We start from the raw sequence: 130,000 nt of genomic DNA, 5'->3' as shown, positions 1-130,000 counted from the left end.
AGAGTAAGGAAGAAGCTCCTCTCCGAGAATGAGGTTTACCAGACTGCTTTTTCCAGACCCAGTTTCACCTTTAAAAAATACAACGATAGGAAAGTTTGACTGAGAGCGTATCACCCGGGAAAATGTTGTCCAAAATTTTCATGGTCATACGAGCCCCATTGTTCTCATCTGTAGATTTATCAATTGTGCATAATTAAACGGGTAGCTCTCTGAGCCAATATTATATGCACCGATAGTATTGCCCTGCAGAAATGATATATCAAAATTGAATAAAAGACACAATTTGACTTATGCATGATGTGCAAGTAAAGAAGTGATCTTCACAAGTGAGCTTTGTATCATGTACTGTTGGGTCTACTAACGAAAGACGTAAGAAACACCTCTTCAGGAGTCACACCATAGCTTTATTTATAGATGTCGTGAAGGAGCACGTCTAGAGAGGACGTGAGGATCTCAATACACTAACTGAAGAATCATGCAATCATTGTAATACAATCAAGAATCACGTGACTTACGAAATAAACGAGCTATAGATAACATATTGTAACAAGCTTCCGTCGAAAACGCTGCACAAAAAAAACCTGGAAATATTTTGTCACCTCTCAGATACTAGTTGGCAGCTGCTACCGACTGAGTCAATGACTCGACATTTGCTTCACGCCTGACGTGCGCCCACAGTTTATATTTTTAAAACCAAAGTTAATTTCATCATATTTACCTGCCACTAAAAGATAGTAATCCTTCTGTCCTAGTCTTATCTGGTGATTTTTCATCTTCTCTGTCACGTTACCCATATTCTTTAACAGCAGTGTTTGAATGTTGTCATCAAGTTCATCATAACACTTTTTAACCGCGTAGTAAAACGCTGATAATATTTCTCTCTTCTTTGCATCTTCTTCTTTTATTCTTGACAAAACGGAAAAGGCCTGAAAATGGAAAAGTACATTTCATATACACTTGGCGAACTGGAGATCAAAGGTAGAACGCTAACTGACATTTATTGTTCCTACTATTCCCAAATTTCATTCCAATCGTGTGCCACTTCTCAAAACTATCATGAAATGGAGTAAGTGTGAATCAGTTGCGCTTTGCCTTGTCTGAAAAATAGGTCCACAATGCGTACATGTGTGGCTTACGAGATTGAGCTACTTTTTAGTGTCTGGTGTCTTATTGAGTTTCTGTAAGAAAAGCTAATATCTGATTACGGTTAGATAGTTTTCAATGTTGTTCCTGTTTTTCCTGAAATGTTCATTTTCAAGATGAGGATTAATGGCCAAACTTTGTTATGGAGGTCTCATTTTGACAACAAAGGTTGCACGCGTCAGCATCATCTCCCATAGTGGCCTGATAGATTCAGTCGTGCTTTTGTTTACATAAAAAGTGGAATTGAGTTATGAAATTTGTAAGCTGATTGTCTTTTCTAAGGCAAGTGATGTGAAATTAACTCTAAGGTAGCATTTTATATGAATATTTTTGGCATTTTGTGTATCAGTACATGAGGACAAAACTTTGCACAAGGGCTGGGACATTTGGGAAATGATGTAATCCACACTAGAAGCCATTTGGAGCTTGATTTGGTTTGAAGGTATGACTAATTTTGGACAATACATATATGTTATGTAACACAATGCTGAGCGTAGGTTTCTATCGTCCATTAGAGCACAAAGTCCTATTTTCAGTTGGTTGAGAGCAAAAAGTTTACTATAATTATTGTATTTGGGTTTTGTGGGTCTATTTTTATTGAAGAACACAGATAAAATTTAGTTCAGGTGGGTAGATATGGGGTTACAAACGGAAAATTTAGGGAGAAAAGATAACAAGATCAGAACACAAGCAATATTTTAGTAGTGAATCATATGTTGAGTAGTACTCTAAAGTAACATTACGTTAACATTGCCTATAATTTTTAACCAAACAAGATTTATAATTAGACCTGGAGGTTTTATTTACCAGAAAGCTCAATACAGATAGTGTCACCATAATAGACTTTAAGAACAGTAATCAGAGACATAACTTAAGCAAAACAGAGTTCAATGTAAAGGCAAGTGCATGATGATGTCAGAGGATTTAAAGTACCAGTATTTTTCAGGTTTTCTCCTTAATGAAATTGTAATTTCATCCCAGTGTGTTTCCCAAGTTCAAGCTATGTGGAGACGTGAAATGAAGAGGTGAACTTGACATCATCATGTAAATGGTCAACTTGACATGCTATCAAAATTTGTCCTTCAGCTGAAATCTTACTCAGGAATGCTATTTTGCTCGTGTTTATCGATATACATAAAAATATTCAAGTTCTTGTTTATTTTGGTCAGCTACTGTGTGTATCAATCAGCACAACCTACTTCACGTACCTGAGCCTTGTTTACATTTGTACTTGAGTGATTACTTTCGCATAAGTGATACATGAAAAGGGCACCTAGCTGTTTTCAGCTAATCAAGGGTGTAATTTTTCATGTATACCAGTATTGTCATGAATTAACCACAACCAAACAAGCACCAGATAAAGGCCTCATAAATATGTATTGCTACCAAGTTTAAGTATCACTGATTATCTGAACCATTATTTTAAAGAGAATTTAGAAGACTGGCAAGCTTACAGGAAGTCATGAAATGTTAAGGTTTGAATGATTCTAGGCCTTACTTGGAAAACACAATACCGATCGCATTTCGTATTTAATAAAAGCAAAACCACTTTGTTCCTGAGTTTCAATGTATTACTTCCACAAAGTTTCGAATCAATCATAAGAGACATTTAGCATCATGTTAATGACAAACCGCAGTTTCAGGTTAGTCGTTAGACGTTTGTGAATCGGTTTAGCTATGTAAACATGAAAGATTCATTTCATTTGAAGAGGCTGTCGCACTGAATTTCCGGCAGACAACAGCACTGTTTGATTTTCAAATTGCAACAAAAAATCCTATTTTCACTCACTGGCTAAAAAATTGTACTTAAGCATATACCAAAATGACTGATTAAGTAACTTTCTTACTGAGCATATGGTATGAACATAAATTCAGGATAAAAAACGTTCCGGTAAAAGACTTACGCGAAGCGTGACCGCACCGCCTATTCACGTGAATTCTAACGGCACATAAATTGGGAAAACCAAAACACTACTTCATTCCACATTTTGTATTGTCCAGCAACTTTTTTCAATAATACACAGACTCCTCGCAGTAATCCGCACTTAGAAGACAAGCCGACTGTAAGAAAGCCGGCGTGTGAAATCTAAGGAACAAAGATGAACGAACAACTAGATAAAAAATACACTTAAGTAGAACATCATAAGCATTAAACTTCAAAAATGATCCTTAAAACGTGATAAGTTGTCCTTTGTTTTCACGAAATTGTCATGAGAGGCAATCCTTGATCAGTATTGTTCAATCGAGTTTCCCACACTTTTGTCGTTTTAAAATATGCCTTCATGAACTCTCTACAGTGCAAGGAGAATGACACTACAATACAACCTATTTCACGTTAGGGCTCTTTCAGGTGGCTTCAGACACTTTCAAACACCCTCAAACACTATCAGACACTCAGTGGTACAACCCGCACCGATAGATCACGCCGATAGTTGTTGGCTTGCAAGAGTGCAATTGACTACTCTCAGTGTAGTACCACTCGTACCGAAGATTCAAGCAGTTACATGTTGTCTTTTAAGAGCGTAAAAGCTCTTGCACAAGCTGCACTTATAACACAAGACGGGTCTGGATGTGTTGGCTTGTATGGGGAGAAGTAACTCGTGATACGATCACCTGAAAAAAAATTACTTGAACCAAGATGGCTGACTCGGACTAGTTCGCCGTACGATACTAGACCACGTGACTGGCGTTTGACTCTCGTGGACAAAGAAATAAATAAATAAATCCGATCGTGCCATAATGTGGCTACACACTTTGTGTAAGCCACACAAAAATGGATCGGAAGGGTCCAAAACACGCCTGGAAGGTAGTTGTCCCCTCCGTATTACAAAAACAAACTTACGCAACTCTGGCAACTTTGCGAGCCACAAAGCGATGCATTCCTGCTTTCAAAATTTATAGCGGCCAAGAAGTAAAATTTGGAGTACTAAACTACAAGGATAACGCTTTAAGAGGATACATATTATGTATTACAATTATTCACATTCGTACATGGCAGGCGAAATAAATTAGGATTCAGTGAAAGTTTCATGAACCAACTCTTGGTCCATATAATAAAGTGAGCAGATGAAAAGATTTTTTCATTTTTTATTTGATTCGCCATCTTATTGTGATACAAAATGAGTTTAAAGAGATTTGTTACAATATGGCAGGAAAGCCCAAAGAAACCATAGGGCTTATGCAACGTGGGCTTTCCATGATAAGTAACGATGAGTAAACTAGATATTAGATCAACTGAACATCAGCAGCAGAGTATAGATAAAACAAAAAGAAAAAAGAGAAAGAGGAAGGGAGTAGAGGGGAAGGAGCAAGTTAAGAGAGAAGTAATTTCTTTAGATTTTTCTAAAATGTAGATACACTCACTGAACTTTAAACGTCTGGACTAAGCGAATTAAAAACAAAGGGCCTTGGTATTGAAACGAGAAACATCTTATATTAGTTCTACACTTAGGAACATAAAAGGAACTGGCATTCCTAGTATCATAATTATGAACCTGATTCCTTCGTAGAAATGTGTTATTAAATATATCTGGTAACAACCCGATTTATATAGAAACATAATTTTTCCTATTTCTGCTAGATACATATCATTTAGCAGTAAGGTACAAAAAGTCTTAAATATTGGTTCTGTATGAGAGCCATAACAAGATTTGCTGATGATTCTCATAGCTCGCTTTTGCAGGAATACAAGACGTTTCAAATTAGTAGGGTAGGTTGACCCCCGAACACTTTTGCAATATTGCAAATACGGTTGGACAAGGGAGAAACAAAGTGTACGCAAGGCAGATTTGTAGTGGCTAAAGCTCGACTATAACACCTAGAGACCTGGAGACTTTGGAAGCTAGGTAAGCAATATGCTATTTCCATGAGAGATCCTCGTCCAAAATCACTCCTAGATAAACAGTTTCACTTCCCTAAGCTAATGTATGATCACACAGTTTTACTGTTAAATGATCGAGCGTTTGCCTCTTTTGTCTTGGCTTAAATAATATATATTTAGTTTTCTTAATATTAATCGAACGCCTATTAGCTTGAAACCGAGAAGTTAACTTAATCAATTGAAAATTCACTTTCTGAATTAGGAAATTGAGGTTTTTATGGCGAAGGAAAACGTTAGTATCATCCGCGAATAAAATGAATTCGAATTCTTTTGATACGTCGCAAATATCATTAACATAAATAAAAAACAACAGAGGTCCAAGGATGGAGCCCTGTGGGACACCACAATCAACACATCAGGTAGCTAAACAATGGCCGTTGTATCGAACATATTGTTTTCTGATACAATGAATATATGAAGTTCATATATTTTTGAACTGTGGTAATAAATACGTATGATGCACGATCCTTCGTGCATCATACGTAGGATCGTGCATGATCCTTCGTGCATCATACGAAGGATCGTGCATCATACGTATTCATTACCGCAGTTCAAAAATATATGAAATTCATATATTCATTGTATCTGACTTATCATCACGGGTTTATTACGAATCGACTTAACGGCCTGCTCCCAGTTGGCATGTTAGCTCAATTGGTAGAGCGCTGCACTAGTATCGCAGAGGTCAGTGGTTCGAATCCCGTACAGGCCTGATTTTTTCAGGTCTGATTTTCGCTATTGCAAAAATAGCGCTATCTACAGCGAAGGATCGTGCATCATACAAATTGTTTTCTGTTGGCAAGATAACTTTATACCATTCAAGGGCAGTCCCGCGGACTCCACAATGCTCAAGTTTCCCTTAGAGAATCTCATGGTTGACTGTGTCAAAAGCCTTGGATAAGTCGAGAAATCTGCCAACAATTTATTCTCCGGTGTCAATAGCGGATGAAATTTTGTCATATAGCTGGATAAGTGCTAGAGAGGTTGAATGGTTTTTCCTGAATCCGAACTGAATTTTAGACAGGATAATAAATTTATTAAAAAAGTCTAGGGGACGATTGTGTATTACCCGTTCAAATAATTTGGAAAATATCGGAAGATACGTTTATCACCTGTCTTAAAGATCGGGACTACGCGCGCTATTTAGAGCTGGTCAGGTACAACACCTGATGTAATAGAATTGCGACTGTTTAAATAGTCCAAAAGCAGGGGCAGTTACGAACCCCTTTTTTAACCTTCGCCTCGCGATAAATCGACCATAGGCAAAGAAAACAATACATGTGGTCTCGTTGTCTACATCCAAGAGTTCCTTTGGAACTAATTGCCATATGATCACAATCATTTCCTTCACCTAACCCTAACTCTAGGCGAATTTATGGTTATCATTTTCTTTGAGTCTGTTGTCAGCAACTTCTCATTCAACACCTAGCGAAGAATTTTCATTCGGACGTTGTTTTCGGCATATGGTATTTCGCGGACTGGACTGGAGTGGACTGGACTGGACTGGACTGGGCTAGTAAAACGCGGACTAGTAAAACGCTGACTGGTAAAACGCGGACTAGTAAAACGCTGACTAGTAAAACGCAGACTAGTAAAACGCGGACTAGTAAAACGCGGACTATTAAAACGCGGACTATGAAAACGCGGACTAGTAAAACGCAGACTAGTAAAACGTGGACTAGTAAAACGCGGACTAGCTAAACGCGGACTAGTAAAGCGCTGACTAATAAAACGCGGACTAGTAAAACGCGGACTGGTAAAATGCGGACTAGTAAAACGCGGACTAGTAAAACGCGGACTTGTAAAACGCGGACCTAGTTTTTCATGTTTTTCAGTGTTTGTAAATCGAATAAAACTTAACGGTAACGGACTCAGCATTAACAACAACAAAAAAACAATTTCATACGAAGGCGATCACAAGACTTAATAGAGAGCCAATTTTAAAAAATTTCTCCATATGATGTTATGCCAATTCATTTCGACGGTTTAGTGAGTGACAATCCATGTTTGAACATTAAGCTACAAATGGTTTTGACATGCGCCAGATACAAACGATTTTATAAGTTTAGTCTAAGGAAGAAATTTATTCAGCACCAGTTCAAAATCCTAATTTTGTTTCATCGAATCATTCAGTAGCCAGTTGAAAAATTTTTTTCATGATTTTTCATGTTTGTAAATCGAATAAAATAAAACGGTAACGGACATAATAAAAAAGAAAAGTTTATACAAAGGCACAAGACTTAATGGCGAGTAAATAGTTGTATCCAGATATGAACGTAATTGTATTGTGGGTCTTACTGCATAAGTTTGGAGGCGCGAGCCGACAATTTTCGTTTTCTAAGCAACTAAGTTAAGACAATTTTACTTAAATAACAATCTGAGATGCAACAAAGATCTCTGAACAGTTCAACGACATCAATAACAATTAACGGTCTACCTAGAAATAAGAGGTATCATAACTGCTAACAGTAACGGACAGTACGAATCTACAAATGACATTTCTATTGTAATTTAGCGTAAATGTAATCTGTAGTAACAATCCCAGATGCTACAGCTCAACGGCGTCAATAACAATAAATATATGTTATTCACCAGCATTGCCACCTTTACATATGAGCTGATCAATATCCACCTTTAACCACTCTCTGGCAGAATACCTTACACAAAGGAAAGTACTCAGTGAACATTGCAAATAAGAATGATAAAATAGCCGAATTGAGGATTGAGATTTCTGACCTCAAAGAGCTCACTTTTATACAAAAGAGATGAAAAATATAATTGTGTGCTCTGATTCTAAAAAAAGCTGGCTTAAATATCAGCGAAAGCAATACAAACAGCTTTAGACACAGAGCGTAAAAACACTTTAAAATGTAGGCTTGCAGCCAAAAAACCGAGAAAATGAAAATTTCTTTAAAAACCTGTCAGACTATCAACCATCTGACAGCCAAGTCAGCGTGCTATCAAAGGGTCTCAAATTCATCCCAACGGCCGTGACAGACGAATTTAAAATCAGGCCAACTTTTGCGAGATTTATTCGCAAGACGAATGCGCCTCCGTTACACCTTTAACGGACAAAACAAAGAACCACTTCTGTTTCATATTAAACTAAGACTAGGTTTACACTAAAGGAGAGTTTTCCGGATTTGTAAATGTTTCCGGATTTATCAATTTTGGAGTATTCGGATTCGTGGGCGTTTAAACTGAAAGGATAATCGGATTCCTGACCGTCTACACACAACGACAACTCCAGGAACATTCGAAATGGAATGGTTACCAAGCCCAGTGTTGTTTCGCCGTTCGATCGACAAAGTGTAAATGCCTCCCCAAAAAAAGTTAGAGTAGATCCAGATGCCACTGAGGCAAATTTGAACTGGACAGATGCCAAGCAATCTACGTCGTCGGCGATTAAGTGTGGGTGACGTTAAACTTCTTCACAATAATAATTTGCGTTTCCTCAGAAATACTGCGGTACACATGATGAAATTTATCGCCTGAACCTGCAACAAGATTAGGCAACCAGAGACCGCCAGCAATGTTAGCACCAGATCCTCCATTTTGGTTTCACCGCAAACTCAAAAGATTGCAGGCGGAAATAATATCCGGATTCGAGAAAAAAGTGGTTACACGACAAAACTTTGCGGATTCAAACGTTATCGGATTCAAAGTTCCCACTTTAAATTCCGGATTCAAAATCTCCGGAGACACGACCAAACCGAGGAGTTTTTATTTCGGATTCGTCCACTTTCGTGTAAACGGCAAAATCAATCCGGTACTAAAACGTTTCGGATTCATCACGAATCCGGAACAATTTCCTCTAGTGTAACCCTAGTCTGAATGCCACATGTTCAGTCTTCTATTGCCCTTCAGAGCTACTTGGAAAATTGTCATAACGCTACTTGCAGACTGCATCTAAGCCAAAAAATACTTTGTAACGCAATGAGGTCACGGCTCTAAAAGAGTTGAAACAAACTCTGCTTTAAACCTCACCGAAGTAACACAACAATAGTCATCATGAATAAGACAGAAAAAAACAAAAGAGGCCAAAGTGCAACTCAACAACAGAGTTCACTTCAAACCTTTCAAAGCACCGATGGTAAAAAATCACGTAGGAAAGGGTTAATGAGATCATTGACCAAATGCATCGGGGAAAACACATTGATGGCTTAGAAATGGCTTTCACAAACTCCCAATATCCGCCTTCGGATACACAATTTGCCATTGCCGAAAACTATTTTTACTAATCACCCGATCATTTCTTACAAAAAAGGAAAATCCCTTACGACAAGCAAAAATACAGTTCGAAGGCGATAAAGCGATGCGACCACAAAAGCTACATGGGGAGTCCGTGCCGTTCTGTGTTTATCTTTATTCGCATGGCAAAAATTCATCGTTTTTCGGCGCAAAACTATCCACAGAAGCTTCAGATGATTTCTGGGACAATTCATCGTCTAAAAAGTCGACATTTCCTGACTGACAGTCAAACAGTTCTCAAAAAAGTAATATGTGCGATTCTCTGTGCAGCGAACAAAGAGAGTTGTGACAAAGCAAAGCATAAGTTTGTTGAGCCTTTGACGTCATGATGACGTTTTTGCGGGCTCGGCTGGAAAATGTTTTCAGCAATGGCGGACGATTTTTGGACGACTCTGAAGCGGTAAAAATTGAACATCGAAGGTTTATTTTGAGTTTTTTTTATGGCAAAAAGGGTCTTAACTTGACCCAATTGAACATTATGTAAACAATTTAGGCCAAAATAAAATGGTCAATTTTCGTCTCAGAGGCACTTTAAGTTTAAATCAATTTACAAACACGGAAAAACATGAAAAAATTAGGTCTGCGTTTTACAAGTCCGCGTTTTACTAGTCCGCGGTTTACTAGTCCGCGTTTTACTAGTCAGCATTTTACTAGTCCACGTTTTTCTAATCCACGTTTTACTAGTCCGCGTTTTACTAGTCCAGTCCAGTCCAGTCCAGTCCAGTCCAGTTCACGAAATACCATATGCCATTGTTTTCAGTCGGATATCAAAATATGCAGAAAAGCATGCAAGGAAGGAAAAAAATGAATAAACCTGCATTATTAAAAAAATTAAGTCATGTTTTGAAATGGGAAAAACTCTCCTTTTTGGAATTTTAATAGCCTACTATTCAAACATTTTTGACCACGTTTACGTTTGGCCATTGTATTAGCTTTAGCGACGGTCAGTATTTATTGCTCAAGAAGAATACATTATTGCATTCCTTAGGCAATTACTGAAAGGCGAGACAGAGTAATGTCAACTATGTTTACGATACCTAGCACGAACAATGATAAATGATTGTTTCGTGTGCAAGTACATACCCTACGCGAATTCAGATGATTGCAAGTCCCTTTGAAAACTGAAAATTGACTGTTATTCTGAACGAATTCGAAGACAGAGGTGAAAAGTCTAATTGTGATCGATACAACTTCTCCGTGTATGAAGGCTTGACTGTTGGTAAATATTTTTTTGCGAAATGAACTGATATTTTAGAGTTGTCGATGCTAAAGTTCTTGACCACACAACTTCCACTGCAAAAATATCCACGAATGTGGTGAGTTGTGGAGCATGAGAGCAGGTTCACACTTCGGTAAATTTACTTAGCGAAGCGTTCAATTGAGCCACAATCGATGTTTTTTCAGGTAGTGAAATGCTGAGTCCACTCTTAATTCGTATTACGCAATTTCAATACACCTGAACACAATAAATGTTAAGAGATTTCCACAATCTGTAGAAGGAAAGGCTCTGAGACAGAGCCGGATATCCAAATATCCTGGTATCTTTCTTCATTCAAGAACATTACAAGATTACAGCTTATAAGGGTTCTAGAAAATTGACGTACATTCTGAAAAATTACAGAAACTCTTACCTGACCGGCCGTCCAACTAAGTGTGCTTGGAGACTGTTTCAATTCAGCCTTTACTCGATCTCTCATCTGCTCAATGTCCGGGGACTTTAATCCTTCGCATGAGACTCCAAGCGCCACCATTGCTTGAAACATTTCCATGAGATCATCGATTTCATCGATGGTTTTTGTTTTCTTTTCTGCCATGAAGACAAAATTTTCAATAACAGAAATTAGGAGGCAGGTTCAGTAAAGGGATGACAATCATATGGGTACTAGATTCGCCTTATACTGCTTCTACAGATCAAAATGGCGTCCCTACGGTGTGCACAATGCGAAATTGACTTTTTCCGGGAGAAATGGCAAGTAGAATGGAGGGGGCTAGGGTAGGGAGGGTAATTCGTTTTGCATTTCTTGTCATGCTTCCTTAGCGGCACATGTCAAGTTATTTGGGGGCGCTAGGCGAGTTTCAAGTTCTAATGTCATGGCAACATCCATGTGTACAGTATGTTGATGAAAGAGAATCAAAGCCTTAAAGATCGTGTTGCTAGAAAGTAGCTGCGTCGTTGTTGTTGTTCTGTCCTCGAAAGATGACAATGCAGTTAACAATGAGATCTTCAAATATTTCGGTTCTGTCCTGGTGTACCGGTTCACAAGGGAATTACCATTGTTCTTTCTTTGTTTAGGAGTTATCAGTTAGCTATTGTGTATTGTTTGGTCTTTTGTATTGGCTCTTGTGAACCGGTACACGAGGACAGAACCAATATTTCTGTGTTCAATGCGTGGTCATGAGGATACAAAGGGATATGGATGACTGAAAGCCAATTCATGGAATTTCTAAACAGATAGAGTTATATTGCTTGTACGGAACGAAAGTCTCGGCATAGTAAGTTGTGGAAAATCTACCACTGGGTTTTATTCGTTACTGAAGAAGATAAATACTATACTGGGGAGCAGTCGTTTTTTTTTTAAGGCTAAGCTTTCAGTGGTCGAGCAGACAGAGAATGTTTTCATAAATACTTTAAAAAATGGTCGGAATGCGAATTAAGTCGTGCACATTTTTGCATGACTTCAAGTTTACGTGTCAAGATGTTAGAATGAGAATGTTAGAATGTTTTAATGAGACGATAACGTCCAAAATGATGACGGGCAAGACTGAAATGGGCCGAAAAACCGAAACGATAAAGATACCATGTCGCCGGAACAAACACTTCGCGCTGATAATCAGATGTTTTGAGGTGCTATTTCTAATAAATAAGCACGAGTAATTTCTCAAAGAAAAAAAAATACCTTTTCGACATAGCCTTTTGAATTTTGAGACAACCGTTCCGGATAAACAGTCAAGAAAGGCAAACAAATAGTCAGTCATGGAGCCAATATCTGTTGCTAACTACTCAGATCATTTTTAGAGAAAAGATATTCATATCAGCACTAATATATTTGTTTCTAATATGCTTTCCGAATAGAATTTATTCCCGCAAAGAAGCATTTAATGAAAATGTTAGAGTTCAAACCAAACCGAGGTCAAATTGAAATCAGTCTCTTCTTTACATATGCAAAGGCTGAGTGCGATTTTTTTGTCTTCTTTCTCGATTTCTATTGTAATATAGGAACTCAGGTTTTAGCCCTACCTTCAAAAAGCACATTTCCAGCAGTGAGTTGAGAAATTTCCTCAACAATATGAAAAGTTATTTAGATTCCAGCCAAGAGATGACTCTTTAAAAGGGGAAAATTTATTCCATGTTTACAATCCAACGAGTAAATTGAGCACATCCGATTACATTGAAGTTCATGATGAAAATGATGGTTCGTAGATTTCCTCCTATAGACGTGAACGGGCAGAGTGGAATAACTGTTGATTTAGAATGAACCTGACTTGCTGTAACAAAGCCAACACTGATATATTATTCATTAAACAACGAGAACTCAGAAGTGTAATCAAACGAGTCACATAATGGTGAAGGGCTAAATTTTAAGTCAAGAGTAACGCACTTGTGTGAAAAGTGACGCACGTTTGAATCTTAAGGATTGCTCAAACGGCGCATAATAGTCGATGATAGTTGATTCTCTTCAAACTATCATCAACTATGACTAACTATCATTCGCATGGTCAAATGGCCAAAAAAGTTCGTGATAGTTGATGATAGTTCACCGGCAGTCGCGCGAGCAAAGTCATGCGACCAGCTAGTTCCAGGCTCTTTCCGCGTAAAATGTGAACACTAACATGGCTTCGCGTGAGACAAACAAACTTGTTGAAGTATGAATTTATCACGAAGAAAGAGGGCGGCAGCTTGCTTACTAGTAATCGATTTTTTGGAGGAATGCACGGAGAATGAATCTGGAGAGCGTTGGTGGAAGAGAGGACGGACAAGGGAATGGATTAAAAGGAGAAACGAAAGGGGGATGTTGACGAGTTGACGCCTCTCCAGATTCATGGTTTTCAATACTTTCTTTCTCATTATTATTATCTTGGGTATAAAAACGAATTTCTGAAGCTGAAGCTGAGCCTTACGAGAAGCTTTTGGCGGCCATTTTAAACGAGCCGGCCGATTTTCGGGGAAAACATCTGACCAAAAACTATCATGAACAATCATAAACGTGGTCAAACGAGAAAAACTATCATCGACTATCATGAAGAATTTGAACAAGCTCAAAATGAATGATAGTTGGTGATAGTCGATGATATTGCATGATAGTTGGTGGTCAAACGGAAGCGCGCGCTTCAACCATCATCGACTATCATCAACTATCATCGACTATCATGCGCCGTTTGACCAGGGCCTTACAGTTATAAAAGATGACTTAAGTTAAGATGATTGTACAATCACCAAAATATTCATTTATCGTGTCTGTCAGTAGAAAATGTAAACTGCAGAAGGCAAACCAAACTGCAGATTGCAGACCGGGTACAAAATTCAGAACGCAAACTTTAGTCGAGGTATTTGTCTGTTTGTTTTTTTTTTTTTCATTAAAAAAAGATTTCTCAAAGCGGCTTTCCAAGATGCTCAGTTTTTTGCCTCAGTCGTAGCTTAGCTTGAACTGGGCTAAATGAGACTCATTTTGTGTTACGGATATCGAGACGGATTTGATCGATGACATTGACCCATAGCATTTCCCGACTGAAATAGAAAATACAATTAAAGGTTTTGCTTAGCTAAATTCAGGATCAAGCGATACTATCGTAATCATCGCAATCTTCATTCAAAGTCAAAACCCCAGACGATTTTATTTTGCAACGCTCCCAAAGAAAAGTTGCTTTGCAGTCGTTCAGTCAGGAGACCACTGAGACATAAATCCTTAAATCAACAATTTTCAAGTGTTCAAAGGAATTGAAAACTTAGCAAGTCCTGACGGCAGGGCTACATGTATATCACGTAATCCTCGGCCGTTTGATGATTGATTTTTCCGCCACATGTTTCTAATGTTGTAAATGACTCAGAGATTATTTCTATTTCTAGCCTAATCCGCTGGTTATCGCCTTGAATCTTCGACAAATATGGCATCACGCGAAACGAAGATAATACCTGATATGTTCAAGCAAGGTATGCACTTGTAATCTCTTGCACAGGACTAAAGACAGTGGAAGAGATAAAAGACAAAGTGATGACCGACGGTATGTCCTGCTTCAAACGCCTCCTTTGGGGCGGAAAGTCAGGTAAGTGTTTATCGTGTCTCAAAGGACTTATCATTGGTACCTTTTCTGGGTTATTTATTAATCGTAATTGAATTTCAAAATCTACAGGGGACATTTTTCGGGAATTTTACAAAATTTAAAAGCATGATGCGTACATTGTCCTTAAAGTGCTAAAATTGACCTGGTGATGACCAATTATGTTCGAGAATTTTGTCATACTTTTGATTAATTTCATAAATGTTATGTTATACCAAAACAGTATAGTCCACAAAAGGATAGCGAACTAATCTGATCATGGAAACACGACATGCAATTTGGAAAGCCATGTGAAACTTAGGCGAAAAAAACATCAAAGGCAATCTACAGTTTTCTCACACTATTAAGTTGTCCTGTACACGCCCTAGTCGTCAGTGCCGTCCACTGTTTCTCTATGCAGTTCAATAGCCTCCTTAAGGCAATGCGAAGCTGATGGACGTTCCTCTGGTTTTTTGCTCCAATATCTCTCCATCAACTCTCTCTAGCGGCGTGGGGGTTGATTACCGCCTTTTACATGTTCTGGGCGTAGGCCCTCATCCACCCTGGCAAACAGAGCTACAAAATTTGGTATTTCAATGAAGACCTGCTGTCCATGCCACATCTCCACAATATCATGATCATCCCCAGGCTGTATATGTCTGCTGTGCTGTCAAACACCTTAGAATGAAACACTTCCGGCGCCATATAAACAGGTGTTCCCGCCAAAGTTCCTGTGATCTGGTCCAGAGCCTTGGAAACGCCAACGTCGGTAATCTTCACTGTATTTGCCGCTGACAGCCTTTACAAAAGGTGAAGACAAAAGAAAAAGAGGACTTCATTGAAGTAGAATGATCTTGCAATATATCATGTTCATCAAAACGGAACAGAATGTGTTTGAGAGTTCTTTTGCAGGACTGTTCACTTAAGCTCGCGTAAAAGGAAAGATGATTTTTCCATTACTCTACTGAAATATTAATTCGATAAAAATGGCATAATGCTAGGCAATTTAATACTTTTTTTTTTTCGTTTCGTGCACCGAAGAGATGTCGTGGCCGGTAAAAGAAAACAAAACTGAGACTCTCCTATAAGATCAATCTTAGCATAAAAGGCTTGGTCATTAATCCAAATTTTACAAGGGCCAAAGTGTGGCTTCAAAGTACCGAATGAAAATTTCGGTCTGATACATGTGGGTAGGGCGTGTATGATATTTTGCTTATAACTATTGAACTAAACAACTTTTTCATTACTTGGACACTATACTGTAGTATAGTTAGTCCATTACGACAGGTCTTTACCGTCTCAATCTTGTACACACAAGACGTAGGTGAATTATTCAGTAGAAACTTGAAAGAGGGGCAGGGCGGCTTTCGCTGCTCTCTCCTTGATGAAGGACGTAAGATTCTGTTTCTCCATGTGTGAGTTATTAAACACTTCTTTTTTTGTCTTTAAGTTCCCTGTCTTCGATTCTGAGTTTGGGATTGAACGTTGCTGTCAAACTAGCAATAGCAAATATATATTTCGTTGTAGAACTAGTGCCCACGAGATAACTGAAATGTCACCGTTTAAAAGCACTCAGGATGAATTTATGTTATCGCTTAGTCAAAACAAAATATGGACTAAGGACAACGATTTACGAACTAGGTAGAGATTACCGGCAAGAGTGCAAAATGCTGACATCACACGAACTTGGCGTGAAGTAAGACCCAGGTTCTAAAATGTCAACTTTGTGTTCTAGTTATCGAAACAACTCACAAGGGACGTTTTCAGGAGTTCAATGATATTTGCGGTAGACTAAACACTAAATGTTTTCTGCGCAAAAATAAACACCTCTACTTTCTGTTCCTCTGAGCCGTAAAATTGAGAGAAATATTTTGCTTTAACATATTAGAGTCGATTCTTTTACGAATACCTATGAGGTGACATTTTGTAGATAACAACATTCCACAATAGACAGACTTTTCCAAGATACGAAGCTACTTTTAAATTCCATCATGTACTCGAGCCAGTAGGTAGTTTAGAACTGCCTATTAGTGATCACACGATGAAAGCGTGATGGAGAGCAAAGATCTATTTTCAAGTTTAATCTACGCTGCAGGCAATTTTTTTTAATCGTCTCGCTTAGATCTGAAAGTTGTAAATCTACGAACATAGAACGTGTACGTTACCGGTAAGGTATCAATCGGGCTTGCATAAAGTAAACTTATAGGGGAAACGTTTGGGTTCTAAGACGGGGATGAAAAGTTATTGTTTCTCCATTTTGGCCTTTCTTGAGAAGGTGACAATATGTTGACAGCTTGATAATTAATTGTGAAAAGTTATGAACCAATTGAACGTAAGTAATGGGTATCTTCACAGGGGTTATGACACTCCTTACCCCTCATTGGCGGGTAGCTTTCATGATCTCACCCTCCTTTTCTAGTGCTGAAGAACAAACACAACACAAGCAACTGTTTGTCGTTCTCTAATGCTCATCCCGTGCAACCGAGAAGGGAACATGCCGACTAAAATAGACGAAATCGCGGATTTGGAAGATCTTTAGAAATACTGGAATTGTTTGATCTTAGCGACGAAGGTTTAGAAGGAACAAAAGACATCAAAGCCAAACTGAATGAGCATCTGGCAGGTCTGGAAGGATCTTCTCAACGGAAACTTGAAATTGTAGGTGGAAAATTTCTCCACATATCAGCGTATTTCTCGTCAAATAGCGCCAGCAAAAAGCGTAAAGCTAAAACGAACGTTTATGATGATGAAGAAAGAAAATTCTTATGCTAATTACGGTATAGTCGTTGACTTTGTTGTGTATGTTTTGAATGTCTGTACCAGGCGCGTGGCGTTGTCATTTTTTCTAGTACGCACGAGTACATATGATCTAGAAAACTAGGTTAACTGAGCGAAAAATACTGCGTTCTTTAATTATTTCTTGTTCGAAATAGTTGTGTAAATACAAGCAAAGAACAAAACGTCTTGCACTTATTTTGAGCAAACTTGGTGCAAACACAACATTGTTTTCAAATTTTTCTGGTCACTTCAAGTACGCACGTGCGTATATGCGTATTGGACGCCTGTGTACGTTTACTGCTGTGGAAGGCTATGACTTGTGGAGTATTACACAGTATTAATATCCGCCTTAGAAACTGGAATCCGTTCAGATTTTATTTTGTTTATCCTTGAAGGCGACATGTCGGTCTACAGGTAAATAATTGCAATAGGTAGAGACCTGGAGCCACTTGCGGATACAATTTCTAATTATGCGTTATACTTGCTCTTGAACGTGATAAATTGACAGATCACGGTATCTTTCAAAGGCGGAAGATGGACTCCGAAACGAAAACCAGTGTATTTAAAAACTTGACTTAAAGCTGGTACGAGACTGTCATTTGCCGTTAATCATATTCAGACTGAACTAGTCCGACCATATGCTGGTGGGTAACAAAACAAATAATGCGGTCTCATAACGTTTGAGCAATGTACTGGACCATTAAAGGAGCGCACATAATACGATCTTACACGTGTTTGTCCGAGACCGCGGCTCCTTTTTTCATTGCCAAAAAATTGTGCTATTTTTTTACTTTTTCAGCGTCAATTACAGATGTAGTTGTCTTTGATAATTTGAAGGCACGCTAAAATAGCATATTACCTTTACTTCTTTTCTCCGTTAACCAAAAGCATCGGCCTGTTGGCGTTCTGGAATGAAATAATGTTACACTTTTTAGGCAGATAGCATACGTTGTTTCTGTTGAACCTCTCAATTTATAGATCGTTTTCACGTGACGTCGCATCATTTCCGGTCGCCATATTTGTGTACATCCCTTGGTAATATTATATATGCAAATAATAAGTAAATAAACAGTTTCTGCCTGTAAAAATGAATACTACAGCAACAGAAGCAAAATTAAGTACCAATACTGATATCAGTATCTATCCTCCTCTTTCTGAGTACGCCAAGAAGCAAGAACCACGCGTAAGGCAGCGTTATTTGGAAAAAAGTTCGGCGATTGCAATCGATTACATCCTTATTCAGAGTAAGAATTTTCAATCAGACTGCTTGCCTCCAGTTGAATCTACAGATCTCTTTTTCTATCTGGTTTTGAAAACGAACTTCTACACGCAACAACAGTTTAAGGCTTTCCGAAGCCTGGAAGCCTACAATCAGATGGTTTCGGGATATAACCAGCGTAAAAGGCCACATCATCGCAAACAAATTTGTTGTGTTAGCCAAGGTGAGACATTCGCAGAGAATGAATGACTCTTTGATCCCTATCTGGATTATAGCAGAAAAGGAGGGGACCGTTTTATCCGCTCGTTGCCTAGGTTGTAAGGCCGGGCTAGCTGAATCATGCTCGCATATTGCAAGCGTTTTATTTTACGTAGAAGCGTGGACGAAGATAAATGGAAAACTTGCCTGCACGCAAACTCACGATTGCGTTCCAACGTCAACAAACGTTCTTGAGTCAGTTTGTGCGCCATTCTCTGTGGGCTTCTCTAGACTTTCTGCTTCGCTACCTTCGAAGTTTAAATCTAAACTTTGCTGTCCCGATTCGCTAAATTTAAAAAACTTCTCCTCCCTCTTAGTCTTTAGTACTTTCACCCTTTTGGCAAACGCCGGCTTCTACACCAATTCGCGTTCCCTCGTCCTCTTACTTCTTTTTGCTGCTTGTTCTCGATCCGTACGGCCAGTCTCCTTATTATGTCCTAAATTTAGAGTTGGAACCCAATGAATGTTAAATTCATCCCAAGATTTTGCGGCCTTTCCAGAAACAAAGTGTTTCTCAAACACGCGATCGTTTTCCAAAATGGTATTGGTGAGATCGTCTCTGCCAACGGCAGAAATCCAGCGCGATCTTCTTTCTGCTGACAATTCTCTGGCTTATTTTACTTGATTTTCAATCATCGAAGGTACTTTGGCAAAATATAATCCTTTATCCCTTCCACTTCTATTTCCACAGCCGACAATCACGCACAAAACCACCTTCTTTCAAAGGACGCAGTAGATTTGCATGCGATATCTGTACACAAATATGGCGGCGTAGCAACAGCTGTCACGGTTTTGATCACGTGAGTGAAAACCATCTATTTCTTACTTTTTTTTAGACGGAGTTCAAATTTTAAATCTTACTTAATCAATGTTCACATTCAAAACTAAAGATATTAATTTTTTCGGACCACATTTAGTATATGGACAACCAGCTCGATTCATGTTTTCCAGCTGTTTAAGTCTTTCGTGGACCGGACTGGACTAGTAAAACGCGGACTAATAAAACGCGGACTAGTAAAACGTGGACTAGTAAAACGCGGACTAGTAAAACGCGGACCGGTAAAACGCGGACTACAAAACGCGGACTAGTAAAACGCGGACTAGTAAAACGCGGACCAGTAAAACGCGGACTAGAAAAACGCGGACTAGAAAAACGCGGACTAGCAAAACGCTGACTTGTAAAACACGGACCTAATTGTTTTCATGTTTTTCCGTGTTTGTAAATCGAATAAAACTTAACAGTGACGGACTTCAAAACAACAACAACAGAAAATTTCATACGAAGGCGATTACGAGACTAGATGGCGTGCCAATTTTAAAAAAATTGTCCATTTGATGTTATGCCAATTCATTTCGACGGTTTAGTTACTGAGAATCCCTGTTTGACCTTTACGCTATAAAAGATTGGCATATAACACACAGCCATATAATAAACATCTTATTAACCGAGCTAGGTCGGTCTGTATGGGAGAATCATGACCTCGGTCGCTGGCACAGACCTCACTGCGTTCGGTCTGTACTGGCGACCTCGGTCAAGATTCTCCCATACTGACCTCCTGCTCGGTTAATAAGAACTAGATATCAAAGCGCTAGACCAATAGCGGTTTTGGGAAATCACATTTCCCAAAAAAGGTAGTAGGTTTTGCCGTTGCAGGCATGTTTATTTGTGATTAGGTAATGGAAAAATATGCTTTGTAGATGGCATCAGGCATTATACGTGTAGTGCCTTTTTCTTTTTTTGCAACAAATGACGACTGAATGTTTTCGTAGATTAAACAATATTATTGTTTGCTTTTGTGGTGTGAAACAAAGTTGTTTAACTGTGCCCACATGGCATTTAATCACTCGCATCTAGAGCTCCTGAGATAGACTAGGAAGAAAGAAAGTTGATTAAGTGTAAATTGGGGTTGACAGGGCTAACCGACACCGATGTATAAATCTAGCTTTCTTTTTCACACTGAAAGCGCTGACAAACCGCTCGTTTGGAAACCCTTCATCGACGTCATAACTCTTCTTTCTAGCACACCAAAAGAGATGTCAACCAGTTGATTGAATAAGCAAATAAACACTACCCAATAATCAAGTCTATTGATGAAGTGTCTGTTTAAGACGCTTCTTTTATTATAGCCTGTTTTCATGGAGGTGGGGGACCCCAGGTAGGTGGGGTAATCCACCTAAACGTGGTCGAAAAGAAATTGGATTAAATTGTTGTCGAGGTTTCCTTGTAAAAGTTGGTAATTTCGCGTTTTTTTTTTCTGTATAGGACAGCTAAGAAATTTACAAACGCACGTTTTTCGCAATTGTTTTGATCATTAGATCGTTTGTTTCGCTACGTTCACGTTGCTTTCGCCGTCGTAGTTTTTTCAAAGTCCCTTGGAAATTTAATGCAACATGAACGCGACCCCATCTAGGCGGGTCACCCACCTTAAAACGTTTTGATAGAAAATTGTCACCACGGCTGAAAGGGTTATCCTACACGGCAACTCCGGCGCCTTGACGGATTACCCCACTTATTATGTAAAACGTGATCAAGATAAAATAAGTGTTTGTATACACAGGTAAGTTACCCCAAGTAGGCGGATTACCTCACCTACTTAGGGTCCCCCACCTCCATGTAAACAGGCCCTTAGACACAGCTATCTGTAAGAACGAACGATTCAACAGGGATTCAGTTCTCGACATGAGGACCCACTTCAATCAACGGGGTCATTCCAAGGCACGTTCTACACAGCGTGCCTACTGGAAGCAAAGAAATGGTTCGTTACGACTTCTGACGAATAATTCTTCAAAAATAAAATTTAAAAAAGGGTAAAAAACAACACTTTGGCATGTGGTTAGACCTATTCCATTGTGGTCCACTAATTGGTTGGGTTTCGAAACGTCAACTAGGACGAAGCACAGAGTAGTTTTACGCCTCCAGTCAACATGGTTATCAACTGCTGTCGGAACATATCTAGTTATCCTTTCTTGATCTACTCCATTTTTTGGCAGCCTGCGACGGAAAATCGGCTTTCCGAAATAAACGCTATGTATGAGAAAACAAAACATGAACATTACCCAAGACAATTCCACAAAAATAAGGGGAGCATTGTTATCGGCAGTGCCCTGCTTTCTTTATTGTCTTCCTCCCATGCGTTTCAAGACCGAACAGATCTGAACAAACAAAGCGGTGTTGTTGCTCCCGAAGCGGCTGATTGTGAAAAAACAAAGCGACTCCTTTTTTGAGTCTTAACTAGAAAGTTGATTTCACCAAACCGAATTGTATAAAGGAAAATTTCATATTTAGTCCACATATATATGTAATGGACACCTAAGATAGCATGCTTCCTTATATCAAGTCCACCTTAAAAGAAGGTTTGCAACTGGATCACTTCTTTATCACATAATACTGTGGGATGCTACTGATGATCACTGTGTAGTTCATGTACATAATAACAAGCTAAGGACTACAAAGAAAATTAATGCAATTTTTGAACACCATCTATACGTTCGTGATGGCTTTTACAGCTAACAGTTAACATCATTCCATTTATATCACCAGGAATATTTTTAACGGTTAACTTTTTTTTTACGACTATAGGTTAAATTTGTCAATTCTTACGCCTAACAGTTTTACTTCTTTTGCCGTTTTACGGCTATCAGTTGAACCCATTATAACTCTCTGTAAAGAAATCAGGTGCAGAAAAAAACCGATATTCTGCATTAATAGCACTTGTATCAAATCAACTTCACCTGTTAAAAGCTCAATTTAAAATTCAGTAGATATCTTACTTCAATAGGAAAGACAGAGTGAACTCTAACAAATATGTTTGTATTAAAATGGCTGCCGCTTCTACAACGACAGGAATTCCCTTCTCTGATGGATTTCTTTCCTGCTACACCTCTCACAAAAAGAAAAACAAAGCAAAGCAAAAAAATACCTGCGGAAAATGGATGACCTACTCCTCTAGCACCATCCTTGGTTCCATATCCTCCTAGACTACGAATAAAGTTGACTATTAAATTTTTTTGTTCCCGATTTCTGGGTAAGACTAATCTCCATGGCACATTATCACTCAAGATAAATAGAGTAGAAGACTGAGACTAACGGTCTAGGTATAAAATAATTTCAAAGTTACAGTTCTTCTACGGACATTTTACGAAAATGATTGGCCTCTTTATTGCACCTCTCAGCAGTGGGCGTTCATTTGGGTCTTTTTCCAGCAAGTTTCCATCATGGTTTGCCAGCGGCCTGGGGGTTTATGGCATCCTTCCAAGAGTTGCGGACGATTGCCACCCAGGCGAAGAAAGCTTCTATAGTTGGTGGCCTGTAATCAACCTCGCAGAAGGCCTGCCGCCTATACCACATTTCCCACATAAGTATCTCCAGGCTGTATATGTCTGCTTTACTGTCGTACAACCGAGAATGGAACACTTCTGGCGCCATGTAGACGGGGGTTCTCGTTATAGGACCTGTGATGTCTTCTGCTCCTTTAGAAACACCGACTTCGGTAATCTTGGCTGAATTCGTTTCTGATAGCTTAAGTAAAGAAAATGAAAATTGAAATGCCAAATTTATTGCGGCCATTAACTCGAACAAGACTCTTTAAAGACCATCTTTTCACAACAGACTTGTTAGAGGCAGACGGTGAGACCATAGTTAATAGAAGGACTATTAACTATGGTGAGACGTTATCTGCGATAATATCCTGGGTGGATTTAAAATCTGTGTCGGTTGTGTCTGAAAGCATGCACCGCGTTGAGAAATCAATAGTCTAAGGATAGGCTAGCTAAAGATTATAGAGCAAGTCAAATTCTTATGAACAACAATTGAATAATGTGAGCCAGTTATATTTCTACCACATTTGGTAGTAATGGCATAATCTTGCCGTTGTCGGTAAGAGAAACAAAACAACAACAACAAAAACGAAAAAGCAAAAAACAAATCGACAGTGGTTTAGCGTGGTCTGTACTCTTATCAACAACGATATTTGTCATCACAGTGGTTTAAATTTCTTTTGAACTCACTCAGCCGCCGGCTGCGCCTTGTGAGTTCACAGTTTGACTACTGTAATGAAGAAGAATATCGTTGTCGATAAGAGAGTATTGACTACACTAAACCACTGTCGATTTTTTAAATAGATGTCATGATCACAATCATTTATTTGTTCAATCACATATATTGTCAACCTGTTACCATTCATTGTCGTTAAATCATGTTGAAGGGATTTCTATGTTAAATGAATGTTTGTTTGTTAGTTATTACAATAACTTCGATTTACTTTTTTTCTCCTTTTCCCCCTTTTGGCAATATCGAAAGTCACATATGTATCAAATCTCTATTTGAAATAATAAAAAATAGGTTAAGTTTCATACCAAAATGTTCTCCAACGTAGGGTCCCTGTGAACAACCCCTTGTTGATGAATAAAGGCGAGAGCATCGGAAACCTCCCTCAGCCACCGACATGCTTCTCTCATGGCTGTAGTATTTGGAGAAATTGCGGAGGCTCTGTTGAGATTTCCGACGATGTGATTCTTTAATTTTGCTTTGCAGAGCTCCATGACCATTATGACCTTCAATTTGCCATTTATGTCAAGCAACGACGTACCATAAAACGTCACAATGTAGGGATGCTGCAATTTTCTACACACATAAAAATGACAATCTCTCTATGGATACGAACTAAGGAGCGGCAAACAACAAGTATGGAAAGTGTTTCACAGCGAAACGGCTTCGGAAGGAGAGCTTCAAAAGTTGTTTGAGATAAATTACTTCAGTATGCCAGCTCCTAGTATGATTAATTGGTTAGTTTTGACAGTTTACAGCAACATTTATCTTTATTGTAATCCCCTGACTTCACGCTGCTTAGCCAATATATGCTAGATCGACGTGTAAAACGTTTATTTCCACCCCTCTCTCCAGCTCAGTAATTAGCTTAAATTTTGGACAAGCGTCTTGTTCATTTTTGGCACCGTCATAGCAGCCTTCAGATTCGAGTGAACGGTGTTACTGTTCATTTGGATAACCAGTGGGTTCGGAAACAGACTTTTTTTTTAGTTATTTTTCGTGTCGAAAAAGCGATTTTGAAGAATTACTCACAGCCGACTGGGATGATACCTCGAGTGATCTTGGCCAACACCAAAACCAACAAGGAATATTGCATTGGTTGCGGACGAAGAAATTAAAGAAGAAACCTCAACAACGAAGGGAAACGGAGAAATAGAGACTGTGAAGCAATCTTTACCATTATGATTAAACAAACAGTGAGGTATATAACTACGCGCGTGCACTGTACCTGTAATGTCGTCTAAGGGAAAGGCATCTTTTAGATCAAGGTAAGGTAAGTATTCACGGAGAAACTAAAAAAAAAACCGCTGTACCAAGAAACCAATACCTCGTTCCGAAAGACTAAATGGTCAAATGCATGAAGGGCCAGGCGCGAGTTGTGACGACAGTCATCGATCTTATTGTAAATACGCACGAAGATTAGTCGTGGTCTCTCGCAATACCTTAGAGCGCTCATTTGACATATAGGGAACGTTTTTCTGGAATAGGGTGCTTCAATGGGCCGAACTGATACTTTGATTCAAATCTTAGAGACTCTCTCTCCCAATATGTGTTTTTCTTTGCTTGATCCCTCCATTTTTTGGACTCCCACTGTTTTGCTCATGTCCACTATGTGAGAATCTTTGTGCGGCAAAATTATATGGTGAGAAAACGAATCAGGACTGCGTAAAGTAGACGGTTACCGATAATAATGACGAAAAACGTTTTGTGAATATTTGAACCCCACGGATTCTCGCAAATCCATGATTTATAATGGTTTTAAATGACTAGAAAAACTGATAACTTCCCTTAGAAGATTAAGTTCATTCAGGATAAGGCTTGCAATTCCGGGATTAAGCGATTCGCGACAAACTTTCAATGCCTCAGTTCGCTCCTCTTCCTTTTCGGTTTTCATCTTTCCTCTGTAAACAGAGGCAAACGCACCGCTTCCAAGAATATAATAATACAAGAAGATCTTCCTCTTTCCAACCCAATTCCTTGCTGCTGTCACCAACAGCAAGGACCTCTCTGAGCCCGAAAACGGCAAGACGACCTCTGATCTCAACAGCCTCAACCAACATTGGCTGATAGAGTTCTATTATTTCCTTCTTTGAACGTGTTGCATCCTTGAGATGTTTGCAGGCCTCGATGTCAACCTGAACCAACTCTGGAATGCGGGCCTCAATTTGCTTCAGACAACGTTTGGCATCATTCAATTGGCGCTTCACAAAGGAAATGAGGGTAGCTTGTTTTATCGCCTCGTCCAAGTAATGTGCAGACACTGCAGCCATAAAAGCACGAAGTACGAACACTTGCTTTGTTCAAACTTCTTGATTTTTCTTTTATCTTTATCTTGATGACCAGTACGCCGACAACAGGGGAACCGATCACAAGGGCAACGAGACCAAGTGAGACCCACAGTGGGCCTGTAACACCAATGGCAACCTTTTCCTTGAGGGTGAAGAGACTTTCTTTACATGGAACATGACTTTCTAGCAGAACCTCGTCAGATGTGACAGCGCTTTGTAGATTTCGGAACTCCCCTGAAATAAAGTTGTATTTCTTTTAAAAGTACTCCAGAAGTGATTCTCAAGTATTTGCCAACACGTAGTTGTCTTCCTCCCAGTTCTCCATGATATTTCGTAGGCGCCTTTCCAACACTTTTATGATGCTGTTCAACATATTTCCCAGGAGGTTTTTGCTTTTGGTACTTCGTCCAGCGTCCATGAGGTGAAACACGATTTTACATCGTCCGATCGGAGATAATCGGAGAGCCTCTGTACAGCTTTGTCTGTGCGATCTTTCAAATGGCTGCGTAGATCTTCCATCGCCTCATTTTGTTGTCGCTCTATTATCATTACACGGAAAATAATCAAGGCCGTCAATTTTCCTTTTTTCACGTGGTCTCTTGAAGCGTTCTTCACATAAGGGGTGGCATGGTAAGTTATCCGGGTAAGTAGCTCGTCTAACCACCTTTAAAATAGATGTATATGTTGTAGTTCAATTTTATCCTTGGCTCAAATTTCATTTTCCTTTGTTCTCGGTCATGTCAATGTATGATAATGAGTTTGACTTCTCCTTCTGGAACTTGGTCCCACTTATTACACGCAAATAACGCACGCTTGAGTGGAAACTCTTCTTGCCCCTCTTTCCGTTTTCCAACAACATCTGTCAACAACTTTTCCAGCTGCAATTGAAAAATTATCTAAGTATGTTCAGCGGGTAACCTTTATTTACCTTGATTTACTTTTTCCCCCTGAGTGTTATTCTGGCTATGAAGTGGATCGTCATCCACATGACCTTAAAATTTGTAAAGAATTTTTCCACCAACCGTAGGAATCCCAAAGTTTAGGTTCACCTAAATGTAACGTCACCTCGAATTGTGACGATAATTTATTGCCAGCCCACTAAATCTGCAAATGCAGCAACTCTTTGAAAATTGTTGTGGATCTGATGCAAAATACCTTTCAAATATTTTATGTAACTTGTAGAGAAGTTTTTTTTTTTCCTTCACCCTGATACTAACTCTAGCAACTCCGGTAAACACAAAATGCGATGAAAAACATTAATTAACGTAGCATAAGTCACCGGAGGGCGAAAATACGTTTTTCCCTTAGTCACAGTGAAAAATTACCACTCAGCTCATGCGGTTGGTCATAATCATCCTCCACCCTGTTAAGACAACCAGAGCGCATAAAAATATTTAGAATCTCATAGCAACTATGTCACACTCGTAATACTCCCCGTCTTTCGTAGGAACTCGTCAAAAATTTTGCAGGTTCAGGGCCTCCGGTTTCGAGGTTTCAATACTTTTGCCATTGCCCTTTTTGGGAGCCCGAGACTTCCAGACTTTAAATTAAACCGACCTACTCCGACAAATACACCGCTTTTGACTCTAGTCACCCTTCACCCAGGAGGGCTCGCTGTTTACCGTTATCACTTGATTCTAAGGTTGAGGAGCGAAAATATGTTTCCGACGTCCAAAAAGGCAAATGGCTATACCAAAATATTTCTCCGTAACTTCCAGAAACCAGTTAAAACTAGTAACACTCCTGATGGAAACAGCGATTCGTTTTGCTGTTATTCCTTTCATCCAGGGTGCCCGTCGAGCCTAGGGCATATTTTTGCCAAACCTAAGAATCATGATACGAAAGAACAACGAATCGACGCTATTAATTCTATTCCGTGCGGTGACTGTGATCTCGAGTGTATCGGACAGACCAGACGTCCGTTTCGTACGCGTTTGAAAGAGCATCAGAAAGCGTCTTCTTTTGTTGGAGCACAAATGCTTAACTAACCATATAATTGGGTGAGATAATTAAAAAATTATGACCGCTAATCGACGCTACCACAAGCGTCTTTATTCGGAAGCTTGGAATATCAATTCCGCCCACGCTCCTTTAAATCGTGATGATGGCTGCTTACTGCCTGACGCCTATGTAGGACCTCTGGTTGCAACCATTAGATCACCCTTGTTGGAGAAACTAAACAGGAGTGTCGGAACGTTGGCTCGGTGAATTGTAATACCCCCGGTTGTATTCATTAAATCTTAAACCAGAATAGCATCTAACCGTGTCTAATTTTCCACCTCGTTGCTTTGTGACCTTTAATATATTTTAATTGTTTGTGCTTTGTTGGGTGTTTTGCCTTTACAAGACTCCTTCAAACGCTGAATTAAGACCTCGTTACTTCCTTCTAATCTAACCGCCATTTTGCTTTGCCACGCTGTTGGGACTTTCCTGTCAGTAATTTAATTTCAATTTTCTGTTCTCAGTCTCAACCTTTTGCACCCAATTCAACGTTCTGCATGCCTGATATTTATGTGTATTTTAAAACAAACTTACTCTGTCCTTCTGAACTCCGCCAGCGTTTGCACTGTTGATAACGTAGATGAAGGCAAAAGCTCTCGGCAAATACTCCGTGACTATTTCGTCCATGATATCAGATTCGCCAACACCGGGACAATGATGACGATACGATTCTAAAATGAAAATTAACAATTTTAATTCCCTGACGACTCTTCCTGAAAAAAATTAATGACCATTTGCCTCGACTATCTTTACTGGTACTATTCGAGAGAGAAGGGTGGAACCCCATAACGTAAATTACATTTTAGAGTTCAAAAATTATCTCAAGGATACTAAATTACAAGAATGATCTCAGGAATCTAGACAAATCGAAATAGAAAACTTAATTTATTTACTGCAAATGAATTCAAATCTTCTCACACTCGAGTAAAATTTTAAATCATACCATTTTTGTTTCTTGCGTGGCAACGAGTGTTTCATTTTAGTTGTAATTGAAAAGTATAATTCAAAAATCAAGGGGCACCCTAAGGATCCTTTGAAACGACTCCCTTTTTCTTGCCTAAGAGTTTAAAGATTAATATTCTAAGATCCAAATAAATTACCTTCAAAAGTTGGTGAGGCCAAGAAGGTTCAACCTTTTTATAAATTTAACCTTTTTCGAGGTCGCCCTTTAAATGCACATAAGGAGAGATGTGCTCAAGGTAGCTCTTTTTCGATGCCCCAGCTGAAGGTTCTACTAGGGCAAAGGACCTCGTCAGCGACCCCGTTTTAGGGTCTTTGTCGTTGAAGTGGACCACAACTTTGTGTTCTTTTCCGTACCTCATTTCACAGATGGTAGAAGTTGTTCTTAGTAAGGAGTAAGGAAGAAGGTCTTCGCCAAGAATAAGGGTCACTAGACTACTTTTTCCTGCACATGTTTCACCTTGAGTCAAATGAAAAAAATATTGGTTTTAGAGCCTAAATTCTAGAGCTTAAGTTATTCGCCAAAAATAGGGTCCACCAAACTAATTTGTCCCGCATCTGTTTCACCTTAGTCAAATGAGAAAACATTGGCTCTCTGGAGCTTAAATTCAGGAGCTTAGCCTAACTTTTGATGGAAGATGCAAGCCTACTTTCAGGTACGTTTTCTTAATACTCTATAAGATGCTTTATTTTTCTTATTCATGTAGGTATGGCTATAAAAATAATTGTTGAAAAGTTTCTCTTGTACTGTATGTACGACCATGTCACTAAGTCTTGCTTTTTACTCTAACGCTGCGCAATATCATATCTGTTCATCTAAGTTCATTAAGACTTTTAAATCTCTTGTTGAGCTGGGTAACTTCCTTTACGAGGTCACTGAGGTATACTATAGTTGAAATTCAGATCCAGGTTAATTTATAAAATTAATTCCCCTATTTACCACAATCTACCTGCCACTAAAAGGAAATATTCTCTCTGTTTCATGCGCTGCCTGTGGTTTCTCATTCTCTCTTTCACGTCCCCCATATTCATCGAAACCAGATTTAACATTTTGTCATCCAGATGACCAAAACAAGTTTCTGCTTCGGAGTAAAAAATCAAAAGAGCTTCTTTTTTTCTGGTATCTTCCTCCTTTGCTTCTGATAGAATAGAAAAGGCCTAAGGAGGGAAGACAAAAATTCATATTTATAACAGACGAGAAATAGCAACGAATTCATTTGCTAAAACACTACAATTATGAATATATAAAACTATCTAACTTTGAAAAAAAGCCTATTTGCAAAATAATTGAGACATGAAAATATTGAAAAAAATCATTCTCATATCAAACGCTTCCAAACAGAAGCATTGAGCATCGCAAAAATGGGTGTGTACATGGACCTTGGGTGCCTGCGCTGAAATTTCGGTCGAGTGCTTATGTTGTATATATAATCGCATGATTTGAATGTAATTCGCGTTTAATCAGCACGAGTAATTTTTCAAAGGTTATCCAAATTGCACGAGCCCGTATTGTAGGTACAATTTGCCGTCTCAGTCTGTGATATTTTGAGTGCTGACCTATTCCAAATTCCATGAGAACAAATCATGTTATTACTTGTTGATAATATACTTATATCTCATCAGACGTTTTGTTGTGTAGTATCGCTGAGTATTTTTAGAGTTAAGCCGTAACATTTTGAGTGCTGACTTTCTCCCAGATTCTACGAGAGAGAATCATTTTATTACTTGTTGATAACAAACTTATATATCATTAGACGTTTTGCTGTGATCGCTCAGTATTTTTAGAGTTGTGCCGTATTTTGACAGAAATACAAATACTCAGCAATACGACACACCAAAATGTCTAATAAGTTATATACTATCCAACACGCCAAATTGATATTTCAGTGCGGGCGAATTTCGCGGATATTTTTCTACGGGGAGTGCGTGACCGTGAGGTGTATGCGAAGCGAAACGGAATAGCTCATTTCCGAATTACCCTTGGCCTCATTTTCAAAACGAAGCCTGGAGCTCAACCATTCTTGTAAAAAGGAGTTTAATTTGAATGTGAACGAGAACTTATTATCATATGAAAGGATGAGCACCAGGACTCGTCTTGAAAATGAGGCCAAGGGTAATTCGGAAATGGGCTATTGGCGTGTTGTCGTGTTGCTGTTTCCATTTTCTTCAATCTTTCTCGTCCTTCGAGAATTTCTTTAAGGCCTCTGGTTTGTACGGTGTAGTAATCTATCATTGCCACTTTTGTAAGGCCAAGAAATCTAGACTGGAAGCCAGTTGTTCGTGCCTTGTTGCATTAGGTCTTAACGCTTTTCCGAAAATTGTATATTAAAATGTTGTTACTTTCCCCTAACCTAGCCGCCATTTTGTTTCGTTGTGAGTTTAATTTGCGATTTTCCTGTCGACCGATTTGATATTAAATCTCTGCATTTCATGTCCAATTTTATTTTGACAATTATACTCAAATTACCGGTACCTTATCCATTTAGTGTATACAAGAACTAAATCCTATAGCTCAAACATTCCATAGCTGTTAGATACTTGATTTCTTAATTTATTAAAGAAATTAAACAAGGTTTACCAATATCAAATCACTCTATGCATTTATATGCATTTCAAGACCACGTAATGCTTACCTGACCGGCAGCTCAGATAGGGACGTTCGAAGACTGATTTAGTTCTTTCTTCACCCGACTTTTCATTTGTTCCAGCGTCGTTAGCACTTCGGATGAAATCCCGAGCTCTGTCATGGTTTGAAACATAGATAATAGATCGGGGATTTCAGCGATGGTTTTCGTTTTTCCCGATGCCATGTTTAACAAACTCTTAACTGGATAGTGAGAATATGAATAACTCTGCCCTCTTACAGCGAATGGTTCTCTTGTACATGAGCAAATTACTTTCTTAACAGCACTCTCTGAAAATTAAAAACTAATGGTAGACCCAGGGCTGTGGTAAGCAACCAATTCTTGTTCATTATTACTTTTTAAATGAAGGCGATTTCCCCATTATGGGTATAGACCTGGTTTCGTGTGCACGTGAAGGTTATTGTTCCAGGTAGGCCATCATTTATAATTAGTTGTAAAGATTTCCTGGTCAAGTGATCATAGGGAAGTTTGACTCAATTCAGCAAGAATGACATTAATACTTATTTCAGTGTGTAAAAGCTTAATCAACCAAAAGTTGGTTGGATCCTATAATCTTGTTTGAATCTTGAGATGATCACACCATGTACCTTGCTATGGCACATCTCTAACAGACGGTTTCCAGGAATTCTCAATTTTACTGTAAATAAACCCCTCAGGATGTTCACTTAGATATCTAAATGCTAGTTCTCTAATATACAAAAGTGATTTAGGACCATCATATAATTGGTGTGAAAAAGATCGAAAAAACAGTGACCAACACCAGCAAAGTCTAGCATCGATCTATGTCTGTATAATTGTGGCACTTTCGAGGCTACTCGAAAAAACTATACTAAAAACACACTCTCAGGGTTGAGTTTTGAAGGACGTAAATGGGCCTTCCAACAGGGTAAAACAAACCTTTGTAACGCAATATCATCCAACATTTACAACCTCAAAGAAATCCTTATGAGCTAGTGGCACCTAATACAACAACAACCATGCTCAGAGAAATATTCAAAGAAGCACCCTTAGTATCATACAGAGAGGGGCGTTGACTCGAAGACATACTCGTGAGATCAAAATTGTATTGAAGGCGAGAACACCAGACATACTATGGGGCCGTGTAAGCCTATCGTCACAGTCATAGTCACAGAGTCACAGTCACAGTCAGTCTGGTATCAAATGGTATAAAGAACACTGGATATACTTGAGAGTAGTGTAGGCTTGTCAACCAAGTTTACTTGGTTTTCTACTCCATATTGAGGTTTCAACTTAACACGCAAATCATAAACTATGACAATACTGAATTTATAAAAAGTCTTGTACTAAAACGTGGCTGTTTTGCATTAGTGGGGAAAGTTAGAGTAGGACATTTGAATATTTTCTCAGGTTCATCTCCATGATAATTAAACATTTTTAAACGCTTTCGTTGTTCGCGCTGTTAGGTCTGGCAGTAAAGGAGCGGGCAGCGTAGTTTATTCCATCCAAAGTTCTTTTACATTCCTTGAGAATTGAGATTAGTCATTAACTACTCCCTTTTACGTTGTGATTGGTAACAGGATTTTAACTCACTACAAGTTCTGTCTCTTATTTATAGAGGACAATTGCAAGTAAAAGAGGACGCGTTTCCTCTGCTGATGATCGCAATATTTGTCAAAGAAAACCACTTCCGCCCCCATTAGACGCACTTTGACATTGATTCTCGCGAAGAATTACCTTACTAAGCCGCTATGAAATAGATAAAGGGAAAACTATTATTCTAAAAAAAGACTGAATTCTATACATTTTTCCTTGCAAAAACGACTTTTATTTTACAAATTAAAGACATAAAAAAAATGCGTGCCCGTGTTAGCACCCGCTTGATTTGTTTGTAAGATTTCTCTATTGTAAAACAGAATAAAGACAAAAAATGTGAGAACCAAGGAACACTTTGAAAACCAGAATGCATCGGGAAAAGTTCGTCTTCCATATATTTCCACAAATTAGAACCACTAAAGTTAGGGACATTTAGGAAATGTTTCACAATAAAATTTACCTGATAGACTTTCTAGTATGAGTGTCTTGGACTTCATTGAAGTTTGACGATAAATCACCTTTGGAGTATACAATCACTGCAGACACGATACTACTTGACGAAGAAAGAAACCCATAGAAATAATGAAAATGAATGCATTCCACCTAAAGTAATTAAGACTATTGTCACCTAACATACTTTGGCAGTTGTTTCGACCTATTACACCCTGTCCCACTCTTTGGTTGTGTTTCGAAACGTTAAATACGTGTAGAACGAAGCACAGAGTGGTTTTGCTCATCCAGGCAATAATTGTGACTATCAACCTCTGTCGGGATCTATCTAGTTATTATCTCTTGATCCATTACTTGTGATGATGACTGTGTGGTTCCTATATCTTATAACAAGTAAAGGACTACTCAGAAAACACCATTTAAGCGTTGTGATGGCTTTTACGGCTGTTATTCCAGTGCTCTCTTGCGAAAAGGACAACCAGACACTAAGGTGGCGCTTAAATTAAAGGGAGCCTCGACTCTTTTTATAAATGACGCTCAAAATGTCCCAAATGTACTTCTCAATAGGTCTAGCAAAAAAAAAAAACAAACGAAACGATCTGATTTTTTTTTATTGTTTTCTACAGAAGGGTCTAACAACCACTTCGAATTTGCCGCGAAAACCATCTTAAATAGTGCGCAATGCACTCTGGGTTGATGAGGTGGTTCCTCGGTGCACTTGTGGGGAAGTGTTTCACCCTTTTTGATGCTCTAATGCTTTCGTCTGAAGGAAATTTTTAGTGAGTATTTCAGTGTCAGATCTTCCCCATCAGCTGGAGCTATAAGCACTCTGAAGTGTAGAATCGGCGGTCGATCTTCCCCATCAGCCGGAGCCATAAGCACTATGAAGTGTTCGATTGGCGGCCGACATTTTCAGAATTAAAACCTGACGCTTCTCCATATTCTGCTTCTTCTACTTTACTTTCCTGTTTCTCTTTGCTTGAAGAATACTCCGGCTCCAACTGATGGGGAAGATCTGTTACATACTCGCTAAAATTTTCTTCAGACGATAGAAAAATGGCTCATATTGATAGTTTTGGTATGGTTCTTTAGATAGATTTCACCTATCATTCACAATTCCAGCCTCTAGATCAAATAAAAGATGGACTTCGCCCAGGTCACATCAAAGGAACTCACCAATTCTTGGGCCCTTGTGGGATGACCAAAACCGTTGTGGAGACGTGTCGGTTCAGCAACCCAAAATCAGAACAAAACTTAAGAAAGACAAAATGATCCCAAAACAACTTTTTTTCACTTTAATGACACTCAAATACTCCACTACTATCTTCATAACATGATGTAAGTTATATTGTGTTTAGTTGCAATGTGCAATGTGATGTATATAGGCCCTTACATCACGTATGCAACGCGGATCCTTGCGTATGAAAAAAGAATGCCTCGTCTGATCTCGGAAACGCGTTATAAAATCTGAAAAAACAAACAAAACGCCACTAAGAATAAAGAAAAGCTTCCCTTAATTCGAGATCAGCAAAAAAATAACCTCGACGTCGTTATACAATTTTGTCTCTTTTGTTAAAGCTACGCAGTGGAAATTCTAATGACTAAGTGAAAATCTGCAAATATTCGTGTGAATATTAGTATCGGCTGGTATCCTACAAAAAAGTCGCAACGGTCTTTTTAATTTATCAACTAAAAGCTATCAAGAAGAAGAATTATCTTTCGTTATCATCTCTCGTAATTAAATTGGATGATGATCCAATGACTTGTTCCTTTAAGCCCCTGAATATGTACATAAATCTCATATTTATGAAGTATTTTGATTGTAAAGCCGAGAAAAAGCTCGTTGGCAGAAACTAACAGTGTATTATTAAGAACCTCTTCATAATTCTTTGAGTAACAATTAACGTGTTCTTCACTCAGTCAATGTCTCGCAAAACTGATTGCTGAGGTAATATATTGAGATATACCAACAGTTACAGGGGTTCCGGCACGGCCTCGTTGTAAAGTTCAATAGCTTCCTTTAGGCAATGTGAGGCTGATAGACGTTTCTCTGGTATTTTGCTCCAGCAACTCTGCATCATCTCTTCCCAGCGGCGTGGGGGATGTTTACAGTCTTTCACATGTCCTGGGCGTCGGCCCTCGTCCACCATGGCAAAGAAAGCTACAGGATCGGTTGCGTTACGGACTTCACTGAAGGCCTGCAGTCCATACCACATCTCCCACAAAATTATCCCAAGGCTGTAAATGTCTGCTTTGCTGTCATACAGTTGAGAATGAAACACTTCTGGCGCCATATGAACAGGTGTTCCTGCCAAAGTTCCTGTGATATGTTCCGCAGCCTTGGAAACGCCAACGTCGGTAATCTTCGCTACATTTTCCGCTGACAACTTTTATAGCGAAGGAAAAAGAAAAAGATTAATAAAAGCCGTTACATCTTGTACTATGACATAGTCGTCACAATAGAAAATAATTCGCTGGAGGATTCTGTCTGAGGACGGGACGAGTCACTAAATCTCTGGTAAAAAGAATTATAATTTGCTCTTTTACCATAATTTGATTGACTTAACTGATTAAACCTTAGATAAAAGAAGCCCAATGTTGGCAGTAATAGTTCTCTTTTTTTTTTTTCTTTTTTTTTTCGCGTTTCGTGCACTGAAGAGGTGCCAAGGAGCATGACTCTTAAATGAACAATACTCGTCTAGAAAGCTTGGTCACGGATAAAATTTACGAGGTTCTCTTACACACTATTAGGAGTTCGTTTTCAATTTCATACCAGTATATTGTCCAACTTGAGATCTCTGTGAACTACGTTTTGCTCGTGAATAAAGGTCAGGGCAGCAGTTATCTGTTTTATCCATCGACAGGTGTCTCTTTTGGCATCAGCATTCTTGGAATTGGCAGGAGCTCTTTCTGGATTTTTGAAGATGCGATCCTTCAAATTTCCGGTGCAGTATTCCATGACTAGTACAACGCGGGTTTCACCATCATCCTTAAGAAGCGACATACCATGAAAATTGACCACGTTTGGATGCTTTAGTTTTCTGATGAGAAAAAGCATAGAACCATCACTTCTTCAAAGACAAAAATATTGAAAAGAAATACCCATGCAAAATTTCAAAAGCAGAAAAGCTGCATTTCGTATCTACAGCTGGAGTCCAAAGACACACCTTTATTTCTCTCATTATTGTGCATATATACATTTTATTTTTCCCTTCTTGTACCTATCGTCCACTCTACACCTCCAGACGAGTAGTACCAGTATCGCAAGAGACAACAAAAGGACGAGTTACCGATCTTGTCAAGTGACTTAAAATCTACTCGTAATGTTCCTAGCTGTAGAATGGAAAGTATTCTATCACAATTTTTCGCCACTAGTGTTTCGTCAGTTTTCCCCCAAGCGTTTGCTGTTGGGGTGCAAAATCCCTCGATAAGAAGGGCAGCGTGCAAATCATAAATTCAATTCCTCAAAACTTTACACTTAAACGTCTAAAGTAATAAATATTTAGTAAAATTTAAATACCTTACTTTAAAAGCTCAATTTCATTCACAACGTCGCAAGCATTTTCTGCTCTAAGCGACTTGGTGTAAATCTTCAATGCCACAGTTTGTTTGTCTCCGTTCTCCGTTTTCATCATTCCTTTGTACACAGAGGCAAAAGCACCCCGACCCAGAAACTCAGACTGGCCTTTTAGATCTAACGTGTCGCCACTGATACCACCTGAAAGGCCCTCTTCTAACCCAAAAACGGCCAGACGACCGCTGATCTCAGAAGCTGTATCTATCATTGGTTGATAGATTTCTTTTATCTCTTTTGCTGGACGTTTTTCTTTCAGAAGTTGTTTACATAGCAGTTTATCGGCCTCGATCAGCTCTGGGATGCGGGCTTTAATTTGCTTAAGACATGTGGTGGCATCTTTCAGTTGCTCCTTCACGAAGGTCATAAGCACATCACCCTTTGTGACATCATTCAAGTAATCTGCAGACACTTCTTTCATAAAAGCACATTTGTCTTTTTCGTATTTCAAGATTTTGCTTCTGTTTTCCAATTTGCTCTTAATCGCCATTACGCCAACCACAGGTGCACTGATCACCAATGCAACGAGGCTTAGCGGAAACCAGATAGGGCTTGTGATACCGATGGCAACCTTCTTTGTCGTGGTGAATACGAGACCTACGTCAACAGAATGATCAACTTCTGTTACCAAATCGTCGGAAACTACAGCTCCCTGTAAATTACGGAGTTCTCCCTCAAGAAAATTGTACCGCTCCCGGAAGTGTTGTACAAGGGAGTCACGAGTACTTGCAAAAACGTGGTTGTCTTCTTCCCAATGCTCTATGATCTCTTGCAAGCGGCTTTGCATTACTTTTGTGATGATGCTTTTTGTCACCTCCCAGGATGTTTCTGCCTTTGGTACGTCATCCAAGGACCATGAAGTAAAGTGCGATTTCAACTCATCGGACCGAAGATAAACGGATAGACTGTCTACCGTGTCAGATGTGCGACGCTCCAAATAAGTGTGCAGATCTTCCATAACCTCATTTTGTTTTGTGTCTAGTCGCGTCAAACGAAGCAGAATAAATTCCATCACTTTCGCGACTTTTTCTTGGTTTCTTAAAGCGTTCTTCACATGGGCCGTAGCATTATAAACTATTTGGGACAAAAGGCCCTATAGCCATCTAAAGAAAGTAAACGTACATTACAGTTGATCTAAGTGGCTTTGGTCACGCTCAAGTTCACAACTTACATACTTTCGCAGCTTTGGCACCTGAAAATTGGCTCATACTTTGTTCTTATGACTTCAAACAAACATTAAGAGTTACACAGTAGTTTAACAAGAAATTCTTGAATTGATTAACATATGACTGATTCAATGGTCCAAAACAACTCATGAGTTCTTTTATCCAGGGGTATTTCTAATGGAATTTGAATTGAGTGGAGTGTAATCCGATTCGCGTGATTTCAGAATCAAACGAGCGCGAAGCGTGATTTTGATTTGAAATCACAAGTATGATTTGAGACCAAAGTTGCAGGAAACGAACCTAAATTACCTATATATTAGATTTAAATCATTCGCATGATTTCAAAATCAAACGAGCACGCAGCGTGAGTTTGATTTGAAATCACAAGTATGATTTCAAACCAAAATTATATGACACAAACCTCAACAACCACTTTATTAATTTGTTTTGAAGTAGCAAAATTCATTTGCTCAATACAAGTTTTTTTGTTACTTTGTTTATATTATTTATATTACAGTGTTGATATTTTATCGATTCAGTTTTCCTGCGATTTGACTGATTTCTTTCAAGAAAGCCTTTGAATTTGATTGGTTGTTGAGTTTTAGTAAAGCTGTCTCATTGGCTGGGGAAAAGATGCGATTTAGAACATAAAATGTTGTGATTTGTGAATAAATTGCCGATCAGATTCCAAAGATCAAGAGTGATATCAAAACGGATGTAATAAAGCTCTAGCTAATTACTTTAATCAAAAATGTGTGATCTTGCGGTCCCGTTGCTAAATGATTATCATTCGGCTTTACTCATAGTAGTCGGGTTTGGTTTCACCTGCATTGAACAATATAAATGCGTGTAGGAACAAATAAGAAAAGATAAACTCTCACCTCCAGTAGATTTCAAGCCTAGATTTGATGCCCCTCAGAATCATGGATCTCATGCAGTCCATTAGAGTGACGAAATCTTTTGTTATGATCCCGTGATTTTGAGCGATGTTGGCATTCGTCGTTGACATTTGGACAATGTGGTTTTCTGGAACAATGTCAGGGTAGAACTTTCTCAGTTGTCTGATAACATGGTCCTCAACGTCTTTAGTTTCTTTCTCTGGAACTTGGTCCCACTTGTTGCACACGAACAAGGCACAGGTAGACGGAAACTTCCCTTCCTCGCGTTTTTCTTCGACGCCTTCCAACAACTTTCCTAGCTGTGATAAACAAATAAACATTTACATCGCTATCTCAATAAGGAAGCTATTTTTCTTTTGAATAAAGGCTGATAGTTTCGAAAGAAACTATTTGGGGCTGCGTCGGTGGGGGTAACGAAATAATTTGGATATATAATTTGGATATATCAATTTGACGTGGAAAGGAATGACTAGGACACATCGAAACCAGTTGCTAGGCATTTTAATTTACCTAATCATTCTAAGCAACATATGGCAATCTGCGGTCTTTCCTTACACTTAGGTAGCACGGAAAGCCGTAAAAATCTTGAACCAAAGTTCATCTTTCAAACCGGCAGTCTAAATCCCACAGGGATCAACGAACGCTTTTCATTCCACTAATTTATTCTTGTTTTTCTCGTTGCCATGTTCCCACCAGTAACGTAGCTCCATTTTCCACCTTTAAAAGCACGCACAACCCACAATTCCTCTATTCGCTCCGACGAAGGGCTAACGCTCGAAACGCCAGCTTTTGTAATCGTTACGGTGGCCAATTTACCATTTCAACTTTGTTGATATATCCAAATTATTTTTCTTTTGGGTTGCCTTTTATATAGCCAGTCATTTTCCTTGTTCTATCGTTCATTCTTGACGTGTTTGGAGTTTTAAACGCTATCAAGTATAGAATTCATGAGCTAGGCCATGAAACTGTTGCCGCTTCCTTTTTAGTTGATCACAGCCTTTCTGTAAACATTTATCACCAACAATATGACATTTACTAAATTAGGTTAATTTTTATGACACTAGGCTAAACATACCTCCGACGTGCTAGTTCTCTTCATATTTGTCGAAAAATGTTATCTACTTATGAGTGATAAAAATCTATTCAAAACGCAACAACCCTGCGTAAGCGGTTGAAGTGGAAATCATCAGAAAACCGATACAATTCTTGTACAGGCTAAACAAACGGAAGAACCTGACGGAAATATTAAGATTAGAATGGCATACTCATGGCTTATTGATTTTAGGTATTTACGGTTTGGGAAATCAGGTTCCTCTGTCTCTACTGATGTTCTTCGGATAGAGTCTTTCGCAGTTGGCTTCTTTTTTAATCATACAGGTGCACCAATGAGGGCCACGGTCAGTAAACATAACGTGGTTCCGAACACGTGTCATGGTTCATCAACGTATTCTGAAATCGCTGAGTTTGAGAGTAAACAAGCCATATGTCTCGATCGTCGCTCTCCCTTAAGCGTGCGATTAGTCTAGACAAATCACGTGGTTGAATATACCAAGCCTAAACTGGGGAATATCCGAGGAGTTACCTCAAGTGATATTCTCTAATTTTCAAACCTTTCGTCTACGACTATAACAGTCTTCATTTAAAATTTAATTCAAGATAAGACAACGTTTCGTTAATGTCGCAGGAGGAAGGACATGATTGATGTTTCTTAAAGTCGTACCAGAGAAAACCGAAAAGTAAATATCCCAAATAGCTAACAGGGACCTGTTCGTAGACATTTTATTGTTTTTTTAATAAAAATACTTGAAGGATAATAAACACCTTGAACATTTTCTGTTCGCCGAAGCTCACAGTGATCCACAAGCTTCGCTCTCTCGTAATTTCGCTTCTTTGGCTCCTAGGTCAAAAGCTCCTCGAACAAGGTTTGGCATAAAGTAAGGCAAATTTAATAAGAAAGTGCACAATTCCGAATGTTAAATTCAAGTTACTATTGCAAGGGTAGTTTTTTACTTCTGTTTTACGTTCACACTTACTCTGTCTCTCTGAACTCCTCCGGCGTTCGCGCAGTTAATGACATATACAAATGCAAAGGCTTGAGGTAGATACTCTGTCACTATTTCGTCCATGATGTCAGATTCACCAACACCAGGACTGTCGACAATAACAACTCCATTCTGAAAATAAGACAGTGTTGGTCAGAACATTCTCAAGTAACAAATTAAATATATATATATATATATATATATACAGAATATATATATATATATATAAGTTTGAATATTGCTCATGTAATTAGTATGCTCCTGAAGAAGACCGAGACGGTCGAAACGTCGAGCTATTAAACCAACAAAGCTACATTGGAGTTCGCCTCTTGACCATTACATTTCTGCTCTTATATATATATATTATATATATATCTTATATATATATATATCTTATATATATATATATATATATATTATATGTTATATATATATATATATATATATATAAATATTATGAGAGGAAAAAAGGACGTAACTACATTTCCCGACAAGCCTGTTTCGTGAATCGCTTCACTCTTCAGGGGTTTAACCCCTGAAGAGTGAAGCGATTCACGAAACAGGCTTGTCGGGAAATGTAGTTACGTCCTTTTTTCCTCTCATAATATTTATTCTGCTCTGCTTCAACGTATTGAGCACTGTTCCACGCGAAAATCGACTTGCAGACTTCCTATATATATATATATATATATATTCTGTATGCGAGGGAACCCTGACCCTGTACACCCCAAGTAATCAAAGTTCAATAGAATAAATGTTTGAAAAGAAAATTTGCCCTGAGCGGGATTTGAACCCATGCCACGTCCCTCCTGTTACTAGTCAGGTGTGATGACAACTACACTATCAGGACAACCATGCTGGCAACACGGCGATCAAAGATGTGATTTACGTGATTGGAGACGTGGTCTCCCGTGAAATTTAACTTTTCAAGATGACCAGGTAGGGAAAGCCTATAACCCCATATGAAACCCAACTAAGGATCTATTAAAGATACACGAACGAAGTCAACTTAGCGGATCACAAAGGAGGATGCACTTTCGGATACAGGCTAGTTTCAATGAAGGAGGCTGGATGTAGTTTTTCACTTTTCTGATGCAAGATATTTAAACTAAAATTATGAAGCTTAGCTTTAACGAATCGCAATCACATTTTCCCCTGAAATAAAGATATTATTGAAGAACCAGTTTGTTGTAAATATATTGAAAATTCGTTGCCATGGCAACGTTGCTGGCTTACAATGCTGGGTCCAAAATTAGACTTGACTTAAATTTTCTTAAGAACTGGACGGTGAATTTATTTTAGATCTTCCATGCGTCCTTTGACTGTCTTGGTCTACTTGACTGTTAAGTTTAAAAAAATGCTGTCAGAAAGTTTAAGGAAAAGAGGCATTTTTTAGAATTCATCGTTAACTTTTTTTCCCTCTGACAGAATTTTTTCGAATTTTTGTAAAACACGCACAAAGCCGTTCAAAGTTAACATGCAAAAAAAAATAGAAAAAAATTCACCGAGCGGAAACGGAAATACGTAAGTCTGAAGTTTCAAATTTCCGAAAACTTAGACTCGACAAGATGGGAAATTGCGCACGCGCAACATTTGTGTCACGCTAAGACACTTGCCACGGATGCCACAAGGTTTTGGACGTCTTCTTCGCAGAACGTCCTTCGCGCTCTTCTAAAGAGCTTTATTTTGCTAAGAGAGGTTCACCTTCTGGGTGGATTGCGCCTGGAAATGGCTGCTGCTCTATTTGCCTTCAAAGTGCTGGATTATTTTGTGCAAAGTGTCGGGACGTTTTGTTCCTCTTGGAGCTGATCGACGCGATGTGGTTGGCGATTTGCTAAGAATGGAGATCAGGGCTTCCTTCCCACCGTTGTTGTAAAGATCTTTTAAGTCATCGTAACACAGACCGCTTTCTGCAATTTCTGAATGATGTTTTCTTTGACAAGGAGCCCGTTATCGCCCTGTGAATAGAGCTTGTCTTTGAAAGTTTACATACGTTCGTGGCGTCCGTCAAGAAAGTCCATGTCTACAAAAGCGAAGGAGGCGGATTTCACATGCTGTTGTTTACAATGTCAGCGCTTGTTAGCTGCAACGGGAATTGAAAGAGGACACAGTGGAGGGCACGTACATCTTCCAAAGTATCGTGTACGTCGAAATCTTCATAAAAAAAAACAGCTTGATACACAGAAGGGAGTTTGCTTTTACATGGTTTTCTGTCAGGATTGAGAAGAGCGTTACCATCTTTAGCGAGTGTTTTGATGAGTGTAAGGCAATCGGCGAAAAACACTTTTTTCTACGATGTTTCTTTATTTGAATTTCCAGCACATCGTCGGAGTGTAGGAGTGTCGAACACTGAAGAATTATGGCCAATTAAAACGGTGTGAAAAAGCGTAGTGCTGGAAAGGAAAGTAGTAAAAGATTGAAGACATTCGCTCAGGAGTGTACTGGAACATTCTCTTTGAGCAAAGTTCTCTCACCATTCACAGTTTTGACAGTGACTTGTTTACACGAGAAGCGTAGCTGCTGATATTTGCATGTAGGTAACACCTATTTGGTGTTCCGGAAACCAGCCACGATATGGAAAAATAGCTCCGACGATCGCGATCGTGTTTTCGGCCGGATTCACGCGTATTTTGGTCACTTGAGAGTGTTGTAGCTTTCCGTTTTTGAAACACGCTACTAATAAAGGTAGAAGAAAGTGTAGGCAGCCTACCTAGAGGAGTAAAACCTAGTCTTCTAGGCAGATGAAAAAATGATTCTGGCCTAAGCGCGGCGGCCATGTTTCTTTGTTTGTGTTTTTTTTTTTTTTTGCAACTTTTAAAAGTCCTGGGTAAATTAGAACCCAGTCTGCGCGCGCCAAAGAAACTATATCCAGCCTCCTTAAACAAATTCTGTATGCGAGGGAAACCCTGACCCTGTACACCCCAAGTTATCATACTTAAATAGAATAAATGTTTGAAAAGAAAATTTGCCCTGAGCGGGATATGATATATGATATATGGTATATATATATTTATTAAAAACTAGATCATTGGATAATGCAATTCAAGACTTTTTATTGGCTTAGCCATTATGGTATATCAGCCAATATACCATAATCTACAAATATGGTAAGCGTACGTGTCAGCTTAAAAATTCAAAGGGAGCTAAAAATTTAATAAAATTTAATAACTTAATTCAACATTTTTAATAAAACAATTATTCCACTCGCTCTTGTTGGATATGAGATGATTATAGCCAACTCGGCGCTACGCGCCCCGTTGGCTATCTATCATCTCATATCCAACGCGCGCTCGTGGAATAATTGTTGATTATTAAAAACTGGATCATTGGATAATGCAATTCAAGACTTTTTATTGGGTTAGTCATTATGGTATATGAGCCAATATACCATAATCTACAAATATGGTAGGCGTGGGCGTCAGCTTAAAATTGAAAGGGAGCTAAAAATTTAATGAAATTTAATAATTTAATGTAACGTTTTTAATAAAACAATTATTCCACTCGCGCTTGTTGGATATGAGATGATTATAGCCAACTCGGCGCTACGCGCCTCGTTCGCTATCTATCATCTCATATCCAACGCGCGCTCGTGGAATAATTGTTAAATAGTCGTTAGTGGGACTCTAAAAAACTACAGATAGCCATTTATATCTTCCGCCTTCCAGCTGCCATCCTAAGCACATTTTTAAGGCTATTCCTTTGGGAGTAGCCACGAGATTTAAAAGAAATTGCTCTGAAGAAGTATTTTTTGCCGAGAGAACAGCTAAGTACAAAGAGTACCTTGTTAACCAGGGTTACCCTTCTAAATTAGTTTCTAAACAATTCTCCAAAGCCTCCGCCAACCCTAGAAACAATTTACTCAGGACTCGTGGAAAAGAAACGAAGAAACTATTTCCATTTGTTACTACATTTAATCCTAACTTGCCCGACGTAGGCAACATAATCAGAAAGCGTTTGTTTATTCTGCAATCTAACCCCAAATTGAAAAAACATTTTCCTCGAAGTTCTATCATACCATCTTTTCGTCGATCGAAAAATCTCAAAGATTTGTTAGCAACATTTCGTTTTAAAACTGCCAGCGAGAGACAAACCATTCCTCATAACAATGGCTGCTTTAAATGCGATAGGAAAAGATGCGACCTCTGTCAGAGTTTCTTTTTTGAATCTAAATCATTTCTCAGCTTTCAGACGGGCAAAAATTATACCATTCACTCTAGACTTTCCCGTGATTCTAAAAATGTGATTTGCTTGGCTTCTTGCTAGAAATGTCGCCTGCAATACGTGGGATCTACTACTACCGACTTTAAAGTGAGATTTCGAAATCACAAATCTGCTAGGCTCACAAACAAAACAACTTGTGAAGTAGCGATACACTTTAACAAAACCCCACACACCCTGGACGATCTTTCGTTCCAATGCATTGATCAGGTACAGGCCTCTAGTGGCTCTGTAGAGATCGATAGGCTTTTAATCACAAAAGAGGCTTATTAAAGTGCTCAGTTGTTCTCTTTGGCACCCCATGGTTTGAATAAAAGAAAGGAATCTCATTCGAAAAATAGAATTTGCTATAATTAATTTTCCATCTTATATAAGGCGCTACTAATTGATCGTTCAAAGGCCCTTTTCTTGGATTTTGTCGGCACTTTAGGTGTGGATTGGACTTAGAGGCCCTGCCAAGCGATCTTATTATGATTAGCATCATTTAAAGGCCCCTCCTGGGATTTTGTTGCTAATTTGCCCTTTCGGGCTACAAAGGCCTTGTTTTGGGAGTTTGTTACGGTTTACAGTTGTAGTTAAAAGTGGGCCTCCCCTTTTTTAATGCTTGCCGCATTGCTTCTTTGCAATTGGTTACACCACTCATTTTAACATATTTAGTATTCTTATCTCTTGGTTTTTAGGGTTTGTTTCTTGTATTTTGTTCCTTGCTTTCTTTGTAATTAGGTTTTTTGTTATCTTTTTATTAGCACCAGTTCATTAGTCGTTATCTGTAATTACGTAATCATTAGCACTTCGATCATATTTAATGCTCTTTTTTTATTTCAAAAGTTGTAAATAACTGAAGAAGGTCTCTGACCGAAACGTTTTTTATTAAACTTTTTTATATTTTTGACGTCAGAAGTTGTCCATCCTAGCAATTTTTAAGCTTTCTATTTGACAATTATTCGCCGAAGGCGAGGTGAACATCGTCGAATAATCCCCGAGACGAAGTCAATATTCACCGAACCTGAAGCGAATAATTTTTTTAGTATAATTTCAGGGCTGAACCAGAGAGAAAATTCTAAAATCATAACTTTTTAGTAACATTTATTAACATTTTATTTAACATTTTATATAAACCGCGTGGAGCGGTTTATATAGCGTCATACAAGGAACCGCTTGACCAATCAGATTGCTGGAAACTCTTTGCTTAGCTCTGAAATTATACTAAATATATATATATATATATAAGCGTTCGGCACACGCTGTTGTATCCCTAGTAAACGTGGCAAAGTTTACAACACACAAGAAATCGTGGAAATTCCAAGGGAAAGTGGGAGGATGGGGTTCTTCTCACACAACTAGTTGCTTTCTTTTTTTATTTTTCTTTAATCCTAATAATTACGCGTCAACAAATGCATACGAAAAATAATAAATCGTTTTTCTGCGAATAAAGTAATAACCACGTTACCTTCAAAAGTCGGTGGGGCCAATAGAGTTCAACCTTCTTGTAAAGTGAACCTTTTTCTCTGTCGCTCTTCAAATGGACATAGGGGGAGATCTGCTCAAGGAAGCTCTTTTTAGATGCCTCAGCTGAAGGCTCTTCTAGGGGAAAAGATTTTGTCTGCAATCCTGTCTCCGGATCCTTGACCTTATAGTGGGCAACGATTCTGCGAACCTCTCCGTACCTCAACTCGCAGATGGTTGAGGTGGTGCTAAGTACAGAGTAAGGAAGAAGCTCCTCTCCGAGAATGAGGTTTACCAGACTGCTTTTTCCAGACCCAGTTTCACCTTTAAAAAATACAACGATAGGAAAGTTTGACTGAGAGCGTATCACCCGGGAAAATGTTGTCCAAAATTTTCATGGTCATACGAGCCCCATTGTTCTCACCTGTAGATTTATCAATTGTGCATAATTAAACGGGTAGCTCTCTGAGCCAATATTATATGCACCGATAGTATTGCCCTGCAGAAATGATATATCAAAATTGAATAAAAGACACGATTTGACTTATGCATGATGTGCAAGTAAAGAAGTGATCTTCACAAGTGTGCTTTGTATCATGTACTGTTGGGTCTACTAACGGAAGACGTAAGAAACACCTCTTCAGGAGTCACACCATAGCTTTATTTATAGATGTCGTGAAGGAGCACGTCTAGAGAGGACGTGAGGATCTCAATACACTAACTGAAGAATCATGCAATCATTGTAATACAATCAAGAATCACGTGACTTACGAAATAAACGAGCTATAGATAACATATTGTAACAAGCTTCCGTCGAAAACGCTGCACAAAAAAAAAAACCTGGAAATATTTTGTCACCTCTCAGATACTAGTTGGCAGCTGCTACCGACTGAGTCAATGACTCAACATTTGCTTCACGCCTGACGTGCGCCCACAGTTTATATTTTTAAAACCAAAGTTAATTTCATCATATTTACCTGCCACTAAAAGATAGTAATCCTTCTGTCCTAGTCTTATCTGGTGATTTTTCATCTTCTCTGTCACGTTACCTATATTCTTTAACAGCAGTGTTTGAATGTTGTCATCAAGTTCATCATAACACTTTTTAACCTCGTAGTAAAACGCTGATAATATTTCTCTCTTCTTTGCATCTTCTTCTTTTATTCTTGACAAAACAGAAAAGGCCTGAAAATGGAAAAGTACATTTGCATATACACTTGGCGAACTGGAGATCAAAGGTAGAACGCTAACTGACATTTATTGTTCCTACTATTCCCAAATTTCATTCCAATCGTGTGCCACTTCTCACAACTATCATGAAATGGAGTAAGTGTGAATCAGTTGCGCTTTGCCTTGTCTGAAAAATAGGTCCACAATGCGTACATGTGTGGCTTACGAAATTGAGCTACTTTTTAGTGTCTGGTGTCTTATTGAGTTTCTGTAAGAATAGCTAATATCTGATTACGGTTAGATAGTTTTGAATGTTGTTCCTGTTTGTCCTGAAATGTTCATTTTCAAGATGAGGATTAATGGCCAACTTTGTTATGGAGGTCTCATTTTGACAACAAAGGTTGTACGCGTCAGCATCATCTCCCATAGTGGCCTGATAGATTCAGTCGTGCTTTTGTTTACTTAAAAAGTGGAATTGAGTTATGAAATTTGTAAGCTGATTGTCTTTTCTAAGGCAAGTGATGTGAAATTAACTCTAAGGTAGCATTTTATATGAATATTTTTGGCATTTTGTGTATCAGTACATGAGGACAAAACTTTGCACAAGGGCTGGGACATTTGGGAAATGATGTAATCCACACTAGAAGCAATTTGGAGCTTGATTTGGTTTGAAGGTATGACTAATTTTGGACAATACATATATGTTAAGTAACACAATGCTGAGCGTAGGTTTCTATCGTCCATTAGAGCACAAAGTCCTATTTTCAGTTGGTTGAGAGCAAAAAGTTTACTATAATTATTGTATTTGGGTTTTGTGGGTCTATTTTTATTGAAGAACAGAGATAAAATTTAGTTCAGGTAGGTAGATATGGGGTTACAAACGGAAAATTTAGGGAGAAAAGATAACAAGATCAGAACACAAGCAATATTTTAATAGTGAATCATATGTTGAGTAGTACTCTGAAGTAACATTACGTTAACATTGCCTTTAATTTTTAACCAAACAATATTTACAATTTGACCTGGAGGTTTTATTTAACAGAAAGCTCAATACAGATAGTGTCACCATAATAGATTTTAAGAACAGTAATCAGAGACATAACTTAAGCACAACAGAGTTCAATGTAAAGGCAAGTGCATGATGATGTCAGAGGATTTAAAGTACCAGTATTTTTCAGGTTTTCTCCTTAGTGAAATTGTATTTTCATCCCAGTGTGTTTCCCAAATTCAAGCTATGTGGAGACGTGAAATGAAGAGGTGAACTTGACATCATCATGTAAATGGTCAACTTGACATGCTATCAAAATTTGTCCTTCAGCTGAAATCTTACTCAGGAATGCTATTTTGCTCGTCTTTATCGATATACATAAAAATATCCAAGTTCTTGTTTATTTTGGTCAGCTATTGTGTGTATCAATCAGCACAACCTACTTCACGTACCTGAGCCTTGTTTACATTTGTACTTGAGTGATTACTTTCGCACAAGTGATACATGAAAAGGGTACCTAGCTGTTTTCAGCTAATCAAGGGTGTAATTTTTCATGCATACCAGTGTTGTGATGAATTAACCACAACCAAACAAGCACCAGATAAAGGCCTGATACATATGTATTGCTACCAAGTTTAAATATCACTGATTATCTGAACCATTATTATAAAAAGAATTTAGAAGACTGGCAAACTTACAGGAAGTCATGAAATGTTAAGGTTTGAATGATTCTAGGCCTTACTTGGAAACACAATACTGATCGCATTTCGTATTTAATAAAAGCAAAACCACTTTGTTCCTGAGTTTCAATGTATTACTTCCTCAAAGTTTCGAATCAATCATAAGAGACATTTAGCACCATGTTAATGACAAACCGCAGTTTCAGGTTAGTCGTTAGACGTTTGTGAATCGGTTTAGCTATGTAAACATGAAAGATTAATTTCATTTGAAGAGGCTGTCGCACTGAATTTCCGGCAGACAACAGCACTGTTTGATTTTCAAATTGCAACAAAAATTCCTATTTTCACTCCCTGGCTAAAAAATTGTACTTAAGCATATACCAAAAAGACTGATTAAGTAACTTTCTTACTGAGCATATGGTATGAACAGAAATTCAGGATAAAAAACGTTCCGGTAAAAGACTTACGCGAAGGGTGACCGCACCGCTTATTCACGTGAATTCTATCGGCACATAAATTAGGAAAACCAAAGCACTACTTCATTCCACATTTTGTATTGTCCAGCAACTTGTTTCAATAATAGACAGACTCCTCGCAGTAATCCGCACTTAGAAGACAAGCCGACTGTAAGAAAGCCGGCGTGTGAAATCTAAGTAACAAAGATGAACGAACAACTAGATAAAAAATACACTTAAGTAGAACATCATAAGCATTAAACTTCAAAAATGATCCTTAAAACGTGATAAGATGTCCTTTGTTTTCACGAAATTGTCATGAGAGGCAATCCTTGATCAGTATTGTTCAATCGAGTTTCCCACACTTTTGTCGTTTTAAAATATGCCTCCATGAACTCTCTACAGTGCAAGGAGAATGCAACTACAATACAACCTATTTCACGTTAGGGCTCTTTCAGGTGGCTTCAGACACTTTCAAACACCCTCAAACACTGTTAAATGATCGAGCGTTTGCCTCTTTTGTCTTGGCTTAAATAATATATATTTAGTTTTCTTAATATTAATCGAACGCCTATTAGCTTGAAACCAAGAAGTTAACTTAATCAATTTAAAATTCACTTTCTGAATCAGGAAATTGAGGCTTTTATGGCGAAGGAAAACGTTAGTATCATCCGCGAATAAAATGAATTCAAATTCTTTTGATACGTCGCAAATATCACTAACATAAATAAAAAACAACAGAGGTCCAAGGATGGAGCCCTGTGGGACACCACAATCAACACATCAGGTAGCTAAACAAGGGCCGTTGTATCGAACATAGTGTTTTCTGATACAATGAATATATGAAGTTCATATATTTTTGAACTGCGGTAATAAATACGTATGATCGTATGATGCACGATCCTTCGTGCATCATATGTAGGATCGTGCACGATCCTTCGTGCATCATACGAAGGATCGTGCATCCTACGTATTTATTACCGCAGTTCAAAAATATATGAAACTCATATATTCATTGTATCTGATTTATCATCACGGGTTTATTACGAATCAACTTAACGGCCTGCTCCCAGTTGGCTTGTTAGCTCAATTGGTAGAGCGCTGCACTAGTATCGCAGAGGTCAGTGGTTCGAATCCCATACAGGCCTGATTTTTTTCAGGTCTGATTTTCGCTATTGCATAAATAGCGCTATCTACAGCGAAGGATCGTGCATCATACATATTGTTTTCTGTTGGCAAGATAACTTTTATACCATTCAAGGGCAGTCCCGCGGACTCCACAATGCTCAAGTTTCCCTTAGAGAATCTCATGGTTGACTGTGTCAAAAGCCTTGGATAAGTCGAGAAACCTGCCAACAGTGTATTCTCCGGTGTCAACAGCGGATGAAATTTTGTCATATAGCTGGATAAGTGCTAGAGAGGTTGAATGGTTTTTCCTGAATCCGAACTGAATTTTAGACAGGATACTAAATTTATTAAAAATGTCTAGGGGACGATTGTGTATTACCAGTTCAAATAATTTGGAAAATATCTGAAGATACGTTTATCACCTGTCTTAAAGATCGGGACTACGCGCGCTATTTAGAGCTGGTCAGGTACAACACCTGATGTAATAGAATTGCGACTGTTTAAATAGTCCAAAAGCAGGGGCAGTTACGAACCCCTTTTCTAACCTTCGCCTCGTGATAAATCGACCCTAGGCAAAGAAAACAATACATGTGGTCTCGTTGTCTACATCCAAGAGTTCCTTTGGAACTAACTGCCATATGATCACAATCATTTTCTTCACCTAACCCTAACTCTAGGCGAATTTATGGTTATCATTTTCTTTGAGTCTGTTGTCAGCAACTTCTCATTCAACACCTAGCGAAGAATTTTCATTCGGACGTTGTTTTCGGCATATGGTATTTTGTGGACTGGACTGGAGTGGACTGGACTGGACTGGACTAGTAAAACGCGGACTAGTAAAACGCTGACTAGTAAAACGCAGACTAGTAAAGCGCGGACTAGTAAAACGCGGACCAATAAAACGCGGACTATTAAAACGCGGACTAGTAAAACGCAGACTAGTAAAACGCGGACTAGTAAAACGCGGACTAGTTAAACGCGGACTAGTAAAGCGCTGACTACTAAAACGCGGACTAGTAAAACGCGGACTGGTAAAATGCGGACTAGTAAAACGCGGACTAAGAAAACGCGGACTTGTAAAACGCGGACCTAGTTTTTCGTGTTTTTCGGTGTTTGTAAATCGAATAAAACTTAACGGTAACGGACTCAACATTAACAACAACAAAATAAACAATTTCATACGAAGGCGATCACAAGACTTAATAGAGAGCCAATTTCAAAAAATTTCTCCATATGATGTTTTGCCAATTCATTTTGACGGTTTAGTGAGTGACAATCCATGTTTGAACATTAAGCTACAAATGGTTTTGACATGCGCCAGATACAAACGATTTTATAAGTTTAGTCTAAGAAAGAATTTTATTCAGCACCAGTTCAAAATCCTAATTTTGTTTCATCGAATCATTCAGTAGCCAGTTGAATAATTTTTTTCATGATTTTTCATGTTTGTAAATCGAATAAAATAAAACGGTAACGGACATAACAAAAAAGAAAAGTTCATACAAAGGCACAAGACTTAATGGCGCGTAAATAGTTGTATCCAGATATGAACGTAATTGTATTGTGGGTCATAGCAATAAAAACTGCATAACTTTGGAGGCGCGAGCCGACAATTTTCGTTTTCTAACGCAACTAAGTTAAGACAATTTTACTTAAATAACAATCCGAGATGCAACACAGATCTCTGAACAGTTCAACGACATCAATAACAATTAACGGTCTACCTAGAAATAAGAGGTATCATAACTGCTAACAGTAACGGACAGTACGAATCTACAAATGACATTTCTATTGTAATTTAGCGTAAATGTAATCTGTAGTAACAATCCCAGATGCTACAGCTCAACGGCGTCAATAACAATAAATATATGTTATTCACCAGCATTGTCACCTTTACATATGAGCTGATCAATATCCACCTTTAACCACTCTCTGGCAGTGTACCTTACACAAAGGCAAGTACTCGGTGAACATTGCAAATAAGAATGATAAAATAGCCGAATTGAGGATTGAGATTTCTGACCTCAAAGAGCTCACTAATATACAAAAGAGATGAAAAATATAATTGTGTGCTCTGATTCTAAAAAAAGCTGGCTTTAATATCAGCGAAAGCAGTACAAACAACTTAAGACACAGAGCGTAAAAACACCTTAAAATGTAGGCTTGCAGCCAAAAAACCGAGAAAATGAAAATTTCTTTAAAAACCTGTCAGACTATCAACCATCTGACAGCCAAGTCAGCATGCTATCAAAGGGTCTCAAATTCATCCCAACGCCCGTGACAGACGAATTTAAAATCAGGCCAACTTTGGCGAGATTTAGTCGCAAGACGAATGCGCCTCCGTTACACCTTTCACGGACAAAACAAAGAACCACTTCTGTTTCATATTACACTAAGACTAGGTTTACACTAAAGGAGAGTTTTCCGGATTCGTAAATGTTTCCGGATTCATCAATTTTGGAATATTCGGATTCGTAGGCGTTTAAACTGAAAGGATAATCGGATTCCTGACCGTTTACACACAACGACAACTCCGGGAACATTCGAAATGGAATGGTTACCAAGCCCAGTGTTGTTTCGCCGTTCGATCGACAAAGTGAAAATGCCTCCCCCAATCCCCCGAAAAAGGGTAGAGTAGATCCAGATGCCACTGAGGCAAATTTGAACTGGACAGATGCCAAGCTATCTACGTCGTCGGCGATTAAGTGTGGGTGACGGTAAACTTTTTCACAATAATAATTTGCGTTTCCTCAGAAATACTGCAGTACACATGATGAAATTTATCGCCTGAACCTGCAACAAGATTAGGCAACCAGAGACCGCCAGCAATGTTAGCACCAGATCCTCCACTTTGGTTTCACCGCAAACTCAAAAGATTGCAGGCGGAAATAATATCCGGATTCGAGAAAAAAAGCGGTTACACGACAAAACTTTGCGGATTCAAACGTTATCGGATTCAAAGTTCCCACTTTAAATTCCGGATTCAAAATCTCCGGAGACACGACCAAACCGAGTAGTTTTTATTTCGGATTCGTCCACTTTCGGATTCAATCCGGTACTAAAACGTTTCGGATTCATCACGAATCCGGAACAATTTCCTCTAGTGTAAACCTAGTCTGAATGCCACAGGTTCAGTCTTCTATTGCCCTTCAGAGCTACTTGGAAAATTGTCATAACGCTACTTGCAGACTGCATCTAAGCCAAACAATACTTTGTAACGCAATGAGGTCACAGCTCTAAAAGAGTTGAAACAAACTCTGCTTTAAACCTCACCGAAGCAACACAACAATAGTCATCATGAATAAGACAGAAAAAAACGAAAGAGGCCAAAGTGCAACTCAACAACAGAGTTCACTTCAAACCTTTCAAAGCACCGATAGTAAAAGTCACGTAGGAAAGGGTTAATGAGATCATTGACCAAATGCATCGGGGAAAACACATTGATGGCTTAGAAATGGCTTTCACAAACTCCCAATATCCGCCTTCGGATACACAATTAGCCATTGCCTAAAACTATTTTTACTAATCGCCCGATCATTTCTCACAAAAAAGGAAAATCCCTTACGACAAGCAAAAATACAGTTCGAAGGCAATAAAGCGATGCGACCACAAAAGCTACATGGGGAGTCCGTGCCGTTCTGTGTGTATCTTTATTCGCATGGCAAAAATTCATCGTTTTTCGGCGCAAAATTATCCACAGAAGCTTCAGATGATTTCTGGGACAATTCATCGTCTAAAAAAGTCGACATTTCCCGACCGACAGCGAAACAGTTCTCAAAAAAGTAATATGTGCGATTCTCTGTGCAGCGAACAAAGAGAGTTGTGACAAAGCAAAGCATAAGTTTGTTGAGACTTTGACGTCATGATGACGTTTTTGCGGGCTCGGCTGGAACATGTTTTCAGCAATGGCGGACGATTTTTGGACGACTTTGAAGCGGTAAAAATTGGTCATCGAAGGTTTATTTTGAGTTTTTTTTAAGGCAAAAAGGGTCTTAACTTGACCCAGTTGAACATTATGTAAACAATTTAGGCCAAAATAAAATGGTCAATTTTCGTCTCAGAGGCACTTAAAGTCAATTTACAAACACGGAAAAACATGAAAAAAATTAGGTCCGCGTTTTACAAGTCCGCGGTTTACTAGTCCGCGGTTTACTAGTCCGCGGTTTACTAGTCCGCGGTTTACTAGTCCGCGGTTTACTAGTCCGCGGTTTACTAGTCCGCGGTTTACTAGTCCGCGGTTTACTAGTCCGCGGTTTACTAGTCCGCGGTTTACTAGTCCGCGGTTTACTAGTCCGCGGTTTACTAGTCCGCGGTTTACTAGCCCGCGGTTTACTAGCCCGCATTTTACTAGCCCGCATTTTACTAGTCAGCGTTTTACTAGTCCGCGTTTTTCTAATCTGCGTTTTACTAGTCCGCGTTTTACTAGTCCAGTCCAGTCCAGTCCAGTTCACGAAATACCATATGCCATTGTTTTCAGTCGGATATCAAAATAAGCAGAAAAGCATGCAAGGAAGGAAAAAAATTAATATACCTGCATTATTAAGAAAATTAAGTCATGTTTTGAAATGGGAAAAACTCTCCTTTTTGGAATTTTAATAGCCTACTTTTCAAACATTTTTAACCACGTTTACGTTTGGCCACTGTCTTAGCTTTAGCGACGGTCAATATTTATTCCTCAAGAAGAATACATTATTGCATTCCTTAGGCAATTACTGAAAGGCGAGACAGAGTAATGTCAACTATGTTTACGATACCTAGCACGAGCAATGATAAATGATTGTTTCGTGTGCAAGTACATACCCTACGCGAATTCAGATGATTGCAAGTCCCTTTGAAAACTGAAAATTGACTGTAATTCTGAACGAATTCGAAGACAGAGGTGAAAAGTCTAACTGTGATCGATACAACTTCTCCGTGTATGAAGGCTTGACTGTTGGTAAATATTTTTTTGCGAAATGAACTGATATTTTAGAGTTGTCGATGCTAAAGTTCTTGACCACACAACTTCCACTGCAAAAATATCCATGACTGTGGTGAGTTGTGGAGCATGAGAACAGGTTCACACTTCGGTAAATTTACTTAGCGAAGCGTTAAATTGAGCCACAATCGATGTTTTTTCAGGTAGTGAAATGCTGAGTCCACCCCTAATTCGTTTTATTCAATTTCAATACACCTGAACACAATAAATGTTAAGAGATTTCCACAATCTGTAGAAGGAAAGGCTCTGAGACAGAGCCAGATATCCAAATATCCTGGTGTCTTTCTTCATTCAAGAACACTACAAGATTACAGCTTATAAAGGTTCTAAAAAATTGACGTACATTCTGAAAAATTACAGAAACTCTTACCTGACCGGCCGTCCAACTAAGAGTGCTTGGAGACTGTTTTAATTCAGCCTTTACTCGATCTCTCATCTGCTCAATGTCCGGGAACTTTAATCCTTGGCAAGAGACTCCAGGCGCCACCATTGCTTGAAACATTTCCATGAGATCATCGATTTCATCGATGCCTTTTGTTTTCTTTTCTGCCATGAAGACAAAATTTTCAATAATAGAAATTAGGGGGCAGGTTCAGAAAAGGGATGACAATCATATGGGTACTAGATTAGGAAAACAACCATGGGTTTCGGTAACACTACAGACAGTGCTTTTGCAGAAATGTTATTGCATTGTTCGTACGATAGAAAACTTTCCCTGAATGGGATGTCTAACGGACATAATTCTATTACATACAGAAATTTCCGAAATTTCGATCGCCAAAAGTTTCGTTATGATATTCTATCTCAATGTTGCGATAATGTATACGAGTCTTCCAACCCAAACGTGATGTGGCAGCAATGGAAATGTACATTTCTGGCTATCGCTGACAAACATGCCCCACTGAAAACGATGCGCGTTCGTTCACGGAGTTCTCCGTGGATTACCTCTGAATTGAAAGACCTTATGCATAATAGAGACATATTAAAAATCAAAGCTGGCAAGACAAATGATCCTAACGATTGGGCATTATTTAAGAAACAAAGAAATATAGTCAATAAGCAAATACGCTCAGCTAAGCAAGCTTATTACCAAAATAGTTTTAATAAGCAAACCAGCGACTCCCGAAAGACCTGGCAGACTATAAACGAGCTAACTTCTCGAAAATCTGGGAAAACGCCAGTGGCGTCACTAAAAGTGAACGGATTAACAATAACTAATCCGTTGGAGCTATCAAACGAATTCAATAACCACTTTGCTAATATTGGTCCAAAACTTACCAGTGAGATAAATTGTGATAGTGGTAGCTATCAAAGATATCTTACCGCAACAGATAAACGGTTTAAGCTCCAACCCACCAATCCAACTAAAGTATTTTCACTTTTAAATAAACTAGACAAGTCAAAGGCAACAGGCCTTGACAAAATATCTGCTAGGCTTATCAGGGAATGTGCTGATCTCATTTGTGTGCCGATATGTGATATTTTCAATCAATCTATTAGCCAAGGGACGTTCCCAGACGACTGGAAATATGCAAGGATTACCCCTCTTTATAAACAAGGTGACCGCGGTGATGCTAACAATTACCGCCCAATATCGGTGATTCCAATAATGGCGAAGGTGTTTGAAAGGATAGTTTATGAACAGTTATATGCCTATTTGGAAGAGCACGATATTTTATGTCAAAACCAATCAGGGTTTCGTGCTAATCATTCAACTGTAACAGCTTTGTTGGAAGCGACAGATTCTTGGGCATATAATATTGATAACGAGAAAATCAATGGAGTCATTTTTCTAGATTTGAAAAACGCTTTTGACACTGTTGATCATCAGATCCTTCTATCGAAACTAAACTATTATGGTATACATGGAAAATCTTTCAGATGGTTTCAGTCATATCTGGAAAACCGAACACAAAAATTTAATTTAATTTAGTAATTTAGTCCATTTTCACTGCATTAAGTTTTGCAGTGGGGAAGGACTAGAAAGGAACATAGGAACCATTCGTGCTAGTCCACCCTCCCACCCATCCCACCCCAGGGGAGGGCATCCATCACACAGTTATCTCGTGTGTGGGAAATTAACGTCTCCTACCCCAACCCTGCAGGAGACGGGATCTCCATTTATTCGTCCCTATCCGAGAAGACTAGAATATCTAACCATTTCTTGATGTTATAGAAAGGCAGCAAATTCTTCTCAATTATTTTAAGACCCTGAGTGTTGGTCCGGCCGGGGCTCGAACCCTCGACCTCCCGCACAACAGTCCAGCGCTCTATCCATTGAGCTAACCGGGAGGCGGTTAAATGCTCTGTCAACGGGTCGCTATCCAGTAGCTACTCGTTGACTTGCGGCGTCCCTCAAGGGACCATTCTCGGTCCATTATTGTTCTTATTATATATCAACGATCTTCCAAATTGCTTATCAAATTGTAAACCGAGAATGTATGCCGATGACACGCACCTCACATAAGCGGGAAGCAATCTTGAGAACGTTCAGTTTTGTCTAAATGAAGACCTAGAAAACGTCTTCAACTGGCTACAAGCGAACAAACTCACGTTGAACATGACTAAAACCGAATTCATGCTAATAGGGTCGAGGCAGAGACTGAATACACTCACAGCTTCACCAACAATTAGAATGAACAATACTCAAGTGAGCCAGGTTTCAGCTACAAAATCGCTTGGTGTAATAATAGACGATAAACTCGATTTGCATAGTCACATCGAAAAACTAACGAAAAAGATCGCCTCTGGTATCGGGGCCCTAAAGCGAATTAGGCACCTGATCCCAGCATCAACCTTACATCTCATCTACCAAGCTTTAGTAAAGCCTCACTTTGATTACTGTGACATTGTTTGGGGTAGCTGTGGGAAAACGCTACGAGACAAACTGCAGAAATTGCAGAATAGAGCAGCCCGTGTGTTGACATTCTCTAACTATGATGCTGATGCAACTGAGCTACTCGAGTTTTTAGGGCGGAAAAATCTTACACGCCAGCAGGAAATCCATAAAGCCACCATGATGTTTAGATGTCTGCACGGGCTAGCTCCAAGGTATCTATATTCAAAGTTTATGTGGCGTGACTCTGCTTATGACCTCAGGGACTCTGAAAATAAGCTTAATGTTCCACTACCGCGCACTAATTATTACAGAAAAAGCTTTAGCTACAATGGCGCCACATTATGGAACAGTTTACCACGCGATATAAGGAACACAGAGTCTCTGGGGTTATTTAAACGTAAGATCAATGACATTTTTTAAGTCTAACGCACGGCATTCACGGAAAACAGCTTTAGTGTTATAGTATGTAGTTTTAATTTTTAATATCTAAGCGTATGTGATATGTATTTTTATAGGCTGATGAATTGATCGTGTCTAAATAAAGATTACAGTACAATACAATACAATGGAACTAGAGACTCCGGGGAGATTTTTTCGAGGTGAGAATAATTATTTGACTGATTTTTACTTGAGATCCTGAGATATGTATGTAAGCGATCTCATTTGTACAAGTCATTATTCTGTAATTGAAATGCGTAAAGTAATTCCGTTTTGGCAAATATTGGTTATTTGTTTATATTTTATTTAGTGTTGAAGCCGAACAATTTCCTTCAACATCAAGTAAGCTTTGTACAAGTTTTATACACAGACTCGATTTATGATTTTTCAGTCTCAAATACTTAGCTGCAAATTTGTTTACTGTGTTCTTCACCAAATCTTTGTTTTTCTTTTTAATAGTGTTTGTGAATGACTATCAGAGTTCGCCATTTAACAATAGCGCGATTCCAAAACAAAAACAAACGACTGCTAAGGATCTCGGATGAAAATGGGCCTTTGAGCAAACGCTCAATCGTCACGGTCTAGCAAATATGTGGTGCGCCTGGGAATATTGACAGCGAACAGAGTTAAGTTCGGCACATGTGAAATTCGCCGTTTGAACTGGGCCTTAGTAGCAACCACGGCAGCATGAATTTTAATGAGACGATAACGTCCAAAATGATGACGGGCAAGACTAAAATGGGCCGAAAAACCGAAACGATAAAGATACCATGTAGCCGGAACAAACACTTCGCGCTGATAATCAGATGTTTTGAGATGCTATTTCAAATAAATAAGCACGAGTAATTTCTCAAAGAAAAAAAAAATACCTTTTCGACACAGCCTTTTGAATTTTGAGACAACCGTTCCGGATAAACAGTCAAGAAAAGCAAACAAATAGTCAGTCACGGAGCCAATATCTGTTGCTAACTACTCAGATTATTTTTAGAGAAAAGGTATTCATATTAGCACTAATATATTTGTTTCTAATATGCTTTCCGAATAGAATTTATTCCCGCAAAGAAGCATTTAATGAAAATGTTAGAGTTCAAACCAATCCGAGGTCAAATTGAAACCAGTCTCTTCTTTACATATCTAAAGGCTGAATGCAATTTTTTTGTCTTCTTTCTCGATTTCTATTGTAATATAGGAACTCAGGTTTTAGCCCTACCTTCAAAAAGCACATTTCCAGCAGTGAGTTGAGAAATTTCCTCAACAATATGAAAAGTTATTTAGATTCCAGCCAAGAGATAACTCTTTAAAAGGAGAAAATTTATTGCACGTTTACAATCCAACGAGTAAATTGAGCACATCCGATTACGTTGAAGTTCATGATGAAAATGATGGTTCGTAGATATTTCCTCCTATGGACGTGAATGGGCAGAGTGAAATGACTGTTGATTTAGAATGAACCTGACTTGCTGTAACAAAGCCAACACTGATATATTATTCATTGAACAACGAGAACTCAGAAGTGTAATCAAACGAGTCACATAATGGTGAAGGACTAAATTTTAAGTGAAAAGTCACGCACGTTTGAATCTTAAGGATTGGTCAAACGGCGCATAATAGTCGATGATAGTTGATTCTCTTCAAACTATCATCAACTATGACTAACTATCATTCGCATGGTCAAATGGCCAAAAAAGTTCGTGATAGTTGATGATAGTTCACCGGCAGTCGCGCGAGCAAAGTCATGCGACCAGCTAGTTCCAGGCTCTTTCCGCGTAAAATGTGAACACTAACATGGCTTCGCGTGAGACAAACAAACTTGTTGAAGTATGAATTTATCACGACGAAAGAGGGCGGCAGCTTGCTTACTAGTAATCGATTTTTTGGAGGAATGCACGGAGAATGAATCTGGAGAGCGTTGGTGGAAGAGAGGACAGACAAGGGAATGGATTAAAAGGAGAAACGAAAGGGGGATGTTGAAGAGTTGACGCTTTCTCCAGATTCATGGTTTTCAATACTTTCTTTCTCATTATTATTATCTTGGGTATAAAAACGAATTTCTGAAGCTGAAGCTTAGCCTTGCGAGAAGCTTTTGGCGGCCATTTTAAACGAGCCCGCCAATTTTCGGGGAAAACAGTGGACCAAAAACTATCACGAACTATCATACGCGTGGTCAAACGAGAAAAACTATCATCGACTATCATGGAGAATTTGAACAAGCTCAAAATGAATGATAGTTGGTGATAGTCGATGATAGTGCATGATAGTTGGTGGTCAAACGGAAGCGCGCGCTTCAACCATCATGGACTATCATCAACTATCATCGACTATCATGCGCCGTTTGACCAAGGCCTTACAGTTATAAAAGATGACTTCGGTTAAGATGATTGTACAATCACCAAAATATTCATTTATCGTGTCTGTCTGTAGAAAATGTAAACTGCAGAAGGCAAACCAAACTGCAAATTGCTGACCGGGTACAAAATTCAGAACGAAAACTTTAGTCGAGGTATTTGTCTGTTTGTTTTGTTTTGTTTTTTTTTTTTCATTAAAAAAAGATTTCTCAAAGCGGCTTTTAAAGATGCTCAGTTTTTTGCCTCAGTCGCAGCTTAGCTTGAACGGGGCTAAATGAGACTCATTTTGTGTTACGGATATCGAGACGGATTTGATCGATGACACTGACCCATAGCATTTCCTGACGGAAATAGAAAATTACAATTATAGCTTTTGCTTAGCTAAATTCAGGATCAAGCGATACTATCGTTATCATCGCAATCTTCACTCTAAGTCAAAACCCCAGACGATTTTATTTTGCAACGCTTCCAAAGAAAAGTTGCTCTGCAGTCGTTCAGTCAGGAGACCACTGAGACATAAATCCTTAAATCAACAATTTTCAAGTGTTCAAAGGAATTGAAAACTTAGCAAGTCCTGACGGCAGGGCTACATGTATATCACGTAATCCTCGACCGTTTGATGATTGGTTTTTCCGCCACATGTTTCTAATGTTGTAAATGCCTCAGAGATTATTTCTATTTCTAGCCTAATCCGCTGGTTATCGCCTTGAATCTTCGACAAATATGGCATCACGCGAAACGAAGATACTTCCTGATATGTTCAAGCAAGGTATGCACTTGTAATCTCTTGCACAGAACTAAAGACAGTGGAAGAGATAAAAGACAAAGTGATGACCGAACGTATGTCCTGCTTCAAACGCCTCCTTTGGGGCGGAAAGTCAGGTAAGTGTTTATCGTGTCTCAAAGGACTTATCATTGGTACCTTTTCTGGGTTATTTATTAATCGTAATTGAATTTCAAAATCTACAGGGGACATTTTTCGGGAATTTTACAAAATTTAAAAGCATGATGCGTACATTGTCCTTAAAGTGCTAAAATCCACCTGGTGATGACCAATCATGTGCGAGAATTTTGTCATACTTTTGATTAATTTCATAAATGTTATGTTATACCAGAACAGTATAGTCCACAAAAGGATAGCGAACTCATCTGATCATGGAAACACGACATGCAATTTGGAAAGCTATGTGAAACTTAGGCGAAAAACAAATCAAAGGCAATCTACAGTTTTCTCGCACTATTAAGTTGTCCTGTACACGCCCTAGTCGTCAGTGCCGTCCACTGTTTTTTTTTGTTTTTTTTTTATGGCGACCATCTCACGATTGAAGGTCGCCAAACGGCGACTTTTTGAAAAATTGAGCTTCAAGCGCTGCTGTACAGTGACATACAGACATTTTTCATAAAAACAAATAACAATAATAGCTCCAAATCAAAATGGTGCTAAAGTAAAGCGGGAATAGCTTCCTCTTTCAAAAACATCAATGAGCACCAAAGTAGAAATTGATAAAATTCTTTGTTCACCTTTCCATTCCCAAGGTTTCAAAGTTTTACCTCGTTTTGCCAGATATTTTTTAGGACGATAGGTTTTAAATGACCTATCACAAAATATTATTGTTCACAACAAACACCTTTTATTAACCCTTTTAACTCGTAGAAGTGATTACATGCACATGACAAGTGACTTCTCCCCATAATATCCATACATTACCCAGCAAGCAGGTAATGAGAATAGTCAAACTTCCCAGGTAGATATTGTTTTTCAGATGTAACACCAAATTCTTGTGACCCATTTACAGAGAAATGTGTTTCAGCTAAATGGAAAATTTTAACAATGAGATCTTTGGAGTGAAAAGGTTGACTACACAGGGTTTCTGTTAAGACCCTTGCTAAAATTTGCGCATTATTAAATTTCTCAAAACAAAAACAAAGGTTTAATTAGATTGTTGTAATTACCTTTCACTTTCTCTGACTCCTTGACCTCTGTCTTCTGTCGCCATCTTTTGGGTGATTGATCTTCAGAACTTATGAAGTATGACTGAGAGCACAAGGCATCTTCAGTAAGAAGGAACAGAAAACAAACTTGTGTTTAACATTCACTTTTAAAAAACTGCATTTTCAATATGCAGTTGAACCTTGAATATCCGGGCGTATGAGGAGTGGATGAAAAGTCTGGATAATCCAGAGACTAGATACACGAAAATGTGAATAATGACTGAGCCAAAAATAACAAATTGGAATATTAAAGCACATTCACAGTTGAAAAAGCTGGATTGTCCAGGTTCAAAGAATCATGGTTTGACTGTATGGCAGAGATCTGTTTACAGTATTTAGCCGTGTGTAATGCGCGCCCATGTATAATGCACACCCTTGTTTTAACCTAATTTATCATAAATAAAAACTTTTTCACGGCAAAAAAGGCAAGTTAAATATTCGTACAATTATTTATTAAGTCAACAAGAATAAGAAATTTACTATATCGTTAACATCAATATCTTTTGCTACCTACTTATTTATGACATTATTGAAATCAAACTTTTAGGACTCAAGCAAGGCCTAGCTAATTTGACGTTTCCACGGCCCGATAAATATTATGAGGGAGCAATATGTCCGAAAAGTATCGATGAATTCCACTGCGCGCACTTTAAACACAAAAGAAATTCGCACTTTTTTTGCTTATAACAGCAAACCAAGAACTGCTTTAAATAAAGCTTTTGTCCTGAAATATTTCTCACTCGCTTTCTTCTTGCTTCTCATTGAAAACTTCCATATAATATGAGATCTCTTCATACGCGGCCAAATTTACATATTCCCTCTGAAATCTGATCCACGTGCCTGTTTGCACACTTGCGAAAATATTTAGCGATTTTTGTCTTTCCTCTTGATTTTAGAGTAAAAACTTATTATGCACCTATAATTTTTCATTGAAATTAAGTTATTTAATCAAAGTTTTAAATGTGTTACTTTTTTTTGTTTTAACGTATGCAAATTAGGACGTGCGTGACAAACAATGGAATCCGTGTAATTAATACGCACCGCGATTTTGATTGTTATTTCTGAAGAAAAAAGTGCACATTATACACGGGTAAATACAGTATTCTACAAATAACCTACACTCATAATTCTTTTGTCCATGTCCCTCCACCAAAATCAAGGCTTAGTCACTATCAAAAAAATTACTAAAAAAAAAAAAGAAACAGACAAACAAACAAATATGCAAAAAAATTAATAAATAGCGAGGTTTCAACCAACTCATACTTAAAATAGACTGAGACAGACAAATAATTTAAAAAAAAACAATAAGTTCTGTAATGCAGTAAATGGTCTTGATCAAAAACTATACATATATCTCAAAACCCTATGGTACTCTATGATGAAGGAGTGATGGGCTGTGTCCGAAAAAACTTTTCACATATTTGTGAAAATATGTTTTATTAATTGCAACAGATACTTTTTGTCAACTAACCTCTAAGAGCAACTCTCTCAAAGTAAAGTTTCCTTGTATTGTACTCTTCTATGTCCATTGTTGTTTTCAGTCTCAGCTCAGCTAGGTTCAGTTCCTTCAAGATCTTTTCAGTCACAAAACAATTTTGAACCATTTCACTGAGATGACCAGATGAGTAATCTGTCCACAATTCCTCCAAGATTTGGAGAGATTCGCACTTCACTGTTATCACTAAACTTCCTACAGAGACACCTGTGATGGTGACCCTCATTTCTTTCAAGTATTTCAAAAACTTATCATGCTCTTCACTTGACCGTGGTGGTGTGGTCTGGAGGTAATTCAAAGCAATTAAGGCCAGGACTCTCTCTCTGAATGCTTGAGGATCTTCTGTTCCTGAAGGAGACACACTTCCCTCTGTAGGCGATGTTGCATCTGATGCCCTCTGGCAATGAACCCCTTGGAATCCTCCAGACTCTGTTGCTAAGTTTGTGGTATTCATGTTGGGTTCTTTGGGTTTTATTTCTTCTACATCAATCTTCATGTTCAATTCACTATCTGTTGAATTGTAACAAACAGTCAAATTAAATCCAACTTAACTGTTTTGTTTTCTACCTCTAGCATTTTGACTATTTATATATAATTTAGGCATACTGATATCAAACAGTATAGAGCTGTAATGAATAGATATGAAGAACAATTTGCTGCTATGTAAATTATGATCACACACTGCTTGTTTCAGTTAATTTTTCTAGGTCAGTATGTGATGATTAAAATTCTCAGCATCTCAATAAGGATACCAATTAAAAATATGAAAATAACTCATAAGTGTAATGCAATTCTCATACTTGCATTTTATTTGTCATGGTTTAAAATTTAATTTAGATCAAAATGATGTTTACTGAACATCTTTAAATTTGTTTGTGTTTTTCTTTCTTTCCAAGATAAATTACTTGTATCATAATTCTCAAACAAAAAACACTGGTATTAATGTAAACCAACATAGAAAACTGAAAGCAATAAAAAATGTCCAGCCCTTTAAATTTTAGCTACAAAACAATGAAATTTCAACTTGCTCATGTTTTTATTCTACTGAACACTGTGGTTATCACTAGGGTGCATCATTGCTAAATATCAAAATATCAAATAAATTGTGAGATTATGATACTATAATCACGATCTTGTGATATTAACAAATTACCTTATTTATTATATCAAATTAACTGTGAGACTTTGAGATGTTGATGTCATCAAATGACCATTCATATATCTTTGGTACAGTACATAAGCCATATCACAATGATAATTATTTTGAAACTATCATGATATTCTGAGGTATAAGAATAAAAACAACAATGACATCAAAATTGTGTGCTGCCTCATTCTTTGAGCATGGATGACATCATGGTATAACATTCTTGTTAAGGGTTTGTGAAATTTTGATTTTCTCACCTATAAACTAGCATGATATATCATGATGACATTAGAATATTATGATACATGTATTACCAAAATATGGCTACCGATATCAGAATCTCAAATGTTTACTAGGATCTGAATATGTGACTGAGGGTTTGATACAGGCTGGATTTTGATATGTATCATGATAAGGCCCAACTATCATGAGATTATGATATTGATAATTTGATATCATGATGACATTCTTATACTGTCATGGTATATCAAAATAGCAAACCCCTACTCACATACAGGTGAACATGTATTCAGATCCTAGCAAACATTTAAGATTATGATATTGATATCGATACTTTGATATTATCATTATGATAGTATTTCAATATAGTCCTGATGCATACTGTATATCAGAATATCAAACCCCAGTCTAGACACTAATATCCTAGCAAACAATTAAGATTATGGTATTGCATGATAGCAATATTTTGATAATATCATGACACTAGTCAGAACCTAGCAAACATTTCAGATAATGATAACTGATCTTGATATTTTGATACCGCAATGGTCTAATATCATCATGTCAATGTGATTGATCATCTCATGTTGTCCTGATATAAAATGTAACCTGCTAGTTCATCAGTTATGGAAAAATCAAAATATCATAAACTCTTATCAAAAGTTATAACATAATGATATTAAACCCCCCCCCCTCAAAAAAAAAGAAAAAAACTGCTGGAAATGTAGGTTTCAACCATTGGTCTATAAGTAGTTTCACATGCTTCTTGGACCAGCATTGATTAGAAACAACTGTTCTTTAAGTTTTATGTGTGTAAAGCCAGTTTTGAAAGCATTTAACATGCCATTACATGCAGAATTTTTCAATTCATTATAAATCAATCATTTTGATCTGCCAAACTATTTAGCATGAATATTAAAGATTAGTTTAGATGGCCAATTCAAGATTCAATCAGGTTGTGTTTACTTGGCTTACTTAAGGGGTTTTAACAGCAAAGAAGTTTTTTTTGGACTTTTTATTTCTTTTTTTATGAAGGAAAATTGTTACATGCACTTGGATTGGTTTGTTTGGTCATTGTAGTCAATAGTTTTCAGTCAAGTCGCCCAGGAGTCATCTTGCCTGGGAGTCATTAACCCTGGAATGACAGAGCTTAATAATGAAATGCTACATCAGAGAGTATGCGGTCAACAACGCGGGCTCAAGTGTCCTAGGTCTGAAATTTAGCACAATTTGCAGAAAATAATAAGGGCTGACTTTTGAAACCGAGAAACTCTGTTTTTGTCAAAGGCGTTTTCCTCTTTCCAAAGCCGGATTCAGGGAGAAAATTAATTTTTGAAAATTTTCAGGGGGTGTACCAAGTTCTAGGAGGTTGTCTTCTTAAAGAAAAGCAGCAATGACAACAATGCCTCAAAGCAACAGAACAGTAAATCAACTATGCAAACGACTTAAAATCCGTGTTTCTGCGGCAAAACCTAGGGCATGTGTAAAGGTTATTCAGCTCTGTCCCCTGGAACCTGAGTCATGCAGCCGGAAAATTTAGTCATGTTGCTGACTTAAAAGATCAGACTAACAGACTATAAATAAGCAACAAAGTTGAGAAATCTTTACCAATAAAAAGATTCTAAAGTATTTTTTTTTTTCGGGTAACGTGTTTAAAATTCCGGGCAACATGACTCAGGTTCCAAGCAACATGATTACTTAATAAACATAGTGTCACCTCTTTCACGTTACACTTTCTAATATTTACCATCAAAGTTTGCATGTTGGCCACCTTTTAGTTCCTTTTACAGTAATTAGTTAGCCAAGTTTAAATAAGTCTTCAGCATGCTTGGGGAAAAGATAAAAGCCTAACTTCAAATCTGGTAAACTTAAATAACACTGCAGAATTTTCTTAGGCTTAACAGTATTCGTTCTTTCATATGTAGCCTAAATAATCCTAGAATTTATCGACACCACACAACCTACCAGCAAAACTGAATAAAAGAAAATGTAAATGCATCAAGCTAGCTCACCATTTGTAGTTTTCATAACATTTTCAATCATTCTTCTAAAGTTCGCACATTCTGTTCTCCAAGAGTAAACCTTCCTGTAATTCTCTCGCAGCTTCGTGGCATTGGCTTGTCTATCTTCTGCACTTTCTTGAGACCTCTCTCTAATCCTTCGTGCCCATTCATCTGTATCTTCATCTGATTCAACAATAACAATGTTTCCACCGTCCACTTCTCTCAAAGCCTCAGCTACTCCAGATTCACCAGAAACAAGTACGGGAACATCAGCAGATACGGCCTCCAAGGCTACTAGCCCAAAGCCTTCGGTTCGGGAAGGTAGAGCAACCAAGTCTGACTCATAGAACATCGTCTTGAGATCGTCTAGATCACTGCAATAACTACGGATGGTTAGTTGGTTTCGAGTGATGCAGGTGTTGTCAAGAAACCACTGCTCAACTTTTTGATGTTCACCAGGAGATGAACCAACAAATGTCAGCTTAAAGTTCTTACCGAGAGAACCAATAGCATTTGCGACAATATCGTACCCTTTAAGAGAAAGATCCTCAAAGGTAGCTCGGCCAAACAAGAACACGTTAAAGTTCTTCACGGATCTGTGCATAGCAAACTGTGTTTCACGGGAAAACTTTTCGAAGATTCCAGGAGTAATAACCTCCACTTTGACAGTTGGTAGGCTTCTGTTGTACTTCTGTTGTAGACGTGCGCCAACGGCGACAACTGCATCCGCTGCTTTACACAAATCAATTTCCATCTGGTGCTTCTTCTCATTTTCTTCGATTGTATCTGTTGCAGGCAAAATTGTTTTCTTGTATTTTCCAAGGTCTTCACAATGAACGTGGACAAATTGTATCCAACGACACTTTGCGACCTGTACTTGGAAATACGCACATCTACCGAGCTTTCTTCCATGGCCTATAACCACCTGTGGATTTGGGAGCTCTAGGGAAGGAATTTTCAAGCACTCGAAGGAGTCAGTTGAACCAGGAATATTTCGAGCTGTGATTAAATTTACTTTGTGTTTTCTGGCATCCTTTCTGTCCTGGTCATCGCTTTTTGAGACGTAGCAGTGGATTTTCATGGTACCAATCGTCTCTAGCGCCAGATTAATGGCAAATTCTCGATTGAAAGTTGATAACCCACCCTTCGAAGATTTCCACTCGTCACAAAGAAACAGGACATCAATAACCCTCTGCTCTTTCTCCTCTTGTAAGCTACTTGTAGCAGTCGACTCGTTAGAAGACGCCATGAGTATTATTGCTACGCCTTCTTTCGCCAATAGATAAATCTTTATCCCCTGATCATGAATTCCGTGCCCGATGGAATTTCCAAAAGACCAATTACGTCTTACTCATTTGATTCATTTGTGACTCCCAACGGTAAGCTTGACAGAGCTGCATAATGAAATGCTACGTCAGAAGGCATGCGGTCAACAACGTGGGCTCAAAAGTCCTGGGTCTTAAAATTTAGCGAAATAGCCCTTTTTACAGTTCCCGGCGCCATATTGGATTTGTAACCGCGCAAACACGATAGCGAGGCTCCGGTGACCTGATGCAGGCGTCGTAAAGAATTTTGGTTGATTTCTCAAGTGTGTTGTCAGTTTCTCGAGTATTTTTAGAAATAAATGAAATGAATGAATGAATGAAAGTTTAAGCACCGAGGAAACGTCCCCTGTTACTCGAAAGAGAAGAGGAAAGTATTGTGCAGCTTTTGACTGTAATAATAGCGCCTACGACATTAACGGAACGCGAACAAGTTACCATTTCTTCGAGTTTCCTAAGGACGCTCAGCGAAGAAAACGGTGGTGTTCCCTCATCAAGCGGCGACATGGACAGGATGGATTTGTCGTTTCCAGTTCCACCGTTCTTTGCCATGAACATTTTCGAACCGAAGATATTTCAAAAAAACTTACTGGTCGCTGGATTTTAAAGAAAGGTTTGTGATATTTCGGTCGTTTGTTGTGCTTTTGTTTTGTTTACATGATAACAGTGCTGAGTGCATTTCGCATTTAAACTATGAAAAACTAAAAATGCGAAGATATTTTGGTCTTTTTAATACCAAGTAGCCCTTAAAGTTTTTCCAAATCACAGACTGTGCTTGTATTTTTTGAGCGAGTATTGTTTACATTGTATGTTAAAATTTCTGATTATTTTGCAGTGTCTTGTTTCGTACACATGACAGCAGTGTTAAGCTAAGAAAATGTAAAATGTTTGTATTGTTCTTATGAGTGTTGTTTATTGTGAACTTTATGATTCCAGTGTTTCATAATGTGTTATATGTTTTGCTGGACTTTAAAAGTAATAAATTATTGCAGCTTAATTTATTATTTGTTTATTAATTGATTTATTTATTAGGTGCAGAGCCTTGTCTTTTTAGCTGGACCTTGGGAAAGAAGCAAAGGAAGGCACCAGCGGAAAGAATGCAACAAGTAACCGATGAGTCAACTCCAGAGTCTGTTGGAGAAGCAGTGTCAGCATTGCATGTTGGAGCCTACAGAGCATTTTCCTCTGATGAACCCTCAACTTCTGCTGCTGGTTCATTGTCACAGTTTGATGAAAATGCTGTTGAATTGGAGAGTGAGACCCCTCAAACAGAGCCTGATATTTTCCTTGAACTGCAAAGAAAAATTGCCTTACTTGAAATTGAACTAGCTGACTGCCAGGAAAAGCTCTGTGAAGCAGAAAAGGAAAAAGCAGTGTTACTGGAACGGCAATTTTCACTCGAAAAAATTAAGGATGACAATGCTGCGGTTTTATTTTACACTGGCTTCCCAAGTTATGATGCATTGATTAGCATCTACAAGTACATTGAACCAAAGCTTGCCAAAATGCAGTATTGGAAGGGCGAAAATCTACTAAAGGAAAGCCAGCCTTATCAAACTGATGATAACAAGCGTAAATCTGGCCCTTCAAGAAAGCTTAGTTATCTGGATGAGTTTCTTCTCGTACTCATGCGACTGAAGGCTGGCCTCTTTGTGCAAGACCTTGCCGACAGATTTGGTATCAGTACCAGCCTAGTATCTAGGATTTGTATCACCTGGATAAATTTGTTGTACTATGAAATGAAGGAACTGTTTCCATTCCCCACTCAGGAACTTGTCCGCAAAAACATGCCAAAGGAGTTTGCTCACTATGCCACAACCAGGATCATTCTAGACTGCACGGAACTATTTATTCAGCGGCCTTCTGCTATGCTGGCCCAGTCAGAGACATGGTCCGATTATAAACATCATAATACCTGGAAGTTGCTAGTTGGGGTAACCCCAAATGGACAGGTAACTTTCCTGTCAGATCTCTGGGGAGGGCGTGTGTCTGATAAGCAAATAACAAGAGAGAGTGGAGTATTGGATTTGTTGGAAGCGGGTGACAATGTCATGGTAGACCGAGGATTTGACATTTCTGCAATTGTACCTGCTGGTGTTTCAGTTAACATGCCACCATTTCTGGCCGGTCGTGAACAAATGACGGCAGCTGAAACCGAAGAAACTATGAGCATCGCTTCAGTCCGGATTCATGTGGAGCGTGCTATTGGCCGCATTAAGACTTACCACATTTTAGATGGCATTTTACCGAACACCTTAAGCCCTTATGCAACACAAATTGCAACTGTCTGTGGCCTTCTGACAAATTTTCTACCCCCTTTACTGCCACCGGCTAATAGCTCATGATTCCCGCTTAAGCTTTCATATAGTGAGTGTGTGTATACATTCCGTAATTTTGGGCTGATTAACAGGCAGGCTGCCCTGGTTAGCTGGGATGACTTTTGTTCAGTAGCATGGCTACTTGGCAACAGCTTGAAAGAAAATGGCGTTTTTAAAGCGACTATAACAATATCATTGTCTGCATGTTAAATAGGCGGAATGTTTTTCTACTTTTGTTGCATTTTACAAGTGTGACAGAAGCCCAGCTAGCCAGCTCAGCCCGGTTCATGTAATCAGCCTCTTAGCTTCCATTAGTTTCATATTCTATGTAACCATTGGGATTTTGTACCACTGTCTTATTAACCAACCAGGGGGTCTGTATGGGAGAATTTTGACCTTGGTCATGAGTACAGACTGAATGAAGTGAGATCTGTACTCATGACCAAGGTCAAGATTGTCACATACAGACAGACAACCTAAGCTCGGTTAATAAGCTTTTTTTTTTCTATGGAAAAATCTGACATTCCTTTTGAGACACAGACATAATTAATATAAAACAAATAATCATGGAGCCAAATGTTTACTTTATTTCAGTAAAAAATGAAATTACATGTATTTTTTGCACTGTTCATGCTTAAAGAAAAGAATGGTTTTGAATTTTACCCTTAATATTTACAAGTATTCATTGTTCACCTCATTTTTCTCTCTGAAGTGTTAACTTTAAACCACTTCTTGAGCTTGAATGGTGTCCGAATGGAAGCCAACCACCATGTAGGTAAAGGACCTTTCCGCTTTTCACTCGTGCGGTCAGCACCTCAGGAAAAAAAGCCCTTCGATAAAAATAATCAATCTTTGGTAACAAGTCATCGCACCATTTGCTGTTATCAAAGTGAATTTTTTCAATAAACAGTGGCATGTTTTCTCCAAAGTACACTACTAAAAAAATGCCTTCAAGGGGTATGAGGGAACAGTACAGCTGACCTTGAATTTGACAAAAGTAGTTGTGGTTCCTTTTCAGTTGAACAGACCCATCAGCTAGTTTTTCCAGGAAAAAATTCTTTGCTTTACAAGCTTCATCGACAGTCATGCCAGCTTTGCTGAAAGGAGACTTGATCTCCATCCCCCATTTTTCACCAATGTCCATTATTGTCACTATTCTGTCCAAGCTTGCGCCGAGCTATGGTTTGTCCTTTGACAATGACAATCCCGTTTCCTCCACCTTTACTCTGATTCCATCCTGACCCATTTCCTTTATAAATAAATTTACAGCTTTTTCTTCACTTTCGATTCCATATTGGACAGCTTCAGTTGTAAAGTTACCATAAAGTATTGCCTTTATTTTATTTGACGGCTCCACTTTTGTTTCGGCAGCATTTCCAAAATTTGATGCTGTTAATACAGTTTTCCTTTTTTCAAACCAAAAATCGTTATTTGCTTGCCCTCTGGTCAGCCTCTCAGTTTCCTTGATCTCCTCTGGTGTAATGGTTAGGCTCGTAACATGTTCATCGATCATAGTTTTAAGGCGATTAGTAGCTATGTCATAGCTGTCGGTGAAGGCAACAGTTTCCTCGACTTGCTCTTCAGTCTCTTGAAGGGTGGGTTCCTCAGAACAGTTTGATTTTAGGTCGTGAAAGAGGAAGAATGAGCTTGAAGGCAGACAGTTTTGGAGGTTTTCGCTTAAAGTTTTGAACCCTTCTGCATCCCTGTTGCGCTGTTGTGGTGGTCTTGGGTCAAAGTTTATCAACTTTGGCTTGAGGCGGATGTTTTTCTTTCCAAACCTTATTTTTCTTATTAAGACCTGGTCAAGGGGTTTGGCTGCAACGCTCTGATTGCGTGGAACAACCCATACAGAAAGACGCGATGTACAAGACAGAGGTTCAGGATGATTTTGAAGACCGCGTCTTGTGAAGTCTTCTAAGGCAAACAGCACACCTCCTATATGATTGCACTTTCCTTTTCCTTGAATGCCAAGCCCCGCGGGACAGGTACAGGCTGAGCGTAATATATCACACTGAGGTGTGAACTCCACGACCACGCGGTAAGGCGACTTTTTCATCGATGGCAGAACAGTGGCTTTCACGTACGTCTTGCCATCATAGGATTTGCTTTCCAGCCTCTTAACGTTCCCTTCAAAGAAAAATTGATACGACTTCAATTTCTTGTAGTTTGTTCCCTTGAGAACAATGTGGCGGTACTTGCGAGTTGACACAACAAGGTAGTCGTAAAGCTGAATGAAATTCAGCTCGGGGAGCTGACGCAAATCAGTGGACCATCCGAGAGCCGAGATTCTTCGTAAAGTATCATCATACTTGAATTCGCCTCCATATTCTGCAGTACTTTGATCATTCTGAGGAATATTATCGCCAGTTTGCTGTTGATTCTCACCCGGTCGTAGCACATTACGCATTAGAATAGCGTATACCTTTAACACCAAGTCCGCTTTAATTCCGCCCGTCGCTTCCGAATTTGAACGTAATATCTCCCTCAAATCTTTCACTTTTAACTTCTGGATATCCTCTAGCGTTGAAATCTCCTTATCTTGGTAAACAAGCACCATTTTCGACTGTTTTCGAAGCGATTGAACGTGAGAAGCCTATTGCGATCAGCTGTATTTACTGCTTTTATAGTACGCGGGTCACCGGGAGCCTCGCTATCGTGTTTGCGCGGTTACAAATCCAATATGGCGCCGGGAACTGTAAAAAGGGCTATTATTGGAAAATAATAACGGCTGCCTTTTAAAACCTAGGAACTCTGCTTTCGTCGAAGGCACTTTCCTCTTTCCAGAGGTTTTAAGGAGAAAAGTATTTTTTTTTTAATTTTTAGGGGGTGTACCAAGTTTTTGAAGGTTGTTCTGTAAAAGAAAAGCGGCAAGGAAAACGACGCCTCGAAGCAACAGAATAGGAAAACAACCATGCGAACGACTCAAAGTCCGTGTTTCCGCGGCAATACCTAACGCATGCGTATACGTTATTCAGCTCTATCGGTCAACTTAACACGGAATTTGCACCCAGCGATCTAAGCCACTATCTGTTCAGCGGTTCGATAACTGAAATGTATAGGAGGGTCATGTATGGGGACACATGTTGTACCGAATATATCGTACTGAATTTTCCTGAATATGCATCACTGTTCAGTGTACTTAAGTCCTTTTCTTGCGTCATATACTTCCCTTGATTTGGTACTTTGCTTACTTGAAGTGCTTTGTTTACTTAAAAATGCCGAAAAATGTCGCGAACGGCTATCACGGAGGAGGTCATGTATTTGATACATTCCTGGCTGTGCGGAAACTGATTGGCCTTGACCTCATGCGTAACAGCCGTTCAACGGATCGCATTTATGCATTTTTTACAATTTTATTACATATTTTAGCCTTACCTCTTCAAGCTGGACGCACCGTTAATGGTGGGGCAAGAAAGAAACTTTGAAGAATTAAACTAAAAGGATAAAGCTTAAAGATATGTATTTACATTCGGCGGAACTAAACTGTAAGTGGCAGTGACAAAGAATGTAAATGTTTTAATACCTATTGGTATGTTAGCACGTGGGCCGCTATGGCGTTACTATTGAGTCTTTTGTTGTATGGTGTATTTAAGGTTGACATTTCGAATGTATTCATCTCAGCTCTTGAACTTTCCTAGTTTTATGTTAAATTTTATCTTGCATGTAATTAAGCTGTTTTACCTCTAACCCCCAGAGGTCGGAGTGCCTGCATTTAGATGGGGAATACGTTTCCATTTTTCCCATTGGCTGTTTGGGTTCACGTTTCAGGCGGCGGCACACTAGTCTCCCTCGCAACCGTTTTTTTTTTTTTGTGGTGTCATGCAACGCTCCCCCAAAAGAACTACATTCCTTTCTCCGAATTGGCCACTCACAGCTCGGGTTCCCTTTTCAGGAACTTTTTCGCGCCAGAGTCACCTTTTGAGACTAGTCCAATCAGATATCGTTTTCTATCGCGATCCTCATGTGAAAAACAAAAGACAAATGGCGGTGCTTGAAAGGGCTTATCGCAAAGCGTCGTCAAAGTTCAAAGTTTTCGAGCTTAAAGCTCACCAGAAGCTTGCAATTAAAAAAGTTTTAGTCGAGAAAGAAGAAGTTTTTGTTAATTTGCCTACAGGATCCGGAAAATCGTTAATATATCAAGCACTCCCGCTCGTGTTTGACCATGTTACCGATGAAAGTGGTCATATTATCGTTATTGTTGTTGCGTTGTATCAACGTGCGGAAACACTCGATAATTCGGGCCGATTTCCTGTACCGGTGATAAGAAGCCACGAACATAACTAGTCGGCTTCGCTCCAGCTAGCAGCGGACTGGCAAATGAAGAAGTACAAGTAGTGTAGGAGACGTTGGCCGACCTAAATTGCAGTGTTCTCGAAGCTTCGCCCGGTTTGTTGACGGCAAGCACGCGCTTTTTACCTCCTGATCTACATCTGTAGGTCGAAGCAAGCGTTTAGCCCTTGCCTAGGTTGAAAGACGTCTTGTATTTCCTTTTGATTATTGATGTAATTTACTGTTTCTTATATCTTCTGACTTTTATAATCTGTAGTAACCTCTTGAAATAGTGCGAATAAAGAGTTTCAGTATAGTTTTTAGCTTCCTCTACTTTCTCATTTGCTCGCTGAAACTTTAACAACCGCTCAAACAATCTACCGTTCGTGTCGTTGGCGTAGCAGTTGACGTCTATGTTAAGCGTAGATTCTATAATTTCAACGAAATTGTGAGAAGTTTTCCCAAAAATATATACTCTATCTTTACCAGGGCACAACGATGAACATGTGAAACATTTCGAGCTCTCGTTTACAAATTTCTTCAGTGTTTCTCCCAACATCCACATTTTCGCGTGAAACCTTACGTCATTCAGATTTTCTGGTATGTGATTGGTCTGTTCAATAGACCGCGACCAAACCGCAAGGACAATGAGAAAGGAATGTAGTTCGGTTGTCAGCAGCCGTTCTTTTGGGGGAGCGTTGCGTGACATCCAAAACAAACGGCTGCGAGAAAGACCAGCGGCACACTGCCCGGGAGGTGATGACTGGTTGTTTACTACTCTGTGTAACTTTGTCAGACGGCATTAAATACTCGGGCTCCAAGTTCGAGCTGCACACCCACTCTTGTGTATAAGTCGTGAATTTAAATACGAAGATGCATATTTTGATAGAGAATTGGAGTATTTAAAATACAAGGATAGAGCTTTAAGGTGGCGTATATTATGATTTGTAAATATATAGGGCAGACCTATTCATAGGCCACTGAAGTTGACCTCTATTTTAACTCTGCGAAAAAGACGCAAAGTACTTTAATTCAACGGGACACTATTCAGACTTAAACGTAACAACATAACAAGAAATTAATATTTTCACTAAGGGATAAAAGGACCATCTGCTCACACAAAATATAAAAGGGGGATTGCATCGCGTTGTAGCGTACGAAGTTGCCGAAGATGAGAATTTTTCATTGCTTTACAGTGGGGGACAACGGCCATCTGGGTTTATTTGAACTTTTCGATTTTTTGGAAGAAAAAAGCGCGATATAACTTTTTGATATAATTTTCGAACTGAAGGTTCCTTAAAAGGGCTCTTTAGAAAAAAAGGAATGACGATATTTTGCAACTGTCGGCGGATTCTCGATATTTGTGGTCAGTGGCCCTTAATGTTGGCGAAGATTTTCTGATTAAGAGATATCTGCTTTCAAAAAAAAAGGTTTTGTATATATATAAAAAAGCTATTTTTGTGGAAATGAGGTTTAAATGATACGAATCTGGTCATAATATTTGACGGCTTTTCACTTGGTCTTTTCTTGTTTGCCACTGAATTTGCAACGTAAAAAGGCCTCGATCATTAGATATTGTTCACATCAGTCAGTGCGCTCGTGAAAGTGCCTTTACTTCCTGCAGTTGCCTAGACTGCGATTTACTCTTTATCAGTCTGGTATGCATCGCGTAGAATGCCTGGACGTCATCAATTATTCATGAGCCCTGAAGCAGGAGATTTGAATGCAATCGCGCCTTGAAAAGCCGTTGATAAAACTCGCTCTCCCAAAAGTTTCCAAATTCCGCTGCATCGATCCGAAAGCCACTCCGTTTTACCATCCATTCTAGCAAAATCGCTTTGTAGGTACGCGTAATCCTTTTGCCCTTACTGCGGGATTCAAATATAAAAGCTTGGCGACCACGTCTGTCGAATAAATGACAATCTTTAGGGGAGGGTCGTCACTTAGTGCGGATAGTTTTGCTAGAGGACAAAGGTGACGACCCTCCCTTGGGAGAATGTCTTCAAAGGCGAACGATTCGAAAAGGACGCAATCCTTGATCTGCGTACTCAACAAACTGAGACATTTCAGTATACACACAAAAAAGTTCCTGTCACCCACAAGGAGTTATAAAAGGCTTCATAAAAGGGGAGGCCCTTAGACTTCTCAGAACAAACTCCTCTCAAACGATATTCCTGGAGAAAATTGCAAATTTCAAAGCGCATTTGCTAAAGAGAGGCTACCCAGAGGACCTCATTAACACAACCCTCTCAGAGGTGAATTTCTAAAACAGGAAATTAGCTCTTCAACTGAAACCGAAGACGAACCAACGAATCTTGCCTTTTGTTACACAATACCAACCATCAGTACCACACATAAAGCAAATTTTCATGAAAAACTGGCATTTAATAAAAACACAAACACTACTGAGAGAACTATACAATTATCGCGTGTCAAACTCGATACGCTTTTGTCCGCTTTGGCTTTCCATACTATTCTAAACACGCGCTCGGGAGTCGTGTAGGCCTGTCAACCCCATTTAACACATTTTTTTTTTTTTTTTGTAATTTTTCCTATTTTACAGTTGACCGTTGACACCGCACACGTTACAAAGCAAGTCGCCAAAACAGCATTAAAACGACCGTTTTCAACAAAGGGGCTACGGAAAAAAAGGTAAGGAGACTTCGCATGTTTTATTCCTCGCTTTTATCATCCTTTGAAATTTTTTCTTCTTTTTTTTTCAAATTTGTCCTTTTTTTAATGATCTACACGTACGCTTGAAATTCGATCTTAATAGGTTAATTATTACCGTTAATGCACTTTGCACCCAAAGTCACACACAGTATGCTTGGGGCGCCTGTGCTTTTTCCAATTCTCTCTTTTTGTCTCGCCACAAGCGAAAATTGACTTTTGACTAGACCACCCGTGTAGACATACGTGCATAGATTACATTACCTAGGTTAGTTGACCACTCCCCATGGGGGCTTTTCAGGGCCTTCCCACCCATCCTACCCCAGGGAGGACATCCACGACACAGTAATCTCGTGCGTGGGAAATTAACGCCTCCTAGCCCTGCAGGAGACGGGGCCTACGGTTTATTCGTCCTTATCCGAGAAGACTAGAACATCTATCCATTTCTTGATTATAGAATAGAAGCAAATTCTCCTCCCTTATTTTAAGACCATGAGTATTGGTCCGGCCGGGGCTCGAACCCTCGATCTCCCGCACAACACAATCGGGCGCTCTAACCCGAGCTAAGAACGATCGAAATTGTAAATTTCACAGCTTTTGTCGAGCGACTGTAATAGCGTAGTACACGGAATTCTCTCTTACATCAAGTTGCAAGCTCTACTCAGTCAGTTCACAGACAAAATACGGAAACTTCACTTGAAATCCTATTCATACCAGTGTAATCAGAAGAGACCCTTCCCTTCGACCTTAATTTGCATATAAAAAAATTGACCAATTTAAAAGAAAGAATTCTCATAATGCAGGCGTAAATCGGGCTAAAAATACATATCGGAGTATAGTTCATGAAACACTATGGCAAGCCGATTGTAGCAATATTCAATAATTTTATATATATTCAGTTTAATATTTATATCTATGTAAATTATTTTTCATTTGTTCAATTTAATATTTATATGTATGGAATATTTTTTAAATCCATTTAATGCAATATGTTTATATTTATTTAATCTAGTCCCTCTATATCCATTTAATTTAATCCATATATATTCATTCAATTCAATCCGGAAAAATATATATTAAATCTCGGGAACTGGGTCGAGCCATTGGATCATAAAGAAAAGAGGCTGGGAAAGAATCATTGTGAGAACATAATGGCGGACGAGGAAGATTTTCACGTTGAAAGAGACCTACCGACGTTTTTAGCCTCAGTTTTAGACAAAGCGGAAAATATTTGGTAAAGTGATGCAGGCGAAGGAGCTGCCGAAGCACATGCTGAAGTTATGGATTAAAAAATACTACATATATATATAAATATTAAATTGAACAAATAAAAAATAATTTACAAAGATATAAATATTAAATTGAATATATATAAAATTATTGAATATTGCCACAATCGGCTTGCCATAGGTCGCGTTAATTTCCTATAATATGCTAAGTCATGCAAGCGGTACGACTGCTCATGTTTATGCAACGTTTTAGGACAACTAGCGATTTATTTTCTATCCAATTATTAGGAAAACCTAAAATACTTTACGAAGTAGGTAACCAAACGAAGTTTGAACAATCAAAGACATATCTTGGTCATTCTTCAGAATTATGCAAATTAGCTTTGACAAATGACGGTGATAAGATAAAGACATTGATTTGCGTTGTTTTCAAGATGATGGTGGATGAAAGCTAGAGAGATACCCGCAAATTTGAAGCAATCGGTGACCTCATTGGTGTTTTATGGCAAGCCGATTGTGGCAATATTCAATAATTTTATATATATTCAATTTAATATTTATATCTTTGTAAATTATTTTTTATTTGTTCAATTTAATATTTATATATATATGTAGTATTTTTTAATCCATTTTATTCAATATGTTTATATTTTTTTTAGTTTAATCGCTCTATATCCATTTAATTTAATCCGTATATATTCATTCAATTCAATCCGGAAAAATATATATTTAATCTTGGGGACTGGGTCGAGCCATCGGATCAGAAAGATATTGGCTTGGGAACGATAGCGTTTCACGTGCAGCTTTCGTCCTCCATTTCAAGTAGTACTTGTAGTGATTGTAGAACAAAAAGGCAATGAATGACGAAATAGCTGAAGCAGCAGGCCTTTTGAGGCGGGCCTCGGATATGTTGCTAACAGTGGATTCCCCACTCTACATTAGTATTGTCAGGTTAGACGGAAAGCCAATCAATGCTTCATAGCGTCGCGGAAGGGTGACGATATATCGACGGCGTTCGTCGAGGGTAAGAATAAACAGTAATTTTGGTCAGCGGGAAAATTATGAAACCCGCGAATATTGCGAAATCCCGCGAAAGGATGACATATAAAAACTGAAGGCAATTTTTGACTAAGACACTAGAATGCGTAATGATAGCGACGACTCAGTAAATATATGAAAATAAGATATGTGTACCGCGCTTACGTAAATTGTATGAAAGCTTTCCTCGCAATAATAAGCCCTACTTATCTAGTAGGAGGAAATAAGGCCTGAAAAAATTTTAGGCCCGTACGGGATTTGAACCTATGACCTCTGCGATACCGGAGTGTAGTGCTCAACAAACCGAGCTAACAAGCCAACTGGGAGCAGGTCATTATGTTGGTTCGTATAAGACCCGTTAATGAATTTGAATAAATGAAAATCATATATGTGTGCTGCGGTTTCATAGAATATATGAAAGCATCTCTCGCAGTAATAAACCCTATTTATCTAATAGTGACTAAGTACTGTAGATCGACATGACTTATTGACTTGCCCTGTTCTACCAACAGAAGAGCGACCATGATAGGCATGCAATTTCTACTTTCAGTACTTATAACAAGTGTAAAATTCTTGAGTCGTAAGTGAAAAAAGCTGTTCCTTCAATTTGAAACGGCAGTCACTTTGAGAATAAAGTAACCTTTGATTTGCCTGTCATGATATATTTGTCTCGTAAGTAGCTAACTCGCTCTGCACCCACACGCGACATTTAGTTTTAAGTTCAATACAGAAGTCACTATTCTCATTAAATCATGAGGTGTTGAGGTACGAAATATTTACCCTTTCAAGGTAACTAGCATTACCGTTCTACAGGCTAGCCCCTGGAAGAAGTGCATTCGATTAAATATACCTTAACAACCAATTATTTCTCCCTTAAAAGGAATTTAACGGAATATTACATATTCATCACTCATTTTTTCCAATGATTGATTGTTATTTTCGATCGTTTCTTTCAGTTTGTTGAATGTTTGTGCGAAGAGTCCTCCGTAGATGTAGCTTTCGACATAGCAACTGAAGGTGCACTAATAACGTCTATGGTGTTTGGCTGTTGTTCGGATGCTATCCACGAGTAAGTAACCTAAGTCACAGCTTGTTTCCAAACTGCAGTTCCTTTAATATTGCTAAGCGTCGGGTTTGATCCTGATAGAGAGTTAAGATTCAAAGTATGAGACCTGACCCAATAAAAAAGAAGACGTATTTAAGTGAATGATAATGAAATACATATTCCGTCCGCTGTAGGAGAAACATCAACGTCTGCATCACGGTGTGCCATGACGGCGATGGAGAAGATTGGCTGGGATGCGACATTTGTGGCCAGTACTTCCACGCAAGTTACATCAAAGTGGATTTCTCAGACTCTCTCTAGCTACCGGTACTTTGTCTGCCCTTGTTAATTTCACAACATCGTTGCGGATTAGTGACGTAAATTGATAGTGGAGAATATTCTTCCCAGTATGGCACTGGCTTAAGACTAAGCTAGGCTGTGTACAATTCCTGAAACTCCCGTTATTTCACGAATTATTTGACGCTTAAGTGTTGACAAGTTTTTCGTATTACGTAGGTAAAAAATTGACTCAACACTCCAAGAAGAATCTCTCTTAAAATTTACCCTTTAATATTAGAAGTTACCGTCCAAAATTCAAACGTTACTGTTAGGTTTATTGGCGCATTGATAGACTTGTAAGTAGCCCAAACATACTGAAAACATTTTCATTAGTTTTTTTTATATCTTTATCCTTTGTCCTAGCCATTGAATCAACCTTTGGAAGACACGAAGTAGCTGTGCTTGGCCTTTACAGGTCACCGAAAGCTTCAGGGATCAATTACTACATTGGACTGGAGGACGAGCTGAACGAGGTTGTCTCTTGGCTGTCACTGCAAAAGCAGTTCATAGTAATCACTGGAGATCTGAACCTAAATAGACTCATGCAGACCAGATAAAAAAGAGGGAAAAATTATGTGCGACCTCGAAGATGTTCATGGCCTAAAATGTCTGACTACTAAGCCAACTAGAATTACTGATACAACAGAATCTTTACTGGATGTAATATTGACAAACAGACGTGATCTTTTTAAAGAATGTGGTGTCCATGATCCTGGAATTAGCGACCATTTGATGGTGTATGGAATTCTGACTGAAAGGATCAAGTACCATCAAAAGTACCATCAAAGCAAAGTGATTACTTTCTCCGATTTTAAGAACCTTGACAAAGATAAACTGAAAGAGACCTTTATTATAGCACCTTGGCATGTGAGAGAAATATTTGACTGTGTTGAGGATTGTAATGATTGAGATGCAATGAATATATAAAGTTCATATATTTTGAACTGCGGTATTAGATACGTATGATGTGCGATCCTCGCAGTAGATTGCGCTATTTAAGCAATAGCGAAAATCAGACCTGAAAAAAATCAGGCCTGTACGGGATTCGAACCACTAACCTCTGCGATACTAGTGCAGCGCTCTACCAACTGTTCTAACAAGCCAACTGGGAGCAGGCCGTTAAGTTGATTCGTAATAAACCCGGGAAAGTGATAAATGAGATGCAATGAATATATGAAGTTCATATATTTTGAACTGCGGTATTAGATACGTATGATGTGCGATCCTCGCAGTAGATAGCGCTATTTATGCAATAGCGAAAATCAGACCTGAAAAAAATCAGGCCTGTACGGGACTCGAACCACCAAGAGAAAATGGAGGAATGAGGCTACACGACAAAGGCGAATAGCCATAAAGCAATACTGGGACGAAGTATCACATGATCTGAAGAATAATCCTAAGAATTTTTTTCAAACCTTCAAACCATTCTTGGATAGAAAGGACAAAGAGGACAACAGAAAGAGAGAAATACATTTATCTATTAATGGTACATTGGAAAAAGATAGGCTAGTGGTGGCAGAGTATCTTTCTGATTATTTCTCATCCATAGCCAAAGGAATAGGAGGTGAACAGGTAGATGATTTAACTGAGGGGCATTTTATTGAGCATAGCAGTCTACATCTCATTTCTTCACATATGGCAGAATCAAATGATTCCTTTTGTTTCAGACCTGTAAATCATTATGAAGTGAAGGATGCTCTTGAAAATCTTAATACTCGCAAAGCAATTGGATATGAATGTTTGCAACCCAGAATTTTAAAATTAGTAGCTGAGGAATTAGCTCCTTCACTAACCAGGATTCTCAATACTAGCATTGAACAAGGGACATGGTTATCTGACTGGAAGAGAGGGGTATGGGTACCTGTCTTCAAGAGTAACAACAGAGGAGAAGTGAAGAATTATCGACCAATTACAGTTTTAACCACCCTCGATAAGCTGTTTGAGAAACTATCGGGAAAGCAGTTTACAGAGTATATGGATCCTAAACTTAGCAATAGCCTGACAGCCTATCGAAAGAACAATGGATGTGAAACCACATTACTGAGACTAGTTGAGAAATGGAAGCTGGATCTAGATAGTAGAAAAGTTGTAGGAGTATTATCCTCTGACATGAGTAAGGCATTTGACTCTGTTAGTCCACCACTGCTCATTAAGAAACTGGAATCATACAACTTTTCAGGAACAGCCCTCAACCTTCTGCGTGCGTATTTCTCTCACAGACGGAACAGGGTTAAGTTGGGTCCTGTGACGAGTCAGTGGAAAGATACAATAAGAGGTTGTCCTCAAGGGTCCTCCTTTGGTCCCCTCTTGTGGAACTCATTTCAAAATGATCTCACTTATATAACTGAGGAGGGAATCTCCATGTATGCAGACGATCATCAAATTTTTCCATCAGGCTCGTCTGCTAGTATTGTTGAAGAGAAACTGCTGAGTGAAGGTAGCAAAATTACTAAATGGTACAAAGAAAACCTGCTACAAGTGAATGTTCAGAAATATCAATCCATGCTTATGGGTTCTGGAACTGAGGCCAAAAATAGTATAAACCTGCATATAGATGGGACTGACATTGAACAATCAAAATCTATCTAACTGTTGGGGGTACTCCTGGACTCTGAACTAAATTTTAGTGAGCATATTACCTTAGTCTGTAAAAAGGCAAGTCAACATATAGGAGTTTTAAGTCGTCTAAGAAAACTAATACCCACTTATGCTAAACTAAAACTTTATAAAGCCGCCATTTTACCTCACTTGACCTACTGCAGTATCCTCTGGCATTTCTGCAAAGCCTCAGACAAACGTAAAGCTGAAATACTACAGGAAAGGGCCTTGAGAGTAGTTTTCAACGATAAATCACTCTCTTATGACGGCCTGCTGAAGCTGAAATTCCATCACTGGTGAACAGAAGGCTCCAGGACATAGCAATCCTTATGTTCAAGGCAAAAAGGAACTTACTTCCTTGTCAAATACAGGAACTATTTATGTCAGAAGTAAACTGCGATAGAAGATATTCTCTAAGAAATGCAGATTTTAGAATCCCTCGCTTTAATACAGTAAAATATGGTAAACATTCTATAAGATCTCATCTATCACTTTCACGGGTTTATTACGAATCAACTTAACGGCCTGCTCCCCGTTGGCTTGTTAGCTCAATTGGTAGAGCGCTGCACTAGTATCGCAGAGGTCAGTGGTTCGAATCCCGTACAGGCCTGATTTTTTTCAGGTCTGATTTTCGCTATTGCTTAAATAGCGCTCTCTACTGCGAGGATCGTGTATCATATGTATCTAATACCGCAGTACAAAATATATGAACTTCTTATATTTCATTGTATCTCACTCTATAAGATACTATGGCCTTCTCGTCTGGTCGAAACTTACAAAAGAGTTACGCAATGAAGAGAGCCTGCACGGATTTATGAGCAAAATCAGGAGAACGGACATGACTGTCATGATTGACGATGGATGCAAAAAATGTGCGCTCTGTAATAGTTGACTTTTAACTCTAGGACATTGATAAATAATTTTAACTCTTAATAGGTTAGGTAAATAATTCTGTAAATAGGTTCCAGATTTCTTATTTTTAAAGCTTTTACCCTGAGTCCCCAATTAGTGCTATGCGCTAGGTTTTCACGACACATAAATAAAGTTCACTACTACTACTACTACTACTTGTTCACTACGATCTTGCACATCTCGGGTTTGAACTTTTCGTGGGGAACACGCGCTACAGCTTACACGACGTAATTTAAATTTAACCGCTGTACTATAAACTTGTGTGTTCGACCCTCGACGAACGCCTTCGATATGGAGTATTTTCACTCACGTGACCAAATTTCTTTATCGTCATGGTAACCGAGTTCATCCGCCATGTTGGTGTTCTATGATAATCAGCTGTGAGTATTGTGACAGGAAACATTTGGAGCACATTTTACGGTTTTGAGAAGACAATAGTGTAATATTTATATTTTCGTTATCACGGTCCTTTGCCTTGTCATTAGCTGTGGGGAAAAAACAGGGAAGAAGTGGTCTAACGTCGGAAAAGTAATGTTTTTTCGTGTCCCACGTGTTCAGTATAGCCAAGGAGAGTACCCCGAAGAACTTACTTCTGAGCGAAGAAGAATGTGGATCTGTGCGATAAGTAGAGATGACTTAACTGATGATAAATAAGAACGCGATAGGGTCTGCAGCCGGCACTTCGTTTCAGTAGAAGCTGCGAAAGATTGGGATCGATTCAACGTAGACTGGGTCCCTACCCTCCATCTTGAGCATTCAAATATGCAGGTCCATTGCATGGGGCAACTATTTTATTTTCACTATAATAAAGTGGGTATTCTTTCTCTCCAAAAATTTTTTAACTGTAGATGTACCTTAAGCAGTCTAAAATTTAGGAAACATTTTCAATACACCAGATTTTAAAGACTGATATAAATGGTTTCTCATTTTAGCGAATAATATTAAACCCCTCAGTATTGAAGAATGAGTCTAGCTACATGCAATTACGTGTAAATGAACTTGTAAGACAGTCAGAAGTTGATGGTTTCCAATTCAATGAGTCTAAATGTAAAGAACTGAGAATATCATTCTCCAGATCAGGTAGTCTGTTTGATCATATTACTATCAATGACAAGCAAATCGAAGTTGTTTCATCTGCAAGGTTGTTAGGAGTGATAGTCTCGGACAACCTCAGGTGGAACGCACATGTAGAATCTATATGCAAAAAGGCTGCGAAGCGTCTGTACTTCCTAAAACAGCTAAAGCGCGCTAAAGTTCCATCTGAGGATATGCTACTTTTCTATACGACATGTATACGCTCTGTATTAGAATATGCGTGCCCAGTTTTTCATCATTCTTTGCCGCAATATCTGTCCAATGAAATGGAAAGGTTGCAAAAACGCGCGTTGCGGATGATTCAACCTGACTTATCCTACGCTGAGGCTCTAGTAGCTCTTGACGTTGCGTCACTGTACGAGAGGAGGGAGATCTTGTGTGATGCTCAATTTGATCAGATTGTAAGGGACGAAAACCACAAGCTCCATGATCTACTGCCTCCACCTATCGCACCCGCAGCCAGAGATACTTCAAGCTACCGATTTGTAAGACAAATAGGTTCAAAAACACATTTATCATGGCGAACAGTTTTAATTATTAGTAGCTATCTTAATTATTTGTATTTTAGTTTTTGACACTTCTCTTATTGTATTTTATTGTAGATTACACTTTGTAACTTTTATTGTAGTTATCTTAGAGTAAGTGATAATTTATTTCCATTGTAAAGTAAGTCGTATTTCAGCCGGCCCGGGGGCTGCAATGATTTTACTCTCTAATAAAGCTATCTAGGGACATCAAATTGCATTGTTTCAGGGTGTATACAATAAGCAAGGCATGTAGCAAAGCTGGCAGCAAATACTCCACAGTCACTGCTATTTGTCTGTTGTTGCACAGGGACAACTTGACTGCTAGTAAAATTTGAACGTCCAACAAGATTGAGTACCTGCTCGGGCACTTCATTTAGAATAATGTTGTGATACAAACTGTCATACAAGTTGACAGTGCCATCTTCACACCCTACTGAGCTTACACATACCCAGTGGGCATTACCAGTATGCAGAATCTGAATAAATTACCTGATTGAAGTTTCTAACAGGGCCCAAAGTTGGTCTCTGAAAGCCCTCCACATCTGGATTAATGTTTCTTAGACAAACATGTACTTCATGGATAATATCACAGTCAAGCCAACCATTGGGTGATGAAATCAATTGGTAATGCCCATCATTCAGCTTTGCAAGTGATGCTGTCTTTTCTGAAGAGCATTTTGAAACACCAGTTATCACAACACTATCATCAGATGTATTGAAAGTGTCATTAACAACCTTTGTTCAGTTTTTCCTCCTGATTCACACACCATACATTCCCAAGTTGTCATTGCATTGTTCAGCACCTGCTTGAAGTATAAGCAGGGCAAATGAAAAAACTTTCTACCTTGACAAAATGGGTTTTGGCATTTCAGCAGTTTATCCGAACAGTGGCTTCTGTTTGCATGTGCAGATAAAATCTAATTTGAGAGCTTCATCCAAAATATCTCTTGTCTGTTTGCATTTTGATTTTTCATTTTTGGCTGCTGGTCTTTTTAGACACAGGGGACAAAACCACTTGTTAGGTACTTTTGGAATTTTCAAACAAGATAAATGAAAAGTAAAGATGGGACATGCTTGGCCTGTGCATGTTACCACAGGCCCTCTAGCTGCTAGTCTGCAAAAACAAGAAGAATTGGGATCAGGGGATAAATGAGACAAACTTCACTTTTGAGTATACCACCTTCCCAAAATTTCTGGTAGCACACAGTCTCTCCAGAGGTGATTAAGTTTGAAAACAACAGAGTGCCAGTGGCTGACGTCAGGCAAAATTCTTTTACAGAAGAGATCAATTTGCTCATGAAAACCACAAACAACAACGTCACAATAAAGCTTTTCAGCAGTGAATATTTACTGTTGGATTTGGTAAAAGTAGGCATGAGTTGTATTTGTTAATATACTGCACCAAGTCGGTATCCTTTAATTAATAGGGGCATTTGACCTCCCCACATCCATTCCCACAGCAATCACACCTACACAAAAAGTCAGGTGTGGCATGTAACCATGGATATTGTTTATTGATAAACGTGCCACATTTCGTTACCTGAAAGTTGATGTGCTTTTCCTTCATGATCTTTTCATAAGTTTCAATAGCAACACTTTCATGTTTACAGCCATGTTCTGTAGACTACTATACGCCTTAAAAAATCCTTAGAGTAATAACTCGTGTCAAGCACCAAAACAACAATAAATCCATCGATTCGACCAGAGGCAGGCACTCTGGATCGTATTTTTTGTCTGATAACAAGAGAGGATCGATTCCAACACAAGAAATCTTCTCTAAATAACGTTTTCTCACGTGGGGGTCGAGTTTGTTCGCATAATCTGAGAGAGGATATCCCGCCATGTTGAAAAATGTGGAAAACCAACATGGTGACTCAACTTCCCCGCGAAATTTGTGACGTTATGTGCAAACGCTCTATAGCGTCACCCGTCGCGGAAAGCGTTACTCGAGCAAGAAAGTGAAGTGAAAGAGCCCGTGACTACAGATGAGGTAATATATAAGTATTAGGTACAGGTTTGGGTAGTTTTTGAAAAGTTCTTTTGTGTAGGGTTGCAAATATGGCAGGTAAAATGTGCAAAACCAGGTGTGGTGATAAACGCATTTAACATAATTTAAGTTACACTGACTTGTAAAAGCCAATATTAGCAGTCAACATGCCTTGGAACACACTCCAAACAAATCCATTTCTTGCGTTGAAGGAAACCTTTATACAGTGTATTTTATCGTATTATACATACAGAACATCTGTGTATGAGTTACTAGTAATCATGATTGTTACTTTCCAATTGATCTCTTTTTACTACATACTCGTACATGGTTACAGCTATCACAAATGATTTTCTTTTTTTCACCAGGGAACTGGGGAATCAGAAAAACCAAATGAAGAGAAAAAACCCATTTGGCATTTCATGCCAACTTCTCATATCTGTTCAAACACATTGGATTTGCCTCGAGGAAATGCCGTTTTTCCACTCCCATCAGATAATGAACTGTTTGAACTGTATGACCTAGCTTTCAAGAATAGCCATTTCGGTGTTATGTAGGTTATGGAGTCAACACTCTGAGTTTTGTAACTGATTTTTATTGATGAATAACTTGTAGTTGTTACTGGTTAGTACCATAACCTGTTTAAAATTCCCTTACCATAACATGTAAATAATAACTCCATAATAGCAAATAGAGATCACTGAATTTCTCTTTTGAGTTAAGGGGTGTTTTAACAGGTTGTGCCGTTGTTATAATCATTATGGTAACTAGTAATGTTAAGGAAACAACCACATTTTGGTTCAGTACTGATTAGTATTTTGTTTGATGCCAGTATTGAAACAGTAACTGAGAAACGTTTAGTGCACCATTCTAAAGGGGCTGGAAACTGCTACTAGCCACCTTAAGATGTAGGTATAAGAAAGGGGAATATCAGTTTTTTAAACTGGCATGAAGTTAGAGAACATCTAAATTTGATTATTAAGGATCCTAACAGTACTCACAGTGCACAGTTCAAGACTATTGTTAGCTTCCTAACAAGCAAATGCTGCATCATTCAAAAAGCTATGTGTACAATTTTATTTCTGCAGTTACTGGTTTAAAAGTTCCATTTCCCAGTAAGGGTTACCTATTATCTATTACACCTTTCACTCCCATCTGTGACCAAGGTATAATTTATTTTTTACAATAATGAAACAATATTGGGCAGACAAGTGGTGAGAGTAAAGAAAAATATCAAGTGGGGGTAATTGGTTGATCCAATACCAAATTCTCCAAACTAATGTTATAAGAATTGTATGACAGACTGGAGAGTTATTAATGAAATCTTGGGAGTGAAAGGGTCAAGAGTTGAGTTCTTAAAATATTATTAAAGTTAAAGTTGATAAAGTTGAAGTTAATAAAGCAATACACCATTAATAATATTATTGTGGTACATATATTCCAGAATCAACAAGTTGTTCAAGTCTCTGAGATACTAGTTCTAAAGCTTCTGTATAGATATCTGCACCCATTTCAGTTGACGGTCTAAGTGGATCCAGATCTTCATTTCTTAATCCAACTGAATCCCAATTCACGCAATTCTTCCAACATCTCAGCAGGAATGTCAAAACGTGATCTTCCAGGAGTTTCCTTTTCTTCCTTTCCTGGGGCAAAACAGTTTTTATCAGCAGCTTCTGGGGTGACATATTTAATTGCGATGTGATGATTTAAAAATAACAACACGTCCGTAAATGCTGCTGCAAGTGAATCCAGCTCCTCTTTGTCACTAGCTCCAATACCACAATAATCTCGTATCGATCTAAGTATTCTGATACTCTGAGCAATAACTTCAGCATGTGCTTCGGCAGCTCCTTCGCCTGCATCACTTTACCAAATATTTTCCGCTTTGTCTAAAACTGAGGCTAAAAACGTCGGTAGGTCTCTTTCAACGTGAAAATCTTCCTCGTCCGCCATTATGTTCTCACAATGATTCTTTCCCAGCCTCTTTTCTTTATGATCCGATGGCTCGACCCAGTTCCCGAGATTTAATATATATTTTTCCGGATTGAATTGAATGAATATATATGGATTAAATTAAATGGATATAGAGGGACTAGATTAAATAAATATAAACATATTGCATTAAATGGATTTAAAAAATATTCCATACATATAAATATTAAATTGAACAAATGAAAAATAATTTACATAGATATAAATATTAAACTGAATATATATAAAATTATTGAATATTGCTACAATCGGCTTGCCATACGCGACTTAAATTAACGCAAATTCAATGGAAAACGAGGGCCAGTTGGGAATTATAGACTGGACTCTGGACTCTGGACTCTGGACTCTGGACTGGACTTTACATTTTTCTAAAATAGTATTAATATTAAAAAGTAAAGTCTGTTTACCAGCCTAGTGGCCCATTTGGCCGGTGCTTAACTACGGTTTCTGTGGCATGAAGCGACTAGGGAATATTTCTACTCCCCCCTGGCTGGGGTGCCAGTCCATCGCAGGGTTACCCCCAGCATTAAATTGCCGGTATCCATTTATACACCTGGGTGAAGAGAGGCACTGTGAGAGTAGTGTGTCTTGCCTAAGAACACAACACAATGTCCCGGCCGGGGCTTGAACCCGGACCACTCGATCCGGAGTCGAGCGCACCAACCATGAGGCCACCGCGCCTCCACATTAATATTAAATGGAGTTAATAATTTACTCATGATTTTTAAATTTTTTAGAAAATAAAAATTAATCTAAAAAATTACCCGAACGCTCCTCTGCGATAGCGCGTGGCTCGCGCGATATAAACTTTGTTCTGAGTGCCGTGAGTGAAATATGCTTTGTTTCCAAGCTTGAAAAGTGTTGACAGATTCAAAACACGGAATAACGAGTTACAGTGCCTTGTATGCGAAAAAAAGAAATAAATAAACTGGAGAAAACGCCCGGCTGTAGTACCTTTTACAGAACAATTCCATGTCAACATTTTACTTTCAAATTCGTCTATAGATTTGTCAACGGAGTTGACTGATCGTCTCCACTGACAACACTAGCGTATGTACGCTTGCATCTAGCCTTCTCTTCTCCATTGTCAGAGAAACCACTACTTCCACAGTTCATTTTTTACACAGAGTTGATAGAAACGAATTAACGTGGCAATCGCACTCGAGAGATTACGTGTCTCATCGGACTGTTAATCTTAAACTTGCCAATACGATTGTCAACACACCTGTCAGTAGCCCATATAATCCAGATATTACCAGAACAGAACCTCTGAAAGCAAAGCGTCTTTTTTACTTACAATCGCGGGCCAGATACAGGAAGTTTTCTCGCACGGGCCTCGCGTGGACATGGCCAATCTGTAGACGAATTTGAAAGTAAAATGTTGACATCGAATTGTTCTGTAAAATGCACTACAGTAGGGCGTTTTTTCCAATTTTGTTTTCGCATACAAGGTACCGTAACTCGTCATTTCATGTTTTGAATCTGTCAACACTTTTCAAGCTTGAAAACAAGGCATATTTCACTCACGGGCAGGCTGCACGCAGAACAAAATTTATATCGCGCGAGCCACGCGCTATCGCAGAGGAGCGTTCGGATAATTTTTTAGATTAATTTTTTTTTTCAATTTAAAAATAATTAGTAAAATATTAACTCCATTTAATATTAATACAATTTAACAAAAAAGTAAAGTCCAGTCCAGTCCAGTCCAGAGTCCAGTCCATACTTTCCAACTGGCCGAAAACGAGTTTCGAATAAAGAAAATTAACGCGAAAGAGGAGGTAGAATTTCACAATAAATGTAATTAACGCGATTAAGACACAGTTGGTGGTGACAACTGGAACAAATTTATTTCAACACTTGAAATGGCCAGAAATCCGTGTGAAATGGCGGCTGCGGATACCAAGAAATTTACAACTGAACAAAACGGAGCCATGTGGTTGTTGGTCATGTACCAAAAGAACTGAGCTGTTATGTGTGTTATGCTTTGGAACAAGGAGCCAAATTTATATGAAGAGTTATTTCGGTGAAGCCGAAAAGATCGCCACTAATTCAAGGAGGCCTTGAAACACCAATGGTCGTTTCTGTCCAGTGGAGCAATGCGAGAAGACTGGCGATTTTGAAAGAGAGAACAGAGGAAGTCTCATACTCTGTCGAGAAAGACTATGTTGACGATTCGAAATATATCTTGGCCGAAATCAAAGGAGAAGATATTGACAACACTTCTGACATCGACAAAGATGAAGATGAACTCGAAATATTGTAAACCTTTGCTTTAGCTTCTGTGAAAGATGAAAAATAAAGGGTAAATGGAAAGAAAGCTTGTAGTTAATGTTTTTTAAGTGTCAAGAATGTCTGAACAGGTTCCAAAATTGGGGTTAAAATACGGGGAATTAAGAGCGCGGAAATTAACGCTGCACCTAATTAACTTCACGGAAATTAACGCTCAACAAAAATAACGTGACTTAAATTAACGCGAATTTTTACAATTGGCGTTAAATTCATGCAGCGTTAATTTCCTATAATAAGGTATAATTACAAAATAAACAAAGGCGATCGGAAGGCGCTTCCTCGATAATTCTCCATGAATCAGATTTAGAGCCACGAACAGAGTGGAGAAGATCTAAATTAAAGAATCCAATTTGGCTTCCTGGTCATTGCAGATATACTGTGTAGCTTAAAAGGACACACAAACAAGTTAAAATACATGTACATGTACATCGGTGTTATTCACAAAACAACCTTCTGCAAGAATTCTTGCAGTTTCTACCGATGTTTAGCACACGGAATGCAATCAACAGGCCCTCCTTCTTGAACATTTGCTGCCATCACTAGGGATTTTATGTTGTTACAGTTCACAACGTTCTTGAGGGACAAGCTCAATCTTTCCCCGCGACCATACCCGGCCTGGTATATTGCGTGACGTGATTATGGTAACTAGTCCAGCTGTTTCATGACTTGTTTCGCGGGTACGCAAATTGTAACTGGAAAGTAGTTGATGTAACGAATTAGGACCAAAAGTTATAAATAGACTGAAGTAAAGGAATTGGGGATGGTATTTTACCTTACATTGGTCTACCCTCCCTCGCTCTTCGATATTTTTGAGGGGGTGAGGGCTCTCGATCCAGCCCCCTCGCTCTAGCTATGTCTGTTAGCCACGTGTTTGTTTAGCGGAGAGGAGAGGTTCTTCACTTATTTAAATGTTTCGAGAAATTTATCGCACAAAACTGTCTTCGTGTTTCATGGAAAGAAGAGATTGTAGTGGGTGCGGGTATTTAAGAGTTCCAGCCCCGATATCTCTCCTGGAATGCCAAGACGACGTATCAAGTCATTTGAAGTACTACCATCTATCCAGCGAAATCCTCGAGTACGGGTTAATTTTGCTTCGTTCCAGTCATTTTTCCCTCGAAAAGGAAAGAAAGGAAACGGATGTTTGTGTGTTCTAAATATCGGAACGCTTGGGGAAAACACTGGAAATGCAGTAAATTTAAAGTACTTGTCAACATCCAGAGCACAAAGAAAAATGAGGCAGTGAAAGGAGGCCGAGTATTCAACGCCAGACTGGCTAGAGATGTTTTCGAAGTTTTCGGAAAGATAGTTCTAGTCGAACCCCGTGAGTAATATATTTCAATTCCTGGAATGTGAAGGTTAGTATTTTACAAAAATTTGACTCGTGAGGGCCTTGCCGCACCAGCAGACCGAGTTAGAATCGTCTCTAAAGACGTTCGAAAGAATCTGAAGGATGCCAAGCAATACCTGAAGACAAAGTATTGGATGCACTGTCAAGATGGCAGTCCTTGCCCTGACCATTGTATGCATCTTTTTATAAGTGATCCCCAAAACCCCGAGTTTCAAGGAAGTTGTTCCCATGAACATCAAGCTGGCTGTAACAGCTCCATGGACCATGAAACAGAATCGCAATCATGGCCAAAGTTCCAGCGATAATAAAGAGGACATGCTATTTTACTGCCCAGAACAAGGATGCTGCGCTGAGTTCACCTCTTCAGAAAAACTCCAAGATCAGGTGCACCTCGGGGAGCACAGCAAGAAAGAAGCATCAGAGAGCCTTTACGACAGCCTTAGACGTGACTGGACAATAAAATCCCCCCCCCCCCCCCCAACCAACACTGGAATCAAAGACTGCAACACCCGAAGTGACAGGCGAAGTTGAACTGACTAAAATGTGTAAGATGGTGGCCCTTCAGAAACCGAAAAGCAGTGGAACAAGATTCACCGAGAAAGTGAAAGGGTACCGGTATATTTCAAGTAGATTTCAAACCGTTGAAAGAACAGGCAGAAAAGCCGATCCCGCGCAAGTCACGATAGCAACGAGAAAGGCGAGAGAGGCAGATGGTAGGACAAAATTCACCAGAAATTAATGACTAACGAAAAGCCAGGTTCAAAGTTTCTTCCTGAGGCTTTCTGCTTTGAAACGAAGAAAAGCCACAGTCCCGAAAGATCCAGGGCAGGATGCAAACGTCGACGACGATGAAAGTCTCATCGAAGAAGAAAACGGTTACCTTGAACACGAAGCAACGAAAAAGGATGTAGCAGGGGTTATTTCCGAAATCGGACTTGCTCATCTAGTATTATACGACGGGCGCAATATTTGCGAACATGTTACAAATGACACGTTGGGGAAGTTTTAAGTCACTACGCTGAGGAAAATGTGTGGTTTTTTTACATTTCTTTCAAAGGTAGAGATTTGAAGGTTACGTTACTCAAAAACTGAGAGACATTGTAACGAATGCACATGTTTCCAAGAAGTTTAGGAAGATTATCTCAAACTCTGTGCTTAATTCCATTTCTTGACTTTCGATTGTTCCATTAACTAGTTTTCAGGTATTTTATATACGGAGATACCTAAGTTACATTCGCAGCGGGCATAGTTAGAGGAAACAGAAGCTGAGGGACCTGTCACCATTTCTCGCCAGGGGTGGAGGATTTTGGGGGGATCACGTGTTTTATAGGGGAAACGAAGTGGAGATAAGTTGTCGCCAACAGAATTTAAAGGGAGACTACACGAAAATTAACTGCCACTGTGGGGGTGGGGGTTACACGAATATTAAAAAGCCTTAGGGCTGGTTTAGGTGGAATCCTTCGATTCCCCCCTGTACCCCTCCCGGGTTATAAATAATGACCGGCCCCTAGCTTCGAGTGATTTCATCGCGAAATGCATCTTACACTTCAAGACAAAAGTTTGGAGACAAAGAAACTTAGCATTGTTATAAAGGAAAATGTATGGGAGATTACCAACGTTTCGCCATCATTCTTGGCTTGGATATCCTTATCATCAACAAATTACCTCCAAGCTGAGAAGTATGTCACGCGTACGTTAGGACAATCTGAAGTGCCATTTTCGAAATGATTTTTATACTTAAATACTTCGACTTTTTACTTATTTATTACCAGAGGTGTATTTTGTTTACCAACATTTGCGTCATATGAAATGTCAATTAATTAGCATAATCACGCAGCGCAGTATTTGCCTAGTAGGTTTGATAGTCGCAGGAAAAGGTTCAGTTTGTCGCACAACAACGTTGTGGACCGTAACAACATAATATCTCTAGTGATGGCAGCAAATGTTCAGGAAGGGGGGCTTGTTGACTGCATTCCGTGTGCTAAGCCTCGGTAGAAACTGCAAGAATTCTTGCAGAAGGTCGTTTTGTCAATAACACTGGTACCGTAACGTATGTGTATTTTTACTTGAATAAAGGCTGATAGTTTCAAAAAAAACTGTTTGGGGCTGCGTCGGTGGGGGTAACGAAATAATTTGGATATATCAACAAAGTTGAAATGGTAAATTGGCCACCGCAACGATTACAAAAGCTGACGTTTCGAGCGTTAGCCCTTTGTAGGAGCGAAGGGCTAACGCTCCAACGAAGGGCTAACGCTCGAAACGTCAGCTTTTCTAATCGTTACGGTAGCCAATTTACCATTTCAACTATGTTGATATATCCAAGTTATGTATTTTAACTTGTTTTTGTGTCCTTTTAAGCTACACAGTATGTCTGCAATGACCAGGATGCCAAATTGGATTCTATAATTTAGATCTTCTCCACTCTGTACGTGGCTGTAGATCTGATTCAAGGAAAATTATCTAGGAAGCGCCTACCGATCACCTTTATTTATTTTGTAAGTCATGCAAGCTCGGTACGACTGATCATGTTTATGCAACGTTTTAGGACAACTCACGATTTATTTTCTATCCAATTATTAGGAAAACCTAAAATACTTTTCGAAGAAGATAAACAAACGAAGTTTGAACAGTCAACGACATATCTTGGTCATTCTTCAGAATTATGCAAATTAGCTTTGACAAGTGCGTGATTGGGTAAAGACATTGATTTGCGTTGTTTTCAAGATGATGGCGGATGAAAGCTAGAGATATACCCGAAGGTTTCAAGCAATCGGTGACCTCATTGGTGTATAAACTATCCTCCGGTATGTTTTTTAGCCCGATTTACGCCTGCATTTTGAGAATTCTTTCTTTTAAATTGATCAATTTTTGATATGCAAACTAAGGTCGAAGGGAAGGGTCTCTTCTGATTACGCTGGTATGAATAGGATTTCAAGTGAAGTTTCCGTATTTTGTTGGTGAACTGACTAAGTAGAGCTTGCAACTTGAAGCTAGAGAGAATTCCGTGCACTACACTATTACAGTCGAAGCGCGCTCGACAAAAGCTCTGAAATTTACGCTTTCGATCTTCGTCTGCACTGGTGGTCTAGCCAAAAGTCAATTTTGCTTGTGGCGAGGCAAAAGACATCCTCGGAGACCCAGGGGATGTGAGTCGATTTCAAGTGAAGGGCAGAAGAGCCCCTGGGGACATTGTCTTACAAGACTAGTTCCAAACGGTCGCAGTCGTTCGGGCATCTGATTGGTGCCAGAAAATCTTTGTGTTTTTCTGCCCAATCAGAGTGAAGTGTCCTTTGCAGTCCTTTCGTGTGTTTTAACACGCGCATATTCAACAATATTCTGTTGCTCGCTATGTTTGTTTGAGCCGTGCGACGAAGCTTTGCCCGAGGTGAAAAGTTTCAGTCTCGTCATACAATTTGAGAGAAATCGATCAGATTGTCCGCGAAATCTTACCGGAAATTATACTGAATACTTTCGCAGGTATCACAAGAGAACGAGTTTAAAAGTTTGCGAGGTTCGTATAAAACATAATGGTTGCAAGCATTGATATGTCGCTTTAAACCTTAAATGAGATGTAAGCCTAAATCTTTCAAGATTTTAATAAATAATAATAATAAAATCTTTATTACCGTGTCAATGTATTTAGCTCATAGAGCTAATTGGGGACACCTACTTACTAAATTAATAAAAAAAAAACAAAAACAAAAACAAAAAAACAAAAAAAAAACAAAACTATGCACAGTATCATAATAAGTAACAATACAGCCGATAAACTATGCATTAAAATTTTAAAATATTTAGAAATATCAACAGTGTTCAGATAACATAAAAATACTTGTACCATGCAGATAATTAAAAAAAAAAATAAAAAATAAAATAAAAAAATAAAATAAAATCACAAAAAATAAAATCACAAAAATAAAATTTTTGTGTTACTTGCTGTAACTGGAACTTTCCCAATCCTGTGAAGCTATTTCGTCGCACGGGCGACGCAGGTATGTCGAGCAACTGGCGCTTACGCAACTTTTTGTGCACGCCCGGCCAAAATCTAATCTAATCTTCGCTTGAAAAAAAAGAAAAGCTAAACTTGGAAACTTTTGTTTATTAGATGTGGGTAGATAACCCTGTACTAAGCTGACATTTACAATAAAGCAAGCCCGCCCTTTCCATCCAATATTTCTTGGTCTTTGGTTTTGTTTTCCTCAATGAAAGCAGCATCGATTCCCAATGATCAAAGGTATTTAACTTGGTCTTCAACAATCGACAAAAGAGGTGAAATGACAATGAGTAAGGGACTAGAAGAGAATCCGTGGCCTTTCGAGCTCAAGAATTTGAACACTCAACGCAGCAGTTGAAAGATTAAACTTTCTCCACACCCCTTCGTTAACTGTCCGAAAACATATCTCCTTTCCACGATGTTCTCTATGATTAGTATTTGTTCAGATTTTAATTAGCTAACCGGAAACACAGCTAAGCTTTCTTTAAGCGCTTGCTGGAGGTCGTCCCCGTACTTAACGTTCTCTGCAACTTTGGCCATGTTTTAAAGACTTTACTACAAAGCAACGATTAGAATTTGGCGCGCACAGAAAGCTAAGTGTAAGCGCCAGTTGCTTCACATACCTGCGTGGCCCGTGCGACGAAATAACTTCGCGGGATTGGAAAAGTTTCAGTCACAACAAATTATACAAAAAATCTAAAAAGATTTAAGCTTACATCTCATCTAACGTTTAAAGCGACATATCAATGCCTGCAACCATTATGTTTTATACGAACCTCGCAAACTTTTAAACTCGTTCTCTTGTGATACGCGCGAAAGTATTCAGTATAATTTCCGATAAGATTTCGCGGACAATCTGATCGATTTCTCTTTCATTGTGTGCTGAGACTGAAACTTTTCACCTCGGGCAAAGCTTCGACGCACGTGGCCAAAACAAACATAACGAGCAACAGAGCTTGTTGTATATGTGCGTGTTAAAACACACGAAAGGACACTTCACTCTGATTGGGAAGAAAAACACAAAGATTTTCTGACACCAATCAGATGCCAGAACGACTGCGACCGTTTGGAACTAGTCTTGTAAGACAATGTCCCCAGGGGCTCTTCTGCCCTTAACTTGAAATCGACTCACAGCCCCTGGGTCTCCGAGGATGGGCAAAAGAGGGAATTGGAAAACAAACAAACTTTTTTTCGAAACATGTGTCCTAAACACTTTTCATAGGAAAAAAATTAAGGAAAAATGTTTTTGGACGGGAAGTCGAGAGGACCGCTCTTAGCGGGAGCACAGGGAGCCCATACAATCTGTTTGTGTACTGTATTTGAGCGACTGGGATTCGTAGCAAGATTCTCATGTACCGGCCAGAAACCGTCACGTCTGATTGACCAATTCAAAATAACGTCGTCCAATCAGAACAGGATAATCAGACGTGACGGTTTCTGGCTGGCACATGAGAATCTTGCTACGAATCCCAGGCGCTCAAATACTGTGGGATTTTGATTTTCTTCGAGGGCTAGCTCCGGTCCGTTTGGATGGATTTTCGAGTGGAAGGTACGAGGAGAATCGTGCATCTTTTTACCTTAATACTGTGAAGTTTGAAAGTGGAGCGATGCGCTTTTCGGGCGGAAAATTGCTCGGGCGCTTGAACCCTTTCAAAACAAGGCTTCCACCCTTGTCTTTCTTTTATGCATTACATTAACGACGAGCTCAGACTTTTTCAAAATTGCTCAAAAAAAAATTATTTTTGAGGCAAAAGGACGACTATACACCACAGGTAAAGTGATTCAACGTTTATTTATCAATGATTTATGTACATAGTCAGCAATATATCACTATAGGTGAGGCAAACGGTAAATCTGGTACATTCACTGTAAAACAACAGTCGGCCACACAAACAGATTGTATAGGCCCCCTGTGGCGGGAGTGGCTCTTAAATACCCAAAACTGGATCGCTGGCTTGGTAAGGAATGTTTAAAAATTTACTGGAAAAAAATTTCTTGTGGGTGAGGAACATTATGTTCAACATGAAGCCGCTGAAAAAAATTATAAAAACAGTTATGGAAACAATTTCTTTTTTCCTGCATAATGAAAATTTATCTTCTCAGGTAAACAATGAATGCAGATACATTTAATTCCTTTTATTTTCGCCGCTTTAAAACTTTAAGCGTGCTATAGTGCCAGAATAAGAGATGATTTTACAAATATTGAAGAATGCACGAGACAGAAAATCAATAACTCGCTTCTATAATTCCACAATAATAATGGTAGTAGGACTGAGCCGAGTCCAATTCGCTCTGAAATTGTACGGGGTGATTCACAAAATCCGGCGAACGCAAAGCGGGAGTTTGATTCCTACGAAAGTCGAGAAGGGACTTCAGACTTCAGACTTCAGACTTCAGACATCGCTCCCTGGGCACAAGTCCTCCAATTTTTCATTCGTTGTTGTTATGTGCCAACATGGATGACGATGTAACTGGATTTGTAATTTATTGCTCTGTGTTTTCACGCACCTCTTTTTGAATCACCATAAATTTTTTTTTTCACCTCGCATTGGATACAGGCATAAGTTTTGGTTCTTTTTCAGTGAAAGATTTTGTGAGAAACTAGGTATTGAAACTTTACAAGTGCTTGTAATTTTTAAATTTAACATTTGTCACGAGAGCCACGATTTACGAAGTTTTACGCTGTGGCTACCTGACCGGCAGCCGGTCAAGGTTTTCAAATCTCTAAATGACCGGCAGTCTGATATTTTGTTCAAATTTAAGGATTCAAAGAGACCCATCTAGTTCAAACTATCATACATCGATTAAGAACTGCCAAGCGACCCAGGAAAGCTTTATAGATCGCAAGTCGAAGAGAGTCTAACACTTGGTTTACGCTTGGTTTACGCTTGGTTTACGCTCGGCTCAGAGAGCGAAACCATGGTTTATCACTTAGTCATGTTTTAGGACGACTGCCTGGTCAGCGGTTTTCAAATCACTAAATGACCGGCAGTATGATCCTTTTCTCAAATCTAAGGAATCTAACCGGTCATATCCAAACTATGATATGTCGAATAAGAAGTACAAAGCCATCCAGCAGATATTTATAGACCACAAGTCTAACTCTTGTGTCACAAGACGATTTAAGTTAATTACATGAAAAATATGAAATGATTGCAAATAAGATTTAAAGGCAACTAGCGCTGGAAAACTTCTATCGTTGTCACTTCACTTTCGTCGTTTATCATTTTTGCGCAAACAGAACAAACAAAATCTACGCGGATCTTCTCCTTTGTAGATTTAAGAACTGACAACCATGCATCTTTTTCAAAGTATTTTTCGACGCGGTGAATGTCCACGTTTCTTCGATTCCTTAAATTTGAGCAAAATATCAGACTGCCGATCATTCAGTGATTTCAAAACCTTTACCGGCTGCCGGTCATTTATCAACAGCGAAGTTTTTAATCCTCTTAAGACCGGCAGCCTCTTCTCATTTATACTCAACGTTGGGGTCGGGTCGTCAATAGAGCGAATTCAAATATTTTCCAAATTTTGACTAACCAAAACTTGGCAAAATGTTTGCACTTTCCGGCGGTGGAGATCGCATTGATAGGGTCTGAAAGTACTTACGAGTGACCACGAGTGAGATTAAATCAAAATATCTCAGTTTTCTTACTGTGACGTCATTACGAAATCATTTTCACTTAATTTCATGAAATAATGACTTACTCACGAAAACTGAAGTTATTTACTATATAAATGCATAGCGGACGATTTAAAAAACATAAAAAACAGATGCGATAATATTTAAAAACTTGCAGTGTGGACTATAATATACAGATTGCACAGTGACGATAGGTTGAAAACAGAAAAGATTTTAAGAAGAGTCATAAATATCGCATGACCATTTTATTTGGCTCTATCTTAACAACCCAATGTTGTCAATGATCAACCCTTCCCTTTGGAAAATTCCATTCAACTTTCAAATGTACTGCCGACGAGATGTCTGGAGAAGTACTTGATTGGGTTTTGCGTCGTAAACTCACTACTCCTGGCGTCAAAGTAATAGTCCGGCTATATTCTTAGCTTATATATCGCTTGGGTCGTGAACAATTCGTATGAATATATGTTTATCATGACAACTTTTTATTACACCTAACCTCTTCGTATGATTCCAAAAATAGTATAGAACAATAACCATGGGAACTAGGCAGCTAGACACCATGGGGGGACATTTTGGGCGTTTCCGCGCGCTTTAGAATGGGTTTGCGCGTTTCTTGTCAAGTTCGGTCATGGCTGACTTATTAAACAAGAAGCGTAAAGATATTCCCCCCAAAAAGGAAATCTTGGAAAAAAGAAAGATCGAAGGGATGTAATCGTTCTAAGCGAAGACGAGGATGAAGTTACCGTGGTAATATAATAAAATATAATAAAATATACGTTTTGCTGGAGTTATGGTTTTTTAAATATATTTTTTGGACTTTTTTTCAACTATCGAACGTATGCCGCGGAAAATATTCAATCAATAGTCTCCTTTCTAATAGGTATTTGGTGAAATGATGTGAATTTGACTGCGTAATGACGTCATAGTAACAAAACTGAGATATTTTGATTTAATCTCACCCGTGGCCACTCGTGGTCACTCATGGTCACTCGTGGTCACTCGGGGTCACTCTTGGTCACTCATAAGTACTTTTAGACCATATTGATCGCATTTAACTAAAATCCATTGACAAAAACATCACTGGTTGATTCATATGTCAATCACAAACCCATTTCACTCAAGACAGAAATAAAAAAAATATCATCCACTTAAACGAAAAAAAAGAAAAGCTCTAATGCGACCCGGGCCATATTAAGGCAATCAGCTCGTCCCTAAATGACGAGAATTAATTGTGCAACGTTATAAACATAGTGTAAAATCTACCTCGCAAAGTAGATTTTTGAATTATTAACTCTTTACCGTTCGGCAAAAAACCTCATAATTTAGCCATACAAAACTTAAGCTCACTTTGTTTGTCTTTACATGAGGTATCCCTTACAATATTTGCAGTTTTGAGAAACCGTGGGCTCAGACTTCGGAGTCACGCGACCTAGATCCCCCACTTATGTTTGGATGCGTTCAAATCGATTGGTTTTCTCGCGTTTATAAATGTTATTCGAGCCATTTTCCTTCTACAGAAGCCCTGAGGACAGCATCATTAAGCTGGAATGTGGGTAGAGGCAGGCCTCTGAAAGAAAACAGAGGTGAGGTGGTTTCATGTACACTGGACCGCCAAAATGCTTTCATGCAAGCTTGGCGAGTTCACAAGTGAAGTCGTGTCTCTGGCCTGTCTGTGGATGGCTACTAGGACCTACCAAGGCTTTTTGGGCCAGTTTTGAGTGGCAAAAGTCTCGATCGACGTGATATTTTGCTGGTAGGACTGGGTGGCCCGACACGATTCTAATAACTTTCTAAAATGGAAATGTGAGGTGTTGCCTTCTCGAGTTGTGGTGGGATTTTCCAGAATTCTTTTCGGTCATAAACGAGGCAAAGGTCGTGTTTGCGACACTAGCTTTCGTTGAAAGGAGGAACAAGGGCTAGCGGAGAAAGTGAGAAGGCATCTTCCAGCCGAACAGCAAGATCTGGCCCCGAGGTGTGTTTTGAATGCAAACTTTTGATTTCTTGAGCAAGTTTTGATCTTGAAAGGTCGACATTTTTTCAGTGTTGCTCTTGGAGCAGAATGCTGGATTTTTGGGATTTGTTGTTATATGAACGGTTCACTGCAATGGAAATGGGGAATCATTGTGGGTGTTTTAGGCTGCAATAAGTGTCACATCAAACAGCCTTGCAATGTACACACTTACATAATGTTGTCTTTTAATTTCAACAAGAAACAAATAACAGTTATGGGTCTTATTTGACTGCATGTATGCTTAGATTGATAGAAAAGGGTTAATAAAATTTTCCTTTTGACACTATATTGCTATTTTCATGTATCTAACTGTGCAAGCTGTTAACTAGTTATGATATCAGTAAAACTAGACTTTTTTGTGCGAATCTTAACAAAGAATAAGGATTTAGAAGGGAAGGGTAGTTGTCAACAGCATTGGAGGGCTGAATTTGGGATTAGAGCACAAACTGCAAGAAACAGTTTTTTAAATTCTCAGGATAGTGCAAAATGTTTTGGGCTCACCAAGACCAGTGCTGTCTGGATACTTGCCCTAGGGTGCTAGAGGGCAATGAGAATGCTGGTCACTTGACTAGTGGTTGCTCAAACCCTAACCCAACTGTAACCCTAACCCTAAACTGTAACCCTAACATCAAAATACAGGAAAAAGGTCAATGGATTTCTGCAACCCCAACCCTAACCATTGGGTTAAGTCGAGACTCGCCATAGCTGTCTCCTGAGAGTGTCAAATACCTTAGTCGGGTGATTTTATTTGTTTTCATTATTTAGCTTAAGGTCCATGTACTTACATTTGTAGTTCATTGTCAAATTCTTCACCAATCGAATGTGAGAACAATATAAAGAAAGACGACTATTGAGAGTCTTCTTAAAAGCTTTCAAACTTCTTACCCCTCAGTTGTAGGTAACTTCACGACCGCCGACTGAACTGAATTCCAATACTCAGTGCTAAGAATACACAAGGAATTCGAACTGTGTGTCCTCCTCTAATGCATATACGAGAACATGCAGACCAATGTAGACGAAATCGAGGAACTGGAGGATCTTTTGGAAATACTGAAATCGTTTAATCTTAGCGCAAAAGGATTAAAGGGAACAGAATCGAAGACATGAAAGCCAAACTGAATGAGCATTTGGCAGCTCTAGAGGGATCTTCCCAACGGAAACTTGGAAATGTAAGTAGAAGATTCCTCAGTATGTCATTCTATTACTCGTAAAGAGAAACACTATGGTCGCAAAAAACTTAGCGCTTGAAGAAACTTTAATGATGGCAAAGAATGGAAATTCTCGTGCTAATTACAGTGCGGTCAATGACTTTGTGGTACTTCTGTTCTCGGCAAAATGTTTGGTAACAATCTTGTAGAAAATGATGACAATTTTAACCAAGGCATCCTTTCAAGAAGACTCACTCAACATACCATCTATTGTACATCTCGTGAGGCGCTAGCTGAAATTATTTCAAAGTTCTCGGTATCCTTATATACAATCTGATTGCTAGTAAAGGTTAAGATTTCCTGACAACTGTAGAATTTCCCTGACCAATTTTACAATTTTCCAAAATTAGCTCTAGTGACGACCTACAGCCACTCCCACAGTCATCCACTCCTCCCAATTATTTATGTTTTCGGTAACTCACATACGAAGCAGATGAATTGATAGTTCCTTAACACAACATGAAAAAAGGATTTATTTTTTGGAAACCTAACACCTGCATCTCGTTAATTTTTTCTTCTTTTTCCAAATTGCATTTCAATGGGGAATTGGATAGGCGAAGAAGAGCCACTTAGTGTATGTGCTGCCAGTAAAACCATATTTTTTGTTTTTGTTCATTGAAACCCAATTTAGTTCATTTAAATTTAAAGTCTATAAAAACCTACCAAAGTACTTGAACCCGTAAAAAAATCCACTTTTCTGAAGAGCATAAATTTTCCCAGACTTGGAATGAAATTCCTGGACCATGAGGAATCAATGAGTGCAATAATAATAATAATAATAATTTACATTTCTAGAGCGCTAAAATTATAAAATATTCTAAAGCGCTTTACAACATATTAACTACAAATATTAAAATGATAAACGACAAAATATCAAAACAAACTGTAAGCCAGCTTGAATAGATGTGTCTTAAGCTTTGACTTAAAAATCGTTACATTTGGACTGTTTCGAATTTCAAGCGGCAGTTCGTTCCACAGAAAAGGTCCAGAACGGGCAAAGGCACGATCACCAAAGGTCTTAAAGTTAGTTCTTGGGACCATAAGGAGACCCTGATCGCAGGAACGTAGCTGATGACCCTTGACACTGTGTGGCTGCAGATATTCTTTTATGTATAGTGGGCCTTGGTTATTTAAAGCTTTATAAATTAAAAGTAACAACTTAAAATGGACGCGATAAGCCACAGGAAGCCAGTGAAGATTATATAAGGCGGACGAGATGTGGTGAAACTTGGGAATCCTAAAAATTAGTCGAGCAGCGGCGTTGAGCGCCTTCTGAAGACGCTCTGTCTGGTACTTGGGTACGCCAAATAAAAGGGAGTTGCAATAGTCTGAATGCGAAGTCACAAATGCGTGAACAAGAGTCTTCGTGGACTCAGGACTGAGGAATTTCCTAATTTGGCGAATTTTATACAATCCATGAAAAGCTTTGCTGCAGATCTTACCAATGTGAATGGACATGGACATATTGGAGTCAAACCAGGAACCCAGGTTTCGAACACAGTTGAGAGGCTGAATGGTAGAATTACCGACTGTGATGGAATCAATTGCGATTTTTGATAATTGATGGCGGGAACCAACAACTAAGAATTCGGTTTTAGAATCGTTAATTAACAGGCGGTTATAAATCAACCATGAGCGGACATCCGAAATGCAGGCTTCAAGAGCAGCTATGGCGTGGTCTTGCGAAGATATGTCATTGGGTCTAAACGACAGATAAAGTTGTGTATCATCGGCATATCCGTGAGCAGAGGGGAGATGGTTAGCGATCACGTGATATAGTCGAGATATGTATAATATGAATAAAATAGGACCCATACAGCTGCCTTGTGGGACACCGCAGTTCAAATGAAAATCATCTGATGTTCGATCGTTTATGAGAACACGTTGTTTTCGGCCAGACAGATAAGACGCAAACCATTTATGGGCAGAGCCAATGATTCCAAAATCGCTTTCAAGAACATTAAGGAGAATCTGATGATCGATTGTATCAAAAGCAGCGCTTAGATCCAGTAGCACAAGAAGCGTAATTTCCTGATGGTCCATTGACATAAGAATATCACTTTGAACCTTAAGCAGGGCAGTTTCGGTAGAGTGAAATCTTCGAAACCCTGATTGTAACTTCGGCAGAGGAGCATTGTATTCACAGTGCTTAAACAATTGAGAAAGAACCGCCTTTTCGACGATCTTGGAGATGAATGTTAGATTGCTTACCGGACGGAAGTTTTTATAAGTTAACCCTAGACCCGGTTTCTTTAATAGAGGTTTCACAATTGCAGTTTTCCAATCATCGGGAACATAGGCGTGGCGAATAGACAAATTTACCATGCGAGTAGTGGAGGGCGCAAGGACGTCAAGACAAGACTTCACAAGCCATGTAGGGATTGGATCCAGGGAGCATGAGGCATTAGACGATGTACTGATTATATTGCAAACATCTTCCACTGATAACGGCGAAAAACTGTCAAGTTCTACAGCTGGAGCAGCAGTATCAGAATAAGGAGGATTTACTTCAATACCACTGATAGAATCTTTGATGAGTTCAATTTTTTTAACGAAGAATTCCCCAAATTTATTCGCAAGTAGAACTGGGTCAAGAAATTCGTTCGTTGTTAGCTTCTCAACGGTCAGTTATGTCAAATATTTGAGATATTTCTTGGACACTGCCTTGCGTTAAAAAAAGATTATGGTAGCACGCGATTACCTGGTAACCCCGAAAAATTTGCATATTGACTTTAAGCAGTTCTGCAATTTATATGTTAAATGTTTATTTCTTAGGAAACCCGCTCGAAGTAAAAACTGTAACTTTTCCATTAGAAATCAAAAAAGAGGAGAACAGGCGCGATTAGGCCCTTATAAATAATCTTTTTCTTTTTTTTTTTTTAACACCAAACATTAGCCAGACCGAAGTTGAAAATTAGCTTATTCAAAATGCCTCACAGCTGATGTAAGACTCGCGTTTACCGTGTATGATATTCAGACTAGTCCGTCGGTGTGTGGCTTGGTAAACACAAGAAACGATGCGAACTCAGAGCATGATCATGGGGTGCCCTTATTCACCAGTACAAAGAAATTATCGATATGTCTGTTCCGTGTTCTTTTAACTGAATTCATCATGCAGCCCTGGTGTTCCAGACTGATATAATGATACGCCTTTAGGCAGATAGCAAATAGTCGCTTCTGTTTATCCTCTCGGTTTATTTCTTACTTTCTTTTAGCGGAGTTCAAATTCTAAATTTCAGTCCGCCCCTTTAAAACTAGATGTTTGACACATTCTTGAAAATTTGAAGATAAGAATCCTTATTCATTGAACTTCTGATTTTCTCAACTGGCAAGTTTCTTAGGAAATCCGTCGGTGGAGGAATCTTGTCTGAATAATGATGTTCTAATTCTTGGGAAATGAGCTAAACCCAGCGAAATCGGACAACGTTTAAGTGAGCTGGAACTCTAAGAGAGCGCTCAATCTTCAGGGCGAAAATTTTCTGATTAGGAGATATTAACTTTAAAAAGAAAGGGGTTGCATAAATATTAAAAAGCTATTTTTGTGGAAATGAGGTTTGAAAGACACGAATGTGTTCTTAATATTTGACAGCTTTTCATCTGGTCTTTGTTTGTATGTCAATGTGCAACGCAAAAAGGCCTCGATCATTAGATATTGTTCACATATCTCAGTGCGCTTGTGAAAGTGCCTTTACTTTCTGCAGGTGCTTCGACTGCGATTTACTATTTATCCGTAGTTCCTTACTGAGGAAATTTTGACAGAACTAAATCTTTTCTACCGCAGAAGTATTAAGAGTAAGGAGGTGCTGTTATTACTGCAAGAACTTTTGTTTCTGTTATAACCCTATTTGTTTCTATACCTTCTCAGACGTTTGCAAGTTGGACAAAAGAAAACGTGATAAGCCGTGTGACCTATAGGAAAATACAGCAGAATTCTTCAGTGACTTAAAAGAAGTCATCGTGAAAAACCTGGAAGGAGGCATGGGGGACTTTAGAACAACCTTGAAGAAAAATGTTGAAAATATCAGGCTAAAGGATCACTATGTAATTCTTGTTGCAGGTAGGAAGAGTACGAAATATATCTAACGTAGAAATGTGGTCAGTGAACAAGGTCAGACGCAACTCTAACCCCCTTAAATTCGCGGTAAAATATTTAGGGAGACGGCAGGCGGTGTGCGCACTCTGATTGCGTTGCATCATAATAGTAAAACAAAATTTGAGTCATTTGCATTTTGACGCGTTGTAGTGAACTTCTTTGATGGCAGCGAGATAGCGTGCATACACGTGGATTATATTGGGGAATCACCGACTGTTTCCGTTACTTGGAAAGCTTAAACGTTTGACGGGCCTGCGCAACTCCTGTCATTCCTCCGTGACTAATTTGTTCTTGGGAGGCAACTGACGTTATTAAGAAAGATTCCAAACTGCAATCTGCTACTCACAACCGATGGCGGGATGAATAACTTCACAGTCAGAAATTATATCCTTAGACGCGACTTATTTAACAGGGAATTGACCCTTGACATGCGAACATATGTTAAAGAGACAGGGACCTTGTAATACACGAACTTTTTTCACCAAGCGTAAATACAGGTTTTTTAAAAGGAAAAGCCCCACGCCTCCTAAGAACGAATTTATCTCACTCCTCGTTTAGTAAAAACATACAGAGTTTAAAAATACCCTTTGAGAATAGAGGAAACCTAGATGAGGGTTTTGAGAAACGTATCTCTGGAGTTATTTCTGCATGAGAGAAGTATACTTCAAAACAAAGAAAATAGCGCGCGCGCAGAAGAATATATTGCCTTTTGTAACAAAATCTCATCCGCCTTTGCCAAACCTCAAGAGCATACAAGGGGGTAGGTTTCTAAAGAAACTGTGGTGTTGGGTCGGTGGGGGCAACGAGGTAATTTGGTGATATCAACTAAGTTGAAATTGTAAATTGGCCCCCGTAAAGAGCTAAAAACCTGAAAAAAAAAAGCTAGCTCTTTAAGGCGTCCAATTTACAATTTCAACTTAGTTGATGTTACCAAATTACTCACGAGCATACAGATTGGGAAATGACACCTCAAAACGGACCCTTATTATTACAACGCAAAGGAAATTCGTGAAGAGATATCCTAATAAGAGCTAAACTTTGAGGGTAGAAGATTTAAAAGCGCTAGCGAACAGTAGGAGACGCACAGGCTATCAACACCTTTTAGTGGTCGACCGCCGGCTTTTTGGCTTTTCGGCTTTTCGACGTGTCGCCTCACAACGTTACGCAACACACTAAACGCAACAATGGGCCCTTTCGCTTCATAAAAGGGTCTCAAACACTATCACTTAAAATGCTTAAACCATTTGTACCGTTGGAGCGCGTTAGAGCGCGTTTGGCTAGAACTGTTCTATGAAGGATCAAAGTGGTCATATAAGTCTTTGAAAGGCTTGAAACTAAGACGTACAACGAATTTGACCTTCTCGAAAAGCGGTCTCGAATTACATGCTAAGAAACAGTGCTTGCGTTTATCCTTGAGAACGCAACAAATACGTACAAAAAATACTTCTACACATTCAGAATATATCAAATTATATATACCAATAGTGAAAGGAAAAAGAAACGGCTTAACTTTTAAGGAATGTTCAGTCAAAATCTGCCGATTTCTGCCGCTTTTACCGCCGTATTAAAAATAACGTAACCATAATGCAATGCAATTGGAGTGGGCACACCACCTGGGTAGACGGAATGTATTATTTTTCCTTGGAATACCAGACTAAGTGAATAAATAAAGTAAAACAACTAACTAAATTGATTTATGACCGGTCTAGTGAAAGCCAATATTCCGAATGATCCTGTGTGACTATGGGAAGACTTTTCGCTCTGTCAGATGAAGATGGCAGTCTCTACGGAAGGTTTTCTTGTCTATTTCATTTCCTCTCTTGCCTCTCCCTAAAGCAATAACAACTTTCCTTTGTTTTGAAAAAGACCGCAAATAAAGTCACCTCCGACCCCAACATCTCCATTGAGCACTGAAATTCTTTAAACAGCGACAAAATTTTAAAGTAACAAATTAAATCATTCGTGCTGGCACGAAATATACATCTAACCAACCACTTTTTGTTGGTTTCTAAAAATTTCAGTATACCACAACTTTAGATTTCTTGAATTTAAAAAACCAAATTGTTAGAGAAAAAATTTTTGATTTAGCGCTATCATTCCCAGCCATGCAGTTAAAATTTTAGTATTAATGCAGAAGAAATTGGACATTTGATGTAATAATCAGTCACGTAACACAACTTCCAACTTCCAACTTCCAACTTATTTATTCATTATAAAAGACTCCATACAGCTGAAGGAGTCTTGTGGGAGGTATCCAGTCACAACGTTACGCACCGCGAGAAGCTTAAGTTAGCATATATCCAGTTGGCGTATCACACTCAGTTGAAAGGTAGAAGCACAAGAACAAAACTCACTAGTAACTGAAGGCTTTTGAAACACAGTGTGTTTTCATAATACGCAAGTTATTTAAGGACGAAAATTCTAGTTGTCAATCAGTTTTTTAATCCCGATCAAAAATGGACATTTACTCCAAACCCACTGACTTCAAGAATTTGTTTTGCAATAAAGAATTTACTTACCATACTATCAAACCAAATAGGTGTTCAATTGATAATATAAACGTTACCTGATAGGCTGGAAATCATGTTCTCCAATGACTGAGGTCTGTTGTTCCTAGACGTTATTGGCGTCATTCCCACCCCTTTTGTTACTAACAAAGATCATCTTTGAAAAACAGGTGAAACCAGTGCAGGAAAAAGTAGCATTATCAACCTCATCCTTGGAGAGGAACTTCTTCCTTATTCAATTCTTATTACCACATCAACTATATGCGAGCTGAAATTTGGCGAAACGTGCCATTCGCGTGCACTTCAAGGGAGGAAGCGACGATATACAGGAACCCATTTACCGGGAATTTGAAAATTTTTCGAAAGATTTTAAAAGAGAGTTAGAAGAGTTTCTCAACTTAAAAAATGGACGAGAGAAAGGATCTCCTTATCAAAAAATGGAACTGTTTTGGCCACATGAATTGCTTAAGGTAACTACAGCGTTGTATAACTCGAAAGAAAAAAATAAAACAAGACAAAACAAAAACAAAATGAGCAAAAATAAGTGTTTGTTGTTAACGGAATTCAATGAGCGACCTTCAAAAAAATGAAAAACTCCTTCTAGCTTCCTTTAACTCTTGGATCCATTCACTGTATGTCTAGCCTTCCCCTAACATGTGTTGGTAGAAAAGGGGGTGATAATCCAGCAAGGATCAAACCAAATCAGCGTGAGTTTCCTTCGTTATAAACTCGAGGTGTGAGTTCTATAGCCATACTTGGAGCAAACGATCATAAAAGTAAAGGAGATGTATCTATTTACATTTACAATCATAAAGTAGCGCTATGATCGCTATCAATTCAACAAAGGTTACATAATGATTAAATGTTTCTTCTTTCCTTGTAGGAAGGTGTCATGATTTTTGATAGTCCTGGAGTCGGAGAAAACGAAACCATGAATAAATTTGTCCTAAACTACCTGTCTGAAGCCTTTTGCTTTATCTATGTGATTAACAGCACTAATGCTGGAGGAGTTCAGAGGGACAGAGTGAGCTCCCATTCCTCTCCTTAATATGTTTTTTGAACTCAGACCATGAATGAATGATCGAGACATTAGTGAATTTCCAATTATCTGGACTACTTCTGGAGAGGATACTGTGGCTTGCGCTGTACTTTCCCCATTTCTTCGAACCGCGTAGCCCTATAATCATCTGTCGGTGTTTTAATTCATGCCTCAATTTTCGGTTTGAATGTTTCCTCATTGAGTCTCCTTAGTTTGTATTAATTATCATGTTTATTTGCTGCTACTTCTTTAGATTTGTGATAAAACACCTGTAACCTTTCCCAACCTCGCTTTACATTAGGGCCTCATTTTCTTTTCAGGAGAAACAGGCGAAGAAAAGTCGTTCTTCCTGGACCAGTCATCATATACCAGTCACTAAATGTGTATTCATTTCTCTGACGTCTTCATGCCTTTTTTACTTTAGGTACCCCAGCGAAATAACTTTACAGTTTGATATTTTATTTTCCTAAACAGCTTCTTATGTTGCTCAGCGAAGCAAAAAGTCTTAAGAAGGATGAAAGAATGGACGACAGGTTGTTTACCAAGTGCGCATTATTTTTTTCCAACAAGTGGGATCAAGTTCCTGGCAACAACGCAGAGCAAGTGAAGCAAATGCAAATTGAGAAACTTACTGAAAGGTTTGGAGACCTTAATGCGGAGAAGCAGATCTTCAATCTATCTTGCAACAGAGCTCAGTGCGCACAGAAGTATGGGGTCATCACTGAGGAATTCGCTAAACTTTTGGATGGAATAAGCAATCTCGTTGTGTCCTATGTACAGAGTAGTCTTCAAATCTACTTTAGGTAAGCCAAACATAAGTTCAAAATAACGACATCTTTCCACTTGAAGGATCATATTGGCTGACAGAGCTTTATGCTGTAGTAAAAGAATGCTCTTTCAACTTATCATTGAGTTTTATTGATAATAGAGTTTCTCCTCAGCTTAACTGAAACAATTCTAGCGGCCAGCGCGCTGAACTCTTGGTTGAGAGATCCAAGTTTAAGCCCCGGGTCCCGACAACGATATGCACCCAAGGCCATATTTAAAAATCAAGATATATTTAAAGGAGTTTTGGATATCGGCTAGCCATTACTTTTGCCTTGCTGTTATTGTTCAAATTTCAAGACTCTAATGACATATTTTTCAATGTAAATGGCATACGAAGACCACCTTTTGGGGATTCGTATAATTAACAAGACTCCCGAGAAACCCGCCCCTGATCAGGTCATTGCGTTGTAGTTTCATATGAGCAAGCAGCAGCAAATCGTCAGGGGAAACATATGAAATTTAAGGGGATAGACTACAATGGACTTTACATCTACGCAACTCAAACCACAACTCTATTTTTCGCTATATGTATCGGAATTCGGGATACGTTTTGGCAAGATGGACTACTAAGTTCGCGTAGTTAACTATGTCTTTAAGTGCTTGAGTATGAAAAGTAAGCTTTGTCCCTAGTGATGAATGGGGGGAGGGGTCAAAAATTAATACATCTATGAAGGGTTTAAATTCGCAAAATTCTATTATAGTCCTTAAATCGATGATCTAATTTCGGACCTCATTAGCATAATTCGGTGAAATTCTGACCTCATTTACAAATCAAAGATACAACGTAAATGGACATACATACATACATACATATACATACATACATACGTTAATTGACCACTCCCCATAGGGTCTTTTCAGGGCCAATTCACACCCATCCCACCCCAGGGGAGGACATCCACCACACAGTAATTTCGTGCGTGGGAAATTAACGTCTCCTACCGCGACGATGTCAATACATATGGAGTTTTCCTGAAATAATTCAAGGGTTATTACTTCCGCTCACGTTGATCGTCATTCATGCCTAAGGAGAGGGCTTTCAAGATCGCGCGAGTAATTAAACGGAATTAAAGTTATTTCGGTGAACTTGACTCTCTTGAACATCCTGTAGGTGGCTTGAAGACCTATTGTCTCGGATGTCTCGTCAAGTTTGCAGTCTGTTGAAAACAACGACTATGTCACGCAAAGAAATAGAGAAGAAGATAAAACGAGTGATGAATAGAATAGCTGAACTGGAAAGCTAACAGGACCAACCTTTTCGACGAGCTGAGTGAACACCAAATGCAAGTAATCAAAGGGATTATTACTGATCTTGTCGCCCATTTCAAATCAGACGACATCGCAAATAAATTCTGTTCGTGGCACGAGTATGAGATCCCTGTTATTAAACCAACGTGGGAAGAAGCCAAAAGTGAAGTATTAAGGTGCATCTCCGAAAGAGCGCGGGAGTTTATACAGGAATGGGAAGATGAGAAACATCATTTTGCCAAAAGCTACGTTTCCCTGATTCGACTTTGTATCGAGAAGTATGACATCATGGAAGAAGATCTCAGAAACGTAGAAGAAGGAGCTCTTTCTGAAAATTCAGTGCAGAACAGGCCCAACGGTGCATACTCCACGCTACCAACAATTCAACCTAAAACACTTCTTAAAAAACCTCCATCAGGCAAGGCTCCAGTATGGCACCGACAAGGTTTGGCGTCAGTGGTACTTAGAACTACTCTCATGGCTTCTCTAACTAAGAAATTAAAAAGGAATTTCCAATACAAAAAGAAGCTGGAAGATTTCAAAACTAATCCGAATTCATACATGGAGAAGAAATCTAAGAAGTGCCTGAGGATCATTGCGAATGAGGATAGCTTGCTCCCCTTCATAAATGAGCAGTTGGAGGATGCCGTTCAGTTCCTGGTTCAGATTAAAGCCGAAATTCCTCGAATTAGAGATGGTGAAAAGAAATTTTATTAACAACTCCTTAACGATTCGAGGAACGCGTGCGAAATCCAGAGGATCTACCAACCTATCAATACAAGTGTAGACGTATTGAGGCGAGAATTAACAGCTTTCAAAATCAGTTCCATGAGAACATCGGATTTCTCAACAGAGGAACTACTATGGAACCAAGATGATAAATATATTGTTGGAAAAGGAACCTTTTCCACTGTTTACAGTGGTATTCTCTTGCAAGAAGGACAACCAGAAACAAAGGTGGCGCTCAAAGTCAACAATAGCTCTCTTAGGAGCAGCAACGTTTGGCATTCTACCAAGGAGGAAAAAGTTCTCAGGTAGGGCTCTACATTTGCATTGCACGCAAAATTACGTTTCAGAGAACTAGATACAAAACTTATCTCACAAGAGCATTTATTGAAATGTGCTTTTTGGAGTAGGACAAAAACTACTCTTTAATGAAATCAAACCAGAACTAGGTGCTTTTGAATCGAGGGTTGAGTAAAATACTTTTAACCCTGTCCCTCCATATTTCATGACAAAACTTCTGCAGCTCGATTAAGATAAAGCACTGAACAAATTTTTCTCTAAAAGATTCTTACAAGTATCACAATATTATCTTATAGCGCCTAAGTCAATGTTTTCGATGTATATCTGTCATCAGAGTCTAATTTGGGGCAAGTTTGACCTCACTCAATGCAAAAATACATATACATAAAAACACTAGAGATTAAAAGAAATGTTGGTCATGTTCTATATCGTTTCTTACCTTTCAGCGTTCTTAAGCATCCAAACATAGTGAACTTTTTGGGAACACATCTTTCACAATCTCCGTTTGTAACGAAAAGTAATGATTGTCTTAGAGCTCTGTGAATGCTAACTCAAAACACACTTCATTTCCCATGCTGAAAGTGCTCCCGCACGCTCTGAAGATCAAGTGGCGCGCAAAAAGGTGTTGCTCTGGGCTCTGCAGATCATAGATGCCTTGAGTTATGTCCATCAACAAGGATATGTCCACCGAGATCTAAAAATGGATAATGTATTGGTAAGTTATACGCTCCGTAGTGATTTGGGTTTAGAAAGGATACTATCCGAGGATATGTAATCAGACGGACGAAGGAAAAAAAGAGTAACTATTTTACATGTGTTCTCGTTGATTTCATTACCAACAAACCTGAAAGCTTTGAGAATATAAGTCGAGCGAGGCCACAGCCTCATATCGCTGGTCGGAATCTTAGCATTCCTATTCGCCACTGCGATGAAATTTAATCTCTTCCCCAGTTTAGCTGAACATATTGATTTCTTTGTCACACTAAATTCTCTTTTGTTAAGTTGACAGCTGATAACAGAGTGAAACTATCTGGTACGGGTACGTTGTGCGGATCTCTTCTTTACATGGCACCAGATATCTTGGCTGGCGAAATGTACGACAAAAAGGCGGATATGTACAGCTTTGGTGTGTTACTTTGGGAGATGTGTTACGCAGAAACAGCCTTTGAAATAGAGCTCTTCACCCAGCATTCACAGTTCCAGCTTCTAGATCAAATAAAAGATGGACTTCGCCCAACACACATCAAAGGAACGCACGAACCCTTGGGCTCTTGGGAAATGTAGAAAATCGTCATGGAGACGTGTTGGTTGAGCGACCCAAAAGAGCGACCGACTACTGAGACGAGCCAGGAAGTCCTTGAAATGATAAATCAGGCACTGGCTAATGAGTTTCCGGCAAAAAATGATCCATTGCCCGAAGAACCCCAAAGCCAATTGACCACAGGCAGCGACCCGAATCTTTTGGATACGAACACAGTCCCCAAACCGAAATCTAAACCAAAGCCGCCAAAGACAAAGCCAAAGCCAAAACGAGAATCCGTGTCATTTACCAACAAAGAAGGAGAGGCACATGTATGCTTGCAATAAACTTTGACAATGTTGTATCGAAAGAAACGAGGCATGTCCAAATTCTTCCATTTAGCTGACTTGAGAACTAACTACTAACTCCTTTGCTTGTACTTAATACTGAGAAGACAGTAAGATAACGAACTTAGAAAGGCGGTGACGGCTTCCGTTCATTACCTTTCCAGATGGTTACTGGAAGAGACGAAGAGAAGCACTTAATATCACTTTCGACAGGTTTAGGTCGTTATTATTACTTTGCCTTTTTGATGTAAGTTTGTAAGAACATCGAAGAGGAAAAAACAAACATCTTAGACTTACACAGAAATTAAGGTGACGCAAAACAGTTTGCTTATTTCAAACATTGCTAATATTTAAAGAGGGTTAATCTGCCTTCATAGTAGTTTCCAAGTATGATCGTAGGCACAATATTAGATCAAGCCTTCCACTTTCATTTTGCAATAATTCATAAATTTTTTAGAGTGGATTTTCCGTATTGTCAAAGGAATTTGACACCTTTTTTGGTAGATATCGCAGTTTATCTTAAAAATGAAGGCGATGAAAAGTATCTTTTGACCATTTTGAAATATTACCTGAAATATTTACTCAAGAACATCTGCGGCAGCAGGCCAGGCTTTTAAAAGATCTTTGCGAACGAAATTTGCGCGCGACGTTCAACGAGTCTGCTTTAAGATTCGTTTTCTACCAAAAACAGGGATCACCGAATTCGTTGTTATGTTTTACATTTTTGATTCGTATCCATCCGAGACCACGTCCTGCTCGAGATTCACATGCAAAAAATTGACATTGCACCACACAATTCGTCACACTTCTAACTTAGACTCTTTCCTACCTTATCGCTATTAGGCTAAGATTTTTATTTTGAAAACATTTCGAAGTAGACATACAAAATTGTGACTAGGTCAAACAAAAATTCTCACGCTTATGTAAGCTAAATAATTCATCGATAAAGTCGACCTTTTACTGTAATACAGTGCGGCCGAATTGGTAGCTATCTTTCCCGGAGGCGGTCACAGATATAGTTGTGCCCAGGAGAAAACTTTTTATACTTTGACAAAAGGCCCATTTGGATCAATTCCTAAATTATAAATATGCAAGTCATATTCTGTATCAAGTGTGGATTATGGTGACAGTGTGTGGGGAGACAAATACAGCAAAACTCTAATGGCTAAAGTCCAGTTATTGCAAGGCAAAGCCGCTAAATTGATCCTTGACAAAGCTAAACACTCTTCCGAAACAGAGGCAGTTAATGAGCTTGATTGGCTAGTTTTATCAGAAAGGCGACGGCAACACTGTCTTTCTTCTGTATTTAAATGCATGCATGGGCTGATTAACTGGAATTTTAATTTTACACACTCAAGGGGAATACACCATTATAACACTAGGCACAAAGACAACGTTCTTTTGCCCAAATCTCGGCGCGGTGCCTGTGGGGGCAACGAAGACTGATTTATCAAGCGCTACACGAATGGAACAGGCTTCCAATGTCTACATGAAGTGCAAATAGCCTTGATTTATTTATGAAGCTTGTATAAAATATGTTCTCTAGTTTTGTTATTGAATTTTACATTTTATCTTAAGATTCTATTGTAACTGTATTTTTAACTTTTCTTAAATTGAACAATTTTTTAGCTTCTACATATTATAATTTCTACTCAGGACCAGCCTGAAAACCACCTGAGGGTGAGGTTGCCTCCTGGCTAAAGATATTTGTTACTATTATCGCAGAGAAATCAACTGAATGCTACATTCTAATCAGGCAGCACAGGGCGAAAACCGTAACCAGTGAGCCATATCATTATCATTATTATTATTATTATTATTATTATTATTATTATTAGTGTCGAGATAGAAACATCAATTCACAACAAAACGCGATAGATGTTTGTCTTTTGTTCATAAAGCATTGGTCTCCCTCTGTGGCAAACAGTAGATTCTATGTTTCTAAAAACACTGATAGCCTGTCTCAACTGAGGAGATTGCACATGATTTCTAGTCGCTCAAGAATTAAGAAATCAGATGTTTTGTATTTTTGTAACCTTAGCGTGGTCCGGCATTAATTTGATTTATTATATGGCTGTGTTTCACAACGACTGGGAACTACCGGATTCACGAATTTGATAGGCTGAAATCAATATTGAAAGCGGTCTAGATTTTCCCATCTAGACCGGTCTAGCAAAAAAAAGGTACAAAGAATATAAAAGATTGGCATATAACACACAGCCATATAATAAACATCTTATTAACCGAGCTAGGTCGGTCTGTATGGGAGAATCTAGACCTCGGTCGCTGGCACAGACCTCACTGCGTTCGGTCTGTACTGGCGACCTCGGTCAAGATTCTCCCATACAGACCTCCTGCTCGGTTAATAAGAACTGGATATCAAAGCACTAGACCAATAGCGGTTTTGGGAAATCACATTTCCCAAAAAGGGTAGTAGGTTTTGCCGTTGTAGGCATGTTTATTTGTGATTAGATAATGGAAAAAATATGCTTTGTAGATGGCATCAGGCATTATACGTGTAGTACCTTTTTCTTTTTTTGCAACAAATGACGACTGAATGTTTTCGTAGATTAAACAATATTATTGTTTGCTTTTGTGGTGTGAAACAAAGTTGTGTAACTAAGTTGTGTAACTGTGCCCACATGGCATTTAATCACTCGCATCTGGAGCTCCTGAGATAGACTAGGAAGAAAGAAAGTTGATTAAGTGTAAATTGGGGTTGACAGGGCTAATCGACACCGATGTATAAATCTAGCTTTCTTTTTCACACTGAAAGCGCTGACGAACCGCTCGTTTGGAAACCCTTCATCGACGTCATAACTCTTCTTTCTGGCACACCAAAAGAGATGTCAACCAGTTGATTGAATAAGCAAATAAACACTGCCCAATAATCAAGTCTATTGATGAAGTGTCTGTTTAAGATGCTTCTTTTATTATAGCCTGTTTTCATGGAGGTGGGGGACCCCAGGTAGGTGGGGTAATCCACCTAAACGTGGTCGAAAAAAATTGGATTAACTTGTTGTCGAGGTTTCCTTGTAAAAGTTGGTGATTTCACGGTTTTTTTTCTGTATAGGACAGCTAAGAAATTTACAAACGCACGTTTTTCGCTATTGTTTTGATCATTAGATCGTTTGTTTCGCTAAGTTCACGTTGCTTTCGCCGTCGTGGTTTTTTCAAAGTCCCTTGGAAATTTAATGTAACATGAACGCGACCCCATCTAGGCGGGTTACCCACCTTAAAACGTTTTGACGGAAAATTGTCACCACGGCTAAAAGGGTTATTCTATACGGCAACTCCGGCGCCTTGGCGGATTACCCCACTTTTTATGTAAAACGTGATCAAGATAAAATAAGTGTTTATATACACAGGTAAGTTACCCCACGTAGGCGGATTACCTCACCTACTTAGGGTCCCCCACCTCCATGTAAACAGGCCCTTAGACACAGCTATCTGTAAGAACGAACGATTCAACAGGGATTCAGTTCTCGACATGGGGACCCACTTCAACCAACGGGGTCATTCCAAGGCACGTTCTACACAGCGTGCCTACTGGGAGCAAAGAAATGGTTCGTTACGACTTCTGACGAATAATTCTTCAAAAATAAAATTTAAAAAAGGGTAAAAAAACAACACTTTGGCATGTGGTTCGACCTATTCCATTGTGGTCCACTAATTGGTTGGGTTTCGAAACGTCAACTAGGACGAAGCACAGAGTAGTTTTACGCCTCCAGTCAACATGGTTTCCAACTGCTGTCGTAACATATCTAGTTATCCTTTCTTGATCTACTCCATTTTTTGGCAGCCTGCGACGGAAAATCGGCTTTCCGAAATAAACGCTATGTATGAGAAAACAAAACATGGACATTACCCAAGACAATTCCACAAAAATAAGGGGAGCATTGTTATCGGCAGTGCCCTGCTTTCTTTATAGTCTTCCTCCCATGCGTTTCAAGACCGAACAGATCTGAACAAACAAAGCGGTGTTGTTGCTCACGAAGCGGCTGATTGTGAAAAAACAAAGCGACTCCTTTTTTGAGTCTTAACTAGAAAGTTGATTTCACCAAACCAAGTTGTACAAAGGAAAATTTCATATTTAGTCCATATATACATGTAATGGACACCTAAGATAGCATGCTTCCTTATATCAAGTCCACCTTAAAAGAAGGTTTGCAACTGGATCACTTCTGTACTACATAATACGGTGGATGCTACTGATGATCACTGTGTAGTTCCTGTACATAATAACAAGCTAAGGACTACAAAGAAAATTAATGCAATTTTTGAGCACCATCTATACGTTCGTGATGGCTTTTACAGCTAACAGTTAACATCATTCCATTGATATCACCAGGAATATTTTTAACGGTTAACTTTTTTTTTACGACTAGAGGTTAAATTTGTCAATTCTTACGCCTAACAGTTTTACTTCTTTTGCCGTTTTACGGCTATCAGTTGAACCCATTATAACTCTCTGTAAAGAAATCAGGTGCAGAAAAAAACCGATATTCTCCATTAATAGCACTTGTATCAAATCAACTTCACCTGTTAAAAGCTCAATTTAAAATTCAGTAGATATCTTACTTCAATAGGAAAGACAGAGTGAACTCTAACAAATATGTTTGTATTAAAATGGCTGCCGCTTCTACAACGACAGGAAATCCCTTCTCTGATGGATTTCTTTCCTGCTACACCTCTCACAAAAAGAAAAACAAAGCAAAGCATAAAATTCCTGCGGAAAATGGATGACCTACTCCTCTAGCACCATCCTTGGTTCCATATCCTCCTAGACTACGAATAAAGTTGACTTTTAAATTTTTTTGTTCCCGATTTCTGGGTAAGACTAATCTCCATGGCACATTATCACTCAGGATAAATAGAGTAGAAGACTGAGACTAACGGTCTAGGTATAAAATAATTTCAAAGTTACAGTTTTTCTACGGACATTTTACGAAAATGATTGGCCTCTTTATTGCACCTCTCAGCAGTGGGCGTTCATTTGGGTCTTTTTCCAGCAAGTTTCCATCATGGTTTGCCAGCGGCCTGGGGGTTTATGGCATCCTTCCAAGAGTTGCGGACGATTGCCACCCAGGCGAAGAAAGCTTCTATAGTTGGTGGCCTGTAATCAACCTCGCAGAAGGCCTGCCGCCTATACCACATTTCCCACATAAGTATCTCCAGGCTGTATATGTCTGCTTTACTGTCGTACAACAGAGAATGGAACACTTCTGGTGCCATGTAGACGGGGGTTCTCGTTAAAGGACCTGTGATGTCTTCTGCTCCTTTAGAAACACCGACTTCGGTAATCTTGGCTGAATTCGTATCTGATAGCTTAAGTAAAGAAAATGAAAATTGAAATGCCAAATTTATTGCGGCCATTAACTCGAACAAGACTCTTTAAAGACCATCTTTTCACAACAGACTTGTTAGAGGCAGACGGTGAGACCATAGTTAATAGAGGGACTATTAACTATGGTGAGACGTTATCTGCGATAATATCCAGGGTGGATTTTAAATCTGCGTCGGTTGTGTCTGAAAGCATGCACAGCGTTGAGAAATCAATAGTCTAAGGATAGGCTAGCTAAAGATTATAGAGCAAGTCAAATTCTTATGAACAACAATTGAATTATGTGAGCCAGTTATATTTCTACCACATTTGGTAGCAATGGCATAATCTTGCCGTTGTCGGTAAGAGAAACAAAACAACAACAACAAAAACGAAAAAGCAAAAAACAAATCGACAGTGGTTTAGCGTGGTCTGTACTCTTATCAACAACGATATTTGTCATCACAGTGGTTTAAATTTCTTTTGAACTCACTCAGCCGCCGGCTGCGCCTTGTGAGTTCACAGTTTGACTACTGTAATGAAGAAGAATATCGTTGTCGATAAGAGAGTATTGACTACACTAAACCACTGTCGATTTTTTAAATAGATCAGTCATGATCACAATCATTTATTTGTTCAATCACATATATTGTCAACCTGTTACCATTCATTGTCGTTAAATCATGTTGAAGGGATTTCTATGTTAAATGAATGTTTGTTTGTTAGCTATTACAATAACTTCGATTTACTTTTTTTCTCCTTTTCCCCCTTTTGGCAATATCGAAAGTCACATATGTATCAAATCTCTATTTGAAATAATAAGAAATAAGTTAAGTTTCATACCAAAATGTTCTCCAACGTAAGGTCCCTGTGAACAACCCCTTGTTGATGAATAAAGGCGAGAGCATCGGAAACCTCCCTCAGCCACCGACATGCTTCTCTCATGGCTGTAGTATTTGGAGAAATTGCGGAGGCTCTGTTGAGATTTCCGACGATGTGATTCTTTAATTTTGCTTTGCAGAGCTCCATGACCATTATGACCTTCAATTTGCCATTTATGTCAAGCAACGACGTACCATAAAACGTCACAATGTGGGGATGCTGCAATTTTCTACACACATAAAAATGACAATCTCTCTATGGATACGAACTAAGGAGCGGCAAACAACAAGTATGGAAAGTGTTTCACAGCGAAACGGCTTCGGAAGGAGAGTTTCAAAAGTTGTTTGAGATAAATTACTTCAGTATGCCAGCTCCTAGTATGATTAATTGGTTAGTTTTGACAGTTTACAACAACATTTATCTTTATTGTAATCCGCTGACTTCACGCAGCTTAGCCAAAATAATGCTAGATCGACGTGTAAAACGTTTATTTCCACCCCTCTCTCCAGCTTAAAGTTTAGACAAGTGACCTCTTCATTTTTGGCACCGTCATAGCAGCCTTCAGATTCGAGTGAACGGTGTTACTGTTCATTTGGATAACCAGTGGGTTCGGAAACAGACTTTTTTTTGAGTTATTTTTCGTGTCGAAAAAGCGATTTTGAAGAATTATTCACAGCCGACTGCGATGATACCTCGAGTGATCTTGGCCAACACCAAAACCAACAAGGAATATTGCATTGGTTGCGGTCGAAGAAATTAAAGAAGAAACCTCAACAACGAAGGGAAACGGAGAAATGGAGACTGTGAAGTAATCTTCACCATTATGATTAAACAAACAGTGAGGCATATAACTACGCGCGTGCACTGTACCTGTAACGTCGTCTAAGGGAAAGGCATCTTTTAGATCAAGGTAAGGTAAGTATTCACGGAGAAACTAAAAGAAAAAAAAAAAAACCGCTGTACCAAGAAACCAATACCTCGTTCCGAAAGACTAAATGGTCAAATGCATGAAGGGCCAGGCGCGAGTTGTGACGACAGTCATCGATCTTATTGTAAATACGCACGAAGACTAGTCGTGGTCTCTCGCAATACCTTAGAGCGCTCATTTGACATATAGGGAACGTTTTTCTGGAATAGAGTGCTTCAATGGGCCGAACTGATACTTTGATTCAAATCTTAGAGACTCTCTCTCGCAATATGTGTTTTTCTTTGCTTGATCCCTCCATTTTTTGGACTCCCACTGTTTTGCTCATGTCCACTATGCGAGAATCTTTGTGCGGCAAAATTATATGGTGAGAAAAAGAATCAGGACTGCGTAAAGTAGATGGTTACCAATAATAATGACGAAAAACGTTTTGTGAATATTTGAACCCCACGGATTCTCGCAAATCCATGATTTATAATGGTTTTAAATGACTAGAAAAACTGATAACTTCCCTTAGAAGATTAAGTTCATTCAGGATAAGGCTTGCAATTCCGGGATTAAGCGATTCGCGACAAACTTTCCATGCCTCAGTTCGCTCCTCTTCCTTTTCGGTTTTCATCTTTCCTCTGTAAACAGAGGCAAACGCACCGCTGCCAAGAAGATCTTCCTCTTTCCAGCCCAATTCCTTGCTGCTCTCACCAACAGCAAGGACCTCTCTGAGCCCGAAAACGGCAAGACGACCTCTGATCTCAACAGCCTCAACCAACATTGGCTGATAGAGTTCTATTATTTCCTTCTTTGAACGTGTTGCATCCTTGAGCTGTTTGCAGGCCTCGATGTCAGCCTGAACCAACTCTGGAATGCGGGCCTCAATTTGCTTCAGACAACGTTTGGCGTCATTCAATTGGCGCTTCACAAAGGAAATGAGGGTAGCTTGTTTTATCGCCTCGTCCAAGTAATGTGCAGACACTGCAGCGATAAAAGCACGAAGTACAAACACTTGCTTTGTTCAAACTTCTTGATTTTTCTTTTATCTTCTAACTTGCTCTTGATGACCAGTACGCCGACAACAGGGGAACTGATCACAAGGGCAACGAGACCAAGTGAGACCCACAGTGTGCCTGTAACACCAATGGCAACCTTTTCCTTGAGGGTGAAGAGACTTTCTTTACATGGAACATCACTTTCTAGCAGAACCTCGTCAGATGTGACAGCGCTTTGTAGATTTCGGAACTCCCCTGAAATAAAGTTGTATTTCTTTTAAAAGTACTCCAGAAGTGATTCTCAAGTATTTGCCAACACGTAGTTGTCTTCCTCCCAGTTCTCCATGATATTTCGTACGCGACTTTCCAACACTTTTATGGTGCTGTTCAACATTATTTCCCGGGAGGTTTTTGCTTTTGGTACTTCGTCCAGCGTCGATGAGGTGAAACACAATTTTACGTAGTCCGATCGGAGATAATCGGAGAGCCTCTGTACAGCTTTGTCTGTGCGATCTTTCAAATGGCTGCGTAGATCTTCCATCGCCTCATTTTGTTGTCGCTCTATTATCATTACACGGAAAATAATCAAGGCCATCAATTTTCCTTTTTTCACGTGGTCTCTTGAAGCGTTCTTCACATAAGGGGTGGCATGGTAAGTTATCCGGGTAAGTAGCTCGTCTAACCACCTTTAAAATAGATGTATATGTTGTGGTTCAATTTTATCCTTGGCTCAAATTTCATTTTCCTTTGTTCTCGGTCATGTCAATGTATGATAATGAGTTTGACTTCTCCTTCTGGAACTTGGTCCCACTTATTACACGCGAATGACGCACGCTTGGGTGGAAACTCTTCTTGCCCCTCTTTCCGTTTTCCAACAACATCTGTCAACAACTTTTCCAGCTGCAATTGAAAAATTATCTAGGTATGTTCAGCGGGTAACCTTTATTTACCTTGATTTACTTTTTCCCCCTGAGTGTTATTCTGGCTATGAAGTAGATCGTTATCCACATGACCTTAAAATTTGTAAATAATTTTTCCACCAACCGTAGGAATCCCAAAGTTCAGGTTCACCCAAATGTAACGTCACCTCGAATTGTGACGATAATTTATTGCCAGCCCACTAAATCTGCAAAAGCAGCAACTCTTTGAAAATTGTTGTGAATCTGATGCAAAATACCTTTCAAATATTTTATGTAACTTGTAGAGAAGTTTTTTTTTTTTTCTTCACCCTGATACTAATTCTAGCAACTCCGGTAAACACAAAATGCGATGAAAAACATTAATTAACGTAGCATAAGTCACCGGAGGGCGAAAATACGTTTTTCCCTTAGTCACAGTGAAAAATTACCCCTCAGCTCATGCGGTTGGTCATAATCATCCTCCACCCTGTTAAGACAACCAGAGCGCGTGAAAATATTTAGAATCTCATAGCAACTATGTCACACTCGTAATACTCCCCGTCTTTCGTAGGAACTCCTCAAAAATTTTGCCGGTTCAGGGCCTCCGGTTTCGAGGTTTCAATACTTTTGCCATTGCCCTTTTTGGGAGCCCGTGACTTCCAGACTTTAAATTAAACCGACCTACGCCGACAAATACACCGCTTTTGACTCTAGTCACCCTTCACCCAGGAGGGCTCGCTGTTTACCGTTATCACTTGATTCTAAGGTTGAGGAGCGAAAATATGTTTCCGACGTCCAAAAAGGCAAATGGCTATACCGAAATACTTCTCCGTAACTTCCAGAAACCAGTTAAAACTAGTAATACTCCTGATGGAAACAGCGATTCGTTTTGCTGTTATTCCTTACATCCAGGGTGCCCGTCGAGCCTAGGGCATATTTTTGCCTAACCTAAGAATCATGATATGAAAGAACAACGAATCGACGCTATTAATTCTATTCCGTGCGGTGACTGTGATCTCGAGTGTATCGGACAGACCAGACGTCCGTTTCGTACGCGTTTGAAAGAGCATCAGAAAGCGTCTTCTTTTGTTGGAGCACAAATGCTTAACTAACCATATAATTGGGTGAGATAATTAAAAAATTATGACCGCTAATCGACGCTACCACAAGCGTCTTTATTCGGAAGCTTGGAATATCAATTCCGCCCACGCTCCTTTAAATCGTGATGATGGCTGCTTACTGCCTGACGCCTATGTAGGACCTCTGGTTGCAACCATTAGATCACCCTTGTTGGAGAAACTAAACAGGAGTGTTGGAACGTTGGCTCGGTGAATTGTAATACCCCCGGTTGTATTCATTAAATCTTAAACCAGAATAGCATCTAACCGTGTCTAATTTTCCACCTCGTTGCTTTGTGACCTTTAATATATTTTAATTGTTTGTGCTTTGTTGGGTGTTTTGCCTTTACAAGACTCCTTCAAACGCTGAATTAAGACCTCGTTACTTTCTTCTAATCTAACCGCCATTTTGCTTTGCCACGCTGTTGGGACTTTCCTGTCAGTAATTTAATTTCAATTTTCTGTTCTCAGTCTCAACCTTTTGCACCCAATTCAACGTTCTGCATGCCTGATATTTATGTGTATTTTAAAACAAACTTACTCTGTCCTTCTGAACTCCGCCAGCGTTTGCACTGTTGATAACGTAGATGAAGGCAAAAGCTCTCGGCAAATACTCCGCGACTATTTCGTCCATGATATCAGATTCGCCAACACCGGGACAATGATGACGATACGATTCTAAAATGAAAATTAACAATTATAATTCCCTGACGACTCTTCCTGAAAAAAATTAAT

General features: G+C 38.9%; 5 protein-coding genes, 1 long non-coding RNA gene and 2 pseudogenes across 8 annotated transcripts in view; 2 read left to right on the top strand and 6 right to left on the bottom strand.

The window, feature by feature from the left end:
• The window catches only part of LOC111334718 (uncharacterized), a 30,449-nt gene extending 19,199 nt beyond the window's left edge, over nucleotides 1-11,250 (bottom strand). The window contains exons 1-3 of the mRNA XM_088726957.1: nucleotides 10,906-11,250; nucleotides 719-926; nucleotides 1-68 (exon numbers count right to left, since the gene is read on the bottom strand). The exon at nucleotides 1-68 is cut by the window's left edge and continues 252 nt beyond it. Of these exons, the coding sequence (XP_088583083.1) occupies nucleotides 1-68; nucleotides 719-926; nucleotides 10,906-11,088 (459 nt within the window). The 5' untranslated portion in view covers nucleotides 11,089-11,250. The remainder of the gene's footprint in view (nucleotides 69-718; nucleotides 927-10,905) is intronic.
• Nucleotides 11,251-14,082: 2,832 nt separating this feature from the next.
• On the bottom strand, nucleotides 14,083-20,195 carry LOC148727177 (uncharacterized). Its single transcript, XR_015989358.1, has 2 exons — nucleotides 18,168-20,195; nucleotides 14,083-15,329 (listed from the first exon to the last, which is right to left on the bottom strand). It is a non-coding gene; the product is annotated as an uncharacterized LOC148727177 (long non-coding RNA).
• A 1,663-nt stretch (nucleotides 20,196-21,858) lies between these two features.
• LOC148727176 (uncharacterized) lies at nucleotides 21,859-26,998 on the bottom strand. Its single transcript, XM_088726961.1, has 3 exons — nucleotides 25,061-26,998; nucleotides 24,141-24,408; nucleotides 21,859-23,304 (listed from the first exon to the last, which is right to left on the bottom strand). Exons 2-3 carry the CDS (start codon nucleotides 24,330-24,332, stop codon nucleotides 22,999-23,001), a joined length of 498 nt encoding a protein of 165 aa, XP_088583087.1. The 5' UTR covers nucleotides 24,333-24,408; nucleotides 25,061-26,998; the 3' UTR covers nucleotides 21,859-22,998.
• Nucleotides 26,999-35,002: 8,004 nt separating this feature from the next.
• On the bottom strand, nucleotides 35,003-70,357 carry LOC111334716 (uncharacterized). Its single transcript, XM_088726956.1, is given in 11 exon segments — nucleotides 35,003-36,117; nucleotides 36,504-36,771; nucleotides 37,256-38,407; nucleotides 39,352-39,668; nucleotides 41,403-41,543; nucleotides 47,080-47,399; nucleotides 48,053-48,260; nucleotides 56,845-57,020; nucleotides 64,050-64,148; nucleotides 65,560-66,093; nucleotides 68,983-70,357. Coding segments are annotated over 11 exon segments (4,869 nt in total). The 5' UTR covers nucleotides 70,223-70,357; the 3' UTR covers nucleotides 35,003-35,703.
• A 191-nt stretch (nucleotides 70,358-70,548) lies between these two features.
• On the top strand, nucleotides 70,549-73,228 carry LOC111334736 (uncharacterized). Its single transcript, XM_022940546.2, has 2 exons — nucleotides 70,549-70,908; nucleotides 71,328-73,228. Exons 1-2 carry the CDS (start codon nucleotides 70,611-70,613, stop codon nucleotides 72,638-72,640), a joined length of 1,611 nt encoding a protein of 536 aa, XP_022796281.2. The 5' UTR covers nucleotides 70,549-70,610; the 3' UTR covers nucleotides 72,641-73,228.
• Nucleotides 73,178-75,224, bottom strand: LOC148727175 (uncharacterized). The gene has a single exon (XM_088726960.1). The coding sequence runs from the start codon at nucleotides 75,168-75,170 to the stop codon at nucleotides 73,791-73,793; it is 1,380 nt and encodes a 459-aa protein (XP_088583086.1). The 5' UTR covers nucleotides 75,171-75,224; the 3' UTR covers nucleotides 73,178-73,790.
• A 19,161-nt stretch (nucleotides 75,225-94,385) lies between these two features.
• LOC111334714 (uncharacterized) lies at nucleotides 94,386-119,409 on the top strand (annotated as a pseudogene). Its single transcript, XR_015989197.1, has 9 exons — nucleotides 94,386-94,573; nucleotides 96,750-96,897; nucleotides 110,723-110,864; nucleotides 113,578-113,877; nucleotides 114,291-114,431; nucleotides 114,921-115,249; nucleotides 116,386-117,556; nucleotides 117,995-118,263; nucleotides 118,551-119,409. The product of XR_015989197.1 is annotated as an uncharacterized LOC111334714 (transcript).
• Nucleotides 119,410-123,205: 3,796 nt separating this feature from the next.
• Nucleotides 123,206-130,000, bottom strand: part of LOC148727174 (uncharacterized) — a 10,723-nt pseudogene continuing 3,928 nt past the window's right edge. Inside the window, exons 4-9 of the transcript XR_015989196.1 lie at nucleotides 129,807-129,943; nucleotides 128,015-128,148; nucleotides 126,741-127,934; nucleotides 126,033-126,274; nucleotides 125,302-125,569; nucleotides 123,206-124,463 (exon numbers count right to left, since the gene is read on the bottom strand). The product of XR_015989196.1 is annotated as an uncharacterized LOC148727174 (transcript). The remainder of the gene's footprint in view (nucleotides 124,464-125,301; nucleotides 125,570-126,032; nucleotides 126,275-126,740; nucleotides 127,935-128,014; nucleotides 128,149-129,806; nucleotides 129,944-130,000) is intronic.

Source organism: Stylophora pistillata, chromosome 7 (assembly GCF_964205215.1).
Source record: "Stylophora pistillata chromosome 7, jaStyPist1.2, whole genome shotgun sequence".
Lineage (NCBI taxonomy): Eukaryota > Metazoa > Cnidaria > Anthozoa > Scleractinia > Pocilloporidae > Stylophora > Stylophora pistillata.
Note: the sequence above shows the minus strand (reverse complement) of the source record. Positions and strands in the feature narration are given on the sequence as shown.

Excerpts from the sequence above, each read along its gene's own strand:
- LOC148727176 (XM_088726961.1), bottom strand. The coding sequence starts at position 24,332 with ATGGTCATGGAGCTCTGCAAAGCAAAATTAAAGAATCACATCGTCGGA. Across the intron at positions 23,305-24,140 it reads CTACGTTGGAGAACATTTTG|CTATCAGAAACGAATTCAGC; the intron begins GTATGAAACTTA and ends TCTTTACTTAAG.
- LOC111334736 (XM_022940546.2), top strand. The coding sequence starts at position 70,611 with ATGAATGAAAGTTTAAGCACCGAGGAAACGTCCCCTGTTACTCGAAAG. Across the intron at positions 70,909-71,327 it reads TCGCTGGATTTTAAAGAAAG|GTGCAGAGCCTTGTCTTTTT; the intron begins GTTTGTGATATT and ends TTTATTTATTAG.
- LOC148727175 (XM_088726960.1), bottom strand. The coding sequence starts at position 75,170 with ATGGTGCTTGTTTACCAAGATAAGGAGATTTCAACGCTAGAGGATATC.